At 40.4% G+C, this 144,179-nt stretch overlaps 3 protein-coding genes and 1 non-coding gene across 10 annotated transcripts in view; 2 read left to right on the forward strand and 2 right to left on the reverse strand.

The window, feature by feature from the left end:
- Positions 1 to 435: 435 nt before the first annotated feature.
- CEP41 (centrosomal protein 41) lies at positions 436 to 48,097 on the reverse strand. Of its 5 annotated transcripts, none has more exons than XM_065939430.1 (11): positions 47,975 to 48,097; positions 32,632 to 32,695; positions 18,925 to 18,972; positions 14,654 to 14,715; positions 13,363 to 13,432; positions 7,887 to 8,031; positions 6,057 to 6,208; positions 5,601 to 5,668; positions 4,479 to 4,593; positions 3,811 to 4,029; positions 436 to 2,855 (listed from the first exon to the last, which is right to left on the reverse strand). In XM_065939430.1, exons 1-11 carry the CDS (start codon positions 48,005 to 48,007, stop codon positions 2,707 to 2,709), a joined length of 1,125 nt encoding a protein of 374 aa, XP_065795502.1. In that variant the 5' UTR covers positions 48,008 to 48,097; the 3' UTR covers positions 436 to 2,706. The 5 variants fall into 5 exon arrangements, with proteins under 5 accessions (XP_065795502.1, XP_065795500.1, XP_065795503.1 ...); XM_065939428.1 differs by having other exon boundaries at positions 436 to 2,885; XM_065939431.1 differs by lacking the exons at positions 32,632 to 32,695; positions 47,975 to 48,097 and adding exons at positions 20,440 to 20,506; positions 21,827 to 23,063 and having other exon boundaries at positions 436 to 2,885.
- Positions 48,098 to 76,332: 28,235 nt separating this feature from the next.
- LOC136171238 (U6 spliceosomal RNA) lies at positions 76,333 to 76,439 on the forward strand. The gene has a single exon (XR_010663789.1). It is a non-coding gene; the product is annotated as a U6 spliceosomal RNA (small nuclear RNA).
- Positions 76,440 to 109,723: 33,284 nt separating this feature from the next.
- Positions 109,724 to 123,041, forward strand: MEST (mesoderm specific transcript). Of its 3 annotated transcripts, none has more exons than XM_065939128.1 (12): positions 109,724 to 109,803; positions 114,369 to 114,523; positions 116,330 to 116,409; positions 116,821 to 116,898; positions 117,009 to 117,145; positions 117,280 to 117,338; positions 118,416 to 118,456; positions 118,965 to 119,035; positions 119,285 to 119,386; positions 120,709 to 120,785; positions 121,615 to 121,678; positions 122,599 to 123,041. In XM_065939128.1, exons 2-12 carry the CDS (start codon positions 114,370 to 114,372, stop codon positions 122,714 to 122,716), a joined length of 981 nt encoding a protein of 326 aa, XP_065795200.1. In that variant the 5' UTR covers positions 109,724 to 109,803; position 114,369; the 3' UTR covers positions 122,717 to 123,041. The 3 variants fall into 3 exon arrangements, with proteins under 3 accessions (XP_065795200.1, XP_065795201.1, XP_065795199.1); XM_065939129.1 differs by lacking the exon at positions 109,724 to 109,803 and adding an exon at positions 110,028 to 110,162; XM_065939127.1 differs by lacking the exon at positions 109,724 to 109,803 and adding an exon at positions 110,702 to 110,972.
- Positions 123,042 to 123,785: 744 nt separating this feature from the next.
- Positions 123,786 to 144,179, reverse strand: part of COPG2 (COPI coat complex subunit gamma 2) — a 265,234-nt gene continuing 244,840 nt past the window's right edge. The window contains exons 21-24 of the mRNA XM_065939126.1: positions 126,211 to 126,308; positions 125,263 to 125,401; positions 124,872 to 124,970; positions 123,786 to 124,379 (exon numbers count right to left, since the gene is read on the reverse strand). Coding sequence (XP_065795198.1) covers positions 124,249 to 124,379; positions 124,872 to 124,970; positions 125,263 to 125,401; positions 126,211 to 126,308 — 467 coding nt within the window. The 3' untranslated portion in view covers positions 123,786 to 124,248. The remainder of the gene's footprint in view (positions 124,380 to 124,871; positions 124,971 to 125,262; positions 125,402 to 126,210; positions 126,309 to 144,179) is intronic.

Consider the following 144,179-nt stretch of genomic DNA (forward strand, 5'->3'; position numbering starts at 1 on the left):
AGACTTTGACCATCACTGTTGCTCAGACAGAGGAGTAGCTGTACTTCGAGGAAGCATTTTCCATCTAGGGGGTCCTAAGTTCCCAGGCAAGAGCGGCTCGTCAGCCTCTGCAACACTGACAAGAGTCCCATGGTATTGTGTTTAAGGTGGCCATCAGTCCCTGCTGGGCATGGAGAGAAACCCAGACCTTCTGACTAGACAGCTGAGGTCTCCTGCCCTAACTGGAATGATTTCCTGATTCATTTATACAAAGAAGACATGCGTTCCTGGGAGATACAGCATAAAGAAGTACACTTTCCAATCACCCCAGTCTCATGTGACTCCCCACAGATCATCTCAACAGAGAGGGAGTGAGAAGTTGGCAGACTTCGGCATATTAATAGCAAACAACAAATTAAGAACTATGTACTTTAATTGTCAACATTCATAATTGCACAAAGTATCACAGATCACTTAAATAATACATGTCAGTTAATCTAATGAAGAAACTAGTAATGTAGAACATTCAGAGTAATACCGTGAGCATGTAAAAACTGTCTGCGAGTGACATTTAACACGCAAAGTACAGAATGAGAACAGGTCTTTGAGGAGTAGTTATTTAAAACCCTTACCAACAGGCAAAGCACTATGGAGAAACACACATCAATATAGTCAACCTGCCAGATCGCTCAACTAAATGCACAGCAATTCTAATGGGTTTGGCTACACTGACTGTGCATACATACACAGTCATTTCAAACACTCCAGTGTTGTGTGGTGATGGGAATGCAGAATAGAAACAAAAGGGGCTACCACTTACTTGTAAAACTGAATCCAGTGGGGGAAATCTAGACTCCTGACTGGTCAACTTGAAAATGGAATAAACAGAACTCTGTCACAGAGAAAAAAAAATTTTTTTCTTAAAAATGTATATGTGTCCAAAATGGCTGAAAATCCTGTCTATGCTAGGGGAAAGTTGAATGTGGAAAAATTTGCATTTAAAAAAATCTATGCTGTAAAGAAAATAAAAAGCCAGAGCATTTTGGCATTAGCAAAAGGCTGAACTTAGTTCTCAGGCAATAAATTTATGGGGAAACATGACAGGCTCCTCATTAAAGCTTTGTGTACGTTGGCTGAATTTTATACAAGATTCTTGAATCTTATGGAAAATTGGGCACGGCTTGACATCTGAACAATGTCCCTGGTTTGTTTGATTTCTAAAGCATCGGAAAATGTTGCACTTTGGAAATCAAGTAGAGAAGAATAAACACACTAAAATAGAACTGGGCTGAATCTGAAAGTTATTTTTCCATATGTCTCTATAAGATATTTATTACCTTTATTTCTCCTACAAATACAGCTTCCCATGCTGGAAATACTGTGATACCTTTTTTTTTTTTTGGTGGTGAGAAAAATAGTCCTGTTAAGACAAATCTTACCCAGCAGCAATAACCACCTAAGGATAGGCAATTTTCAGCTGGCTTTTCAGAGGCTGGTTGCCATGACAAAGAGCACAATTTATTCCTCAGTCCCTTATCACAACTACAGATCACAGGCTGTAAAAATTAACAAGTCTCTTTTTCCTTTTCCTGATGATTTCAGAGCTCCTCATCCTTACCTGAGGTCTTTTGTTCCCCCAATTAAATGCAATGAATGTCAGTCATCTAGCAATTCAATTAATGCCGATTCAAAATTCTGGCCAAACAAGAATCTATAATCACAACCTCCTAATCACAGCTCAGTCATGAGAATGAAAAGTAAGCAGGAAATTGCACTAATTACTCAATTAGACTAATACTGTATTTTTAAGCAAGGATTTAAGGGGTTGTCAGCTTTGACAAAGGACTATGGAGTCGTCCTCACCTTGTGGGCTGGTAGTGACCCAACCACAGCCAGTGTTTTCAAGTGGCCATAATTTCTACCCATCTAATATGGATATGCCTGAGCTGGATAATGGAAATTTACAACTAATAAACCAACCACAAATGAGGGGCGACTCCAGGGGGCTTCAATGAATGACTCTCAACCCAGCCCTGTTCAGTGGATAGGGCTTTCCTATGAGGGTGGCTGGGCACACATCATCACCTGTGCTGGCCCCAGGAGAACATCTTGTGAGGGGGAGCTTTGCACACACGTGAGAGCGGCTACTAAATCTTAACTGAGTAATGCTCACAGGTATCGGCTTCCAAACTCAAGGCAGAACCTGCCTCGGGTGGGTGCTCCTCAGCCAGCAGGTCCACAACTGATGGGGACCCTGGTGGCGGCTGAGAGCTATGAATCATCCGCACCCCCAGGGGCAGCTTCTCAGGCTACAAAGCCTACCTAGAGAACCTTCGTGAAACCAAGAACACTGAGTGAAAAAGAACTGGCTGGGAAGGACACACAGATGTGCCTGAAGTAGTTACAAAACAATGCAGGATACAGACCAAAACAAACTCGACCTTATTTTTTAAAAAATGAAAGCCTAAAAAAATTAACTTTTTTCCTACTCAGTTTCAGAGACTTAAATATTCTGTAAACAATAGGGAGGACACTAGAGCCTGTCATGCCTCTGGTTTTTGTAAAAATCCTTCCCAAGTTGGATGTGGGAAAGCAGTTGGAGATAGGAAGAGGGCCTGATACACAAGCTTAGGTCTTTGCAGCAGTTTCTGAAATGACCAACTTGGGAACTGCTCGGGGTTCCAAAAGGAGAGAAAACATTTATTTGACTAAGACAGACAAAGTCTTTTACTTCCAGGGTTTGCCTTGCAGGTGGCCACTGCCCAGTGAGCGGGGATTCTGGTGGCTGGCAGGGCCCCCCGCGGGGAGGTTCTGACTGCTGCGGGTACCTGGAACCTTGGCATCTCTTCCAGAAGCGTTAGCTTGGCTCAGCCGGCCTGGAGGAAGCAAGAAAGCAGGGAGCAGGGCTGCAAAAATGATTGCAGAGACAATCTGCCAAGTATACTTTTAAACTAATGAAGTCTTATGCTACAAACCACTTTTAAGCTAATGAAGTTCTATTCAGCATCTACTTTAGGTTAAAACCTACTCTTGAGCCTTGAGATCAATTAGAAGGTGGGGAAGAGGGTAGGGATGAAAGGAAACCCAGATTGCTCTTCTTTCCTTCCTCTCCATTATCCCAACCAACCTCGCCTATTTGTCATTTCTTCTCAGTAGAGAAGGGAATAGGAACATTTAGAGGAGAAGGAGAAAGCACTGTGCCAAAGGAAAGGCTGGAAGTGTAAGAAGAAGCAGCAGAAGGAAGCAAAGTTTTCCAAGAAGGAATCAAGGGCTTCCCTGGTGGCTCAGTGGTAAAGAATCCGCTGGCCAATGCAGGAGACACGGGTTCAATCCCTGGGTTGGGAAGACCTTCTTGGAGAAGGGAATGGCAACCCACTCCAGTATTCTTGATTGGAAAATCCCATGGACAGAGGAGCCTGACAGGCTACAGTCCCTGGGGTGGCAAGAGAGTCAGACATGACTTAGCGACTAAACAACAAAAACAATGGTAATAATGAGGGGAAAGATGGAATACTTTGTATTCCAAGAAGGATTCTGAATGCTTTAGCTTAGCCTCTCAACTCCGCCCGAGACACCCACTTTATTTGACTGAAAACTTCTCCTCTTTTGGTTGTCTGTGTGCAATGCCTAATTCTTGCCATCATCTGGGAGCACCTCCACTCACTCATTTCCCCTCTCCTCACACAGCACCTGCATACTTCCCTCCCCCCTGCAAATATTTTAAGAATCTGAATATAAGAGATCAAGCTTCTCATATGATGAGGTTGGTGTTCAAAGCTGTAAATCTCAAGTTCTACAGAAACATTATTTCCAAAGGTCAAAATATCTTACTAGGATTGTCTGCAGGACCCTGGTCCTCTTCCAGGTAATATTCTATCTTCTTTAGGTCTTCTGGGGTAAATCTCCATTTATTCTCAGCTGGTAGGGGCAGCACTTTGGGGCTGGATCGTTTCCGAGCAGAACCAGGAGGAAGAAGGGCCTGCTGGCAAGATGCTGGCAGGGAACCTGTAATCAGTCCTTCTGGGAATTTCTGAGCTAAGACTTTTAGACCTAGGTATGGAAGATCATCAGAAAAAGCAGTGTTAGCACAGTGAGGCCAAGGCAAACCTGGAAAGGAGCCCACGTGTCTCCTCAACACAAGGACGGGAAATCTTTCTTAATTGCTTCACCATTAAGTAAATTACCCCAGAAAATGTCCGTTGTTATGTGGGATTTCTGAGAATTCCACCAGAAATTGCTTTGCTCAAGTCTTCAGCACTGAGGCTTGCTTACAGAGCCATAAAGCAACATCATTCTTTCAGGAATTAGAAACATGTGCTGATTGAGCTAAGGGAAGTTTCACATATCCTGCCTCCCTTCCGCCAGCATGGTTTTTTCTCTTTCCAGAACACTGAATTCTGAGCTCTGCAGGGGAGGGGAGGGGGAAACTCTAGGAGTGAAGTTAGAGTGTGAGTCTAAGTATTCGCCTTTTAAGTCCTAAGCAGAACATAGCCCCTCACCTCCGGAAAGCATGAAGAGGTTCTCAAATCCCCGCTCGCACATGGTGGTGGCCGCCTGGCTGGCCAACCTCTCATCGTCATCGTACAGGATGATGATCTTGCCGTGGGCGTTTTTCTAGGAGTCAGATGAGTTAAGGTTTGACCACACTGAGCTAATGCTCCTAAACTATACAGAAATGCCCAGGGAAGGAAAGCAGTCAAGGTTTGCCTATCTTAAGTTCAGGGAGCACGGGATCACCCCTCTTCAGGGCATCCTGAATTTTTTTTCCTGTGCTGAAAACCAACACAAGCTGGTATCCTTTTATTGTGTATATATATATATCTCCAAGATGGCACTAGTTACATACTGTATACTCTTTGGCCCTTTCATCTATACAATCCTGGAGAGCAATTATAACCTCCATTTATAGTTGAGGAAACATAAAAACTTTTGTGCCCAATGTGTCCACGGCAGCCTTACTTAGAACAGTAAGAAAGTGGGAACCACCTAAAAGTCCAGTCCTCCAGAGAGGAATGATTTAGTAAACTACAGTAAATCTAAAATGAGATATTTTACTGCATCAAAAACAGAGTTTATAAAGAGCCTGTATTAGTGTGGGGAAATTCACTGTAATAGGAAGTGGGGGAAGCAACACACTAAATTATATATATGACTTTCACTTTGTTAAAGTCACTACATAGAAGACCGCCTGGAATAAAATACACAAAAGATACCGTAAGAGTTTGTTGTTCAGTTGTGTGGTTATCGGGGATCTCAATTTTCTTTTTCATATTTTTCAGTATTTAAATTTTCTATTTGTACTATTCTTATGAGCAAATTAAAATTTTAAGAAGAAAAAAATTAAAATAGAAGGAAAAAATTCACTCCTTACATTTTACTTGGGGAAAATGGAAAAAAAAAAAATCTTTCTGGGGAAAAAAAATGTCTTAGGACTAACTGTCAATAGATCCTAACTGTTAATCTAACGTTTCTTGTCCAACTGCAGGACAGACTAGAAAGCAGCCTCAGCAACAGCTAAGGATCCAAATTCTAAAATATGCTAAGTTATCTAATTAATATTGGTAAATTTGATTCTTACAATCCTTATACCACCCAACTCCTTAAAGTGCAACAAAGGATACATACTCAAGAATATCATTTGAGTAAGGGTTCATTGTTCTAGACAGAGTTGCAATTGGGTAACTGTAAGCTGCAAAGAGAAGAAAAAGCTTTTAGGAAGTTTGTAGTTCTCAGTACAACCAGGCCCCAATCCCTAGCTGGTTTAAACATCTAAGAGTTAAAAGAAACATATTTTCAAACTCACTAGTGATAAACCTAAATACTTCTGTGAAAGAGGAGAGAACAGGACTCAATGAACCACAGGAAGCACTGCTTCACTGTTTCTGACATTTAGCCCTGGGCCCCTGATCCCTCTAGGAATGTCCCCAGCCTCTCTGAGAACATGCGGTAGAGCCAACTCACAGGTTCCCGGAACCCATCTGGCTAGCACTTGCTGACCACGGCGTGTGGGTCGAGCCTGCCTGGGCTCAGGTCTGGGCTCTGTTCTTGGGAGTGAGACACTGAAAAGCCTTTCTTACCTCCAACAATGTGGCACTGCTGGTAAGAGTCTCTATCTCGCACATCTAGCAGCAGGAAAGGGCAGTCGGGATAAGGTTTGTCTTTGGTATTGGGCTCTGTTTTCTTCACAAGCCCTTTGTCTAGATCCAGTTCCCCAACACCGCTGATGACGCTGCAAGTGAAGAAGTAGGCCGGCAGACACTAGTCAGGGGTGGGTGGCTTAAAGGTCAATTGCGTTTCAGAATGGCAACAAGAGTGCTCAATGTCTTTTCAAAAAACACCTCAAAGAAAAAGGAAAATGGATATGGTGTCTCAGTTCTGTCTCTGAATGCAGGGTCCTATGGATAGATTCTTATTCTGTCACCCTGGACACCAAGGAAGGGATCCACTGTCCATACTCACCTTCAGAGAGTGCATGTTAGGTCATTAGCATGGCAGAGGGGGCAGAAACTGTAGGGCGCATGCTGCCTCCAGCGACAAGGGCAGCATTCAGAGAAAGAAAGAGGCCAACAGTTAATCCAATGGAGTTTTGATGAGTGTAAGAAAGCAGAGCAAAAGGGAAGAATAAGGTTGACAGGACAGGAAAACTGAAGACATTTCTATCTATATTATGTGTAACATAAAGTGACAATGTATTTTAATATATTTCATATACCATGACTTATCCAGTATGTCTTATCCTCAATGTCTTCAATAGTTATCTGTAGTCACTTAAATTTTTATAGGTTATGAAGCTGAGGTTGAAGAGGCTTTTAGATTTTGTGGCATGTGATAAGACGCTGGAAAAACTATGATTAAAATGAGGAAGTCTGTTTCTGACCCGTTTCTGAAGTCATAGAATTACCAAAAATGCTTACCAGGTTAATATAGGCAAAATGTGGCATAAACATGAATTGGAGAAAACATGTGTTATGATCAAAATGGCAAGCAGTGAAATATCTGCATTGGGATAAGAAGATGATCACTTTTCTGGTAATATGAAGACACACATGCCAAACCACAGGTTAGTTAGTATATAGCAATGGTTCCTCTCCCATCACAGCAAGTCAAATTCTGCCTTTAAATCCAATGAAAAACTACAACTATATGCCATATAGTGCATATTTTGTTGAACCAAAGAAGAAAAAACTCTATGTCATGTGAAACTACATCCTCATGGAAGCCTTGTTTGTCTGTCTTGTTGTGAATGCAATTTTAGAGTCCATGCACAGAAGTAGTTATGAAAATAATAGTAGTGCAATTGATAATAGCAATACTGTCTCCAGTAGAACTAGCCTGTCTGGTAGAACTGTTTTACCAGTAGAAGGGATGGATATATGCAGAAAATTAGTACCATCTTATAACCAACAGTGAATATAGGTGAGGAAGTACTGCATCGTGAAACTGCCATGTGCATTTGAGAGTTGACATCAAGGCTGCTTTCACTCTCCTTTGCACCTATTTAATATCAGAGCACTATATGTGGCACTCTATTTTTCTTCTGATTCTAGACAGGGTAATTATAAGCTGCAGCAGACAGAAAAGGAGAGGGGGGGAAATCATACTCTCTGAGTCAAAAGACTCAGGTTGTAAAACTGAGTCCTAATAGCAAACTTGCATATAGGAAAGCTCAGAAGAAAGGGGTTGAGGAATGAAAATTAATGCTCTCCTATCAATATATGCTTGCATTAACTAAGAATGCTGTGAAAAGATTCAGGAGGTGGCATTTATATAGAGAGAAAATCAAATGGCTGGGATGAAAATGCGGGATTTCATGACGTCAACCTGTTTCTAAGGTAATTAAATCATTGACACGGTATGTAGATTAATGAAGGTAAAATGCAGTGAAAACATGAATCTGATAAGAGCACCTCTGAAGAGTCGAGCGGCTAAAGTCCCCAGCTCCCTCACTGTTTATGAACTGGACGGGGCTTGGCGACTGCTCCCCAGGGCTCCCATTCCCGTTGGTCTTGGCAGTGATTTCGGCATCAGGCTCTGAAGTTGCAGAATCATTGTCTAAAATTTGCAAATGAATAAATAAATAAATTTAACCTCAGAATTTTTATTTACTTGTTAGGCAGTTCCACTGAAAGTAGGTGGAAAAAGGAACTCATACGATCATTATTAAATTGTTCTCTAAGTTCTAACATACAGATTCTCAAACTGTAGCCTGTGGACCCCAGGAGTCCCCAAGACCCTTTTTCAGGGGATCTGAAAGGTGAAAACTATTTTCATAATACTATGATGTTATTTGTCTTTTTTACCATGCTGATATTTGCACTGAGGGTAAACATGGCAGTAACATTTTTTTAAAAGTTCCTGATAAAGTAGTAATCATAATTTTTATTAAATGTTCTCCTTAAACAACACATTTAAAACATTCTGTGTGATGAAATGGGGGAATTCACACACAACAAATTTGCTACACACCAACATCCCATTGGTGTTTCAAGGGAAAGTATGTATGGGATTCGTGCTGCTTTTGCCTTGGACTCCACTTTTATGTGGAAGAAAAACTGACATGAAAACTATAGTTATTTAGACTTGTGCATTTGGCAGATATTTTCTAAAAGAGGATCTAAGTGAATTTCTCATTTCAAGGAAAACAACCAATGGTATTTGTTGCAATGATTAAATTTTAAACAAGAATATAATTTTGGAAGCTATTTGCTACCAAGAGCTTGACTTCTTTACCATCTTAATGACTTTTCTGATAAGATGGGTGTTGAGGTTAATAAATGTGACTTTTTGATATTGTGTAATGAAATTTGTCAACATTTGGAAGATAACTCTTAACTCAGTGAAAGTAGTGAAAATTAAAGTCGCTCAGTCGTGTCCAACTCTTTGCGACCCCATGGACTATACAGTCCAGGGAATTCTCCAGGTCAGAATACTGGTGCACTGGGAAGACCCAGAGGGATCGGGTAGAGAGGGAGATGGGAGGGGGGATCGGGATGGGGAATACATGTAAATCCATGGCTGATTCATGTCAATGTATGACAAAAACCATTACAATACTGTAAAGTAATTAGCCTCTAACTAATTAAAAAAAAAAAAAAAAAAAAAAGAAAACTGGTGTGGGTAGCCTTTCCCTTCTCCAGGGTCTTCCCAACCCACGGATTGAACCCAGGTCTCCTGCATTGCAGGTGGATTCTTTACCAGCTGAGCCACAAAGGAAGCCCAAGAATACTGGAGTGGGTAGCCTATCCCTTCTCCAGGGGATCTTCCTGACCCAAGAATCTAACCGGGGTCTCCTGCATTGCAGGCGAATTCTTTACCAACTGAGCTATCAGGGAAGCCCTCATCAGTACTTTCCAAATGACCAATGAATGATGTTATAAAATTATGTATGAGTAAAAAATCCATTCAGAGTTCAAAACAGACCAGTGGGTTCAATGTAACAGGGTATGAAAAGTTCATTGATATGGTTTCAGATTCCACACTACAACCAACCTTTAAGAAGGTACCAGCTATCAAGTTTTGATGTAGTGTCAAAGAAAAATATACATATTATATGAAAGGGCTATTAAAATGTTCTTCCTTTTTTCAGTTACAGATCTGGGTGAGGCCAGATTTTCTTCAGGTTACTTCAGCCCAAAGAGCATATTGCAACAGGCTGAATGCAGAAGGTATGAGAAATTTGCTGTCTTCTGTTAAATCAGACATTAACAAGACTTACAAAAAGTGTGAAACAATGTTATGCTCCATATATATTTTTGTTTTGGTAAGACAGCTATTTTGCATAAAAATACGTTATTTATGTTTGCAATGGGTTGAGTATTATTATTTTTAAGGTAAATAGCAAATAAATATTCTTAAAATTCTATTTAAAATTTTAATACCCCAAGTATTAACAGATATAATTCACAAAAACCAAAACTCTTTGAGGTCCTCAAAAATTAAGTATAGAGGAAGACTAATATGAAAAGGTTTGAGAATTTGCTGTTCTAACCAATATAATGAGAGAATAAATAGAAATAAGAAGTGTAGTTATTAAAGAGAATATCAAATTTTAATTTGCATATGACATAATATACCTAGAGACTTTAAGAGAATCCTATGAGAATAAGGAAAATATTCATAAATGTTAGATTTTAAAATTAATCTAGATTTTAAGGTTAATTAAAAAATAAGCTATTTATAAAATAAATAAATTAAATACTGACAATCAAAATATTTTTTCTATATACCAATTAGAAAATAACATGAAGAACATCTCATTCACGAAAACAGCTGTAATTACAAAATATACTCTCCTAGAAAATTAACCTATTAAAGAATGTGAAGGCCCTATAAAAACTGGTAAGTACTTTATAGGTCTTATAAAAATTTTACTTAGGGACATTAAAGAAGACCTGGATGAAGAGAGAGTGACATATTGTGCATATTCCTGACTTAATGATTAAAGTGAAGTGATGTTAATCCTTTGCTAATTTAATTTTCAGCCTTAAAACAAATCCCAATGGACTTTTTTTTTTAAAAGCTTAAAAGGATTTTAAAGATGAGAAGAAAAAGGATATATGTATATGTAATTTGGAGAACCTGCCTTTTCAAGTAGTCACATATATTGAAAAGGTAAAGGATCAAAACAATGCAGTAGAACAATGGAAAATTACAAAGAACACAGAAACAAATCCTAGGAGATATAGATATATGTAAATAAATATATAAATATATATAAATCCAATGTATGGTAAAGGTACAAAAACCAGTAGGCAAAGGGAGAACTGTTAAATAAATAGTGCTGGGACAATCTGTCAACTATTTAAAAAAAGGAAACTTAGATAACCTCTTCTTATTTTGGATTTTATGACTCTAAAGCACTAAAATGAAAATACAACAGGCTAATAGATTTAATCATGAAAAAATGCAAACCTCAAATATGTCAAAAGTCAACACAAAGAAAATTAAAAATCACAAATTAGAAAAAAATCCATGACATATGTAAGTGAGAAAAGGTTAATATGCTTAGTTCATTAATATTTTAAAACTAATTCTTTAGTAGGATGAAGATTGTATGCACAAAGTAAAAATGCAATCAAGATAAAACTTAACACGGAAAGGAAGCCTTCTTTGCAACACATAAGGGGACTACCTTCAAATATATGTCTCCTTCCAAAAATGAAACTACATATTTTATATATATTTATTTCTCCCCTTCTTACATATCCAGAAAGATGCTATTCATACTGCTCTACACTATGGTTTGTTGTTTACTTTTTTTTTTTAACTGAATAACATCAAGTAAAGATTTTTCTCATTTATTTTCAAGGCTATATTGGTTTCCAATGAATAAAGAGATCATAATCACTTAAAGATTTTACAAATCAGTAAGTAAAAGATGGACATACCATTAGAAATAAGCAAGAAAGGGCATGTCCTCAAAAGAAGAAATATCTATGACCAACAACACAGACATGTATGCAAGACTCAATCTTGTTTCCAGATAAATTAAAAATAAAACTATTATATACCATTTTTCATCCATCAAACTGGGAAACATTTACAAAAGTGAGAACTATTCAGCACTGGCTAGGATGGGGAGAAATGGGTCTTCTTATTTGTTTGGTGGGAATACAAACAAGTAGAACCTTTCTGGAGATAATGTGGAATCGGCACTGAGCATCTTAAAAATGGTTCCACCCTTTGATCATCTGCAGCAGTTTATCTTCAGGAAATAAGTAAGAACCATACAAAAATTTATATATTTACATTACAACATTCTCTCATAAAAATGAAAAATCAGAAAAACATTAATAGCCAACAATAGGAGAATAATTAAATAAAATGGCATATCTAAAGGCTAGACATTATATGACAACACAGCCTTTACAATTGAGCTTTTGAAATCTATTTAATGACATAGCAAAGTTTTCATGATAAAATGTTCAATGAAAACAGCATAATACAAAACTATATACGAAGAGTATGGATTTGGATGGGGAAAATAGACCAAAATGTTAATAGGGTTTATTAGTTATTTTAATTTTCTTCTTTATACATTTTTTTAAACAGGTTTCTGATTTTCTAGAAATATATTTTAAAGCAGGGAAAAAAATATTATAAAAGGAGTTTTTTTATTCCTTCAAAAACAGCCAATGTGTATACAGATATAGTCTGCTCTACAGGCATTCCTGAGTGAGTTGTTATTCTGTATAGAGCACTAAAAAGACTAATATTACTCACACATTATGGTGTCCTACTTTACAAGAGCCTATTTTGCTCTGCAAATTTATCTCAGAAGAGAAAATTGCATGTGCCCATATGTCCTGGTGTTGCAATCTCGACAATGAATTAAAGGACAAAATCCAGGTACTTTATAATAACCAGGTTAAAATTGGGAGTACTCATATGAGGACACTCAATTATCTCTATTACAAAGAGCCCTTATTTCTCTGCAGTGTGAGAGGCATCCGTCAAAAGATAAATTCCTGTCTTTTCCAGATTCTCTTTATCCTCCCTAACAAAAACAAGCCCAGGGAAATGACAGTTGAGTTGTACAAACCCGGTGTTCAGACTTCCTGAGAAACTTGTCTTGAAATCAGAAGTCAAATTCCTGGCCTACATCAACCTTAACAAAACACATCCCCTTCAACAAGCAGCCGCACATTGACAGCTGAGGACTTCAGGATGAATAAAGACCTTTGCTCTGTGGATTCTTTTCATGATAGTACACCTAAGAGACTTTCTTTTCAACCTTGTATTTAAGAAAGGAGATCTGGTGCCTATTTGTCTTTCTAGCCTTATCTCACAGCCTTCACTCAGCCCCCAGCCAGACTGGGTTATGTGATTCCCCAAACACGCTTGGACTTCTCCGTGCCTCTGCTCAGGCTCAGTCTCGCCCTCAGCTCGCACCTGTTGAGACTCCGCACCCTGAAGGCACGGTGTGCAGTGCACACGTGTATGGGGACGGACACACATGTGTTGGGGAGGAAAATAACAGAAAGACAAGGTTACTCATGTGACAGAAATTGATGCGACTCCATGTAAGCAGAGCTGTGTCTTTTTCATCTTGGTAGTCTCACAGCACCTAACTCTGTGGCCTGTACATATACAGAGAGCAGTAAAAATATTTGTTTAAAAAATTAATTAGTACATTAAACACATTTAAAACATTTAAGACTAAAAATGCTACCACCAGTAAACCAGACAGCTTTTCTTTTTATTTTTTTTGTCAGCTTTTCTTTTTAAAGAAATAAGAATCAGCAAAGCGCCAGATAGCATTTCTCAGAGAGTCACAATCTAATTACAGACAGATACATCAAAGTCCCTGTGAACACAACAGCACAGGATCCCACAGTCAAACGGTCAATTTGTTATTTTCCCCAAATCCTCAATTCTCATTACCTTCTAGCCTTTGAATCTCCTCAGCTGTCACTTCCAGTGTTTGATCAGATAGGGATGCAACCTGGATGACCTGATAAAAAACAGAATGGAATGTGTAGATGTATGTTTGTCTTTAAACAGAGGCAATTCTGTTTTTAACAGAAGATGAGGAAATATCAAACATCAAAGATCTCCTGTTTTAAGAAACTGTCAGTGTCCCCAGTTGAAGACTAAATCTCAGGTCTTCTTACTTTGATGGCAGTAATTCCATTTTCTTCATTCCAGAAGAAAAAACTTTTTTAAAACATTACACAATAAACTTAAAAGACCAAAAGGATAATTTTGGACAAGAAACATAAGTAAGAGTTTAAAAATGCCTTCATGTATATTCTAGTTTCAATATAACATGCTATTTCTTAAAAAATGCATAACAGCACTGTATTAGAAATTATTCATGCAATGAAGAAATAAATGTAATTATGGATATATTGATTACAATGTTGTACAGCCAACACACAGTTTTTAAAGTACTTTTCTGTTGTAGGAAATGATAAATTAGGAGATTGTGATTAATATACACATACTACTACATATAAAATAGATAATTAACAAGGACCTACTGTATAGCACAGGGAACTCAATATTCCATAATAACTTATATGAGAAAAGAATCTGAAAAATAATACATATACATATAATAACTGACTCACTGTGCTGTACATCTGAAACTAACACAACATTATAAATCAACTACACTCCAATAAACATTTAAAAACTGGTACATAGAATTCAAATTAAAAAATAAATAAATCACTTTTCACAACTTAGCTCACTAGTCTAACATCCACTTTGAGTTGCACATCACTGGAACCCTTGTTTGGGGGCCAGAGAGACATTTTGTCCATAATTTTCAAATGAAAGAAGAAAGTGACTTTCCTAAAGTAACAAAATATCCCATGGCAGAAAGACTTGGAAAAAGAGTACAGTCATAGATGGGATATTACCTGCTTTCCACAGAGAAATATGTCCAGGCAATAAAGAACCCAGAATTCTAGATTCTCATTATTAAGATAAATTGACAAGGAAAAGTAAAACTTAAACTACATATTTGATGATTAAAAAGTAGAATGTATATTTTACTGTATAAAATTCTTCAAAGAAAAAAGTTTCATACCAATTAGCCCTCTCATAGGTGAAATATAAAGAAGCAGAAGAAAACCCTCTGCAAACATTACTCAGAGTTGAATTTAGAAATACAGAAAGTAGCACAAATTAAATAGTCTTTACTCCAATGGAAGATCATTAAACTTACCAGCTGGGCAAAAGTTGTTACTTTTAGTCTCTTGAAAAGCTCATCTTTTTTGTATCTATAATCTGCAAAGCAGAATGGGACAAATATTTTTTCCAGGTTTATTTTGCTTTCTTAGAGGTAATAATTCTTTCTGGTCATCAAGAAATTTCATCAAGAAATGTACCCCAAAATGGTATATTTTTCCAGTTATTTACATGTATTTCCTTGCATTACTTCATTTGATCCTCAGGATAGCCTCAGAATTAAATGCGGCAGGTGTTGTATCATTTTTGCTCTGGCCAGGAGAAGCATCCTGCTGCAAATCTAAGCTATCTTTTTGGGTCCAGTGATTTTACCTCTTCCCTTTATTTTTATTGGTCTACAATTATCCTTACTATGCTGTCTCTACTTTGACCATACTGTATTGCATACATTTTTGTAAGTCCTTTAAATCCTTTTCAGAACAAGCAGGGGATAAATACCTGAATTTTACAAATGAGGACAGAGACCCAGAGAAGCTGAGGTGCCCTAGGTCAAAAGCTGGTAAGACATTTACATCCCACTATTCTATCTCTGTCCTAGAAAGAGAATAATTATTCCTGAGGTTACAAACTATGCTAGAAACAGAGGATGACCCTTTTTTCCTGGAGCACATTACTGGGCACAAACTTACGATTGGTCCTGATAATCTCTTGTATCAATTTTCCGTCAACTTTACCTCAGTAAAAATCAACTTAATGCAGTTTTGCAATAGGAAAAAGTTCTGGAGATCTATTGTGCAACAAAGTAAATATACTTAACAGTACTGAACTGTACACTGAAAGAGGTTACAATGGTAAATCTTGTACTGTGGGGTTTTTTTAAACCAAAATTAGAAAAAAAAAAAAAGAAAAATCAACTGAAAACATCAATATTTACTCAGTGCTATCTTTACAGTTCTGAGACATAACTCAAACTTTTGCATTTGTTTGTGTTAATAATTCTTCACATATTAAACAGTTTTAAGAAATACAGCCAATCTCACTTTATTATTTGTCCCATAGAGGCATGTTAAAAGCTGGCCTCCCTAAACTTTTCTGAAGAAGACTTGCCAATTCTGAAGAGTTTCCAGGATTGAACTCCTGCCCACCCCTACTCTTCACTCCTCTTCTAGGTTTATATATTGGCATCCTTGACTCCTTAAATACTACCTCATTATTTCAGAATTACTGAAGGTTAGCTGGATAATTACTTTAGTCTCATAAACAAAGAATCCTAGCAAAGGAAAGATTAAAGGTACTTAATATTATTTACTTGGTTATACTAATCATTCCCATCAATTTTTCAAAAAACCAGCACAGACCAGATTACTTTGGAGGATAAAGTGAGCATGGTTTACCAAACACCTTGAGACTCAAGAGTCAGGGAATGATATTATCTTAAAAACATGCCTTCTCTAAGTACCTCAAGACTCTTTCTGATGAGGAACTAAAGCTTCTCTGTTCTAAAATGTCCTAAAGATAGCAATTTGGCTAAAAATTGATCTTTCTTCCAGGAAATTCTTAAAACAGTTTCTTCTAGATACAACAAGGTAGCAAACCTAGAAGCAAAGTAGCTGCTAAAACATATCAGGATGCAGACCCGAATAAGCTGAGCAGAAGCTTTAGAAAGTGCAACTCAACTACAGTAGTTCTTTCAGTTGCCACCAACTTGCCCACCCAAAGTCATTTATGTAAATCAAAATGGCAATAAGTCAGCCAATGAAAATAGTCAATAGCTTTCAAAGTAGTTTGCACTGTGGCACTTATCCATTGCTATTCTTTTGGTATAGTTAACATAGTTGGAAATACTACTCTAGTTCTTCACGTTCTATGTACAAAATACACACATTAAAATCCTCTTTAAATAGAAATCACAGGCTGTTTTCTAATGACCGGCATTTCCAGCACCCTCTCATGAGCACTAGAAATCGCACTGCACATTTGAGCCTGAACACTACATACCTGGTTCTGGTTTAGAAGGACAGCCATCATGAGGACTTTCTGACATGATTACTCAGATAAAAGATTAAGCTAGACGTTTTACAGTAAGCCTTAAATTTTATAAAAAGGATAACTTGGAAAGCTCTGTCAGTCTGTCCTTGCAAGGGCGAACAGAGCTTTAAGAATGGAGCTTCTGCTACTGTAGCTTCTCCCAGACTCTATAATGGAGACAAACAATCCTAGTTTCAGATGTGTTATCAAGTTTTGCTTCTCCGGTAAGTCTGGAGTCTAAGTGTGTCTCTCTCGAGTTACTGGAAGGACAGAGACCTAACTATCTAGGGTGCTTCACTCCGGGCTCAACCAGTGTCATCTAACCACCAGAAGCCAAGAATGGGCTTTGTGAATGGTCAATAGACACAGGGTGTCTATTTTCCCCAGGCAGAGTTGAAAGAATATTCAGATCACAAAGGAATTCTGCGTTTTCAGGGTTCTGTTAAAATGCGTTATTAGCAAAGGGAAGTTGGGCTCACAGTGGAAGACAAATCAAAGGAAGTAACAGGACAAGGTTTGTGATTTCACAGAAAGACATGGCATCTAAGGTAATCTGAGAAAAGGGATGGGTTTAGGGTGTCACAAAACAAGGCAACATTCTCCTCCTTCTGACCCAAAAGAACACCTACAACAGAAGATGGGAAAAGAGAAGGAAATATTTTCCAAGATGTAGATCCCAAACCAGAATCTGAAGTAATTCTAGCTGGAGAATCAGCACAAAGTGTGTGAAACCAGGTGAGAGGAACCTCCTGTCTTACTAAATGGCAGCCCACAGCTTCTAAAGAGGGAAGGTGAACTGTGAATTTTCAAAGACTCTAACCCACAGGTATTTCTTTTGGGAGATAAGCTCCATTTAAAGTTTATATATCACAGAAACCACATTGTGCTTTTATGAGGAATATTTTAAACAGGGTTTCAGCAAGCTGGGTGGAATGGGACAATTTTTATATGGGACAAATTTTGGTGTGGATGGGTGAGTTTACACTCGGCTACCTATGCTTAGGAGGTGAAAAAGGCTACAAACCAGAACAGAAGCAGGCCAGTTGAATTTTCCTCACAGTGGATGAATTAAGGATGACAACAATAAAGTTTAGGTGAGTAAACAAGACTTTTTTCATAGTTTAAAATTTTAATATCCACATATTTATGTATGTAAAGTGGAATATTTTGCAGATACATAGCATTTTAAATATACAGCATAAATGTATAAAGTATAAAATATGTAAGAAAAAAAGGATACTGTGACATTACACATTAAAAAACAAATGTCTATAACATCAGTCCTTATAGCTGAATGTAGCAAATAACAGATTCAGCACGGAGCTGCTCCTGAGTCTATGTCTATTGTCTGGGATTTCTAATACTGCAGCAGTTCAAAAGGAACAGGAACATTATCATTTAAATTAAAAGTCCTGCTATGTAAAAACAAAAGTTCTGGTGAATTCTGGGTTTGTAATATTTTCTTCCCAGAAGGTATATTTGACCAGAGCCAGGTCCTGAACTGCTACCAATCAGAGTACCTCTCCACCGCCATTAGCTCAATAGTGCCATAGCATGGGGTTCTCCTACTGAAGCTATGAGCAAATCCATCTTGGAAAACAGACGTCCCTGCTTCTCTGATGCTGGCCATGATGTGTACATTTTACATCTGTTTTGGACACAGATTGAAAAATTATGATTTTGTGCAAGCGCAGTGCACTCAGTGACTAGAAGCATATCTTTGGCGAAGATTAGTTTTTTAAAAGGATGTGCATGAAATATGATTTTTAATTAAAAGAAAGCTGACTGCAACGAATTTATAATGCATAACACCACTTTAAGAATAAGCTCTTTCTCACACCTCTAAGTCTTTCATGAATACTGTCGAATTTATACTAAAATGAATGCTATGAAATAAGATATTATTACTCCTATCTCAGGTACAGAGAAAATAAGAAAATAGGAAAGATTAAGTATCTTGAATACAGATCATCAAGACTGCAGTACAATGAAACTAGAAGCTGGGGTTCTCACTGCTTAACTAGAGATTATTTCATAGTCCAACATTAATATCTCCCATGGGATTTAAGACAGGCAGAACGCAGACTCAAAGACCACAACCTCAGCAGCTGACCTGATGGTATAGTGTTTCCCACATCCTTCAAGGCATCTGCCAAGCTCACCTGACTCCCATAGCTTTGTATGCAAGTCACCTGTAGAGTATGGTTAGGATCGTTAATAACCAACTTACAGAGCCACTATAGGATTCCATTACCCCACACCATAAATAGTGTTACTCACTTTTTTTGATCTCTTCTAGCTTCTCAATGTATTTAGTCATACTGTTACCTAAAAAGAGAAGGATTTTAAATATGCTTTTAATGGAAGAAAATGAGGTCTGAGCCTTCCCATCCTGTTTTTACAGAACTGCAGTAGACAAATGGATCAGACATAGTAAATAGTTTTTAGGATTATACGGCATTATTAAAAGATAAGGAATCCAGGGAAATGTTTTGGTCAAATGTGTTAAGCTGAGGTGCACACCCAATAAACATTAAGAAGTCCCCCCAGGCACTACAAATGATCACTTTATGCAATTTTTTTTCTTTCCAAGTTAAGCCCTTCATCCTCCATTCATTCACCCTGTAAGCTTTTTTTGTGGGGAAGGTATGCAGAGGAAGAGAAAGAAGCAACAACCTCTGAATGTCTAAAATGAGCTGCTGTGCCTGGCCAAGTAACCCCTTCCTCTTCGCTTAATCTTTGTGGTTTCCTTCTCTTCCCTGAACTTGGACTTCCACGATTCATGCTGATACTGCAGCCTGAACTAGACCACACAGTCTGTACACCAGTATTCACCATGGATTTGATTTGCTGAGAAATAACAGCAGATCCTTAGCACTGTGGGGAGTCCCCCACCCTCATGTTTTATGGCCTGGTTCTATAACACTAGGTTCTAGCCAAGGTGGTTTGGAGAGTTTTCACGCATTAAAACAGGGCCAGGATTCTTATGGTTTCCGAATGAACTAAAGTCTGGTTCTCAAGCCAGGGGCTATTATTTTTTACTGAGCATGCTTCGATTTGATTCAATTCAGCACAGCAAGCTCTATCTGGTACCTAACATGTATAGCAAAAATAAAGGAACACATTAAAAAGAATTTTTCATTTCTAAAACTATGCTCCTAACTTTTAAGCCTTGAGAGCAACTAGTCAGTTTCAGTCACAAACTTTGGGTAAAAGAAATGCTTCTGATTAATGGTATGAACTTATGTTTTCAAGCACTGTTCTGAACTTTTCTTCATGTGTAGGTGAGAAGCAGAGAAAGAAAATTCTTTTTCTGAAACCCAAAGCACATTTTCAAAAAACTTACATCACTTGTTATTATTAAATCTATACCATCATGGAATAAAATTTCACTGAGTTAAAACATTCTTTTTTCATCTGACAACACACAGTCCCCAGATCAGAATCGAAGAGCAGGACTGCTCAGAAGGCCTGAGGCTTCTCAAGACAGACACTGAGAATACCCCAGAAAAGATCCAAAAAGGACCAAAGACCAAGGGTGGAATCAAATATGATCTTTTCTAGGTTCTTCAGGCTGGAATGAACCTGAGACATTGACCAGATCTCCACAGTGGAAACCATGAATCCTTCCCAGACTCACAGCCTCTCCTGTGCAACTGTGCACTTGGGCGGGAACTCAACTGGTCAGTACTCAGCTTAGAAGACAGGGCAAATGGCATGCTCTGCCCTGTCCCACAGTCGTATTCTTGAACGACTTTATAGGAGCTTCTGGTTGCATGTTCCTGGGCCCCTTACAGTGCCAGGCTGTTGACATGCCAGGTAGTTTCTTTTCGTTGGAGAAGCTTCAGGACTCCTTCCAGAACTGTCGAAAAATTGAGGTACAAAAAGGTCCACTGACTTGACTGGAGACATAGCAAGTTAGTAACTAAGTCAAGATTAATATTCCCAACCTCCTGGTTTCTAACATGGCTCACAGAAACACACTGCTTCTCTAGCTGTGCTGTTTTAAAAACATGATTTCACTGTGAGGTAAATATGTAGGAAGTGTTACTTTCTTCATAGTAGCAGGTGGGAACCATTTCATGCTCTCAAATTCCCTGAGGCATGCTATGCATGGGAAATAATAGCCAGCCTTATCATATAGTCTTTATTATTAAAACACTGCATTTCCAGTCTATAGCAGTTTCCACTAACAATGTGTCTAAAATCCATTTCTCAGTCAGTTAACAACATTTTCAGAATATTTACACAGCACTTCATCTTTGTACCAGCAGAGCCTCACAATGACCCTGTGAGGTATGTTTTCATTCCTACTGATTATTTTTTCCACTAAAGGAGAAGGCAGAGAAACAAAGTCTTTTGCAGAGGTGTACAAATACTTGGCAAAATTAAGAATAAATCTAAGAGTAAAATTGATAAGAAGCTTTTTTCATTATGGCTATTCATTGTTTCCTGTAGGGGGGAAATAAAAGAAAATGGAAGATTTCTGCATTGCTTTAATTGGAGAAATGACTAAGCAACACACAAAAAAATCCCTAAAAATGATTTTAGAAAGTATGAAAAGTAGTATTTTTACCCCACTTCATGTACTGCTTGTATCTTAACTAAGCAGCTCATCTTACTGGATCTAATTTCATCTGAAAACAGCTTTTTAACTATCTTTTTAAAAGAATACAAATGAATCAATTTTATAATTGACTTATTTATAAACATATTTTTACTTTATGCAAAAGTAAGGAGGCTAAAAGACTATCAACAGAATAATTTTTTTTAATTGAAATTACACATTACTGCCAGATAAATTTTCCTAGACAAGACTTTGATTAAAAAAGAAAGTCAGTGGCCCCCCACTGCTTACTGACTGAAGTTTAAACTCCTTGTTCTACTGCTGAAGGCGCCAACATCTTACCTACCTCTTCAATCTTGCCTTAATTACTAAACTTGACAAACTCTCTGTGAGTCTTTGGCACTCTAACATGTGACCCTGCCCACGTAATCATAATAGCTGACCCAGCTGGAAGTGACCTCTCCCTCCTCTGAACTTCTACAGAACTCAGCTTACCACTCACAGGGCATTTATCATTGTCCTGCCTTGTTTGTGTGTAAGTCGTATCTATCTTAATATACTGAAAGCCTAAAATAACTACACACACATAGACACACAAACACACACACATAATACCTTTATCCTTTCCATTGTCTAGTGTTGGAGGCACTCAAAAATATTTGCTAAATGAGAAATACTATGAAGATCTACTAGTTGAAGAATCCGTATAATGGATCATATTATAATGTAAATAATCATACCCTAATTTACTTTGAGTTTTTGGACACCTGATTTTCTCTAAGCTATACACAACTTGATTTATATATAGTACATATATGTTACATACTACTTAAATGACCAAATTGTTTCAGGACTCAGGTAACAGAAAGGTGGTATAAGGTGGTATTTAGCCTCTACTTAGTTTATAATTTAAGTTGCAAAAAAAGATATATAAAAAGGCTTTACAAGTGGAATCAAGAGAAAGAGACAACTCAACTATATTGATATTGCTAAGCAAAGATACAGCACAGTCAATGAACTGAGGGGCTCACTCATTAGAGTTTTTCCTTTGTTTTCCTATAATGTAATAACCTTATTTGTACTGAGCCAGTAAGAAAAGCAAGTGATTTTGAGCAGCAGTAATCTAAAGTGGTTAAGATTTATAAGGCAGGAACTCAGTTGCTAAGAGACAATTCCACTGCTTTATTTTTCTTCAATATTTCCCTCCTCTATGGAGAAGTTCTTTTGGCTCGGAAGGAGCAGAAAGCGTGAAAAGAGGCACAGAGGTCCTTTGTTAATCTCAATAAGTTATACGAGCGCATAGTGCTTTCTGGTTTGTAAAAGGCTTTCACATACATTTCTTCCTTTGGCGTAAGAAACAGAATTAAATACCAAGTAAAGATGAAGAGTACCTAGTCTGTAATGAGTTTCAGTGCTTAAGATCAAGGCTATTAGCAGATATTCAGGAAAAGTAAAGACTAAGAAGAAAAAAAGGAAATGACTAGCTTGTATAGAGATAAGAAAAGTAAGGTGAATTTTAAAAAATTAAAAAATGGCTGGAAAAGACTGAGTGGAAACAGTCTATGGAATTTTAGAGAGCTAAAGAAATTTGAAATTAGATTGAATATAGATTGAAATGAGAGAATAATGCCAGAAATGAAAGAGTGTAGGACACTAACAAAGGGAGAGCCCTGTGGTTTGGAAATTGTCCGTTAATCAGCCTGCAGGGCTACAGAGCAGAGACCCCGAGAGGGTGCTTGAGAATACACAAGGACCCTGCGGTGGTGACTGAACAAAATGCCGGCAGGGATTTCATCGGAAGCATAATCCATTCCGGGCACAGTCTGGCAGTGCTGGGGAGCTGGGAAGATACACTCAGGCACCTATGGAACAAAAGAAATATTTGAAGTTCAAAATAATTCAGATATTTCTAGCCATGGCTATACAATGGTGTTTGAATTTATAAGAGAAGTAGTGTCAGAAGGACCGAAATAAAATATTATCTTTACCCAGGAAGAAGATATCTGGCTTTGAAGAACTCAGTGGAAGGCGATTTGGGTGAAGATTGGAGATGCCACAAAATTCTTGATTTCTTGGGATTAACTCTGAATTGCTCACTGTTTGGTAAGAAAAGATTAAAGACCCATCTATTTAGCCTAGAAATGAGAAATGCTCATTTGTTCCTGTGCCTATTTCTACTGCTCTGACTGCAGAGCTTAAAATCATACCTCAGACAGGAATTCCTTACTTTTACTTGACCTTTAAAGTCAGTCTGGTGTTTTCACAGTCAGGATTCCTCACACTTTTCGCCTTATGGCAGACATACATAAGTGATAACATTTGGACACAACACTGAGGTTTGGGCTGTCTCAGGCCCTGACGGCTAGCCAGAGGGCTAAAGAGATCCGTATCCTGGCTCATGACCCACAGGCCACTGTACTGAATATACACACACACAAATGAATAAAAAGAAATGAAAATCTTTCCCTTAAATTGACTTTAACATAATTTTTAAAATCCAAAACAAAAAATCAAACACTAGAATTACATTTCTTCCATACTGATATTAAAATACACTGGGTTTCCGGCAATGAAACACACTTTGACCTTCCAAAGGTATTATAAAACTAGACTTCTGTTTCCAGGAAGATGAGGTAGGATGAACTTTTCTCTATTCCTCCAGCTAAGTACAACAAAATCCCCAGATGACCCACAAAACAGAAGGAAATATCTGCAAATTATCCTTCAGATAAGGGTCTACTATCCAGGGTATATAACAGAACTCCTGTAACTCAACAATAAAAAGAAAAAGAACCCAACTAAAAAAAGAAAACAGGCCAAGGATATGAGTAGCCATCTCTCCGCAGATGTATAATTGCCAATAAGCACATTAAAAGGTGCTCAACATCATTACTCATTAGGAAAATGCAAATCAAAACCACAATGAAAATACCACTTCACACCCACAAAGATGACTATAATCAAAACAATGGACAACAAGTATTGCTGGGGATGTGGAGGAAAAAAGAGCCCTCCTGCACTGCTGGTGGGAATGCAAAGTGCAGCTGCTTTGGAACACAGTTTGGCAGTTCCTCAAAAAATTAAACACAGAGTTAACATCTGACCAAGAATTCAACTTCTAGGTATACAACCAAGAGAACTGAAAACAGGTTCACACAAAAACATGTATACTAATGTTTTAGCAGCATTATGGTCAAAAAGCATAAGTAAACCAAACATCTATCAAATGATGAGCAGATACACCAATTGTGGTGCTGTGCTTAGTCGCTCGGTTGTGTCCGACTCTTTGTGATACCCATGGGCTGTAGCCCACCAGGCTCCTCTGTCCATGGGGATTCCCCAGGCAAAAATACTAGAGTGGGTTGCCATGCCCTCCTCCAGGGGATCAAACCCAGGTCTCCCGCACAGCAGGCAGATTCTTTACCATCTGAGACATCAGGAATAGCTATATAAAAGAATACTGTTTAGCATTAAAATATTGACACATGCTAGAACAATGATGAACCTTGAAAACATTATGCTAAGTGAAAGAAGTCAGACACAAAGGTCACATGTTGTATGATTCCATTTTTATGAAATATTCATAAGAGGCAAAGTCATAGATACAAAACATAGATTGGTGATTACCAGGAACTGGTAAAAGTAAGGCATAGGAAATGACTGCTTTGGGTATGGGGCTTCTTTATGGGATGACAGAAATATTCGGGTGGTGCAAGTGGTAAAGAATCCGCCTGCAAATGCAGGAGATGCAACAGATATGGGCTTGATCCCTGAATTGGGAAGACTCTCCTGGAGAAGGAAATGGAAACCCACTCCAGTATTCTTGCCTGGAAAATCTCATGAACAGAGGAGCCTGGCAGGCTATAGTTGCAGGCTACATGGGGCTGTAAAGAGTCAGACATGACTGAGCGTGCACACACACACACAGAGAAATATTCTACAGTTGACAGTATTGATGGTTTGACAACCTTGTGAATGTTCTAAAAATGTCTGAATTGTACATTTGTAAAGGTTGAGTTTTATGGTATGTAAATTATATCTTAATTTAAGAAAACATACCCAGTTAAAAAAAAAGATTAAATGGAAAAAGAAAATCCTGGATGGGGTAAATTAAGAGTTTGGGATTAGAAGCTACATATTACTATATATAAAATAGATAAACAAGGTCCTACTGTATAGCACAGGCAACTATATTCAATAGCTTATAATAACCTATAATGGAAAGGAATCTGAAAAAGAAAATATATTTTATGTATATATACATATATGTATAAAACTGAGTCATTGCTATACACCAGAAACTAACATGACATTATAAATCAACGATACTTAAAATTTAAAAAAATACTGAACATTATATATAAAACAAACATAAGAAGACTCTGATAGGTGGAGCGAGGAAGGCAGATTGGCTAGGGACTTTGGGACCTGAGCAACGACATAATGGTTGAGCTACCTGGGTGTGTGTGTGTTTGGTTTTTGTCTCATTACCCTCAACTTGGAGCTGAAAAAGCCAGAAATCCAAAAAAAAACCAACAGATGAAAAAATTCCTAACAAAAATCTGCTATCTCCAGCCAAAGGACAGCAAGACAGAAAACTATCAGATACTAACTGCCTTATTCCAGTTGCATTCCACAGAAAAGCTATGTCTTACCCTTACCTGCCCACAAAGGCCAGATGGAGAATCTTGATTTTCATCTTTGTTGGGCTGTGATGAGATGCTATCAGAGTACCAAAAAGGAGGATTAAAGAGGCTGAGGCTGAAAATGTACTCAAAGATACAATTGCTGAAACCTTTTCAAATTTGTTCTCAGTCCCTGGTGGCTTAGACGGTAAAGAATCTGCCTGCAATTTGGGAGACCCAGGTTTGATGCCTGGGTTGGGAAGATCTGGAGAAGGGAATGGCAATCTACTGCAGTATTCTTGCCTGGAGAATTCCGTGGACAGAGGCTACAGTCCATGGGGTTGCAGTCAGACACGCCTGAGAGACTAACACTTTCAATAATAGAAGGAAATACTGTTTGGTGTTTACGCCAAGGAAATCCACAACAAGATGTTATCATAGTCAAACTTCTGAAAACTAAAGAAAGAAATCTTGAAAGCAGCAACAGAAGAATGATACCTGACCTATATGGGAAAAACAGTTTGAATAACAGGAGATTTCTCATCAAAAATCAGGTGTCCAGAAGAAAGTGGCACAATATTTTTCAAGTGCTGGAAGGAAAGAACTGTTAACTGGAATCCTATACGAAGAGAAGATACCCTTTAAGAAAGAAAAGAAATCAAGACATTCTCATTAAGGAAAACTAAGAGAAATTGTTACCAGTAGACCTATCCTAAAGAATAGTTAAACGAAGCTCTCTAATTAGAAAGGAAAAGATAAAAGAAGGTATCTCAGAATATCATGAAAAAAAGAATTCACTAAGCAAAACTATGCCTCTTTTTAAGTACCCATGGAACATATACCAAGATAGACCATATCCTAGACAATAAAATAAACATCAATACATTTTAAAAAATAATATATACAGAGTACATTCTCTAACCACAGTGGTATCAAACTGGCAGTCATTAACAGAAAGATAACAGGAAAATCTCCAAATACTTGTAACTAAATAACATACTTCTAAATAATCCATGGATCAAAGAAGAAGTCTTAAGAGAGATAAAAAGATACACTGATGTGAATGAAAATGAAAATTCAACATATATAAATTTTTGAGACACAGCTATTAATCAGTGCTGAGAGAAATTTGTATTACTAACTATATGCATTAAAAAGAGGAAAAGTCTTAAATCAATAATCTAAATGCCTACCTCAAGAATCTAGAAACAAGAGCAAAATAAACCCAAAGCAAGTAGAAGAAAGGAAATAATAAAGAGAAAAACCAATAAAATTTAAAACAGAAAACACAGATTAAATTGATGAAACCAAAAGCTAGTTCTTTGAAAAGATCAATAAAATGGATAAATCTGTAGTGAAGAAAAAAAAGGAACAAATTACCAATGTCAGTAATGAAACAGAGGCTTCACTTCAGATATTACAGATATCAGAAGGATAACAAGGAAATGCTACAAACAACTCTATGCACATAAATTTGAAAACTTGGATGAAATGTACTAATTCCTCAAAAAACACAAACCCACAACTCATCTAATATGAAACAAACAATTTGAATATCCCCTTAATTATTAAAAAATTAAATTAAAAATTTTAAAACTCTCAAAAAAGAAGTCTCCAGACACAACAGTTTTATTGGAGAATTCTACCAAATGTTTAAGAAAGAACTGACCATAAAAATACACAATCTCTTCCAGAAAAACAGAACAGGAAGGGAATACTTCCCAACTCATTTTATGAGACCAGTATTATAACAATACTAAAACCAGGCAAAGACAATCCAAAACAAACCAAAACTACAACCAATGTCCCTCATGAATATAGACACAAAAATCTTTAATGAAATTATAGATAGAATTCAGTAATATATAATAAGAATTATTATACCATGATTAAGTGAGGTTTATTCAATAAATGCAAAACTAGTACAATATTTAAAAATCAATACAAGTAATCCACTATATAGCAAGATAAAGAAAAAATACATATGATTATATCAATTGAGGTAGTAAAAAAGTATTCAATAAAATTCAATTGTCATTCAGGATTAAAACTCAGAAAAATAGAACAGGAGGAAACCCCCTCAACCTGATACAGCTAACATTATCCTTAATGATGAAAGACAATGATTTTCCTCTAAGTCTGGGGTAAAGATAAGGATGTTTGCTCCAATCACTCTCATTTAACATAGTTCTGCCAGTTCTGACCAGTGCAATAAGGCAATAAAAGGAAATAAACACATGTAGACTGGAAAGAAAAAAATAAAACTTTCTTTTTTTAGATGACATGATTGTCTACATAGAAAAGCCCAAGAAATCTACCAAAAACTCCTCCCTTACCTAATAAGTATTTTTAACAATGTCTCTGGATACAAGTTAAATACACAAAATTAAGCTGTATTTCTATATGCTAGCAATGAAAACATGGGACGCTGAAATTTAAAAATACCATTTAAAATTGCCCAGAAAAAGAGAAATATTTATCTGTAAATCAAAAAAAAAAATGTATAGGATTTATATGCTGAAAACTGTACAATGCTGATGAAAGAAACAAAGAGTAAAGTATATGGAGAGAAATAGCATATTAATGGAATGTAAGACTCAACATAGTAACATGTCAATTTTCCCCAAATTGATAAGACAGGTTGAGTAAAATTCCTATCAAATGTATAGCAATATTTTTAAAGTGTAAATAAGGTTATTCTACAGTTTACATGGAAAGGCAAAGGAATTAGAGTAGCTAAAGTAATTTTGTAAAGAAAAATAAAGTGGGAATAATCCATCTAACCAATATCCAATTTACTATATACAGCTACGGTAATCAAGACTGTGGTACTGGCAGAGGGATGGACACAGAAATCAATGGAACAGAAAACAGAAACCAGAAATAGATCCACATAAATATGCCTACTGGTTTTCAACAAAGGTGAACATACAATTCAATGGAAGAAATGCAACCTTTTAAACAAATGGTGCTAGAGAAATTGGACATCCACAAGCAAAAGTTAATCTCAATCTAAGTTGTACATATTATACAGAAATTACCTCAAAATGTATCATGGACTTACATATAAACCTAAAATACGTAACTTTTAGAAAAAATTATGATAGAAAATCTTTGGGATCTAGGTTAGGCAAAGCATTCTTAGGCCGGACAACAAAAGCAGGATCCATAAAAGGAAATACTGATATCCTGGATTTTACCCAGATTAAAAACTTTTGCTCTTTGAAACACCCTGTTAGGAGGATAAAAAGACAGGCTACAGATTGGCAGAAACTATTTGCAAACCATGTATCCAACAAAGGACTAGTAGCTAGGATATATAAAGAACACTCAAAACTCAACAACTAAAAAGCAAGCAATCCAATTAGAACATGGGCAAAAAACAAACATTTCAGTGAAGATGAAATACAGATATACAGATGGCAAATAAGCACACAAAGAGATATTCAACATCATAAGTCATTAGAGAAATGCAAAACACAAGGGCAATGATATGCTACTACACATCTATCAGAACGGCTAAAATTAAAAATGGCAACACCACCAAATGCTAAGGATATGGAGAAACTGGATCACACTGGTGATGGGAGTGTAAAATGGTCCAGTCACTCTGGAAAACAGTTCGGCAGTTTCTTAAAACACTACAAATGCAACTGCCAGACAACCTAGTAACTGCACTTCTGGGCACTAATCCCGGAGAAATGAAGGCTTCTTTTCACACAAAAATCTGTATACAAATGTTTATAGCACATTTACTTGTAACAATCAAAAAGGGGAAACGATTCAACTGTCCTTCAATAGGAAAATGATTAAACTTGTGACTCTCTGTGATTCCATGGATAGTAGCCCACCAGGCTCCTCTGTCCATGGAACTTCCCAGGCAAGAATACTGGAGAGGGTTGCCATTTCCTATTCCAGGAGATCGAACCTGAGTCTCTTGCATCTCCTGCATTGGCAGGCAGATTCTGTACCACTCTGCCACTTGTGAAGCCCATGGTTCATCCATACTATGGAATATTCCTAAGAAGTGATGTCATTTAGTCGTGTCCAACTCTTTGCGACCCCACAGACTGTAACCTACCAGGCTCCTCCATCCATGGGATTTTCCAGGCAAGAATACTGGAGTGGGTTGCCATTTCCTTCTCCAGGGGATCTTCCCAACCCAGGGATCGAACCTGGGTCTCCTGCGCTGCAGGGAGCTGCTGCTGCTAAGTCACTTCAGTCATGTCCAACTCTGTGCGAGCCTGTAGATGGCAGCCCACCAGGCTCCACCGTTCCTGGGATTCTCCAGGCAAAAACACTGGAGTGGGTTGCCATTTCCTTCTCCAATGCATGAAAGTGAAAAGTGAAAGTGAAGTCGCTCAGTCGTGTCCAACCCTTAGCGACCCCATGGACTGCAGCCTACCAGGCTCCTCTGTTCGTGGGATTTTCCAGGCAAGAGTACTGGAGTGGGGTGCCATTGCCTTCTCCACACTGCAGAGAGACCCTTTACCATCTGAGCCACCACTCAGGAATAAAAAGGGATGAACTACTAATACATGCAACAACCTGGTTAAATCTCCAGAGAACTTCCTAAGGGAAAAATCCAGTCAAAGTTATATACTGTATGATTCCATCTATATAGAAGTTGTGAAATGACAAAATTATAGAAGTGGAGAGCAGATTGGTGGGAGCCAGGGGTTAAGGAGCAGGTGAGGGTGGAAAGTGAATATGAAGCATCCTTGTGGTCATGGAAAAAAAGTTCTATATCCAGAATCTATCTATCAATGTCAGTATCTTGGTTGGGGTAGTGCAGTATAGTTTTGCAAGATGTTACTATAGGAAACTAGGTAAAGTACATGGAATCTCTGTTTTACTTCTTACCATTCCATGTGAATCAACAATGACCTCAAAAGCCCAGATGGTAAAGAATCTACCTGCAATGCAGGAGACCTGGGTTCGACCCCTGGGTTGGGAGGATCCCCTGGAGAAGGGAAGGGCAACCCACTCTAGTATTCTTGCTGGAGAATTCCAGGCAAGAATGGACAGAGGAGCCTGGTGGGCTACTGTCCATGGGGTCACAAAGAGTCGGACACAACTTAGTGACTAACACTATCTACTGACACTAACAAGTTTAATTAACAAAAACACTAGATTAAAAAATCTCAGAATATACAAGGATATAGGCAATTACTTTGTATTATAAAAAGAATATACAAATATCTCAATTTCCAAAAAACTGAATTATTTTCAGGTATCATAATTGAGTCAAACTTTGGTTATGAGTTGAGGAACTGAAGAGAAAGAAATAGGTTTTCATTCACAAAACACAATTCAATTTCCAGGAGGAAAAAAAAAATGATGTTATAAACAAATCTATATAACTGAAAAACATCTCAGCTCTTACAAATTTTAATTTTAAGAAGGCATTAAGCAGTCTTTAAAACATTATCTGTACTTCTCAGAGAAAATATGGTATTTTTAATAAAAGTAATTCCCTCTCAGAATAACTTTTTCCAGAAGGGTGGGTTCACAGTTGCAATTATGGGGAGATAGGTAGAGATGCAGGAGCTGAGGGCATTGGTGGTAGAAGAAATGAAGCTGGAGGAAATAACTGGGACAGCGTGACCAAAGACACAGTACACAGGACCTTAGGCCAGGTCTCCAAAGTTGACCTCTTTATCCTGCACACAACCCTAGTTCTGTCTCCTTCATTGAACTTTAAGTAAATCTCGTAATCTCTGGACTAAGATTTCCTCTTCCTCAAAGACAGAGATAACATTTTTTACCTCCTCCCATAAAACAGGATATTTACAAGGACAGATATCTGAATAGCACAAAAATGTTTGAAAGAAAGGTCCCATAAAATAGTATCTGCAAAGCAGGCTCATTTAAAACATTTAAGTCTATTTTATATGTGGGAAAATGCGTAACAGAAGACGATAATTTTGAAGACTAGGAGAAAGGAAAGAAAATGAATGAGATTTAAATAGTCAACATCTCAGTTTATTTTCTCAATTGTTTTGAGGTTATTGGTAGAAAATTCTGTATTGCTAAAGGCATGTGGTACTCCAATCTACTAGCAAAACCATCTTAATAGGATGGATTTTCCACAGCAGACTTTAAGAGGTTGAAAAAAACTAAACAAACAACCAAAATCTCACAAGACTGCAAATCCACCAGGGGTTTGGGGAGTGGTTTTCATCCTGACACTGAAAAATGTCAACAGCATGGAAATAAGCAGTAATGCACTCTTAAATTTCATTTTACCTGAATTGCAGCACTAATTTAATTTTGTCTGGTATTTTAGTTACTCATTCAAGTCTGTCTGCCTCCACTTGAATCTAAGCTCTTTGATTGCAATAATCAACTGTTCACACTCATCTTTACATGTCCCATAGCCCAGAACTTTGCATGTAGCTGTACTCTGCAAATAGGGAATTGAACAAACATGCACAAAGTATAATCAATTGCTCCCAGTTTTAAGCAATATACTTAAATTGCTTAACATACTTAAAGGTGTTCCAAGATAGAGGTGACATCCTCATAGTTTTATTAGCCTCAGTCCTGTAACTTATTAAACAATGCTTTTTAAAATCAGTTTCACAATTTATAGTAAGCTCAATTATGTGAATGAAGTTTTCAAAGATAATCTGAAAAATAGCTTTCATAAGTCCTGAACTCAGAAAGACATCAGACAAGACAGTGAGAAACTTTTAGCTATGATTTGTATCAGGCATGGCATACTGCTTTTTGTCAATAATCAGCTATTAAGATTTTTTTTTTTTAAGTTTTAATTTGTTAATCTTTACTCACCAGTGTCTAGTCTTGATTTGACATGCTGATACCTTGGGTTTTGTGGTATCCTTCTGGTTAGATACTAAAAAATAAGAAAATTCACAAATAATTGGGTTAATGTTGGGAAAGGGATAATATACTTTAACAATTAGAACAAATTCTAAAATTTAATTGAATTTAAAGATGGAAGGAGCTCTAGAGGTCCAACAAGGCTCTTCACTACAGCTTCTCCACAGGTGAAGATGGTTATCATGTTCTGTCAAAATATTTCCATATTTTGTCAAAATAACCTCATAGCACTGTGCAATTAGGAAAAAAGCTCTTGAAAATGATTTCCGACATTGAGCCAAAATTGATCTAATTTCCACCCATTCCACTGATACAACCTAGAATGAACCATTCCACCCTGCCTCAAGCAAGCCATTAAAATAACTAAAGGCAGCTCTTTTCTCCTTTTTAATTTTCCCCTTTAGATGATGATTTGAAGGCTGTCTTCTCTGGATGCCCTCTAGATTTTATCTATACAACCCCTAAAAAATGGCACGCAGACCTAAGCACGCTGCCCAGATGTTACCAGGTCAGGACCCGGTTTGGCAGGTCTTTCCTGCAACTCCCCTTGAGTTGAAGCTTCACAGAGGTCACTGTGATGGCATCTGCTCTCACGGCAGCTGGGGCCTATCATGGGCTCAGGGAAAGTTTATGGTCAGTAAAAAGCTGTCAGGTCTCCCCTGTCCTATGCTTTGGTAGTAAATCTGAATCCAAGTACAAGGCATTTACCCATATTAAATTTCAGTGGCATTTTCAAAGCCATTGAAAGAGGGAAGGCTAATGAATAAAGACATTACAAAATACAGTTTTCTTGCTCAGGCTTTTTTTCTGGCCTATAAGTATGAAAAGCAGATGTTTCAAAAAGAAAAAAGAAAAGCAGATGTTCAGTGACAGGTAGCAGCGGAATCTGAGATTAGAACTGGGTAATACCTCTCTAGCTTCATTTTCTGTTCTCTCCCACATGTTTCTGGGTTGAAGTTGCCCAAATGTTCTCCAAATGTACCAGGTTCACTCAGGTTTCCAGTCTTAGCAAATTGTCAACTTGTCCATGCGTAAAACTTCACTTCCTCTATAAAGGTGTCCAGGGTGAAATTAGCTACTTTCTCTCTGGCTCCTAGAGGACTGAACCCTGCACTATTGTTTATACCTTGACCTTCTTTTCTAGTCTAGGATTTCCTTGAGGGTAGGAATGATAACTCACTCAAATTTGTTTTTATCCAGGACCTAGCACATGGAGGGCACATTTATTGATATTCAACCAATAAATAAATATCTAGAATGAGGATCTTGTTGTTGTTTGCTGTTCAGTTGCTGAGTTGTGTCCTATTCTTTCTGACCCCATGGACTGCAGCATGCCAGGCTTCCCTATCCTTCACCATCTCCTGGAGCTTGCTCAAACTCGTGACCATCAAGTTGGTGATGCCATCCAACCATCTTGTCCTCTTATCACCCCCTTCTCCTCCGACCTTCAATCTTTCTCAGCATCAGGGTCTTTTCTAACGAGTTGGCTCTTTGAATCAGGTGGCCAAAGTATTGGTGCTTTGGCTCCAGCATCAGTCCTTCCAATGAATATTCAGGACTGATTTCCTTTAGGTTAGTCTCCTTGCAGTCCAAGGGACTCTCAAGAGTCTTCTTCCAATACCACAGTTCAAAAATATCAATTCTTCAGTGCTTGGCCTTCTTTATGGTCCAACTTTCAAATCCATACATGACTACTGGAAAAACCATAGCTTTGACTGGATGAACCTTTGTTGGCAAAGTAATGTCTCTGCTTTTTAATACACTGTCTAGGATGGTCATAGCTTTTCTTCCAAGGAGCAAGTGTCTTTTATTTTCATAGCTGCAATCACCATCTGCACTGATTTTGGAGTCCAAGAAAATAAAGTCTGTCACTGTTTCCATTGTTTCCCCATCTATTTGCCATGAAGTGATGAGACTGGATGCCCTGGTCTTCATTTTTTGAATGCTGACTTTTAAGCTTTTTTACCCTCCTCTTTCACTTTCATCAAGAGGCTCTTTAGTTCCTCTTCACCTTCTGCCATAAGGGTGGTGTCATCTCCATATGTGAGGTTGTTGATATTTCTCCCGGCAATCTTGATTCCAGCTTGTGCTTCATCCACCCTGATGTTTCTCATAATGTACTCTGCATATAAGTTAAATAAGCAAGGTGACAATATATAGCCTTGATGTACTCTTTTCCCAATTTGGAACCAGTCTGTTGTTACATATCCAGTTCTAACTGTTGTTTCTTGACCTGCATACAGGTTTCACAGGAGGTAGGTAAGGTGGTCTGGTATTCCTATCTCTTTAAGAATTTTCCATAGTTTGTTGTGATTCACATAGTCAGTGGCTTTAACATAGTCAATGAAGCAGATGTTTTACTGGTATTCTCTTGCTTTTTCGATGATCCAACGGATGTCGGCAATTTGATCTCTGGTTCCTCTGCCTTTTCTAAATCCAGCTTGAACATCTGGAAGTTCATGGTTCATGTACTATTAAAGCTTAGCTTGGAGAATTTTGATCATTGCTTTGCTAGCATGTGAGATGAGTGCAATTGTGTGGTAGTTTGAACATTCTTTGGCATTGCCCTTCTTTGGGATTGGAATGAAAACTGACCTTTTCCAATCCTGTGGCCACTGGTGAGTTTTCCAAATTTGCTGGCATATTGAATGCAGCACTTTAACAGCATCATCTTTTAGCTCAGTTGGAATTCCATCACCTCCACTAGCTTTGTTTGCAGTGATGCTTCCTAAGGCCCATTTGACTTTGTACTCCAAGATGACTGGCTCTAGGTGAGTGATCATACTGTTGTGGTTATCTGAATCATTAAGATCTTTTTTGTATAGTTCTTCTGTGTATTCATGCCACCTTTTCTTAATATCTTCTGCTTCTATTAGGTCCATACAGTTTCTGTCCTTTATTGTGAGGATTATATTACAGCAACTATTTAATTTCTTAGAAGAGAACATTGGATTTTAAAACTTGTATCATTTGCCCTTGAAAACATAGTTAAATTACAGCATGCCCTGTTGGGAGGACTGAAAAAACAAATCTACATATTAAAATACCTTTTCAAATGACTCAAAAAGCATAAAAAAATAGGGTAAATATGTCTTACAGAATATCTATTAGTCAGAGTTTTTGATTTTGGAAACCAGGAAGAATTTTAAAAAATTGGGATACCTACAGAAAATTACCAACATTTAATTTTGACAAGGACATAAACAAAAACAAAGTAAAAGCTCACAATTTCCATCTACTATTTTAATATTAAAAAGAAAGAAAAAATCCTAGAATAAAAAGATCAGCTCTATAGTGTTATTAAAAAACTCATTGATATTGTCTGTGTTTTTCATTTCCCCCCAGGCAAATAAAACCTTTGTCACGGACACTTGGCATGGGTGCTCAGAGGTGGAAGCCCTGAGCTTCTTTATCCTAAGAGACAAGTTGGAAAGCACCATCTGATCAGTAACCCCGTTGTCGGTAAGAAAAAGTGACTCTATCATCTTCTAAGATGAAGACAGAGAAGATTCTTAAGCGAGAGATGGAAAATATTCAAAGACTGAAAAGTTCCCCAGAGGGAGATGATACTGTGGCAAAACAAAACAATAAAGGAAACGACAACAAAAACCCAGGGAAAATATGTGCATGTTAAAGTAAGTCAAGGAAAGCTAAAACTAGAATTTAGTTATCTCAGGCTAAGGGATTTTCTTTTTTCTGTCTTTCCCTTTCTTTCGTCCCTTCACACTCTGTATTTTTATAGTTTCTATACACTGTTTCCTGTTTTTACTTTTGTTTTTCCCACTAGTTTCCTAGCAAAGCTTCTTTTGAAAGATTCCAGGCCAGTCTCCGCTGAACCAGGGGGATTTGTCCATACCTCAGCCAACATAGCTGAGAAGTGATGGTGTCCCTGGGGACCAGGTGTGGTGGCAGCAGAGTGATGGGGGGAGAGAGTGTGGACAGCTGCAACGGCTGAGCCCTTCCCGCCCCCGGTTTTCCCTTACATAGACTAATGAGAAATCCATATGCTACAGGACAAAAATGTAGTGTTTCTTGCCCATTTTCCCATTTTGGTCCAAATCCTTGTTCCTGACTTTCTGGTACCAACCGTAACGTAAAACTCTTGTGTTCTATCGTATGCAGAATACAGAGTTTATGGAACTGCCAGACTTTTTTTCCCTTAAAATCCTTGCTTTCAGGGTGACTGTTTCTTGACCTACTGACCAACTAGCTTCTTTTTTTCAGTTACATAAACAGGATGGAATGGGGGAAAGTGAAAGAGCGGAGAAAAGCAGCTGTTTCGAGAAGGACTATGCATTCATTCGACAAAGGCTTATTGAGCACCAGCCATTCATTCGGTCGACGTTTACTGGGTGCCTACTAGGAGTAAGCCACCATGCTGAGGACACAGAGGCAACAAAACACAGTCCTTGCCATCCAGCTCTCACCGATGCTGGGAAGTGAGACAAGCGAGCAGATGTCACACTGCATGATGAACAAGCAGAGGGAAGCAGGGGGTGTGTGTTAAGATTGGAACTACTTCCTGAGGGGTGATTTCTGAGCTGAAACCTGAGGGCTGAGGAAGTTAGTCAAGCTGAACAAGTAGTGGGTGGGAGCTGCAGGGTTCCTGGTAACTGTCAGACCTGCAGGACTACGGGCAGTATGGGGTCAAGTGGAGCTAGAGGAGCAGGCGGGAGCAGAGCACAAAGGGCCTCGTACCCATGCTGAGAAACCGAGAGTTTATTCTGTAGATCACTGTGGATCCTGTAGATCAAAAGGGGCCATTTTGCTCCCCCCAACTCACAGGGATATTTGTCAATGTCTGGACTGGGTGGTGGTAAGTCACCAACATCTAGTAAGTAGAGGCCAAGGATGCTGTTAAATATCCTATAATGACAGGAGGAGCCCCCCCCCCCAACCCCCAGAAAGAATTAGCCGGCTCCAAATGTCGATCGTGCTTAAATTGAGGAACTGTGGTGTTGATGATGGGAGTAACTGAAGAAGGTTTAGGGAGAAGGGATGGGATCCTATTTCCATTTTAGGAAGATCACTCTGGCAGCACCCTGGAGAACTAATAGGATCATAGTCAAGAGTGGAGGCACAAGGATCACGTAAGAGCTTGTGCTCAGAGAACCTGTGGCCCTAAGAAAGTGGCAGTAAAGTTGACAGGCAGACAGTTTTAAAAAATCTTTAAGATATAAAATCTTTAAAACTACCAGTATAACAGGGGAAGGGCAGTGATTGTCACTGTCGTTCAGTTGCTCAGTCGTGTCCAGATCCTCGTGACCCATGGACGGTAGCCCACCAGGCTCCTTTGTCCATGGAATTTTCCAGGCAAGAATACTGGAATGGGTTGTCATTTCCTCCTCTAAAGGACCTTCCTGACTCAGGGACTGAAGCTGTGTCTCTTGTGTCTCGTGCAGTGGCAGGCAGATTCTTTTCCACTGCACCATCTGGGAAGCCCAAAGGAGAACGATACCATTCCCCTAAAAAAGGACTTAAGGAGGAAGCATATATTGGAAAACATCATGTATTCTGTTTGGGGCATTTTGAATATGAGGTATCTGTGGGTTATCCAAAACAGAAGTGATAAACTAGATATCTAGGGGCTCTGCAGATCAAGAGAGATTTCTGAACTAGAAAAAAAACAAGATTTGGGGGTTGTCAGCATGCAGGAAGCAGGGGAAGCCATGGGAATGACAGAATCACCACTGGAGAGTGTACAGGCTGAGGGAAAAAATCTGCAACGTTTACGGTCAGGTGGAGAAAACCACTGTGGGTGAAACTTGTAAGAGGCCAGAAGGAAGTGGGTCATGAGAATTAAAGAAGAGTTTCAGGAAGAAGGGAATGGTCAACAGTGATTGATGCTGTCAAGTCAGAGAACAGGAGGTCAAATATGAACAACTGAACAAGAATGCAGGTCAAGGAAGATAAAACAGAAAAGTGAATTTGGACTGAACAAACCAACAGTGGTTGATGACCCTGGTGGATGCCGTTACAGTAAACTGACACCAAGAAAAGAAAAAAGCAAGTTAAGTGTATGAGAAGGGAGGATAGTAGCCAGTTGGGTCTTTCTTTTTTTCCCCTTCAGAGTTGCTAAGGAATAGTTTTTGTTGTTCGAAGAAAGGAGAGGTTCGAGGATGTTTGCAAGCAAATTGGCTGAATAAAAGGCTGAAAATGAGGCGAGCAGTTATGAAAACAAGGGAGTAGGAGATGAGGCCCAGAGCCTAGGCGGAACGTGCAGCTTTGGAAATACATTTAAGATAATGAAATAAGGGGAGTTCCCTGGTGGTCCAGTGGTTAAGACTCCATGCTTTCAATGCAGGGGGGTGGGTTTGATCCCTGGTCGGGGTGGGGTGGGGGGGAGGATCCCACAGGCCGTGTGGTGCAGCCAATAAATAATGAAATAAGATAGGTTGTCATGATGAAGTTCAATGGGAGGGAAGAGGGAGAAAGTTGAGAAAGTTCATGTTTGTGGTATTAGCACAGGCTCTTTGAAAGCAACCAAAAGTGTCAGAGGCCCTTTGAGGGCTTACATCTCTCAGTTCAGTTGCTCAATTGTGTCCGACTCTGGAACCCCATGAATCACAGCACGCCAGGCCTCCCTGCCCATCACCAACTCCCAGAGTTTACTCAAACTCTTGCCCATCAAGTCAGTGATGCCATCCAGCCATCTCATCCTCTGTCGTCCCCTTCTCCTTGTGCCCCCAATCTCTCTCAGCATCAGGGTCTTTTCCAATGAGTCAACTCTTCGCATGAGGTGGCCAAAGTATTGGAGTTTCAGCTTCAATCTCAGTCCTTCCAATGAACACCCAGGGCTGATCTCCTTTAGGATGGACTGGTTGGATCTCCTTGCAGTCCAAGGGACTCTCAAAAGTCTTCTTCAACACCATAGTTCAAAAGCATCAATTTTTTGGTGCTCAGCTTTCCTCACAGTCCAACTCTCACACCCATACATGACCACTGGAAAAACCATAGCCTTGACCAAATGGACCTTTGTTGGCAAAGTAATGTCTCTGCTTTTTAATATGCTATCTAGGTTGGTCATAACTTTCCTTCCAAGGAGTAAGTGTCTTAGTTTCTTTTCCTCTCTAAGGAGGGTCAAAAACAAAAACAAAAAATACCCTCCCCATCTACCTGCCTATCTGTGCTCTTTAACTTCTAGTCAACTTTCAAGATCCAGCACAAGCACATCTTCCAGGAAGATTCCTCCTCTGGGGAGTACAGTCAGACAGAAATCTCTTCCCTGCCTAGACTGTCACAGCACTTTGTACCATTTACACCCCTCTCACTGCCTGCACTTGGGACAGAGGCTCTACCTCTGTACCTGGTACAGGGCCTTGCACCAGCGTGAGAGTAATAAGTACTGCCAGATGCATGGAGATGGTCCTGAGACCTGAGCCACACGCAGTGTGAGCGCTAGTGCCCTGTGGGCAGCACTGACGTCAAGGGCTTGAGGAACCTGGACCAGAGAGAGCTCTCACACGGGATGATAAGGGAGACTGCATGGAAGAAACTGTACTGGAGCTGTATTTCAAGGGTTGAACTTCTGTGGATAACAAGATGGGGGAAAGGGATGGAAAAAGTATTCTAAGTGGAAGAAATTATAATAGCAAGGACACTTTAGAAGCATGTTTGCATGAGTGCTAAGTCACTTCAGTCATGTCCGATTCTTTGGAACCCTATGGACTGTGGCCCACCAGGCACTTCTATGGGATTGTCCAGGCAAGAATACTGGAGTGCATTGCAATGCCCTCCTCCAGGGGATCTTCCTGACATAGGGATCAAACCCTAGTCTTGTATGTCTTCTGCATTGGCAGGTGGGTTCTTTACTACTAGCACCACCTGGGAAGCCCCAAAAGCATGCTGAAAGAACAGCAAACTGTTCTATTAGATGGAGAAGACCCAACAACTATAAAGATAATCGCTGCTAACATTTACTGAGCACTTAACTGTATTGTCAGGCACTCAGCTAAGCATTTCTCTCCATTATCTCTTTTAATCCTCACAACCAATAAAGTAGATACTAGTGTTACCCTCATTCTACATATTAGGAAATGGGAATAGAGAGGTGGAGTGACTTTCTGAGGTTAGCTGCTAACAGTGATAGAACCTGTAATTAAACTGGACAGTCTGGCTCTAGAGCTTGAACTCTTATTCTACTGCACAGCCTCATTCAGGCAGTGGTTCTGAATATGGGGTCCATGGATGGAACTTAGGAGGTCCATGAGTCCCATGAATCTGTATGCAAAAACTTTGAGTGTAGGTACATTTTTCTAGGGGAAGGGTCCTTGATTTTCACCAGGTTTTCAAAGGGGTCTATCACCGAATGGTTAAGAATCACAGGTATATAGAATCCTATGTTGTAAGGTTGGACATGGGTACAGAAGCACCAGGTGGAAACCCGTAAATTTATAATAGCAAGGTCTGAGGGTCTGGACTAGCCCTGAAGATGATGGAAGATACCAGAAACACTGAAATATGAGCCACACAATCAAAGGAGTATTTTCGCAGATCACTATTACCTGCAAGGTAAGACCATGTATTTGTGAATATATGGATGTTGGAGAAGAAGGCAGAAGAATGAGATGTCAACAGTGGGGATTTTTCTGCAGGAAAATCACTAAAAAAAAATGAGGGAGATTGAATCACAGGTCATTCAAAAACGAATAAGCTTTTCTGACTTCCCACTTCTTTTCAAATGAAATTCACAAGGTTGTTCACATTAAAATGACAATGTATGATTTACAATTAAGCACTAAAAAAAATTCCATTACATATTTTATTCAGAATTTATCTACTTATCTCATTTGCATAAACAGAAAGTCAATAAAATGAAGGCACTAGGTGTCAATTTTAAAAGAGATTTTTTTTTTAATGGAAGTTTTAATCTGGTCCAATTCTGCTGATCTAAAACACCAGCCTTGACCCACGTTGCATGTGCAGCAGCCCTTACTCTGCCAGCAGCTACCACCTGTGGTAGACTGTATTTTTCAAGATGGCCACAACAGGATTTCCCAACCCACTTACGCTGTGATGCTGACACTCCTCCCAATGAGGGGTGGGGGCCTATGTTCTTTCCCCTTGAATCTGGATGGGCATGTGACTGATGGAGGTGATGCCACAGGACTTCTGAGGCTGGATCATAAAAGATAATACAACTTCCACCTGGTTCTTTTGAGACACTTGTTCTTGAGATCCAGCTCACACTACAGGGAAGGCCAAGTCACATGGAAAAGGTCATTTGTAGGTGGTGTGGCTGACAGCACCAGCTGAGGTCCTAACAACAGATATATCAGCAATCTGATGTGAAAAAGCCTTCACGATAACTTTAGACCCAGTTTCTGTCTGTCTGCAAAACCACATGAGAGAGCCCAAGTAATTGCCAAGTTGAGCCTAGTCAACCTCTAGAACTTGATCAATAATAATGTCAAGTTATCACATCTCCTACACATTCTCTTTCGGGGGTTTTATGTCCTTAAAATAGTATCCTTTTAATGAGGTTTTTACTGAGGTTTTGGAAGGAAGTGCATTTGCTCAACATGCTGTCTTCACCCAGTAGGTCATGATCCCACCTTCTTCAGTTTGTTGTTGTTCTAAGCCACTAAATACTGAGAAAACTCATGACAAAGCAACATATAATTGGAACGCCATCTCACCCTTTTTACTTTCTAGCTAACCTCGTTTTATGTATTTATTTTTGGCTGTGCCGTGCAGCATGTGGGATCTTCATTCCCTGGCCAGGGATTGAACCTGTGCAGAATGCAGGATTGAACCTTGCAGCTGAAGTGCAGAATCTTAACCCCTGGCCTGCCAGAGAAGTCCCTCAAGCTATGCTCCCTGGTTTTGGTTTTGGTTTTTTTACACTAAGTAACTGCATCTTACTCTTCCATCCGTTGCAATGTGGCCACTGTCCGCATCATTCTACTGTGGTTCCTGGAGGAGCTAGCCAATGTCAGAGATTCCCTAACTGCTAAATGTAACAGCTACTTTTCAGCCTCTAACTTACATGACCTTTCTGCACAGTGTTATACAGTCCCACTGTCTTCAGTTTTCACTTGACTTCAATAATAGCTCTCTCTCCTGATTCTCCAATGACTCATGGATCCTTCTCTTAGCCATTTAAACACTGTCTTCCCTAGGATTCCATCTTCTTAATCTATAAGTTCTCTGTGGACCATTTAGCTTTAATTCCATTTACATGCTTCTAATTTCCAAATAGTGAACTTTAGCCTTGACTTCTTCTCCCAGCTGAGATATACTCATTTACTCATTTAACAAATATTTAAAGAACAATTGTGTGCCAGGCAGTGGCACAGTACAGACAAGATCCCTATCTTATCTTCTTGTAGATGTGCCAGAAATAGACAAGCAAATAATTATATAGATCATTATTATAGATCATGACCTACTGGGTGAAGATAGCATATTGAACAAATGCACTTCCTTCCAAAACCTCAGTAAAAACCTCATTAAAAGGATACTATTTTAAGGACATAAAGCCTCCAAAAGAGAGAGAGTGTAGGAGAAATGATAACATGTGTTTTCGGAAGTCTAGGAAGCCCATCAACAAGTGAAAATTACTTGATAGACTCAAGATAATTGAAGCGAAAACCAAGAAAAATTCTTAATAGGTCCAGGAATTGACAGCTCCAGGCACCTCCAGAAGTAAAAGGGCTGAAATAAGCAAAATTGATTGAAATCTGAATGAGAAGCTACTGGATCTACAAAACCTTCTCCCTCTGTGCCACTGGGTGACTGCCCTTCCCCCACCACAGCATCTATCCATAGAGTTATTTCTTGAAAAGGGTTTCTGGACTTGGGACAGGGTGGTTTCCAGACACAGGGAAAGGCTATCATTACTGCAAATAGGGATATTAAGTGACTGATGCATACTCATGTTGAAATTTAGCCCCTAACTTTACTTTCTCCAACTCAGCTAGGCTTCTAGTTTCAGGCTTCCCTGGTGGCTCAGATGGTACAGAATCTGTCTACAATGGAGGAAAACTGGGTTTAATCCCTGGGTTGGGAAGATCTCCTGGAAAAGAGAATGACTATCCACTCCAGTATTCTTGCCTGTAGAATTCCATGGACAGAGGAGCCTGGAGGGCTACAGTCCATGGGGTTGCAAAGAGTCGGACAGGACTGAACAACAACATTAAGTGTACAAAAGAATTATGTCTTTAAAATGTATATATCTTAATTAAAAAATACGTTTTTGCTAAAATATGCCAACCATCATCTGAGCTTTAAGCAAGGTGTAGTAGTAACCCAAAGATCACAGATTATCATAACAAACAATAATAAACAGTTTGAAATAATTGTGATAATTACCAAAATATGACACAGAGACACGAAGTGAGCAAATGCTGTTGGGAAAATGATGCCAAAAGACTGGCTTGATACAGAATTACACAAACCTTCAATTTCTGAAAATGAACTATCTGCTAAACGCAATAAAACAAAGTATGCCTATATGAATACACATAGTAGCATCATTCATAACAGCCCTAAAATGGAAACAACGAAAATGTCCATCAATAAAAGAATGCATTAAAAAAGTGGCATATCCATGCAAAGGAATATTACTCAGTAATAAAAAGGAATGAAACATCAAAGCATAATACAACATGCATGAACTTTTAGAACATTATGAAAGATGCCAGTCACATAAGACATTTTGCATAATTCAATTTACATGAAATGTAGAGAACAGGCAAAGCCAGAAAGAAAGAAACAGACAGGAAAGGATTAAGGATTGATAGCTAGAGGTTACAAAATTTCTTTTGGGGGGTGACGAAAATGCTCTGAAATTGATTTTTGTGATGACTGCACAACACTGTGAAAATACTGTTGTTGTTTAGTCGCTAAGTTGTGTCCAACTTTTTCCAACCCTATGGACTGTAGTCTGCCAGGCTCCTCTGTCCATGGGATTTCCCAGACAAGAATACTGGAGAGGGTTGCCAATTCTTACTTCAGGGTATCTTCCCCATCCAGGGATCAAACCTGCATCTCCTGCATTGGCAGGTGAATTCTTTATCACTCAGCTATCTGGGAAGCCCCAGGATCAGTTAGGAAAATGCAAATTAAAACCATGAGGAGATATCACTACACACCTATTAAAACAACTAAAATTTAAAAATATGTGTAATACTCAATGTTGCCAAGAATGTAAAAACAATGGATTTCTCATACACTAGGGCTGGGAATGCAAACTGCTATACCCGCTCTGGAAAACTGGTTTGGCAGTTTCTTACAAAACTTAATATATGGGACTTCCCAGTGGTTCAGTGGCTAAGACTCTGTGCTCCCAATGCAGGGTTTGATCCTTGGTCAGAGAACTAGATTCCACATACTGCAACTAGGAGTTTGAATGCAGAAACTAAAAGATCCTGCATCCCACATGCCGCAACAAAGACCTTGCACAGCCACATAAATATTTTAAAAAGAAACACACCTAATATAAGCTTACCATACCACCCAGAAACTGCACTCTTGAGCATCTATGCCAGAGAAATGAAAATTAACATCCACATAAAGAACTGTACCCCAAAGTTCATATCTCTGTTTGTTGCCCAAACAGAAAACAACCAAAATATCCTACAATAGTTTAATGGTTAAACAATCTGCTATACATCCATACCACAGAATACTAATCAGCAATAAAAACGAATGAACTATTGCTACAGGCAACAACATGAATGTGTCTTAACACTACTATTTTGAGTGAAAAAAGCCAGTCTTAAAAGGTCACAAACTGTACGATTTCCATTTATGTAACATTTTCAAAATTACAGAAATAAGAGGCCATTTAATGGTTGCCAGGGGTTAGGATGGTGAGGAGGAAAGTGGGTGTGACTAGCAACGAGTAGCCTGAGGGAGAGATTTGTGGCGATGGAATAGTTCTCTATCTTGATTGTAAATCAACACTCTGCAAATCTTGATTATATTAAATCTACACATGTGATAAAATAGCTCCAAACTACACACATGTTGTACAAATGTCAAATTTCTGCTTTTCATATTGTACTATATTTGCATAAAATATAATCATTGAGGGAAACTGGGTAAAGGGTGCATGGGGTCACTTTGTACTATTTTGGAAACTTCCGGTGAATTTATTTAAAAATAAAGGTTTTTTTTAAAAGGACATTAGAGTCCAAATCAGAGTTCTTAAGAATTAACAACATGATGGCAGAAATTAAAAACTCAATAGAAAGATTGGAGAATAAAGTTACATCTTCCAAAGAGAACAAAAAAACAAAGATGTGGAAAATAAGAGATAAAATTTAAGAAAATTAGGGAACCAGCCATATAGAAGCAACATCAGAATAATGAATTCAAGAAAGAGAGGATGGAGAAAATGGAGGACGAGAGTCAACAACAATTTTTTTAAATGTTTACAGAATAGAAAGATGAGTTTCTGGTGCTTCTCCCCCCAAAAAATGAGAACAAACATCTATCAAGAAATATCTTTGTAAAACATAGGAACGCTGGTGACAAAGAGAAGATTCTATAAGTTTCCAGAAAGGAACACTCAAGTGGCATACAAAGGAACAGAATGGTTTAACATCTCCACAACAAAAAGTGAATGCTATGAGACCACCTTGCAATGCTTCCAAAAGACTGATGATTTCTAACCAAGAATTCCATACTGAAATAAGCTTTCAGGCAAATAAAATATGAAGGTAAAATAAAATTTTTAGATATGCCTAATGTTGTAGACATACATTTAAAATATTTATTTCTTATGCAATCTTTTCTTAAGAAAACAACTGGCAGTTGTGCTCCATGAAAACAAGAGTAAGCTGAACATCTTTATTCGGGGCACAAATATGCAACCATAGAGGACATCCCTGCTCCTCCACCCCTATATTCCTAAGACTATTCCCCCTCTTTCTACCATATTTCTAATCTCATTAATGACATCAGCACCAATGAGTAGCCCAAGCTCAAAGTCATCCATCACACTCTTATTTCTCAGAGTTAATCATTAAGTCATGATTATCTTATCCCCTAAGTATTTCTCTCTGACCCTAGTTCCACAGCCTTACTTGAGGTCTGTATCATAACCACCACCTAACCCCAATCTCCCTAGTCCCAGTCCTGGCCTCCTCAAATCCCTTCTCTTCAATGTGGTTACAACCACCACCTAAAATGCACAACTGTTCATGGCACTGGGCTGCTTAAAACCACAAAGCTTTTCAAATTCTGACCAGCAGTCAGCAGGCGTTGGTCAAAGTGTTACTCTTCACACCTACCTCCCCTACATCCATGGGAGACATTATAATGGATCATGGCACTCCCCTGCAGAGCCTAAACTCAACCCTTACAACTTTCTCAACAAAGCTCATAGGCATCCATCATGACATGAAACAAGCTGCAACTCCTGTTTATTACACGTGCAAGGCACAGAAGGCCCTTCCAGACGTTACTCCTGCCTCTCTTATGAGGCGCTGTCTACCTGCGTGTTTCACATCTCCTTAACTTGGCTCCAGCTGTCCTCTCTAGCTCCGGCTGTCCCCTCTACCTGGGATGTTTCTTCATCTGCCTCGTAATTTGAGACCAGATCATCTCCAGGCCCTTTCTCTCATTCTCTCAGGTGAGCCCTAGCTTTCTTCTCTGCTCTCCTTAACATCTTATTCTCCAACCACATTGAACTCAAATTGTTTATAAGTCTTCCTCACTAGACTTAACTTAATGAAGGACAAACAGGCCTTGTCTGATTCTCTTTGTATTTCTAGCACCCCCCTGCACAGTAGGAATCCAGTTAACATTTGTTGCAGTGAAATGACCCCATATGCAGAGGGCAACTGGGTGTGAAACTGCCAAGTTTGTAAAAGGTCTTAATCGAGGAGGGGGTAAAATTTATGTCATATTTTGCGTCCTTTCCAATTGGTTTAGTCTGCTTATTCCTGCTCTTTCTGTATCCCCATAATCAGAAATGATGGCTCCTTTGATTTGGTTCCTTTAGTGTTTCAGGCTTCATCCTGATGTTACTTATTTTTTTAGCTGCTGTTCTTAGACTGTAAGCCCTCTGAGGGAAGGGACTTGTGTCTTCATGCACCTCGCTCCTTTTGGCGACAAACACAATGAGCCTGTGCGGGATGGTGGCCTGTGGCCGCAGGATAAGGGTCAGGCATTTCATCCCCCCTAGACCCGCCCCGCCTCCCTCCCCCTCCAGACCCCTCCTCACGCAGCCGCTTCCCGCCTTCAGGACGGCGGAAGTCGCTGGCTACTCTTCCCCGCCCACGTGGAGCCTTTTCCGGCGCGCCCGCCCCCTCCGATTCTCCGATCCGGACCTGGCCCTCACCTCAGGATTCCCAATGTGCCTCCGGACAGACATATTTGCTCCAACCGACCACGCTCGGGGTTCTAGCCTCACCGGTAGCTTCTAACCCTAGCTTCCTACCCCTACAACGCCCGCTCAGCCGCCTCCCTACAACCTCTTCTCCGATTGGCCTGCTTTCCCCTGCCAGCCAATGGATGCCCTGTTTACTCTCTCATTGCAGGGTCAAGGGAGAGGGAGACGCAGCTCAATGGTTGCCAAGGGCAACGCGGGACGCCGGCTGGAGAGGCTCTTTGTGCTCTCGGCTGGGCCTGCAGACTCTAGCCTCCGCGCGGGATGAGGGACGCGGGGGGAGGGGAAGCTGCAGACAGCGCGTGGGCGGCTGCGGAGAGTTCGAGGGGGGAGGGGCTCGAAAGCGTGGAAAAAGCAAGTGTTTCTAGCTAAGGTGGAAGCACAAACACCGCGCAGGGCCACCCTCCCTTTAAGGCTCTTTTAGCCAAACATCTGGATACTTCTTCCACAATAGAGGATAGTTATGGGAAATGGTTGTTCAGCAGGGATGAGAATCTAGTTTATTTTCAGGTTAAGTTAATATTGCAAATTGTGCAAAATATCATGTGGAAATACAGGCATTATTGTTGCTTTAAAAGCTTTTAACTAGCAACAGAACTGCAGCCTTAATTGCAAAGCACACACATCATTCTGTGATTCTTCATTCATTTAACAAATATTTAATAAGCACCTTATGAGAAAAGCTGCAGAAGGTTTTGTGGAGGATGGGAGGATGACTAAGACCCAGTCCCGTTGTCATGGAAACCATTGTGACTCCTGCCATCAGCCACCACCTGTTCTTATTTCAGATCTGAAAATTAAGTCCTAGCACCTTTACAAAACAATCACACACACAGTTTGACTTGGCTCCAAAATGTCCCACCAAATCCATCAAAATTATTATTTCCTTTTACACGGGGGGAACAAACACAGTAACCCTTTGTCCTTTGCTTTAAGTTGTTTTTCCAGGAATGAAGAAAGGTTACCCTGAACTGTTCATACTCGCTAGCTCTCTACCTGTTAATAATAGCATACATCTGAGCTGTTGCAGGGTCTGGGCAGATGACCCATTCAACAACATGGCGTGACATGCCCTTGTCCTTTCAGGCTCCTCAGCAACCCACCCTTCCGGTCAAATCTTTAGTCCTTTTGTTTCTCAGAGCTGCTTGATCTCCAGGATCTTAAACTGGCCACAGCTGTCTTCCTGCACGTTCATGCCTCCTGAGTTTTAACTTCCTTATAATCTCCAATCCTTCCACTCTTTGCAAATACCAGTTTTTCTCCCCTCCACTAAAATAAAGAAGAGTTTAGAGACTGCAGAAAATTGGAGGTGGGAGGATATTTAGAAGCTTTTGCATAGCAAACAGAGGCTTCTGGACACATTACAACTTAGAAAGATGCTTACCTGGTGCAGAGTGGGGGTGGTGTGGTGATAGAGATTATGGGTAGAATAAACAGGAGAAAGGAAAGCAGAGAGGGAGATAATAAGGGACTCAACTAAGGGGTGTGAGAAAGAGGAAAAGAGATCTAAAGACATGAGAAGAGGTAGGAGTGCAAGAGATAGGGAGGAATCAAGGATGGTTATCATTTTTATGCCTCGGAGACTAAATAGATAATAGTGATAATGCATTAATCAAGTTAAAGTACAATGGATGTCAAGAAATCAAAAGAACAGAAAGTACAAGACCCAGTAGCTCATCCAAGTTGGAAGCTCAACTTCCGTTTATCAGTGTTTGGACTCACTTCTCTGTATGGTTGGCTCCCCTTTGTTGCAGAGGGAATGGGAATATCAGGCTTCTTTGCCTCAGCAGTCATTGTGGTTGTCAAATTTGGGCTGCATATAAAGCAATCAGAGATATTACAGAAATGTGGCTTTTCAGGTCCAGTTGTCAGAGATGCTGATTCTTTGTGTCTGGGGTAGAAATGTAGGAATCTGTAATTTAAATGAGTCTTCCCCCACTCCCACCCCTGAGTCTGATGCACAGGGTCCAAGGGCCACACCTTGAGAGACTAGAACAGCCTCCTATTAATATTTCCTTCCATTTTGCCTCAGTGGAATTTTTGGAAAGCTTAAAGCTATAAATCAAAAGTTTTTAACATCATGAGTTTCTCTTTAGGATTTCTTTTGGGTCCTGCTATAGCAAAACTGCTTCAAAATTAAAGCAAGATGCTTATCCACAATATGAAAAGTAGGTAAATCACACAACATAATAATTCATACAAGAAAAGCATTTGATAAACTGTGAAGAAATATCCAACTGGTAGGGAAAGATAAAAAATAAAACAATTAGATCCCATTTTTTGACTAACAAATAGAAAAGGTTTTGTTTTCTCTTTTTTTAATGATAAATGCTAAGTGTTGGCTAACGATTTGTGAGACAAGCATGCTTGTACATTGTCAGTGTGAATACAAAGAAGTGAAAAGTAATTCAAGAGTGGGTATCAAAAAAGCCCTCTAATTTTAATATACTGAGAATTCTTCCTGAGGAAATAATCAGGGAGTTGCACAAACATTACACCCACAGATGTTTACTGGAATCTTATTTTAAATGATGAAAAACTGAAACAACCTAATTGATCATTAGGTTTAAAAATGATTAAAATAAATAATGGCATATCCATAATGAGTAATATTATGGAACCATTAAAAAATTTGTTTCAGGGAATAATGAAGGCAATGGAGAACTAACCGTTCCTGATAGAGTAAATGGAAAGAGCTGGAAACAATTTTTTAGTTAATAGACTCCTGATTTGTGTGGAGAAAAACATAGGTATTTACACACACACAAAAATCTGACCAAAAAATATTTAAAATGTAAACCATCTCTAGATTATGGAATACAGTTATTTATTTTATTCTTTAAACTTTGTGGGTTTTGCAAATCTGCTTCAGGGACTGTGAATTAATTTTATATCTTAATAAAAACCATTCTCTCTGTAAGAAACAAAAAAAACTTGATTCTGACTTCAGGCTGAAAATTGTCTCTGGTCTTTGTCTGGGCCAATTTAGAGCTGAACTGAATTCTACGTAATTCTGCTCTCTGAAGAGCTACAACTCTCCCGTTCTTGGCAGTAAAAGACTCTCTAGGCACTTGAGTAAGATCCTTGCAATCAGAGTCATGATTGCTAAGAGGTTCAAGCTTTGTTTGTAAGAGAAGAAGTTCTGATTCTTTTCTTTAAAAGTTCCTACTTTCACTGATTAACTTATTTTTCATGAAGTTAGAAGTGCTCTTGTGAACTTCCATTTGTTGGATGTCTTCTTTTTAACCCTGTATATGTTCCAAAAAGCTTTTGGTCTCTATAGAGTCAATGTGAGCCCCAGGTAGGTAAGTGTTGCTGGTTTAGGGCTACTTAATGTCTTAGGTACTCCTGTGCTTGGTCAGTCCCCTCCACCTAGCCTCCTCTCCCCAACAACTAGATGGGTATTTGGGTATCAAGCAGACTGGCCCTCTCTGAGCTAAAACCTTCTGGACCCCTTTATGCCAAATCCATCCTCTCCTCCAGTCCCATGCCAATTAGCTCTCTATCTCCAGCTCTCAGCCCAGTTTCCTGCTCAGAGCCCAGCATCCTCCCCTCAGACCTGTCTCATGACAATGTTTCTGGGATCTGGGCCTTGGCTCCCTTCCTTGGCTTCATTTACCTTCATTCCCTAAATGATGTGCACTTCCAGATGTTAAGGAACTAATTCCGTCCAATCCAGTTCAGTCCTGGGTTCCTTCCCTGAGCCCCTAGAAATGAAACTGCCCCTGAGGAAGTGAACCCACCGATCCATAGCCATCCCACCTCGCTGCCCCTGGGATGAGGTCTCTACAGTTCTGGTAACAATTTGATGTTGTTCTACCTGGTGGTGGAATGTGCCCAGGAAGGAGCACATTAACTGCTGATTGGAGAGCTGACCCTTGCCCTTCTCCAGCTTAGGACTGATTTGAAGTGCTTTATCTGGGCCCAAAGACCTCCAGCATCCATGCAGCCCCTTCCAGGGGAGTAATACCTACTTACCAGAATTTCTTTGGCTACACTGCTCACTGGTGAAACAAAAAAATTGGCGTGCTGGTTGCTTCCCTGATGGGATTGGCATTCCCACATGTACAGTTTTGTATTCACTTCTGAGAGCCACATGAGTTTCTTACACTATATACTACACTATAGCGTTTCCTCCCAGGGAGATCCAAGACCTTTACCACTAGGCTAGGACATTTAGTTGTCATATGTCATGTTTTGCTTCTGGAATTTGCATGGAACAATGCTTTGCCATGGAATCAGTTCCAAGTGGACTCTGAGCAGCCAACATGGGTCTCAGAATGGTCTGCCCCAAGGTGATAGAGGAGAAGTCAGTGTTGGGAGTTAACTGTGTCACTCTGGGCACAATGGTCATCTGGAGAGTTTGTGCCCCTTAAAATCCAGTAAAAGTGGCTCAAGTGTGTCATATGGTCCCATTTCTCAAAACAATCTAAAAACCTAGATTCTCATGTGAAATCTACAGGCCACTAATTTGCAACCCCTGTACTTGACTCTGTGAATATGATTCCTGTCCTTCCTGGTTTTTAAATAATCAAGATCATACCCAAGGTAAAAACAAACAAACATTGGTGGAAGTCCTGCTTCTATTTAGGATGGAGGAAGCAGCAAAGGACATCACTCACATCTCAACAATAAGAAAAAAAAATGAATAATCTACAAAGTCATGTTTTCTTAAATACTTCAGAGAGCTGAGATCGCAAGGTAGCCAAATAACCAAATTTCAAGAAGTGACAAGTTCTACTGTGGAGAGGAAGGACATACAGACTGCTACATGTTTGGCAGACCACTGGAGAAAAGGTGATGGCCATAGAAGTGGGTAAGAAAAAATCAGCTACAATCTTCCCCAATTCCTAAAGGCTGAGTTTAGCCTAGCAGATCAGTTTAGAATAACTGGGAGCCTGTGTTTGTTAATTTTATGCATCAATTTGACTAGGCATGATACCCAGATATTTGGCCAAACACTATTCTGGATGTTTCTGAAGAGGTTTGGTTTTGTTTTTTAATGAACATAGCATTTAAATCAATAGGCTTTGAATAAAGCAGATTGCCCTTGATGTGTGGGTGGGTCATATCCAATCATTTGAAGATCTTAAAAGACTGAGGTCCCTGAAGGAAATGGGAATTCTGTGAGCAAAGGCCTTTAGATCTGAGTTATAGAATCAGCTCTCCTCTGGGGCTTTTGCCTGCCAGCCTACCCTGCAGATTTTGGACTTAACCATTCTCTGTAATTGTGACAGCCTCCATGTATATCTGAGAGAGAGAAAATAAATCTTATTTATATTTAAATATATAAATATACATTTGTATCTATATGTATTTATACTGGTTTTGTTTCTCTGGAGAACCCTGACTAGCACAGAGCCCCAGACACAAGGAAAGTTTCTGTTCACTTGCAAAATCTTCTCCGTGGGTGGCTAATAGGTGCTCCTGAGGAAGACTGGGGGCAGGACAGGAGATCAGAGGGAGCCCCCTTGGAGGTATAGGTTTGTAGAGGTAACTGGCTGCTGGGGAATAGGCACAAACCACCACCAGGATCCATACCATCCGACTCTTCTTTATTAAAGCAAAAAAGCTTTAAGCCGCAAGAGGAGAGGCAGTAACCCTCTTGCCCACAGGGTCACCAGGAGAGGGGTTGAAGCAAAGACCATCTATCTGCAGATGGGGGACGGCAGGAAATCATTTCTCATTCACAGGAGCTGAGTGGACATCTATTGCTTCAGGAGGAAGCATAGAAGCAGAAACTGTTTGTTCCTGGGGCAGTGCGGGGAGGGCGGGAGAAATCATGGAAACCTCGGGTCCAAGAACCTACACCAACATAAAACAGAGGCAGACAGCCACTGGGAGAGAAACACACGCCTTTCTCCTGCCCAGACCCCACCAAAGACACAAGGCAGAGCTTGGCTCTCATGGGAGATGTGGGGAAGGAGGGTGGGAACATTAACAACGTCCCACTCCCCAGGTGCAGATGCATAGGCCTTATCTGAGACTGGACCAGGAGAATCAGGGACCACCACCTGCTTCCAGCACGGTCTGGTAACAAGCAGCCTATTGCTGAGGTGGAGACAAGACTGTCAGAGAAAATCCCCCAGCAACCCATACTCCACACTAAGCACAAGGTAATGGCACTTGCTGGTACCCCAAGGGTAATGATAGTGACAACTAATTCAAACCATCTCAACTACTGCCTCGGAGAAGGCACTGGAGACCCACTCCAATACTCTTGCCTGGAAAATCCCATGGATAGAGGAGCCTGGTAGACTGCAGTCTACCATGGGGTCGCTAAGAGTCTGACATGACTAACGCAACTTAGCAGCAGCAGCAGCAACTACTGCCTAGATCAACTCAAGCCCCGTAATAATTGACTAACAGAAGAAACATGACTCTTTCCAGGCATAAACACTATTTGCCTCCATCTCTATTGGCTTTTGCACATAATGCGTTTGATAACAAATTATGACAATACAAAAAGGAAAAAATGAGAGCGAGAAAGAGGGGAAGGCTTATCATCAAGAGGTAAAGTTATCAACAGAACCAGATCTCAGCAGTAAGGGCCTATCAGATAGAAACTTCTACATGTCTATGACTAATACATTAAAGATTTAGTGGAAAAGGCAGAAAACATGAATGAACACATGGGAAATTTTATAGCTAGATGGAAACTCTAAAAAGTAAATGTGAGAGATAAAAAATACAATATCGAAGATCAAGAATTCTTGTAATAGAACCATCAGCAGACTAGATAACTAGAAGACAGTACATTAGAAATTATCCAAAATGAAACACAAGGAGAAAAAAGTGGGGGAGGAGGGTCAAAAGTGAGAATTTTAAAACTGTAGGACGGAAATTCCCTGGCAGTCCAGTGATTAGGACTTGGTGCTTTCACTGCAAGTGCTTGGGTTCAGTCCCTTTGTCAGGAAACTAATCCCACAGGTTGCAAAGCATGGCCAAAAAAAACAAAAATGAAAAAACTGTGAAACTGTGGGACAATATCAAGGAGACGGTAGAGAATCGGGCAATAGAAATATTTAAAGATATAATGGCCAAGAATTTTCCAAAATTAATGAAATATAACAAACTACAGATCCAAGAGGCACAGAGAATCTCAAGCAGCATAAACACAACCAAACCAAAACAAAGTCAAACCTACCTATACAATCATATGTCATTTTGTATGTGCTTTACAAATACTGCAATTTTTAAAAATTAAAGTTTTGGGGCAGCCTTACATTGAGCAAGTGTATTTTCAGTTTTTCCAACAGCATTTGTTTACTTCATGTTTCTGTGTCACATTTTGGTAATTCTCACAATATTTCAAACTTGTTTCAAACAAATTATATTTGTTATGGTGATCTGTGATCATTGATCTTTGATATTACTACTACAACTCGGGAAAAGCTCAGATGATGGTTAGCCTTTTTAGCAATACATGATTTTTAAATTAAGGAACATATATACATATATTGTTTTTGGACATAATGCTATTGCACACTTTGTTGTCTACAGTAGAGTGTAAGCATAACTTTTATATGCACTGGGAAACAAAAAAATGCATGTGACTAGTTGTATTGCAATGTTCACTTTATTGTGGTGGTCTGAAATTGAAACCATGATATATCTGGAAAATGCCTATATGCTCACAGTCAATTTGCTAAAAACGAAAGATTTCTCTTTTTTGGAAGAAAATCTCAAAGGCAACCAAGAGGGGGAAAATTATACACAGAAGAAGAAAGATAAGAATACAGCAAACTTCTTGTCAGTAACTACACAGAAGACATTTTTAAGCACAGAAAGGAAAAAGTCAACCTAGAATTCTATACTCAGTGTAAATATGTGCTAAAAATGAAAATGATAAAGACTTTTTTAGACACTAAAAATTGAACGAACCCATTGCTAATAAACCTATATTACACAAAAAGTTAAAGAAAGTTCTTTGACAGAAAGAGTATGATACTAGTGGAAACTTGGACATACATAAATGAAGAGTAATGGAAATGACAAAATGAGGATAAATATAAAAGACATTTTTAAATATTTATTCTATTTAAAAGAAAATTTACCAAGTACAAATAGTAAGAAGGTATTATGGGAATTATAACATACAGAATTAAAATATATAATAACAATGGCACAAAGGTTAGGAGAGGAAATTGAGATGTACTATTGTAACGGTCTTAAACTAAACATGGATGGTATGTTATTTCAAGGTAGACTATACTAAGTTTAGGATGTATATTGTAAATCTTAGAGCAAGCACTTAAAAGTCATAAATAACAAGCCAATAATGGAGATTAAATGGATTAATAAAAATACTGCTACTCCAAAGAAGGCAGAAAAAAAAAGAATAAATAATAAATGGAACAAATAGAATACAAAGAGCAAGCTATTAGGTTTCAATCCAAGCATGTGTGTGTGCATGCATGTTAAGTTGCTTCAGTCGTGTCCAACTCTCTGTGACCCTGTGGACTGTAGCCCACCATGCTCCTCTGTCCATGGGCTTCTCTAGGCAAGAATACTGGAGTGTGTTGCCATTTCCTTATCCAGGGGATCTTTCTGATCCAGGGATCGAACCTGTGTCTCCTGCGACTCCTGCATTGCAGATGCATTATTTTACCACTGAGCCACCCAGGAAGCCCAAGCCAAGCATACCAATAGTTAAAACAAATATAAGTAATTCTACACCAGGAGTCAATAAACTATGGCCCTCAGCTCAAGTCTAGCCTGCTACCTGTTTTTGTAAAATAAGTTTCATTGGAGCACAGTCAGGCCCATGAATTTATGCATTACCTATGGCTTCCTTCTCACTATAATGGCAGAGTCAAGCATTTGCAACAGAGACTGGATGACTTCAAAACAAATACTATCTGGCCCTTTGCAAAAAATATTTGCAAACAAACCCATGCTATAAACACCCCAATTATCAATAAATGATAAAGACTGCCATATTGGCTAAAGAAAATCATCTATTTGTTATCTGCAATAAATATACTTTAAATATAAAACTACTCATTGGTTAAATGTAAATGGATAGGAAAAAACTATACCATGTAAACTCTAACCAAAGGAAAGCTGGACGAGGGAAAGGAAAGTCCGTTCAATAAATGGTGCTATAGTGGGGAGGGATAAATTAGGAGGTTGGGGTTAACTTATACACATTACTATGAATAAAGTAGATACAAAGTAGATATATATGTAATATATATATAAAGTATATATATATAATATATATATAAAGTAGATATATATAATCAACAAGGATCTACTTTGTAGCACAGGAAACTCTACTCAATACTCTGTAATAACTTGTATGGGAAAAGAATCTGAAAAAGAATAGATATGTGCATATTTATAACTGAATCACTTTGCTACACACCTAAAATTAACCCAACATTGTAAATCAACTATATTCCAATGTAATATTTTTAATGGTGTTGGGGAAATGATATTCACATATAAAATAACAAAGTTAAACCTTATACCATATACAAAAATTATCTCAAAATGTATCAAAGACTTAAATACAAGAGCTAAAACTATAAAACTGTTACAAGAAAGCATAGGGAGAAATCTTTATAACATTGGACTTGGCGATGATTTCTGAGCCAAGAGCTCAGGCAACAAAAGAGAAAATACTTAATTGATCTTCATCAAAATTAAGACATTTATACTTTAAAAGACATTGTAGACAGAATGAAAAGATAACCTACAGAAAGGAAGAAAATATTTGCAGAAAAAAATTATTGCATAATCAGAATCATGAATCTGATAAGAGATTAATATCTGGAATATATGAAGAACTCTTAAAAATCAACACCAGCAACAACAAAAGAAAGAAACAACCAAAATTTTAAAAGGGCAAAGACTTAAATAGACATTTCTGCAAAGAGAATACTCAAATGACCAGTGAGAACATGAAAAGATATTCAGCATCATTAGTCATTAGAGAAAAGCAAATTAAAACTAAACTAAGATACTGCTTGATAACCAGTAGAACGGCTGCTGCTGCTAAGTCGCGTCAGTCGTGTCCGACTCTGTGCGACCCCATAGACGGCAGCCTACCAGGCTCCGCCATCCCTGGAATTCTCCAGGCAAGAACACTGGAGTAGGTTGCCATGTCCTTCTCCAATGCATGAAAGTGAAAAATGAAAGTGAAGTTGCTCAGTCATGTCCAACTCAGCGACCCCATGGACTGCAGCCTACCAGGCTTCTCCATCCATGGGATTTTCCAGGCAAGAGTACTGGAGTGGGTTGCCATTGCCTTCTCCGAGTAGGATGGCTAGGACTATTTAAAAAATGGAAAACAGGTGTTGGTGAGGATGTGGATTGGAATGCTTACGCATTGCTAGTGCGAAGGTAAAATGATGCATCTCCTATGTAAAAATAGTTGTGTGTGTGTATTCAGTAGTTCAGTTATGTCCAACTCTTTGCAATCCTATGGATTGTAACACGCCAGGATCCTCTGTCCATGGAATTTTCCCTGGCCAGAATAATGGAATGGGATGCCATTTCCTCCTCCAGGGGAATCTTCCCAACCTCAGAGATCAAACCCATCTCCTGTGTCTCCTGCATTGCAGGTGGATTCTTTACCACCAAGCCACTGGGGAAATCCATGAAAAAATAGTTGATGGTTCTTCAAAAATGTAGACATAGAATTACCATATGACTCAGCAATTCCACTCCTAGGCATATACCTGAAAGAGTTGAAAAAGGAACCCAAACAGATACTTGTATACCAATGTTCATATTGGCATTATTCACATTAGCCAAAAGGTAGAAACAACCCAAGTGTCTATCAACTGATGATTAAACAAAATATTATATATATATATGTACTTTAAAATGTTTAAAATGGTAAGCTTTCTGTTATATATACTTTATCACAATGAAAATAAAACAACAGGTTGGACTGGCTCTATTAATTTTACACCAAGTAGACTTTAGAACCCTTCAGTGATTTTCCAGAGTCTTATGACCAGATCTTATTCTTCAGATGACACATAAGACCTTTGAAATTCTGTTCTCTGCCTACCATTTCAGCCCAATCTCTTACCATATAGAATGGCTTCAAGTGGGCCATGCTGTCTGTTGACCCTGAGTCTTTGTGCTGGCTCTTCTCTCTGTTTGGAAAATCCTATTTTCACTCTTCACTCTCCCTTTAGGATAAAATTCATCTCTTTCTGGCAGCCTTCTCTGACTAACTTCTACCCTCATCTCAGACTTTGGGAAGTGGTTTTTTATTTATTTGTTTGGCTGCACCAGGTCTTAGTTGTGACATGCAGGATCTTTGTCGCAGCATGTGGGATCTTTTTTTTTTTTTTTCAGTTGTAACATGGGAACTCTTCATTGCAGCATGTAGGATCTAGTTCCCTGACCTGGGATTGAACCTGGACACCCTGCTTTGGAAACGTGGAGTCTTAACCACTAGACCACCAGGAAGTCCCTGGGAAGTGGTTTTTCAAAATGCTTCCATGGAACTCTTCCATGGTAGACACAGTGTGTCTACCACACTGTGCTGTGATGAATTATTCCATGCCTGCCTCCTTCAGTACCTTATCAGCTCCTTGAAGGCAGGAATATAGTTCTTTATATTTCTAGTGCCTAGTATGGTGCCTGGCATATAGTAGGCACACAATAAATATTTGTCAAAGGAATGAAATTCTGTGACAGTGCTCATGAAGGCACATGGGAGATCAAACCATAGAAAAACTTCCCCTTTATCACACTGGTCATTTTTTTTCCATTTATTTTTATTAGTTGAAAGCTAATTACCTTACAATATTGTAGTGGGTTCTGTCACACATTGACATGAATCAGCCATGGAGTTACATGTACTCCCCATCACGATCCCCCCTCCCACCTCCCTCTCCACCCGATTCCTCTGGGTCTTCCCCACACTGATCATTTTTAACCTTTTTTTCTGCTGTCTAATATATCTGTACATAGGGCACAATTGTAAAGTATCATCCAAAATGGTAAATAATATTAGCATTTGATTGTTGAACTAGTGAAATCCACACAAAATGAATATGAATAAATGTCTGCAAATGTCATCCTAAGAAACAGGATGCAGCAGCTCCTGGAAATTTAATCAAGGCATGATGGAATGTGGAGCAAAGCTGTAACCTAATCAATGGCCTTAACAGCTGAAAAACGAATATGTGAGCAGAAAGGGGGTCTGTAGGGAGTGCTGAAAAGTGGAGCCAAGGAACAAACATTTGTCATGATGTCTCCAGCCCTGTCAAGGGAAAGAGTTGTTTTTTGACCATTTGACACAAATATGCAGTCCACTCTATATCCCTATGGATGCCACAGAGCTCATCCAATTCCCTCCCTTTGTTCTGATTTCATGCTCACAAACAACCTCTTGATTATAATTTGGCTTTCCATGTAGATTTTCCAACAGGAGAGAATGCGCTGACCAGTCAGCATGAACATCTGGTCTCTTTGGCAAGGAGCGTCCTCTTTGTATATGAACGCATTGCATTGGTGTTCTGGTTTATACATCAGTCAGTTCATACACCCTGGGGGCTGCAGAGGTGCTCATTCTTCCAGCTCTTGTGAGACTGCCTGCGAGGTCCTGTTCCCCTTTGCTTGCACCCTGCCTTGGCATGAGCTGAGGACAAAGTATCACAAGTCAGCCACTGCTTTCCCAGGTTTGAGCCCTTCTTGTTCAGACTTACATCTTCCCTGTAGAAGAAAAGGGCTTTTGGATCCACAGCTTAAGCTGCTGCTCAGAGTCTTTCATCAAGACTTTCTCTCCTCTTCAAAAATTTGACCTCTGCTGATGATACTGTTCTCATCTTCCCATACCGTGATTCCTTGCCAGCGTGTTTATTTATCTTAATAATCATTTCCAAAGGCCTGAGATTAGGCAAAATAATTTCAAGAGAGCATGGTTAGAATTGATATGAGTCTGGCGAGGACTTAACCTGTAGAGCTCAGGCACAATTAGCATTGAAGATACAAATGGAGACCAGCCTCTACCTGGTTGTTATTCTTGTTGAAATGAATGCTTGGACAATTTCTATAGGCCTAAGGCCACAACTACTGGGTGTTCCGTGGGGTGTTTTGAGTTCTAGAAAAATTTAGGGGCTAAATTAATGGAGTTACTGAGAGGAAATGCCAAACGAATCTACACTAGGCTGGAGAGAGACCTTGAATACATATTCAGGCTGAAAGGAAGCTGCATAGAAAGTAGAGGAAAGAAAGACAGGGTTGGTGAACTCTAAGGGAAAATTTGTAACTAAGAGCTTCCCTGGTGGCTCAAATGGTAAAGAATCCGCATGCAATGCAGAAGACTTAGGTTCGATCCCTGGATTAGGAAGATCCCCTAGAGAAGGAAATGACAACCCACTCCAGTATTCTTGCCTGGGGAATTCCATGGACAGAGGAGCCTGGTGGGCTACAGTCCATGCGGTCACAAAGAGTCAGACATGACTGAGCAACTAACACGTTCACTTTCAAGCATTTATCCTTCCTTTTCAGTAGGAACTGTATTTCAGAGTAAGGAAATAAGTCCTAGCCAATGAGGCAAAGTGATACCAGAAGAATGCCAGCAAATAAATGCAGAAGGAATTACACAATAAGGAAAGCAATAGTTAGGAAATTCTAGTGAAAATATTCTTTCAAGCAAGGTGCTTCAGTTGATTTTAAAAGAATGGCGAATCATGTTGAGGAGCTGATACCTGTATAACACCAAAGCAACACACCACAGAGAATTTCCAATGGTCAGGTGAAAAACGGGTAAAGCAAAGGTGTTAGACTGTCATCACTCATCCTGGCCTCAGTCCTAGTGTTCCTAAGAGATGGTCATCCATGTGTTATGTGTCCTATGATATGACTTAATATTGAGTACATAGTATAACCTATAATACATTCTATCCAAATATACCTCACTTGAATAAATACTTTAGATATAAGTTTTATTTTGTATGAAAAGCAGGAGATGGAGGCACAAGTTGAACAATACCACAAGGGAGCAACCAAACAAATCCTGATGGTAGGATATTCTACAAGACAACTGATCTGGCCTCTTCAATAGTCAGTGTCATTGAAAAAGGACCTGTGCTATGATCAAAGAGACTTAAGAGACATCAAAACAAGAGCTGCTCTAGGGTTCTGGATTGGATACTGATTAGGATGAACCAATTGTAAAGACCATAATTTAAACAAATGGGGAAATTAGAATCTGGATTGGGTATTAGATTAAATGAAACTTACAGATAGGTCAAGGTGACTGGAAAAAAGGCTACAAAAAAGTGTATCTAGTAATATGTCATTTTGGTTAAAACATTCAGTTCAGTTCAGTTCAGTCGCTCAGTCGTGTCTGACTCTTTGCAACCCCATGGACTGCACTACCAACTCCAGGAGCTTACTCAAACTCAGCTCCATTGAATCGGTGATGCCATCCAACCATCTCATCCTCTGTCAACCCCTTCTCCTCCTGCCCTCAATGTTTCCCAGCATCAGGGTCTTTTTGAATGAGTCAGTTTTTCACATCAGGAGGTCAAAATATTAAGAGTTTCAACTTCAACATCAGTCTTACCAATGAACATCCAGGACTGATTTACTATAGGATGGACTGATTGGATCTCCTTGCAGTCCAAGGGACTCTCAAGAGTCTTCTCCAACACCACAGTTCAAAAGCATCAATTTTTTGACACTCAGCTTTCTTCACATTTCAACTCTCACATCCATACATGACCACTGGAAAAACCATAGCCTTGACTAGATGGATCTTTATTAGCAAAGTAATGTCTCTGCTTTTTAATATGCTGTCTAGGTTGGTCATAACTTTCCTTACAAGGAGTAAGCTTCTTTAAATTTCATGGCTACAGTCACCATCTGCAGTGATTTTGAAGCCCCCCAAAATAAAGTCAGGCACTGTTTCCCCATCTATTTGCCATGAAGTGATGGGACTGGATGCCATGATCTTAGTTTTCTGAATGTTTAGTTTTAAGCCAACTTTTTCACTCTCCTCTTTCATTTTCATCAAGAGGCTCTTTAGTTCTTCACTTTCAACATAAGCGTGGTGTCATCTGCATATCTGGGGATATTGATATTTTTCCCAGCTATCTTGATTCCAGCTTGTGCTTCATCCGTTCCAGCGTTTCACATGATGTACTCTGCATACAAGTTAAATAAGCAGGGTGACAGTATACAGCCTTGTTGTACTCCTTTTCCTATTTGGATCCACAGTCCAGAGTGCTCACCACTACACCATGGAACCACAACTTCCTTTTCCTATTTGGAACCAGTCTGTTGTTGCATGTCCAGTACTAAATGTTGCTTCCTGACCTGCATACAGATTTCTCAGGAGCCAGGTGAGGTGGTCTGGTATTCCCATCTCCTTCAGAATTTTCCACAGCTTGTTGTGATCCACACAATCAAAGGCTTTGGCATAGTCAATAAAGCAGAAGTAGATGTTTTTTGGAACTCTCTCGCTTTTTTGATGATACAGCAGATATTGGTAATTTGATCTCTGGTTCCTCTGCCTTTTCTAAAACCAGCTTGAACATCTGGAAACTCACAGTTCATGTACTGTTGAAGCCCGGCTTGGAGAATTTTGAGCATTAATTTGCTAGCATGTGAGATGAGTGCAATTGTGTGGTAGTTTGAGCATTCTTTGGCATTGCCTTTCTTTGGGACTGGAATGAAAACTGACCTTTTCCAGTTCTGTGGCCACTGCTGAGTTTTCCAAGTTTGCTGGCATATTGAGTGCAGCACTTTCACATCACCATCTTTTAGGATTTGAAATAGCTCAACTTGAATTCCATCACTTCCACTAGCTTTGTTTGTAGTGATGCTTCCTAAGACCCACTTGACCTCATATTCCAGGATGTCTGGCTCTAGGTGAGTGATCACACCATTGTGGTTGTCTGGGTCATGAAGATCTTTTTTGTATAGTTCTTCTATGTATTCTTGCCACCTCTTCTTAATATCTTCTGCTTCTGTTTGGGCCATACCACTTTTGTTCTTTATTGTGCCCATCTTTGCATGAAATGTTTCCATGGTATCTCTAATTTTCTTGAAGAGATCTCTAGTATTTCCCATTCTATTGTTTTCCCCTATTTCATTGCACTGAGGAAGGCTTTCTTATCTCTCCTTGCTATTCTTTGGAACTCTGCATTCAAATGGATATATCTTTCCTTTTCTCCTTTGCCTTTCACTTCTCTTCTTTTCACAGCTATTTGTAAGTCCTCCTCAGACAGCCATTTAGCCTTTATGCATTTATTTTTCTTGGGGATGATCTTGATCCCTGTCTCCTGTACAATGTCATGAACCTCTGTCCATCGTTCTTCAGGCACTCTGTCTATCAGATCTAATCCCTTGAATCTATTTGTCACTTCCACTGTGTAATCATAAGGGATTTGATTTCGGTCATACCTGAGTGGTCTAGTACTTTCTTCAATTTAAGTCTGAATCTGGCAGTAAGGAGTTCATGATCTGAGGCACAGTCAGCTCCCAGTCTTATTTCTGCTGACTGTATAGAGTTTCTCCATCTTTGGCTGCAAAGAATATATTCAATCTGATTTCGGTATTGACCATCTGGTGATGTTCAGGTGTAGAGTCTTCTCTTTTGTTGTTGGAAGAGGGTGTTTGCTATGACCAGTGTGTTCTCTTGGCAGAACTCTATTAGCCTTTGCTCTGCTTCATTCTGTACTCCAAGGCCAAATTTGCTTGTTACTCCAGGTGTTTCTTGACTTCCTACTTTTGCATGCTAGTCCCCTGTAATGAAAATGATATCTTTTTTGGGTGTTAGTTCTAGAAGGTCTTGTAGGTCTTCATAGAACCATTCAACTTCAGCTTCTTTAGCATCACTGGTCAGTGCATAGACTTGGATTACCGTGATATTGAATGGTTTGCCTTGGAAACGAACAGAGATCATTCTGTGGTTTTTGAGATTTCATCCAAGTACTGCATTTCGGACACTTCTGTTGACTATGATGGCTACTCCACGTCTTCTAAGGGATTCCTGCCCACAGTAGATATAAGATGAGATATAATGCTCATCTGAGTTAAATTCACCCATTCTAGTCCCTCTTAGTTTGCTAATTCCTAGAATGTCAGTGTTCACTCTTGCCATCTCCTATTTGATCACCTCCAATTTGCCTTGATTCATGAACCTAACATTCTAGGTTCCTATGCAACATTGCTCTTTACAGCATTGGACCTTGCTTCTATCACCAGTCACATATACAACTGGGTGTTGTTTTTGCTTTGGCTCCATTCCTTCATTCTTTCTGGAGTTATTTCTCCACTGGTCTCCAGTAGCATATTGGGCACCTACTGACCTGGGGAGTTCATCTTTCAGTGTCCTATCGTTTTGCCTTTTTATACTGTTCATGGGGTTCTCAAGGCAAGAATCCTGAAGTGGTTTGCCATTCCCTTCTTCAGTGGACCACATTCTGTCAGACCTCTCCACCATGACCTGTCCATCTTGAGTGGCTCCACATGGCATGGCTTAGTTTCATTGAGTTAGACAAGGCTATATGTGATCAGACTGGCTAGTTGTCTGTGATTGTGGTTTCAGTCTGTCTGCCCTCTGATGCCCTCTCTTGGCACCTACCGTCATGCTGGGGTTTCCCTTACCTTGGACGAGGGGTGTCTCCTCACGGCTGCTCTGGAGGGGCGCAGCGCCGCACGGCTGCCACTCCTGCAGTGGCCACAGGACCGGAAAAGGTCAGTTTTCATTCCAGTCCCAAAGAAAGGCAATGCCAAAGAATGCCCAAACTACCGCACAATTGCACTCACCTCACACGCTAGTAAAGTAATGCTCAAAATTCTCCAAGCCAGGCTTCAGCAATATGTGAACCATGAACTTCCAGATGTTCAAGCTGGTTTTAGAAAAGGCAGAGGAATCAGAGATCAAATTATAAACATCCGCTGGATCATCAAGAAAGCAAGAGAGTTCCAGAAAAACATCTACTTCTGCTTTATTGACTACGCGAAAGTCTTTGTGTGGATCACAATTAACTGTGATCTGAAATTCTGAAAGAGATGGGAATACCAGATCACCTGACCTGCCTCTTGAGAAACCTGTATGCAGGTCAGGAAGCAACAGATAGAACTGGACATGCAACAATAGACTGGTTCCAAATAGGAAAAGGAGTATGTCAAGGCTGTATATTGTCACCCTGCTTATTTACTTATATGCAGAGTACATTATGAGAAACGCTGGACTGGATGAAGCACAAGCTGGAATCAAGATTTCCAGGAGAAATATCAATAACCTCAGATATGCAGATGACACCACACTTATGTTGAAAGTGAAGAACTAAAGAGCCTCTTGATGAAAGTGAAAGAGGAGAGTGAAAAAGTTGGCTTAAAACTCAACATTCAGAAAACTAAGATCAAGACATCCGGTCCCATCACTTCATGGCAAATAGATGGGGAAACAGTGCCTGACTTTATTTCGGGGGGTTCCAAAATCACTGCAGATGGTGACTGTAGCCATGAAATTAAAAGTTTACTCCTTGTAAGGAAAGTTATGACCAACCTAGACAGCATATTAAAAAGCAGAGACGTTACTTTGTCAACAGAGGTCCGTCTAGTCGAAGCTATGGTTTTTCCAGTGGTCATGTATGGATGTGAGAGTTGGACTATAAAAGCGGAGCGCCAAAGAATTGATGCTTTTAAACTGTGGTGTTTGAGAAGACTCTTGAGAGTCCCTTGGACTGCAAGGAGATCCAACCAGTCCACCCTAAAGGAAATCAGTCCTAGGTGTTCATTGGAAGGATGATGTTGAAGCTGAAACTCCAATACTTTGGCCACCTGATAGGAAGAGTTGACTCATTTGATAAGACCCTGATGCTGGGAAAGATTGAGGGCAGGAGGAGAAGGGGACGACAGAGAATGAGATGGTGAGGATGGCATCACCGACTCAAAGGACATGAGTTTGGGTAAACTGCGGGAGATGGAGATGGACCGGGAGGCCCGGCATGCTGAGGTTCATGGGGTCGCAAAGAGTCAGACAAGACTGAGCGACTGAAGTGAACTGAACTGAATAATTAGTGATGTTGAGCATTTTTTCATTTGTTTGTTAGCTATCTGTATGTCTTCTTTGGATAAATATCTATTTAGGTCCTCTGCCCATTTTTTGATTGGGCTGGTTTTTTTTGTTTTTTTTTTAATTGAGATGCATGCGCTATTTGTATATTTTGGAGATTAGTCCCTTGCCAGGTGATTCATTTGCAAATATTTTCTCCTATTCTTTGGGTTGTCTTCTTGTCTTGTTTATGATTTCCTTTCCTGTGCAAAAGCTTTTAATTTTAATTAGGTCTTATTTTTTTTTATATTCACTACTCTATAAGAGGTGATTAAAAAAATATCTTGCTGCAATTTATGTCAAAGAGTGTTCCTCCTAAGTGTTCCTCCAAGAGTTTTATAGCGTCCTACCTTACATTTAGGTTTGTAGTCCATTTTGAGTTTTGTTGTGTAAGGAAGTCTCACACTTCTTTTGTTAAATTAGTCCTAGGTATTTTCTGATGCTACCGTAAATGGAATTGTTTCCTCCATTTTATTTTTGAGTTGTCCATTACTAGTGTGTAGAAATACAACTGATTTTTAAATCTTGTATCCTGTAATCTTGTTGAAATTTTATTAGTGCTAACATTTTGTGTGTGTTTTAGGATTTACTGTATACAAAATAATGTCATCTAGAAATAGACATAGATTTTTACCTTTTCCTTCCCAATCTGTGTCTTCTTTTTTTTTTTGATTGTACTGGCTAGACCCTCCAATACCATGTGGATTATAAGTGTTGACAGCAGACATCCTTGTCTTGTTCCTGATCTTAGGGAGAAAAGCTTTCAGTCTTTCACCATTAAGTATGTCTTCCAAGGGGTTTTTGTAGATGCCTTTTTTATCAGATTGAGGAAGTTCTCTTCTATTTATAGTTTTTTTGAGTGTTTTTTATTATGAAAGGGTGTTGACATTTGTGAGATGCTTGTTCTGATGTCCATTGAGATGATCATATGGTACTGTGCCTCATTCTATTAATATAATGTGTTACATTGATTTTCATACATTGAACCAAAACATATTTTGTTATAGTGTATAATCCTTACATGTGGCAAGATTCAATTTTCTGGTATTTATTGAGAATTTTCTGGTATTCAATTTTCTGGTGTTTATTTTCTGGTATTATTTGCATCTAAGATCTTAAGGGATACTGATCTTTAGTTTTCTTACTATCTTTGTTTGGTTTTGGTATTAGGTTAATAATGATCTCAAAGAATGAATTGGAAAGTGTGCCTTCATCTTGTATTTTTTGCAACAGTTTGTAAAGGATTTATGTTAATTCTTCTTTACATATTTGGTAGAATTCACTGCTAAAACCATGTGGTTCTGGGGTTTTCTTTGTAGGAAGCTTTTGATTATTAATTCAATCTCTTTACTTGTTATAGGTCTATTCAAAATTTCTATTTCTTCTTCAGTCAATTTGATAGTTTGTGTCTCTCTAGGAATTTGTGCATCTTATTTAGGCTGCCTAATTTGTTGACATACAATTATTCATAGAACAATTTTTAAAAATTATTTATTTATTTTACTTTACAACATTGTATTGGTTTTGCCATACATTGACTTGAGTCCGCCATGGGTGTACATGTGTTCCCCATCCTGAACCCCACTCCCAACTCCCTCCTCATCCCATCGCTCTGCGTCATCCCAGTGCACCAGCCCTGAGTATTCTGTATCATGCATCCAACCTGGACTGGCGATTCGTTTCACGTATGATAATTTACATGTTTCATTGCCATTCTCCCATATCATCCCACCCTCGCCCTCTCTCACAGAGTCCAAAAGACTGTTCAACACATCTGTGTCTCTCTTGCTGTCTCGCATACAGGGCTATCATTACCATCTTTCTAAATTCCATATTTATGCTTTAGTATACTGTATTGGTGTTTTTCTTTCTGGCTTACTTCACTTTGTATAATAGACTTCTGTTTCATCCACCTCATTAGAACTGATTCAAATGTATTCTTTTTAATGGCTGAGTAATATTCCATTGTGTATATGTACCACAGCTTTCTTATCCATTCATCTGCTGATGGGCATCTAGGTTGCTTCCATGTCCTGGCTATTATAAACAGTGCTGTGATGAACATTGGGGTGCACATGTCTCTTTCAGATCTGGTTTTCTTGGTGTGTATGCCCAGGAGTGGGATTGTTGGGTCACATGGCAGTTCTATTGCCAGTGTTTTAAGGAATCTCCACACTGTTCTCCATAGTGATTGTACTAGTTTGCATTCCCACCAACAGTGTAAGAGGGTTCCCTTTTCTCCACACCCTCTCCGGCATTTATTGCTTGTAGATTTTTGGATAGCAGCCATTCTGATTGGCGTGTAATGGTACCTCATTGAGGTTTTGATTTGCATTTCTCTGATAATGAGTGACGTTGAGCATCTTTTCATGTGTTTGTTAGCCATCTGTATGTCTTCTTTGGAGAAATGTCTGTTTAGATCTTTGGCCCATGTTTTGATTGGGTCATTTATTTTTCTGGAATTGAGCTTCAGGAGTTGCTTGTATATTTTTGAGATTAATCCTTTGTCTGTTTCTTCATTTACTATTATTTTCTCCCATTCTGAAGGCTGTCTTTTCACCTTGCTTATAGTTTCCTTAGTTGTGCAAAAGCTTTTAAGTTTAATTAGGTCCCATTTGTTTATTTTTGCTTTTATTTCCAATATTCTGGGAGGTGGGTCATAGAGGATCCTGCTGTGGTTTATGGCAGAGAGTGTTTTGTCTATGTTTTCCTCTAGGAGTTTTATAGTTTCTAGTCTTACATTTAGATCTTTAATCCATTTTGAGTTTATTTTTGCGTATGGTGTTAGAAAGTGTTCTAGTTTTACTCTTTTCCAAGTGGTTGACCAGTTTTCCCAGCACCAGTTGTTAAAGAGATTGTCTTTTCTCCACTGTATATTCTTGCCTCCTTTGTCAAAGATAAAGTGTCCATAGGTGTGTGGATTTATCTCTGGGCTTTCTATTTTAGAACAATTTTTATAATCATTTTTTATTTCTGTGAGGCACTAGTAGTGTCTGTCTTTCATTCTTGATTTTAGTAATTTGAGTGTCCTATATTTTCTTAGTCAGTCTAGCTAATATTTTTTCAATTTTGTTGATCTTTTCCAAGAACCAACTTTTGGTTTCATTGATTATCTCTATTATTTTTCTATTCTCTATTTCATTTATTTCAGGTCTAAGCTTTATTATTTACCAGGGGCTTCCCTGGTAGCTCAGCTGGTAAAGAATCCACCTACAATGCAGGAGACCCCAGTTCAAAAGAGATAAGCTACCTACTCTAGTATTCTTGGGCTTCCCAGGTGGCTCAGATGGTAAAGAATCTACGTGCAATGCAGGAGACCTGGGCTCAATCCCTGGCCTGGGAAGATCCCCTGGAGAAAGGAATGGCTACCCACTCCAGTATTCTGGTCTGGAGAATTCCAATGACAGAGGAGACTGGCAGGCCATGGGGTCACAAAGAGTCGGGACACAGCTGAGTGACTTTCACTTTCAAGCTTTATTATTTCTATCTTTATGTTTGCTGTGGGTTTAGATTGCTCTCTTTTACTAGTTTTTCAATATGGGAGGTTTGATTGTTGTCAAGAAAACTTTATTCTTTTAAATATAACAACTTAAACTCTACACTTGCATATGAGGACTGCTTTCATCACATCCCAAGAGGTTTGGTATGCTGTGTTTTCATTTTCACTTATATCAAAGTGCAGGTAACTCCTTAATAACACAGGCTTAAATTGCACAGGTTCACTTATATACGGATTTTTTCAACAAATATGTACTATAGTACTGTACAATCTGCAGTTTGCTGAAACCATGGATGCAGAACTTAGGATATGGAAGGCTGACTGTAAAGTTATACACAGATTTTTGACTGCATGGAAGATCTGTGCCCCCAATCCTGTGTTGTTTTAGGGTCAGCTGTATTTTTTAATTTCCCTTGTGACATTTCTTTGACCTGGTAACTATTTAGGGGTGTGTTGCTTAATTTCCAAATATTTGTGAATTCCCCAAATTTCCTTCTGTTAGTGATTTCTAATTTCAGTTTGTTTTGGTCAAGGAAAATACTTTATATGATTTCTGTCTGTTTGAATTTATTAAGACTTATTTTATGGGAAAGATTGAAGGCAGGAGGAGAAGGGGATGACAGAGGATGAGATGATTAGATGGCATCACTGACTCAATGGACATGAGTTTGGGTAAACTCTGGGAGTTGGTGATGGACAGGGAGGCCTGGCATGCTGAGGTTCATGGGGTCACAAAGAGTTGGACACGACTGAGTGACTGAACTGAACTGAACTGAACTGAACTGATTTTTATGGTCTAACATATGGTCTATCCTGGAGAATGTTTCATATACATTTGAGAATGATGTGTATTTTAATGTCATTGAGTGGAGTATTCTGTAGATATCTGTTAGATCTAGTTGGTTTATAGTGTTGTTGAAGTCTTCTGTTGCCTTGCTAATCTATCCTGTTGTTTTACCCATTATTGAAACTGGGTTAAATTTCCAACTATTGTTGAATTGCTGATGTGGCCCAGAGGTCTCTAAGAATCTTTTCATCTTTCTTCATCCTTTTTTAATTCTGTTCCTCAGACTGGATAAACTCAACTGAACTATTTTCAAGTTTGAAAACCCTAAATCTGCCTGCTCAAATCTGTTCTAGAGCCCCTCTAGTGAATTTTTCATTTCTGTTATACAATAGTATTTTCCAACTGCAGAATTTTTAATTGGTTCTTTTTTTTCTTAAAAAAAGTCTACCTCTTTATTGATATTTGTTATTTGATGAGATATTGTCCTCATACTTTCTATTAGGTTTTTAGACATGGTTTCAATTCATTCTTTTAAAGTATTTATAACAGCTGATTTAAGTCTTTGTCCTTTCAGTCCAACGTCTGGGCTTCCTCAGGGAGTTTCTATTGATTGCTTTTCCCCCCTGTGTATTGACCCTAAGTTAATATCTATTTTCTTCTCTCAATTTTTTAATGAAAATTGGACATTTAAAATAATATAATATGGCAAACCAGAATTTAGATTGGCAATCTGGTATATAATCTTTAAATCAGATCCTCTCCCCTCCCCAGGGTTTGTCATTGCTGTTTCTCTTTGTTATTGTTTGTTTAATGACTTTTCTGAACAAATTCTGTAAAGTCTATATTCTTTCTGTGTATGACCATTGAAATGTCTGCTTTCTTAGCTTAGTGGTCAGCTAATAATAGGCAGATGTTTCTAGGAATCAATAAGTCTTCCAGTCTTTGCAGAAGAGTTCAGTGTGTATGTTGGGGCACTTCTTCAACACTCAGCTAGGCAGTTGAAAATTCTTCCTTTGCCTTCACTTCCTGCTTGCTCGGGCTTCCCTGATAGCTCAGTTGGTAAAGAATCTGCCTGCAATGCAGGAGACCCCAGTTCAATTCCCTGGTTGGGAAGATGCGCTGGAGAAGGGATAGGCAACCCACTCCAGTATTCGTGGACTTCCCTTGTGGCTCAGCAGGTAAAGAATCCGCCTGCAATGTGGGAGACCTGGGTTCGATCCCTGGATTGGGAAGATCCCCTGGAGAAGGGAAAGGCTGCCCACTCCAGTATTCTGGCCTAGAGAATTCCATGGACTACAGTCCATGGGTTGCAAAGACTCAGACACAACTGAGCCACTTTCACTTCACTTCCTGCTCACAGAGACTCAGGCTCAGTAAAAATAAGTTCTTAAGGTCTTTGCTGAATATATGCACAGCCTTGGGTATGAGTGGCCTTCTAGATATCCAGGAATATTTTTACATACTGTTTCACTGTCAAATTTTCCTGTTAAGTGTTTTGGTTAGTCTGTTATTTGCCCCATCGATTATCCAATGAATGAGGCAGTTGTGAAGTTTAACAAGTACCTCTAATTGTTTTTGATAATTGTCTTGGGGAAAAGTTTTTTGGCATTGGATGAACCCTGAGTTAGTCAAATAAAACCAACCTTGCAAGTGAGATCTCTCAGGATCCACCAGATAGGTCAGATTATGACAATTCTTTATGAGTGAGCTTTGAAGGAGCTCCAGCTCCATTCTGCCCGTCTAGAAGCTGCCAGGCAGTGGGTTTTCACTGTAATTGTGAACTGTTGGTTTCCAAGACAACCGTGGAGCTGGAAAGACATGCATTGGAATAGGGCAAATTAAATTATTATACAGATCTCGGTTCTTACTGAAATTTAGCTTTTTTAAAAATAAATACTTTTTGGATTACTGTAACTCTTTAATTTCCAGAGTTCTGAAAAAAATTGATTCTGATTATTTTTGCTAGTTTTCCATTGTTTTTGCAGAAGAGAGAATTTCGAGGTTCTTAGCCCACTGTTTTTGCTGACATCACTCAGTAGCAGTAATTTCTAAGTAAAGGTGTTTTATTTTGTAGCTTTGGTTTGTCAACATTTTCTTATTTTTCACAATACACATGGGATGTATCTGTAAGAATAAGTTGCATTTACATAAAGAAAAAGAAATAAAATCTAAAACTAAAGCCTATGAAATTTTAGTTGCCGTCTCAGTGTATTTGGCTATTCACAGACCATAAATTAGAAAATTAATATTCTTTTAATTTTCTCTGATTTTTTTTTACTTATCATTGTCAATTTACTTCTAATGATTAGAAATAAAGCCCTTAAAATGAAAAACCTACCTGCATTTTTGTGGGGGCAGCAAAAAAAAAATGGTGTGATGACCATGACTCTTCAGTTAGTTTTAAGAAAGAGAACTCCTTGGCCAGAGAAGTCGACATTAGAGTGACCATATGTCCTGGTTTTCCTGGGATAGTCCCAGATTATACCTGGTGTCATACTGTAATATTTCATAGCACCCATTTTACATTCACAGAAGTGTCCCAGTTTGGATGATAAATTTTATGGCCACTCTAGTTATTGACAGCAGCAGGAGGTGAGGAGGCCAGATTACTCAGGGGCTGCTGCAAGAACAGAATACACAGGAAGCCAGTCTAGTACAAAGAATGGCCCTGGGGATGAACAATTGAAAGTCCTGAGTTCGGACTCTCCAACAAATGCACAGAGGTTTCTCAAGCATCTCTTGGATTGCCATCTTGGATGAGTTCTTGATTAAGGTTGATTTCTTCTGAATTGCTACAAGGCAGTCACTAGATGCTTCTCCCACCTGCCTTGGCTAGCCAGGTAGTTTAGGCCCGTCTCCAGGCTCTTGCAGGCATTTCCCATTTATCACTGGTGAGAGGAGCTGCATAGTAGGCCCTCTCTGGGCTCCTCGAGTTGGAATTTGTGATGCTGAGTTATCTGGTGAAAGAAATCCTTCTATAATGGTCGTCTTGGTGTCAGGAACTTTGCTGAAGCTTCTTCAAAAGTGCAGAGAGAGAGACTCATGTTGGCTTCAGGGACTTAGGTAAGTAATCAGGTTTGGAAGAACAGAAGCTGAGTTGTGTTGCCTGGAGTTTACTGAGAACAGGTTCCTGGTTTCAGGGTGGCTGTTAAATGCAAAGTCTGGCTGTGGTGATTTTTGGATGCCTCTGGTGTGCCTCATGTTTCATTAACATCTAAAATTTGGGGAGGAGAAGAATATCAGACAGTAATTTTCCTTATCTGGGGCAAGTATCTGGATGTTTCTCATCAAAAAAATAAAATGCAACAAATTCCAGAATCTAGTGTGATTGCCACAGCAATGCAAACACTTTCTACAGACAAAATCTTCCAACAAAATAGTCAGAAAGCATAGGTGATTTCTGACTTCATCTTCATCTTCTGAAGACCTTCATCAAAGGTCTTCATCTGAAAATCTGTTCTGACCCTCACATGCAATGCAGGCATGGGCCTGGGGTACTGATAATGCAAAACTCTTTTTAAAAACAGCCAGTGATTAGGTGTGGGGTAAATTGGCAGGTGGGGTCGAGTCAGTATTAACTCATATTAGACAAGATTCAGTGAGAGAGAATCTTTTAAAAGGTATTCTTGAGTGCCTACAAAATTGTCTGCCACATTTATTTTTTTTCTCTTTTCTTTAGTTAACATATTGGACTCTATCCATTGATTTTCAAATATTAAGCCTATCTTCTGTTTGGGGGATAAACTCCCCTGTTGGTCATGATGTATTATCATTTTTACATATTGCATCCAGTTTATTAATATTTTATCTATTCATGAGGAATATTGGCCTGGAGGGGGTTTTTTTGTAATGGGTTTGGTTTCCATATCATGGTACTATTGGTCCCATAAAATGGCTGAGAAGTGTTGCCTCCTCTATTTCCTGAAAGCGCTTGTGTAAGACTGGTATGATTTCTTCCTAAATATTTAATAAAAACTAGTGAAACCATCTGAGCTTGGGGGTTTCCTTGTGGAAGGATTTTTTATACTCAACTCTGAGTTATAATTTACATGCACTAATTTTAGGCACAAGCCAGTGAATTTTAACAAATATATAGATTCAGGTTACCACACCTGCAAGTAATTCCATTATCTCTCTAAAAGTTCCCCCATGCCCTGTGTAGACAGTATACTTTCCCCTCATCCTAGGCTACCACTGAGCTACTTTCTATCACTATAGGTTGCTGTTCAGTCCTGTCTGACTCTTTGCAACCCCATGAACTGCAGCACATCAGGCTTCCCTGTCCTTGATTATCTCCTTGATTTTGTTCAAACTCTTGTCCTTTGAGTCAGTGATGCCATCCAACCATCTCATCCTCTGTTGCCCCTTCTCCTCTTGCCCTCAGTCTTTCCCAGCATCAGGGTCTTTTCCAGTGAGCCAGTTCTTTGCCACAGGTGGCCAAAGTATTGGAGCTTCAGCTAAGCACCAGCCCTCCCAATGAATATTCAGGGTTGATTTCCTTTAGGATTGAGTGGTTTCATCTCCTTGCTGTCCATGGGAAGACTCTCGTCTTCTCCAGCACAGTTCAAAAGCAACATTTTTTTGATGCTCAGCCTTCTTTATGGTCCAACTCTCGCATCTGGAGATGTGACTACTAGAAAAATTATAGCTTTGACTATACGGACCTTTGTTGGCAAAGTGACGTCTCTGCTCTTTAATACGGTGTTAAGGTTTGTTATAGCTGTTCTAAAGAGCAAGCATCTTTTAATTTTGTGGCTGCAGTCACCATCCACATTGATTTTGGAGCTGAAGAAAATGAAATCTGACATTCTCTTTCCACATTTTCCCCATCTATTTGCCATGGAGTGATAGAACAGATGCCATGATCTTAGTTTTTTTGAATGTTGAGTTTTAAACCAGCTTTTTAACTATCATCTTTCACCTTCATCAAGAGGCTCTTTAGTTCCTCTTCACTTTCTGCCATTAAAGTGGTATCATCAGTGCTCACTTCGGCAGCACATATACTAAAATTGGAACGATACAGAGAAGATTAGCATGGCCCCTGCACAAGGATGACATGTAAATTCGTGAAGTGTTCCATATTAAAAAAAAAAAAAAAAAAAAGTGGTATCATCAGCATATCTGAGGTTGTTGATATTTCTCCTGACAATCTTGATTCCAACTTGTGATTCATCCAGCCTCACATTTCACGTGATGTATTCTACATATAAGTTAAATAAGCAGGGTGACAAAATACAGCCTTGATGTACTCCTTTCCTAGTTTTGAACTAGTCCATTGTTCCATGTCCAGGTCTAACTGTTGCTTCTTGTCCTGCATACAGGTTTCTCAGGAGACAGGTAATGTGGTCTGGTATTCCCATCTCATTAAGAATATTCCACAGTTTTTTGTGATCCACACAGTCAAAGGCTTTAGCATAATCAGTGAAGCAGATTATTTTTTCAGCATTCTCTTGCTTTTTCTATGATCCAGTGTATGTTGGCAATTTGCTCTCTGGTTCTTCCGCTTTCTCTAAATCCAACTTGTAAAACTCCAAGTTCTTGGTTCACATACTGCTAAAGCCTAGCTTGAAAATTTTGAGCATAATCTTGCTGGCATGTGAAATGAGTGCAATTGTATGGTAATTTGAGCATTCTTTGGCATTACCTTTCTTTGGGATTGGAATGAAAATTGACCTTTTCCAGCCCTGTGGTTGTTGCTGAGTTTTCCATATTTGCTGGCATATTGCGTGCAGCACTTTCATAGCATCATCTTTTAAGATTTGAAATAACTAAGCTGGAATTACATCACCTCCACTAGCTTTGTTCATAGGAACGCCTCCTAAAGCTCACTTGACTTCACACTCCAGAATGTTTTGTACAGTTCTTCTGTGTATTCTTGCCACCTTTTCTTAATCTTTTCTGCTTCTGTTAGGTCCTTGCCATTTTTGTCCTTTATTATGCCTATCTTTGCATGAAATGTTCCCTTGTTATCTCCAATTTTTTTAAAGAGATCTCTAGTCTTTCCTATTCTATGTTTTCCTCTATTTCTTTGCATTGTTCACTTAAGAGGGCTTATCTCTCCTTGCTATTGTCTGGAACTCTGCATTCAGTTGGGTATATCTTTCTCTTTCTCCTTAGCCTTTCCCTTCTCTTCTTTTCTCAGCTATTTGTAAGGCTTCCTCAGACAACCATTATAGGTTAGATTTGCATTTTCTAGAATTTAATTTAAATGGAATCATATAGCATGGTTCATTTAAATGTAATCATATAGCATGGTTCTTGTTGTTCACTCTCATGTATTTTTGAGATTTATCCATGTTGCTATAGGTATTAACCCTTGGTTTCTTCTTTTTTACTGAGTGGATATACAAAAATTCGTGTGTCCATTGTTAATTGACATTTGAGTTGTTTTAGACTTTATTATGAATGAAACTGATATCAATATTCAAGTACAAGTCTTCTCTTCAGTAAACAGGAGTGGAATTGCTGGCTTATATGGTTAAGTGTATGTTTAATTTTATAAGGAATTGCCAAACTGTTTTCCAAAATAGTTATACCATTCTACCTTCTCACAATGTGAGTTCCAATTTCTCCACAACTTCTCCAACACTTAGAAAGGTAGTTTTTAAAAACTGTAATCATTCTGGTGAGTGTGTAGTTTTAATTATTGTACTTTTAGTTTTCATTTCCCTGATGACTAATATAAATTTATATCTTTCCTTGTATTTATTGCCTATGTGTCTTATTTTGTAAAGATCTCTTCAAATCTCATCTCATTTTAAAATGGGTAGTTTGTCTTCTTACTAAGCTGTGGTAGATCTATAGATATATTCTGGATACAAGTCCTTTATCTGATATATGTGCTGTGAATACTTGCCTTTTGGGGCATCAATTAATACTACAAATTGTATTTTTCAAGAACTTTCCTCATTTCATCTTGGTGGTCAAAATTATTTAAAATATTATTTTATTACCCTTTTAATGTCTTCAGGGTCTGTGGTGTTAGCATCTTTTCATTCCTGATATTGGTGACTTGTGTTCTTTATCCCTGGATCAGTCTAGCTAAGGTTTCTCAGTTTTGTTGGTCCTTTCCAAGAAGCATTCTTTCACTTTGATAATCTTTCCATTATCTATCTCTTTTCTCACTAGTTAATTTCTGCTTTTATCTTTATTATTTCTTTCCTTTTATGGTCATGGGCTTGCTTTGCTCTTCTAATTCAGTTCTTTTTTTTTTTTTTCATAGTTTGATAGAATTCCTATTGGGGGTATTTATTTATTTATTTTCTCCCAATTATTTTTATTAGTTGGAGGCAAATTACGTTACAATATTGTAGTGGTTTTTGCCATACATTGACATGAATCAGCCATGGATTTACATGTGTTCCCCATCCTGAACCCCCCTTCCAGCTCCCTCTCCACCTGATCCCTCTGGGTTATCCCAGTGCACCAGCCCCGAGCACTTGTCTCATGCATCCAACCTGGGCTGGCGATCTGTTTCACCCTTGATAATATACATGTTTTGATGCTGTTCTCTCAGATCATCCCACCCTCGCCTTCTCCCATAGAGTCCAAAAGTCTGTTCTATACATCTGTGTCTCTTTTTCTGTCTTGCAAATAGGGTTACTGTTACCATCTTTCTAAATTCCATATATATGTGTTAGTATACTGTGTTGGTGTTTATCTTTCTGGCTTACTTCACTCTGTATAATGGGCTCCAGTTTCATCCATCTCATTAGAACTGATTCAAATGAATTCTTTTTGATGGCTGAGTAATATTCCATGGTGTATACCACAGATTTCTTATCCATTCGTCTGCTGATGGGCATCTAGGTTGCTTCCATGCCCTTGCTATTATAAACAGTGCTGTGATGAACATTGGGGTGCACATGTCTCTTTCAGATCTGGTTTTCTTGGTGTGTATGCCCAGGAGTGGGATTGTTGGGTCACATGGCAGTTCTATTGCCAGTGTTTTAAGGAATCTCCACACTGTTCTCCATAGTGATTGTACTAGTTTGCATTCCCACCAACAGTGTAAGAGGGTTCCCTTTTCTCCACACCCTCTCCGGCATTTATTGCTTGTAGATTTTTGGATAGCAGCCATTCTGATTGGCGTGTAATGGTACCTCATTGAGGTTTTGATTTGCATTTCTCTGATAATGAGTGACGTTGAGCATCTTTTCATGTGTTTGTTAGCCATCTGTATGTCTTCTTTGGAGAAATGTCTGTTTAGATCTTTGGCCCATGTTTTGATTGGGTCATTTATTTTTCTGGAATTGAGCTTCAGGAGTTGCTTGTATATTTTTGAGATTAATCCTTTGTCTGTTTCTTCATTTACTATTATTTTCTCCCATTCTGAAGGCTGTCTTTTCACCTTGCTTATAGTTTCCTTAGTTGTGCAAAAGCTTTTAAGTTTAATTAGGTCCCATTTGTTTATTTTTGCTTTTATTTCCAATATTCTGGGAGGTGGGTCATAGAGGATCCTGCTGTGATTTATGTCGGGGAGTGTTTTGCCTATGTTCTTCTCTAGGAGTTTTATAGTTTCTGGTCTTGCATTTAGATCTTTAATCCACTTTGAGTTTATTTTTGTGTATGGTGTTAAAAAGTGTTCTAGTTTCATTCTTTTCCAAGTGGTTGACCAGTTTTCCCAGCACCACTTGTTAAAGAGATTGTCTCTTTTCCATTGTATATTCTTGCCTCCTTTGTCAAAGATAAGGTCCATAGGTACGTGGATTTATCTCTGAGCTTTCTATTTTGTTCCATTGATCTATATCTCTGTCTTTGTGCCAGTACCATACTGTCTTGATGACTGTGGCTTTGTAGTAGAGCCTGAAGTCAGGCAGGTTGATTCCTCCAGTTCCATTCTTCTTTCTCAAGATTGCTTTGGCTATTTGAGGTTTTTTGTATTTTGTGAAATTATTTGTTCTAGTTCTGTGAAGAATATCATTGGTAGCTTGATAGGGATTGGATTGAATCTATAGATTGCTTTGGGTAGTATACCCATTTTGACAATATTGATTCTTCCAATCCATGAACACGGTATATTTCTCCATCTATTTGTGTCCTCTTTGATTTCTTTCATCAGTGTTGTATAGTTTTCTATGTATAGCTCTTTTGTTTCTTTAGGTAGATATACTCCTAAGTATTTTATTCTTTTTGTTGCAATGGTGAATGGTATTGTTTCCTTAATTTCTCTTTCTGTTTTCTCATTGTTAGTGTATAGGAATGCAAGGGATTTCTGTGTGTTAATTTTATATCCTGAAACTTTACTATATTCACTGATTAGCTCTAGTAATTTTCTGGTGGAGTCTTTAGGGTTTTCTTTGTAGAGGATCATGTCATCTGCAAACAGTGAGAGTTTCACTTCTCCTTTCCCATCTGGATTCCTTTTATTTCTTTTCCCACTCTGATTGCTGTGGCCAAAACTTCCAAAACTATGTTGAATAGTAGTGGTGAGAGTGGGCACCCTTGTCTTGTTCCTGATTTTAGGGGAAATGCTTTCAATTTTTCACCATTGAGGATAATGTTTGCTGTGGGTTTGTCATATATAGTTTTTATTATGTTGAGGTATGTTCCTTCTATTCCTGCTTTCTGGAGAGCTTTTGTCATAAATGGGTATTGAATTTTGTCAAAGGCTTTTTCTGCATCTATTGAGATAACCATATGGTTTTTATCTTTCAATTTGTTAATGTGGTGTATTACATTGATTGATTTGCGGATATTAAAGAATCCTTGTATTCCTGAGATAAAGCCCACTTGGTCATAATGTATGATCTTTTTAATATGTTGTTTGATTTTGTTTGCTAGAATTTTGTTAAGGATTTTTGCATCTATGTTCATCAATGATATTGGCCTGTAGTTTTCTTTTTTTGTGGCATCTTTGTCTGGTTTTGGAATTAGGGTGATGGTGGCCTCATAGAATGAGTTTGGAAGTTTAGCTTCTTCTGCAATTTTCTGGAAGAGTTTGAGTAAGATAGGTGTTAGCTCATCTCTAAATTTTTGGTAGAATTCAGCTGTGAAGCCATCTGGTCCTGGGTTTTTGTTTGCTGGAAGATTTCTGATTACAGTTTCGATTTCCGTGCTTGTGATGGGTCTGTTAAGATTTTCTATTTCTTCCTGGTTCAGTTTTGGAAAGTTATACTTTTCTAAGAATTTGTCCAATTCTTCCAAGTTGTCCTTTTTATTGGCATAGAGCTGCTGGTAGTAGTCTCTTATGATCCTTTATATTTCAGTGTTGTCTGTTGTGATCTCTCCATTTTCATTTCTAATTTTGTTGATTTGGTTCTTCTCCCTTTGTTTCTTAATGAGTCTTGCTAACAGTTTGTCAATTTTGTTTATCTTTTTAAAAAAACCAGCTTTTAGCTTTGTTGATTTTTGCTATGGTCTCTTTTGTTTCTTTTGCATTTATTTATGCCCTAATTTTTAAGATTTCTTTCCCTCTACTAACCCTGGGGTTCTTCATTTCTTCCTTCTCTAGTTGCTTTAGGTGTAGAGTTAGGTTATTTATTTGACTTTTTTCTTGTTTCTTGAGGTAAGCCTGTAATGCTATGAACCTTCCCCTTAGCACTGCTTTTACAGTGTCCCATAGGTTTTGGGTTGTTGTGTTTTCATTTTCATTCATTTCTATGCATATTTTGATTTCTTTTTTGATTTCTTCTATGATTTGTTGGTTATTCAGAAGCGTGTTATTTAGCCTCCATATGTTTGAATTTTTAATAGTTTTTTTCCCTGTAATTGAGATCTAATCTTACTGCATTGTGGTCAGAAAAGACTAATTCATTTCTTAAATGAAGCTTAGGTCATTGATTTCAGAACCTTCTTTTTTAATAAGATAAAAGTTTTCCTATAAGCACTGCCTTAGCTGCATCCTAGAAATTTTAATATGTTGTATTTTCATTGTCATTCAGTCTAAAATATTTCCTCATTTTCCTTATGATTGCATCTTTAACCCATGAATCATTTATGTTTCTTCATTTTCCTTCTATTTAGGGTTATGAGGAACATATGAAAGAAACTTAAACTCCCATTGACATTTGATTTATTGTTAGACATCTTTAAACCTTATTGCGTGCCTGTGTTTGTTGCCTCCTGTAGTATCCTAATAAGCTCACCTGCATCCAAGCCCCGCAAGAACACGTGACTTCTTACTGCCTCTTTGCCTCTCTTCATGCTGGGTGGAACCTCTTTCAAATTTTATATGGTCAGGTATTTCTATTTATAAAATGTTGCACACTCACTATCCACTCTCTTTCTGTGTTCTGGACTTCTCCTCCAAGAAACTGCTGTCTCATCACTCACTTTGGAACTTCCACACTATGTGAGTAATTAATATTTCTTTGATCATACCAAAGGATCACTGTCATATTGACATCCAAGCATAAAGTTGGAGTGTCTCCATGTTATGGTGGAATTGCTATAATAGGGTTGTTTTTTGTTCTTTTGAATTCTAACTTAGTGCCTTTGCAGGCAGAGAATACACTCTGTATAATTTCCATCCTTTTGCATTTGATGAAATTTATTTTATGGCCCAACATGTAGTTTATCGTGGTGACTGTATCATATAAACTTGAAAAGAATAGCCTTTCTTAAATCATTAGAAGCAGTGATCTACAAACGTCAATTAGGTCAACTTGATTAATAGGGTTGTTCAAGTCTTCTATATCTTAACTAATTTTCTGTCCTTTTGTTCTATTAATCACTGAGAAAGGAAGGCTGAAATCCACAACCACAGCTGTGAATTCATATAATATTTTTAGTTACACTAGTTTTTCTCTCATGTATCTTAAAGCTCTGTTATTAGATGGAAACATATTTTAGTTTTACTATGTCTAAATGACTTGATTATTTTAGTTTTTTTTTTCTTGTAGGTAAGTTTTTATTCATCTATTGGGAAACCTTTTCATGCTTTTCTACATATACTCTGTTGATATTTAGCAAAATATAAAGCAAAGGAGGACATAATGTCATATACAGCATTATCCTTAATACTATAAAAATCAAACAAAGAAATAAAGCAAAGCAAATAAATTCTGTACTACCTGGTCAAATTAACTTGGGAAATAGCAGCCTCACAAAGTTCATGGGCTGTATAGGCTTATGATTATTTCATTATGTTATATTTTAGGTTTTTAAAATTATATTGTAAATCCATAAGATACAATACTTAGATGATTTGATTATTTTATCATTATTGAAATGTTCTAAGACAGGAGAAAGTTTAAAATGACTCACAAAATTTCCTTCCCTCTCTGGTATATGTAACCTGACTAAGCTCCACATTTTACTACCTGGATTAGGCTATATTGTATTGGCACTGTTGGCCTGAGACTGGGGAGATTATCTGAGTAGGCCTGACCTAATGACATAAAAGCAGGAAGTTTTCTCCAGCTGGTCACAGAAGAGGAGTCAGAAATTTGCAGCTTGAGAAGGATTCAGTGCTTTTTGCTGGCTTGAAGATGGAGGGAACCACACGACAAGGAATGAGGGTAACCCCTAGGAGCTGAGTGAGATCCCTAGCTGACAACAAAGAAATGGGGAACTCAGTTATACAACCACAAGGAATCGAATCCTTCCAACTACAGTAGCAAACGTGAAAACAGGTTTGATTTTTACCCCAAGAGTTCCCAGATGAAAACTCAACCTGACTAATTTGAGCCTTGTCACGTCTTAACTAGAGAGACCTGTCAGGCTATGCCAGTCTTCTAATGCACAGAATGTGAACGAATACATGGGTATTGTTTTAGGCTGCCAGGCTTGTGGTAACTTATTATGCAGCAACAGGAAACCAGTGTGGTTCTTCCTTAACTCTTACCAACATTCTAAGTCTAATAAAGTAGACTTTGTTCTAATGTCTACTGTTTCTGATATTTATATAGATGATCCAGATTTCTTATAACTAGTATTAGCATGTTATCTCTCTCCATCTTTTTATTTTAGTCTATTTCTTTGTATATCAAGTCTGATTCTTGTAGTCCATCATATAGTTGGGCGTTGCTTTGTTATTTACTCTGACAAACTCTGCTTTATAATTATTCTCGTTTATTTACATTTAATTACATATATTGTCTGGCTTATGTCTACCATCTTGCTATACTTTTCTATTTCTCTCATCTGATTTTTGTTTTCTTTTTCTTCTTTTCTGCCTTCTTTTGCCCTAACCACCTATTTTTTAGTGTTTTTTTATTTCCTCTAATGCATTATTGGTTATGACTCTTTGTTTTTTCATTTTTGTGACTGCCCTGTATCTTATAATATTCACCTTTAATATGTTACACTGCACCTTCATATAGTATCATATTTAATACGAAGCATGCAACTATATACTTCTACGTGTGCTCAGCTGCTCAGTTATGTCCAACTCTTTGTGACCCTATGAACTGTAGCCTACCAGGCTCCTCTACCCATGAGATTTTCCAGGCAAGAATACTAGAGCGAGCTGCCATTTCTTCCTTCAGGGGATCTTCCTGACCCAGGAATTGAACTCGTGTCTCTTATGTCTCCTGCACTGGGAGGCAGATTCTTTACCGCTGGCGCCACCTGGAAAGCCCATACTTCTACATACACCCCCCCCCCCCATATTTGGTTCTCATTGTCATATTTTATTTCTACATATATAAATCCCATAATACATCAATAATATTCTAGTTTAAACAGTCAAATACACTTTAAAGAAATTACAAAAATAAGAAAATTTGTTTATTTTAACCCACATACTTGTCATTTCTGATGCCTCGTGTGTGTGTGTGTATAGATCTGAGGTTTCTTCCTTCAAGAAGTAATCATTTTCCTTCAGATTGAAAAACTTTTTCTTGTATGTAGTGCTGAAGACACATTATTTCAGTTTTGTGTTTGTCTGGGAATGGTTTTATGTCACCTTCATTAAAAATAACCTTTATATCTTGGAATAAATTTAGATTTATAGAATAGTTGCAAAGATAACAAGAATTCTGATAAGTCCCTCATGATTTCTTCTATTTTTAATATTATACATTTGTCAAAGATAAGAAACCAACATGGTACATCTTTGTTAATTAAATTCTAGAACTTTTCCCATGAATATCCTCTTTCCATTCCAACGTTTTATCTAGGGAGCCATGTTGCACTTAGTACTCATGTATCCTTAGATTCTTTGGGTCTGTGATAGTTTCTCAGTCTTTCCTTGTGTTTTATGACCTTGAGAGGTTTGAAGAGTACTAGTCGGGTCTTTTTTTAGTATTCTATGACTTGGAGATTTTTTTCTCTCTCTCTCATAGTTATGGGTTGTGGGTTTTGGAAGGAAGATAACAGAGGTGAAGTGCCTTTTTCATCACATCTCACCAGGAGGTACACAATGTCCACATGATATGGTCATATTATTTTATCATTTAGTCTATTAATATGAATTATATTCATTTATTTTCTTCTCAGCTTTATTGAGATGTTATTTACAAATAACATATGTAAATTTAAGGCATACACTGATGATTAGCTACATATTACAAAATTAATACCACAATAAGGTGGGTTAATATCTCTATCCTCTCACATAATTATAATTGTATGTGCAGTGATAACATTTAAGACCAAATTTAAGTATATAATGCAGTATTAATAATTATAGATACCTTTATATTGATAATTTCTAAGTGTTGATTCAGTCTTGCATTCCTAATATGAACTTCACTTAGTCATATGTATTTTCCTCTTGATACATTGGTGGGTTCAATTTACTAGCATTTTGTGTCTAACTCATGAGAGATATTATTCTATAGTTTTCTTGAAATCAGTCTTTGTTTGATTTTTGTATTTAGGATAATTCTAGTCTCGTAAAATAAGTTTGGAAGTGTTTCTTTCTTTTGTATTTTCTGTAAGAGAACATGCATAGTCGGTGTTATTTCTCCCTTAAATATTTAGTAGAATTCACATTGAAACTGTCTTTTACAGGGTTTATTTGTGGAGGCTGTTTAAACTACAAATTTATTTTTTCTCTAATAGATAAGAGGGTTATCAGAGCTATCCTTATCTATTCCTCTGTGGCAAGTTTTGGCAATGTGTGTCTTTCAAGGAATTGGTTCATTTTATCAAAGATTTTGAATTTTGAGACATAGAGTTGTTTTTATTTTTTAAATTAATTAATTAATTTTAATTGGAGGCTAATTACAATATTGTAGTGGTTTTTTGCCATACATCAACATGAATCAGCCACGGACACACATGTGTTCCCCATCCAGGACCCCCCTCCCACCTCCCTCCCCATTCCATCCCCCAGGGTCATCCCAGTGCACCAGCCCTGAGCACTCTGTCTGATGCATCGAACCTGGATTGGCGATCTGCTTCACATATGATAATACACACGTTTCAACACTACACTCTCAAATCATCCCATCCTCACCTTCTCCCACAGAGTCCAAAAGACTGTTCTTTACATCTGTCTCTCTTTTGCTGTCTCGCATATAGGGTCATCGTTACCATCTTTCTAAATTCTGTATATATGTGTTAGTATACTGTATTGGTGTTTTTCTTTCGGACTTACTTCACTCTGTATAATAGGCTCCAGTTTCATCCACCACATTAGAACTGATTCAAATGCATTCTTTTTAATGGCTGACTAATATTCCATTGTGTATATGTACCACAGCTTTCTTACATCCATTTGTCTGCCGATGGGCATCTAGGTTGCTTCCATGTCCTGGCTATTGTAAACAGTGCTGTGATGAACATTGAGATACAAGTGTCTCTTACAATTCTGGTTTCCTTGGTGTGTATCCCCTAGAGTTGTTTTTAACATTGTCTTATCTTTTGAATATTGGTGGGGTTTCTCTTCTTTTATTCCTAATATTGGTAATTTTTATCTTCTCTCTCTCTTTTTCTTTTGGTTATTTGTGCTAATATTTGGTTCTTACTGAGAAGTAGGGGACATTCAGGGAGTAACAACATGCCCAAAAAATCAGTATGCAGTGAAAATCACTGGTCTAAGAACACCTGTAGATTTTTGATTCTCAGTGAAAAATGTAATTTCTTGGTATTAGGGAAGCTAGTGCTATTGATCATGCTAGGGATCTCTGTATTGAGATGAATGGTGAATTTATGTTCTAGTATAATTCCTTGACAATCTGAATTAAATGGATGCCTTTAGATATGGGTCTAGAATGCTCTTGTGATAAGGGATAAGTTAATGGTTCAAGGTTCTAGAAATTTGCTTTAAAGCTCATTCTTTGAGATTGTTAAAAGCTGGTTCTTTGGAAGCATGTTTACAGTAAGTAAATATGTAGGCATACTGATCAAAAAGAAAAGAACAAAATTACCATTATCAAGAATAAAGGAAGGGATATCACTGCAACTCCAACAGACATTAAAAAGATAAGAACAGGGGCTTCTCTGATGATCCAGTGGTAAGAATCTGCCTCCCAATGCAGGGATTTGATTTTTGGTCAGGGAATTAAGATCGCACATACCCGGGGCAACTAAGCCCACACACCACAACTAGTAAGCCCATGCACCACCAGAGAAGAGCCCGTGCCCTGCAACAAAGACCCAGAGCAACCAAAATATCAATCAATATAAGAAAATGCCAATAAATATATGAAAAAATTGTATACTAATAAATCTGACAATGATTCAAACTACCAAAGCTTTCTCAAGGAGAAATTGGTAGCCTGAATAATCTCATATCTATTAAAGAAATAGAATTTGTAGATTCAAAAATCTCCATTCCCCCCAAAACAACCAGAGCAACAAAAATTCCTCTAGGTCTAGATAGCTTCATTGATGAATTCTACCAATAATTAATGGAGAAAAATACCAATTCTATACAAAATTTATCAGAAAAGAGAAGAAGAAACATTTTCCAATTTGTCTTATTAGGTCAGTGTTACCTTGATACCAAGTTGGCAAAGACATTATAAGAAAAGAAAACTGTATATCACTATCTTTCACGAGTGTTAATCACACAGTCGTGTCTGACTCTTTTGCAACTCCATGGACCGAAACCTGCCAGGCTCCTCCGTCCATGAAATTCTCCAGGCAAGAATACTAGAGTGGATTGTCATTTCCTTCTCCAGGGATCTTTCATGAACATAGTCAAAAATTTTCATAGAAGTTTAGTAAATCAAATCCAAATCAAATAATACATCATTCACATTTACTTAAGAGGAAAATGTCCACACAAAGCTTTGTATATGAATGTTCATAGCAGCTAAACTTGTAATATCTCAAAATGGAAACAACCAAAATGTTTATCTACAGATGACTAGATAAATGGATAGTTGATTCCAGGTAGCTGTGGAATACTATTTGACAATGAAAAGGAACAAAGTTATGATACACACAACATGGATCGATCTCAAAATCATTATGTTGAGGGAAAGAAGTCATCCAAAAAGGAGTACATACAAAGAATTTTATTTATGTAAAATTCTAGAGAAGCCTAACTAACCCTTTGTGACAGATGCTGGATCACTGATTGCCTGGGGATGCGGTTGGTGGATAGGAATTGAGGAAAGGAAAATAAGTGCCCCACGGAGGAGCAGGAGGAAATTTTGGGGGTGACAGATATATTCATAATCACTAACTGGATTATGGTGATGATTTCGGGGGTATAAAGACATATCAAAATTCATGAATTTTGTTTTAAATATATGTGATTTGTTGTACATCAATTATATCTCAATAAAACTGTTTAAAACTCACCCCTGAAAAAAGAGAGGGCTGAGGAAACCTTTTAAGTGGATTTGGTCTCTGGTGGTTATCCGTCTCTGGCTCTGCCTAGTGCTCAGTCTTGGACTTCCTAACACCTTGGTTCTCCCTTATTTTGACCCTGTATCTTAGCTTTTACTTCCTTTTGCTGCATCGGAAGTTTATAGGGTTAGAACTTGAAGAGCACTGGGTCTTTTCACTCTTTCTCTTAAGCCCCTCTTATATCCCTAGCTTGCTCTCTTTGTCATTTTCAAAGCTAAGACCATTTCCAGAGCAACAATTTTTGTCCCCTCTATACATCCTCTGTATGGTCCCTGGCCCTACAGGCTGAGGCCCTTCTCTTGCCTCTCTATAAAACCAAAAGTTTAAATGTAGCAAGTCTTGCCATCTGTTACTTTTCAGTGTTCTTGAGCATTTAGCCTTAACCTAACTCCATCCTCTGAATGCAGTAACTGAAGACAGTCTCACCTCTGAAGATGGTCCAGGCCACTTCATCCAGGGCTTTGGGCCCTATCTCTTTTGAGAGGGCGGCAGAAGACCTCTTTTCCTTCATATTCCATTTACTTTCTGTTTCCGGGAATCATTTTAACCAATTTCATAGCCTCCAGCTGCTTCATCTTGAGAGCAGAGAGTGCTACACTAATAACAGGCAGTTCTCCCAGTGCAATTTATGGCTTCACAGCTCTGAAAATTACAGTCATTTACAGTCTTCTCCATTAGTGCCCTGACCCCATCCAGTTATGTCTGCATGTTTTTGGTTCCTGATGTCTAAAGCTTGTTGTTGCTTTACTACCTGAGCTCCCCAAGCTGAAAATGTACTTTTTCCATTTCCTGTGGGGGCCTTCTAATCTGGCAGTCATGAGTATTCAGATTATAGGGTCACCTTTGTTTGTTTGTTTTCTGTTATTGGGTTCACTAATTCTATTACAGGCCTGTAGTTTTCCAAAGCTAGTTCTCTGATAGGAGAAATTATCAGTGAATTCTGATTCTTCCCAAAGTTCTGTTACTTCGGTTAGTCCTGTCTACCGTTTTTTATAAGCTGGGTAGTTTTGCTTTGAACTTCTCCCAAAATCAGTCCTATCCCAGTGTCAAACCCACACCTGGCTTCTTGTGGCTCCCCTCCAGTGAGTCTTATCAGCTATTCATACATTAGGCCAACTCAGAGGTCTAAGTGAGTCCCACTTCCTGGATTCTTTGCCTCAGAGGCCATTGAATGCAAGCCAGGGATGCTTCACTAGTGTTGTTCTCCAACTGTAGTGTCCATCACTTTCACTTCAAGGGTTTGTTAAAGCACGAATTGCTGAGCCCATCACCAGGGCTGCTGATTCATGGGGACTAAGTATTTGCATTTTACCAAATTCTAGATCATGCTGATGTTGCTGGTCAGGGAACTACATGTTGAGAACCTCTGCTGTAGTCCGTTCTCAGCAATTGCCCGAGGCAATATATTACCCTCCTGTCCCCATTCCTCTTTCCTTTGTTATTGGCTACTGGTTTATCTTCCCATCTGTCTTTCCTGTATATCCTTGGTTCTTTCAGTTGTTCCTTACTCCAAGCCCTTTGACCCACCTTACTGGTTCTTTGCGCTCCAGGAAGCCCCTTCTCCAGCTCCAGCCTCTTGGCAAGGGAGTTCCTGTTAATATTTCAGTACCAAAACCCTTAGCCACCTTGAAGAGGAGTGTCCAGAACCACTTTGACCAAATCTTAACCTGTAATTCTCCTAGCCATGGCTGCCTAAGCCATCTCCCCGCAATCACTGCCTTGCCTTGAAACTTGCTAATTAATACCTGTGGATTTTATGCTAAATATCTCTGGTCTTCCTTCTTTTAAATTTGATATCTCAAGTTATTATCATGGGCACTAAGAGGCAAGCTCCCTGGATTTATTTTTAATATTATTTCTCTGTCGATAGCTTTCTGAAAGAGCATTTCAATAGTACATTCTGGAACAGAGGCTAGGAGATAGGTAAGTGTATCTCAGTTTCTGTTCCTAACACATTCTTTTTTTTTTCTTTTTATTAAATGTCTTGAGTGTCTGACTGCCCATCCTAACCCAGAAACAACTAAAACAGCTTCCTTCTTCCTATCTTCATTTCGCAAAGCAGTTAGATCTGTATTTATCCTTTTAAGAACATTTATTTCATGCAGTATAGTCTGGTTTCTAAGACATCAACCATCCTAAGCAGTGCCTTTTTTTCTTTTTTCTCCCTTAAGCCCCTGTTATTTTTCTGTTTGCCATTTCTAAGCTAAGACTGTCTCCAGGGCAACGGTCCTCTGCTCACCAGCGAGGCCTCAGCTCCTGCCCCCCTGCCGGCCCTCAGCAAAGGCCCCTCCACTCTCTATGTGCAAATTGAATTTCCTGAACCTAATGCTCTGGGTGCAGGCTGATTGTTTTTTTCTTTTATTTGGCCTTTGGGTTTATAATTATATAATTTCTTCATCCACCTCAGTCTAAGAATCTATATTTCCAGTTTAATTCTCTCATTCGTCTCCACCTCCTCTTGTTCCTTGTTCTCTAAAATTCGCTCTCCTGGCCAAGATTTATTGATTAAGGCTTCCAGAGGGTCCTCATCCAGGAGAGGCTGAAGCAGCAGTGCCCTTTGCTATCCTGTGGTCAGGTTGTAGATCTCCTAATTGCCATGAGCTTGTCTTTTCCCCTGTTTTTTTCTAACTGAGATATAATTGACATATAATATTACGCAGCGTTTAAGATGTATAAAGTGTAGGATTGATACATTTAAATATTGCAAAATGATGACTATAGTAGTGTCAGCTCATCCCTCTGTCTTTTAATAAGGTGCTCCTGGGGGGCAATTTTCATGCCACCCCAGGATGAATAAAAGAAAGGACCCATCCTGTCCTTCACGGCAGTGTTCTCAATCCCTAGAATGATGTGATCTATGATAAAGTTTTTCTTTTCCTTTTGTTGAAAGGGGGAAAAAAAAGACCAGGTGTCAACTAATGGTCCTTTTCTGGGAAAGGACAGTCATTCCCATTTAGTCCTCATTTCTGTGGTGTTAGAATGTCCTTTTATTTTTATGACCCTTTGTAGATCTATCATATCATATTATATCTGTGAACTCTAAACCTTCTGGGCTCCATTTCTCCTCACCACCAATTCTGAGGCAAAACTGCTGCCTAGAGCTTGTTGTTTAGAGATGAACTCTGCCTGACCCTAGAAATCAATCTGCCTTTCCAAGAACACTAGTTTCCTATTCCTCAAAGAGATGCTAATCCAGACCCCAAGCCAGGGCAGGATCCCATACTTTCCACATGAGATGTTACCTAGGAATGCAGCTGCTCTTAGGATTTACGTGAGCGACCCTGAACCTCAGTCCCTCATGCATGTACTAACATCGGTTCTGCCAACCTCTCCAGATGTTAGCTCTGTCCTCAAAATCCCAAATCTTTCTGAACCCTTGCCTGGTTTCTTCTTCTAGCAAAGTGTCTGGACACTTTGAAAACCCCAAGCACATCCTTTATGCCTTAAAGAAACAGCTCTCAAAATTTTCCACCAAAGCATGGCAGAGGAGACTGAATTCAAATGAAGGAGAGAATGAGAGGCAGCCTAAAGGGGTTATTGCAAGCAAGAAATTTGTATTTTATCTTAAAATCACATGTGTTTCTTGCATTCTACTTCATAATACATTCTTATTTGTATTAATATCAGTTCAGTTCAGTTCAATCACTCAGTCGTGTCTGACTCTTTGTGACTCCAAGTATTGCAGCACGCCAGGCCTTCCTGTCCATCACCAACTCCCGGAGTTTATACAAACTCATGTCCATTGAGCCAGTGATGCCATCCAACCATCTCATCCTCTGTTGTCCCCTTCTCCTTCCACCTTCAATCTTTCCCAGCATCAGGGTCTTTTCAAATGAGTCAGTTCTTTGTATCAGGTGGCCAAAGTATTGGAGTTTCAGCTTCAACATCAGTCCTTCCAATGAACACTCAGGACTGATCTTTAGGATGGACTGGTTGGATCTCCTTGCAGTCCAAGGGACTCTCAAGAGTCTTCTCCAACACCACAGTTCTAAAACATCAATTGTTTGGTGCTCGGCTTTCGTTATAGTCCAACTCTCACATCCATACATGACTACTGGGAAAACCATAGCCTTGACTAGACGGACCTTTGTTGGCAAAGTAATGTCTCTGTTTTTTAATATGCTATCTATGTTGGTCATAACTTTTCTTCCAAGGAGCAAGCATCTTTTAATTTCTTGACTGCAGTCACCATCTGCAGTGATTTTGGAGCCCCTAAAAGTAAAGTCTGTCACTCTTTCCACTGTTTCCCCATCTATTTGCCATGAAGTGATGGGACCAGATGCCATGATCTTAGTTTTCTGAATGTTGAGTTTTAAGCCAAATATAAAAGTACTTAAAATTATTTACCATAAAGCTAAATTGGCCTGACACTTCAGAAGTTCAATATCCTTATCCTGGAGCTTGAGTCCAGGTAGCACATGGAAGTCACCCCACAACTGTTTCAGTCACCCACATCCCAGAATGGCTACATTGTGTATCACGTGGCCACCTTCAGCTCGACTGAGAAGTCCCTCTTTCATCTTTAGTCGGCCACCTTTGCCATTCCCCTCCAAGCCCAATCTTGTCTCTACTCCTTTCTACCATTTACCCTCTATTTGGGCAAGAACAGGGTTCCCCTTGAATGGCATCCTCCTTAACTTCTAATTCATCACAGAATGTTGCTATATGGGGCATGTAGTCAGCTTGGGTCACTGTAACAATCACCACAGACCGAATGACTTATACAACAGGGATTTATTTCTTACAGTTCTGGAGGCTGTAAGAAAGTTCAAGATGAAGGTGCCAGAAGATTCAGTGTTCTGTGAGCATCTGCTTCTTGGCGTGAGGATGGCTACCTCCTCACTGTATCCTCACATGGTGGACAGAAAGACTTCTAGTCTCTTTCTCTTTTTAGAAGGATATTAAGCCCATTGCAGAGGCTCCATCCTCATGACTTCATCTAAACCCAACTACCTGTCAAAGGCCCAACCTCCTAGTATCATCCCATGGGGGATTAGGGTTTCAACATAAGAATTTTGGGGGGACACACACATTCACTTAGTAACAGTGGGCTTTATGCTATGTTCTCTTAGAAAAGCATCAGAGGATATTGCCTTGGGCTGTGTTATTCTAATGATAAAAACAAAATAACTTTATCCTAATTCCAAAAGCAGTACGTTACAGTATGTGCTTAGTTGCTCAGTCATGTCCAACTTTTTGCGACCCCATGGACTACCAGGCTCCTCTGTCCATGGGGATTCTCCAGACAAGAACACTGTACTGGGTTGCCATTGCTTCTTCCAGGGGATCTTCCCAACCTAGGGATCAAACCTAGGTCTCCTGAATTGCAAATGGACTCTTTACCATCTGGGCCACCAGGGAAGCCCAAGAATACTGGAGTGAGTAGTCGATCCCTTCTCGAGGGGATCTTCCCAACCCAGAAGTCAAACTGGGGTCTCCTGCATTGCAGGCGGATTCTTTACCAGTTGAACCACCAGGGAAATCCATACATTATAGTAGTCATATGCTATTTTTTGTCTGATAAACAGCCTTTATTCTGATATCAGACCCTCTTTTCTTTTTTCTCCTTTTGAGAACAACTCTTCAGTGTGGGGCTGACACCACCTTTCCCTTGCTCAGCCCCATTCATGGTCCTGTGACCCATGTCTGGCCATCACGGTGCCAGTGATCAGGAAAGGTCCTGTGTCCCAGGCAGGTCACTAAGAGTTGGCTCAGGACTTCTCCTGGTGTGTCTTTTGCTCCAGGGTTGCTAAGGTACTAGGCTGCTTTATCATCATCACAGGAAGAAAGACAGTCTGAGAATGAAACCAATGCAGGGGAAGGAAGAAGCAATAGATGAGGAAAGCCTCATTTTCAAAAACTTCAGTGGAGCACCTAGATCTAGCTATGTCTGAATCTACCCCTGAACCGATACAGGCATGTGAGTCAATAAATTCTGCCTTTTCTTAAGTTAGTTTGAGTTGGGTTTCTGTCACTAGCAATCATAAGAATCCTGACTAATATAGAAGTCTCTTTGGAAAAAGATGAAACATTATAGAGTACATAACAAAGTGAAATAGCAAAGTGAAATTCTTTTATAATCTCATCTCCATTGTTAATAATTTAATATGTATTCTTCCAGACTTTTGTTAAACTTACACTAAATATTTTACATCATCTTAAAAGTTAACTTTATTGAAGTATAATTTATATACATAAAATTTAATAAGTTTAAGTGTATAGTTGACTCTTGAGCAACATAGGTTTGAATTGCATGGATCCACTTAAATGCAGATTTTTTTTCACCAAATCTGTACTGTGGTACTATATTATACGTGGTTGGATAAATCTGAGGATGTGGAAGGCAGGCTGGACTTTTGACTGCATGGTGGGTTGATGACTTTAACTCCCATTTTGTTTAAGAGTCAACTGTATACTGTATATAGACATTTCACCACATTCATAATCATGTTATATGGAACATCTCTGCTATCCACAAAAATTTAGAAGTTTTATATAAATGGAATCACATAGTTTTATAGCCTTTTGCATCTGGCTTCTTTCACTTAGAATGCTTTTAAGAAACACCCACATTGTTAACATGTATAAATAATTTATTCCCTTTTATTCAGTTGAGTTAATAGTGTATAATGTCTCCATTTGTAAGTTGAAGGACATCTGGGTTCTTTCTAGATTTGACTTATAAATAAAATTACTCTAAACATTCAACAAGTCTTCATGTGAATATACATTTTCATTTCTCTCAGTATATACTCAGGATCAGAGTAATTGAGTCAATATAGTAAGTATATTGTTAGCTTCATAAGAAATAGCCCATTTCCCAAAGAGGTTATATAATTTTGCATTCTCATCAACAATATATGACAATTTCAATTGTTTCACATCCTTGTCAACACTTGGATTGTTAGTATTTTTCACTTTAGTCACTTTACTGGGTCTGAAGTAGTGTTTTACAGTGATTTTAGTTTGCATTTCTCTAATGATGAATGTGGAAACTGTGGCTGACTTTATTATTTTGGGCTCCAAAATCACTGCAGATGGTGATTGCAGCCATGAAATTAAAAGACACTCACTCCTTGGAAGAAAAGTTATGACCAACCTACACAGCATTTAAAAAGCAGAGACATTACTTTGCCAACAAAGGTCCGTCTAGTCAAGGCTATGGTTTTTCCAATGGTCATGTATGGATGTGAGAGTTGGACTGTGAAGAAAGCTGAGCACTGAAGAATTGATGCTTTTGAACTGTGGTGTTGAAGAAGACTCTTGAGAGTCCCTTGGACTGCAAGGAGATCCAACCAGTCCATCCTAAAGGAAATCAGTGCTGGGTGTTCATTGGAAGGACTGAAATACTTTGGCCACCTCATGCTAAGAGTTGATTCATTGGAAAAGACCCTGATGCTGGTAGGGATTGGGGGCAGGAGGAGAAGGGAACAACAGAGGATGAGATGGCTGGATGGCATCACCGACTCGATGGACATGAGTTTGAGTAATCTCCGGGAGTTGGTGATGGACAGGGAGGCCTGGCGTGCTGCGATTTATGGGGTCACAAAGAGTCGGACACGACTGAGAGACTGAACTGAACTGAATGATGAAGGATGTTAAGCATCTTTTCTTGTGTTTATTTGCCATTAATATGTCTTCTTTGGTGAAGTGTCTGTTGGAATCTTTTCCTCATTTAAGAATTGGTTTTTTCTTTTTATTGAGTTGCAGGATTCTCATATATGTTGGATACAAGCCCTTTTGAAGTTCTATGCATTGTGAATACTTTGTGTGTCACTTTCCTTTTCATTTTTATCACAATGTCTGTTGAGAATAAAAAGGTTTTAATTTTGATGAAGTCCAATTTATCATTTTTCCTGTTATGTCTTATATTTTTATATCCTAGTTAAGAACTAGTTGTCTAACCAAAGCCCACTAAGACTTTTCTCTCATGTTTTCCTCTAGAACTATTATGGTTATAGTCCTGATAATGTTTAGATATGTAATCCACTTTGAATACATTTTTAATGTAGGCTATAATTCATTTTGAATTTAATTTTGTAAATGGGGTGAGGTAAAATTTTGTAACAGGTTCATACCTCCTCACTTGTGTGTATGTGTGTTTTGCATATGGATATCCACTTGTTCCAGTATTATTTTCTGAAAATATCTTTTCACTACTGAATTGCTTTGGCAACTTTGTTGAAAATCAAATTAACATACATATGTAGGTCTATTTCTGGACTCTATTCTGTCACACTGCACTACATGTCCACATTTACACCCATGTGTTTATTTGCTTGCTTATTATAATTTTATAGTAAGTCTTTAAATAAGGTAATATAAATCTCCTAGCTTTGTTCTCTATTTTGAAAATGGTTTTGACCATTCTAGGCTTTTTGCATTTCCATATAAACTTTACAATCAGCTTGTTATTTTCTAAATAAAAAAGCCTGCTTGGCTTTTTATTGTGGTTGTGTCAAATCTGTAGCTCAATTTGGGAAGCATTGCTATTTTAATAACACTGAGCCTTTTAATCCATGAACATGATACAACTCTTCACTTATTTAGATATTCCCTAATTTTTCTTAGTAATGCTTTCAGTGTACAGATCTTGTCATGTTTTATTTAATCTATCCCCAAGTAGTTCATATTTTTATAAGTTACTATGAATGGTATTATTTTAAAATTCAGCTTTTAAATTTTCATTGCTAGTAAATAGACAAACAATTGTTATTGTATATTAACTTTGTATTCTAAAATCTTACTAAACTCACTTCTGTATTCTAAAATCTTACTAAACTCACTTCTTGGTTCCAATAGCTTTTTGTAGATTCTTTAGGATTTTCAACACATACAATCATGTTGTATATAAATAGATGTAGCTTCACTTATTCTTTTTCAATGTGTATCATTTTATTTCTTTTTCTTGCATTATTCCACCATCTGGGGCCTCCAGGCCAATGCTGAACAGAAATATGGTGAGTAGAAAACCTTGCATTGTTCCCTATATGAGGAGGGAAAGCAGTAAGGATAATGCTAGCCATAGGCTTTTCATAGATGCCCTTAATTAGGTTGAGGAAGTATCCTTCTATTCCTAATTTTCTGAGTTTTCATTAGAAATTAGATTTGAATTTTGTCAAATGCTTTCTGCATCTGTTGAGATGGTTTTTCTTTTTTAGTCTGTTAATGTGGTGAGTTACACTGATTGATTTTTGAATATTAAAACAATTTTACATTCCTTGTATAAACCCCATTTAGTCATGATGTGTCATTCATTTTATATGTTGTTAGATTTAATTTGCCAAACACTTGTTAAGGATTTCTGCATCTATATTCATGAGGATATTGGTTTTGTAGTGTTCTCTTCTTGTAATGCCTTTGTCTGGTTTGGAACAGAATAATGCTGTTATAAAATGAGTTGGGAAGTGTCCTCTCCTCTTCCATTTCTAGAATATTGTGTAAAATTGGGATTATTCCTTCCTAAAATGTTTTGTGGTATTCACCAGTGAAGTCACCTATGCTTGGAGTTTTCTTTTTAGGGAGGTTGTTAACCATGAGTCCAATGTAATTGGTAAATATAGAGATACCGTGTTTGTTTCTATCTTCATAAATGTTCTTCATAGTTTGCATTTTTCAAGGAATTTGTCTTTCATTGAAATTGTTAAATTTATTGGCCTAAAGTTGTCCATAATATTCTGCTTTCATCCTTTTAATATCTGAGGATCTTTAGTCTCTTCTCACATACTTCCGACACCATTAAGTCTTATTTTTTTCTTTTCCCTGATTCATCTGGTTTTTATTAATTTGATCTTTTCAAAGAATTAGCTTTTATTTATTTTTTTTATTTTCTCAACTGTTTTTCTATTTTCAGTTTCACTGATTCTGCTCTTTATCATTTCTTCCTTCTATTTACTTGGGTTTATTTTGCTCTTCTTTTTACAGTTTCTTAAGGTAGAAGATTAAGTTTTTGATCTGAAACAGTTCTTATTAAAAACAATCGACCCTCCTTATCTGCAGGATGGGCAGTTGGTTGAATGAGAGGATGAGGAACCCAGGGATAAGGAGGGCCAACTGTACTACAGTCATGTTATAGAAGGTACTTGAGCGTTCTTTTATTTTCGTATGGTGGTGGTCCTGGAACTAATCCTTCCCCCCCAGATACCAAGGGGCTATTGTATTCCTTGCTATAAATTTTCTTCTTAGCACAGCTTTAACTGTATCCCACAAATTTTGATATATTGTGTTTTTATTTCCATTCAGTTAAAATGTTTAATAGTTTTGCTTGTGATTTGTATTGGATCCACAGATTATTTAGAAGTCTACTGTTTAATTTCCAAACACTTGAGGAGTTCCATATATTTTTCTGTTGCTGATTTATCATTTAATTCTACTGTGGTTAGAGAACATGTTCATTTGAATTCCGTCCTTTTTAATTTATTGAGATCTATCCAATATGGTCCAGAAAATGATCTATTTTGAGTATGATCTATCTTGGTGAATAGTTCATGTTCAGTTGAAAATACTGTGTTTTACTTTTGTTGTATGTTTTCTTTAAACAGCAATTAGTTCTAGTTGATTGATAGTGTTGTTCAAGTGTTTTATATTTTGATTTTCTATTTCCTCTATAAATTTTTGAGAGGAGTATAAAAATCCCTAGTTATAATTGTGGATTTGTTTATTTCTTCTCTAATTCAGAGAATTATAATTGTAGAATTATAATCAGGTTTTGCTTATTTTGAAGCTCTATTACCATATGTATACACATATAGAATTTTTGGGGAGGGTAAATTAATTCCCATTTCACTGTGAAATCCTTCTTTATCCATGGGAATGTTCCTTGTTACAAAATCTTTTTTATCTTTTTTTAATATTATAAGCCACTTCAGCTTTTTAAACTAATGTTTTATTTTCTACTCATCTTTTCTTCCTTTTATTTTTCAATAATGACTTTATTGAGATATACTTTATATAACATATTCATTTATTTAAAATATAAGTGGTTTTATTATATAACTGTATAACTATTACTACTATTAATTTTATACTTACCACTTCCACCCCCAAAGTCCCTGTAACTATTAGCAATGACTCTCTTTCCCACTTCCTACCCCAGCCCTAAGCAGCCACTAATCTACTTTAGGTCTCTATATAGATTTGTCTAGTCTTGACATTTTGTAGAAATAGAACCATATAATATGTGGTCTTCGTGTCTGACTTCTTTTAGTTAGCATGTTTTCAAGGTTCATTGATGGTATATTATGTATCAGTACTTCTATCCCTTTTGTTGCCAAATAATATTCTATTATATGCATATGCCACATTTTATGTATCCATGCTTCAGCTGATGATCATTTGGGATACTTGTGTGAACTCAGTGGATTTGCATTGAAGTACCTGAATGTCTATGACAGGCATAATGCTGTGGGACAGAGACAGTGGGAATGGGGGTAACATGAATCATAGATGGAGTGTAACCCCTCTTATGGTTGTAAAACCTCTGATTCCTCTCTCTCTCTTTCAGTGAGCCAGGCAAAAAAAAAAAACAAACAAAAAAAAACCCACAGTAATTCACGGATCAGACTTTATTCGTGACCCAATCTCCCCAATTTAACACCATGCTGCATTCCCCACTGTTCAGACTACAGAAGAGAAAGTCCATGAAATATCAGCCTAAATTCAACGAAACCTTTTCAAATAAGTAATTTCATTCAACTGAGGAATTTCCAGCAGATCAAAGAGCAAAGTATGGGGTCCAGGACTCTCATACCAGCTGCTATTAGCAACTGCCAAAAACAAGGGAACGTTTCATTTGGAAGTTTTCCTTGTTCTTATTTTAATGTAAAGCTTTACTCTTATTTTCAGACTATTAGGGTTTCTAATATGTTAACTGTGGAAGCCACGAGCCTACAAGGTAGATAGAGGCCAGGACAGTACATTCTGGTAGACTCTGTACAGGCACATTCAAGTTTCATTTCTGCTGTATCTTTGGTGCTAAAGATTCCCGCTTCCTGTCCCATTGGTGCCAACATGGCGGAGGGAAAGAAATTAACTCACAGGTACAGGAAGGAGCATGAGGCTCTCCACGAGCGCTAAGAACAGAGCTGGATTCCTGCAGAGCACAACAGGGCTGTGCCCAGCGGCCTATGTGATAAACCACAGGCTGCAATTGTTAATGACAGGAAAGAAGGAGAAAGCAAGGAAGCCTGTACATTCCTTTAACTGCACTGACTGATAAGGGATTTTAAAAGGAGTTTCAAATCTGGGTTTCACAATTCATCCTTGCTGTTACCGCCTGGTTCAGACTCTGCCTGTTTCTTATCTTGACTGTAACAATAGCTTCCATATCAGTGTCTCATCTTTCAGGATCCTTATTTTCCTCTAGTCCTTCTTTTCTCTGGCATGGAAAGATGTCAGTCTCCACTCCACCCTCCCTTAAGTCATAAATGTCATGTTTGCTTATAGAACAGAACCGGAAAGTAAATACTAAAAGCATGCCTCCAGCTACCCCAACAAGGGCCTGCATCTATCCCCACTTGCATTTAGGGGGCAGGTCAAGTAACAACTGGGGGAACTGAAGGGTGTAAGACTAGAGAGTAAAGAGGACTTTATGGGAGCCCTTTCCCACAGGCATTCACATTCAAATTTAAAACAAAACAAAACAAAAAACAATATATAAATCTCCCTGTAGACCAAATTTGTCCCTAAGCTGACACTTTGCCACATCTGGATCTTTCCAGGGATTTCTAATATGTATATAAATATATTGATATTGTAAATTTTAAAATATTTAGTTATATTGTACACATGTTTTATGCAAGTAGGATTATAATACATATACTGTTTTGAACCTTGAACTTTGCTTTTTCATGCAAACTGAAAACCTTTACGTTAGACAGCCTCATAGTCAGCACCTTACAGGTGGCCACTTAGATTGTTTTTCAGTTAAAAAGATTATTTTTCCAAATAATGCAGCATTGTTAATCCTTGGACATATATCAGGGAGTATACACATAGAATAAATTTGGCAAAGTGGAATTGCCGGATTGATTTTAATAGCTATTGCCAAAATGCCCTCCAAAAAAGTTGTATCTATTCAATTCTACCAACAGTGTTCTTCTGTTTCATGTTTAACTTCTTTTTTCCTGTATGTATCTCATTAGTTATTCCCATCAGAATAGCTGCTCTCATTTCACTAGTCCACAGTGAACTACCCACAGAAAGTTTCTTTACTCTGTTTATTGAAGAACGGGAGGAACATAAATATGTTTTGCCTACATATAAAGTTAATGGTCTGTGGTAAAGAATGTAGACTTTTAAGCAGCCTTCCATGTCATTTGGCTTGGGAAACACTGAGTTAGTGTACTAGACACTTGGCATGGGTTTGGCGGAAAAAGGTGGGCCTTCTTGGGCAGTGCCTGCCAAGCTGGATGATGGCTTCAGTCCTTCCCTCCTGCTCATTGCACACAGCACTAAGTCTGTGCCCATCTGTTTCTCTTCTGGTAGGGAAGGGCTGGAGCCTAGGGATGGGAATGTGCTTGCCTTTCCTGGGAAGCGTGTTTTCCCCTTCCCAGGACCTCCTGGAGTCCTGATTATCCCAACTGGATTTGTGGGTGGGGCTGGGACTTCCCTGGAGTACTGGGTCACCCCATCGCATGCTTCAGTCTCATCTTCTCCCCTCCCCCATACTCTCATGTCATCTGGGTGAAAGTCTTGCTCTTTTGCCGGGTGGCAAAGGCCCCAGAGTAAGGAAACGTTAAACTTTAGAGGTTCTAAGAAACAGAGCTTTCAGTAGTAAAAGATCTACCAACAGATAAAATGATTCTGCAGAAGTTAGGTGGTGTTGCTCTGGTTCTAGCAACTAGCTCCCTGCTGGGTGCCATCTTGTTCCCTGCCCCCACTTCCTAGCTCCTGGCAGGTCCTCAGGCCCCTCCTCCTCTGGGAACTCCCACGGAGCTTTGTTCACAGCTATATTATTCACTCATCAGCTTATGTACTTGTCTTTACCACTGAATTGGGAACTATTGAAGTTCTTAACAATAGCATGGACAGTAACAGTGATAGCAATAATATGGTGCTTCCTCTGTGCTAGAAACTCTTCTCTTCAAACGTATGAACTTACTGAGACATCATACATCCCTCATGGTATGTTAGTATCCCCATTGCCGGTAAGTTTTTGAACACTGTATGATGACTCTTTCAATTTAGCTTTCTCTCTCTGCTCTTATCCAGAAAGAGTTTTGGAAAAAAAAAGTCTACTTATTAATGGTTTACAATCAGCAGTCCCTTAGCCAACAACAACAACAACAACATTCATATAATAAGAATAAATTATACATAACAATTGCAGAATTGTTTCCTTATTTAGCCTGACATCAAGGCTATTTATTTGGCCTTCTATAGCATTAGTTTAAATTAGAACACTCTTATTTCCATCTACTAGACTAGGACAGCTGTGTGTTTTTCCTTTAAAAAATAAATTCTGTAAGCATTAATACTTTTAAAAGGTGATCTGTGATTTTTCAAATATCATTTTAATTGTACAAACCTTTTTGATGAATAGATAAACAGGAGCAGACATATCTGTGTTCAAATCCTGGCTCCACAACTTACTGGCTCGGCAAGCTTGGGCAAGCACCTTCATCTTTCAAAGTGTCAATTTTCTCATTCATAAAATTAGGATAGTAATAGTCCCTTGACAGCATTATCATCAGAATTAAATAATATAATGTACATAAAGTGTTTAGCACAAGAGTTTGGCACATAGCGATCAACAGATATTTGTACAAGGGACAGAGATAGCACCAAGGGAGTAATATTGTCTATAGGAAGCTTGTGGGGAAGGCTTGCAAGAGGTTGTGACACCTAAGTTGAATATTCAGGAATGAACTTTTTAGATAGCCAAAGTGGGGAATAATGTATTTGGTAGGGGACAGAACATGTGTAAAGGCGTGGAGAATAGAAACCACACTGTTTTGTGTGATTCCCACACAGGGAAGAACTACAATTAGCAACATTTGGTCAGATTATGTTTTGAGAGGTAAGTGAGGTAGGGGTGTAAGAGAGAAGATACTAGAGTAATGGAAAGACCAGATTTTTGAAGCGTTTTGCATGACCAGTGACAGAGCTTGAATTTAGCATTGGAAATAGGAGTTAGCAAAGAGTTTCAATATGAAAGGAGATGTGATCTGATTTGAGTTTAAGAAAGGTCACTTTTGACAGGTGTGTGAATATTGGATTAGAAAGGTGTGATTGTGGAGACCTGGGAAAACCAATTAGGAGGCAGTAGTCCAGGTGAGAGATAATGAAGCCTGAAGAAGGGGAACTGTTTGTTGCAAATAGAGGGAAGTAAGATGAATTCAAGATACTTTGGAGGTAAGTTGAAGAGAAGGGGGAAGGAGGAAGGAGGGAACTAGCTCGGGTTTGTACCCAAGGCTGCTTGCCTTTTAGCCCCATTTCATTAGGCTACAGGTATTGGAGGAGATTGGAGTGGCTAATGATGCCCCAACAGTGATAGAGAATACAGAAGGTAACACAGGTTCTGGGGAAGGGGGAAGAATCAGTTTGTAGTGTGGGAAGAAGGAGATACAGAAAGGGTAAGGAATTTCACTTAGCCCTTGTGGTTTATAAGACATGAGTGGGCCTCTTCATTTACCTGAAGAGGAAGAGAAGGCAGTCAGATATATGGATCTAGAGTTTGGGGTAGAGGCAAGGGCTGGAGACGTAGATTTAGGAGTCTTTAGGATAACTATGAAGTTAGGGAAATAGTTGAGATGTGGAAGGCTCACCAAAGATCTTGGCATAATTAGTAACTAGTATCACTTCTTGGCCTTCAGTTTTATCACATAAAAGTACGCAAATTGGGCCCTGTAAAAGTTTATTCGTTTATTCAGCCTCTTCTTGTTCGAGGCACAGCCTGCCATTTCATACCCTTGGGCGCTGACGCCCGACAGGTAGCAGCACAGGTTGGGTCGGGGCGATGGGCACGAGCTCGGAGGTGGCGACGCTCTAGCCCAGAGCCGGGTACTTGGTGGCTTGGCTGGGTTTTCCTTGAGACCGGGGTCAGACTGAGGAGCGCTGACCACGGGAGGCGCATATGCAACCCGGTCCCCCAAACATGGAGTCTTGTAGCCCAGGTCTTGACTAAATCAGCTAGGAGACGGGCAGGGAAGAAATGTCCCTCCACCTTTACCCTCCCAGCCCACCCGATGAGTGGGAATGGGCACACTCGGGGTAAGTGACTAGTGTGCGTGGACCACACCAACCCTGGGGCCAGGCTGTGAGGGATAGTGGCCCGGGAGGCCGTGAGGACCGGCCGCGGCGCGCTGGACTACGCTGGGGTCGTGGATGGCCGCGTGGACCACACCAACCCTGGGGCCACGCTGTGAGGGATGGTGGCCCGGGAGGCCGTGAGGACCGGCCGCGGCGCGCCGGACTACGCTGGGGTCGTGGATGGCCGCGTGGACCACACCAACCCTGGGGCCACGCTGTGAGGGACAGTGGCCCGGGAGGCCGTGAGGACCGGCCGCGGCACGCCAGACTACGCTGGGGTCGTGGATGGCCGCGTGGACCACACCAACCCTGGGGCCACGCTGTGAGGGATGGTGGCCCGGGAGGCCGTGAGGACCGGCCGCGGCGCGCCGGACTACGCTGGGGCTGTGGGTGGCCGCACGAGGTGTGAGCGCCACTCGAGGGCCACGCGGGCAAGGTCCTCTTCAGTCACCGTATCCTAGAACCTCAGGGTCGGTCGAGAACACAAAAGTCCCCTTACCCTCGTCCGAGGCTCAGCCTGCTTGACCACCCCTGCAGGAAATCGGGTCTCGAGTTCCCGGGAAGCTGCGTCTTCCCGCCGTGGGACATCCTGGGTGGTTGGGAAGGTCCAGCCACACGGGCCTGGGCGAATGTTGGGGGTGGGGGGATACCGGGGGCGCGGCGCCGGGTGGGTGGTTTTGGCTGGGAGTTGGAGCAGCCAACTCCGGGGGTGGGGTGGGGTGCAGTTTCGTGGCAAAGCACCGCGGTAGTAGAGGGGGTGGGGGCACTGGAGGGCCTGGTGGAGGAGGACAGCTGAAGGTGTGAGGTGTTGATCGCAATCGAGGAAAAGCAAAACACCGGCTTCTGGTTTGACTCATCCAGGCTTGAGGAATAACCTACTGTGGAATGTTTAAAAAAAAAAAGGGCGGGGGAGTGGGGAGTTCTGTGCTGTAGCCCTTTCTTCCCCAGGCAGCTAGAAAATTGCTTGTCTGACTGAAAAAAGAAAAAAAAAAAGCTGTTTAGAGGACTGTGATGAGCATCAGATGAGATAATATACATGAAAGTGTAAAGAACTATAAAAATGCAAGATAGGATTCACATCAACTTCTCAAACTCATTTATCTGTGTGTGCAAGATGTATTCCAGGTGTGAAACAGCAAAACAGGACTGAAAGTGGTATTATGGGATGTGCCCAGTAATGCACAGGGCGTGTAAAGATACTTTAGGGGTGCTCAATAGTACTGTAACCTGTCTCTCAGGTTTATCTTATCTGGTTAATGGGTTATTCAGCTCCCTTTCTTTTCTCCAAAAATGAGCCTGAAGAAGAAGGGAAGACCCCAGTGGCTTTTTGGATATATGGGTTAAATTGAATTCAGAGGAAGGTTGATATGACTGTATGGATAATTTCTTCAATTTGTCTTGCCCTCAGCTTGAAGCATCATGTTGTACAAAGCACTCTGGGCTGAGGGACACCCAGGAAAGATCTTGTTGTGGATCTGACCCTTCAGGGAGGGGGGTGGTCACCCTGGCCAAGTTCCAGCACCTCTCTCAGCCTTAGTTTCTATCAGATGGGACAAGACCTTAAAGGTCATTCATGCATTCATCCAGAACTTGCATACCTGCCACGGGACTGCCCAGTTCCTAGAGATGGTGAACTTGTCATGTCTCCATATGGCTGAGATACCCAGTCTCTCTAGACAACCCTGACGATTGGAAAATTCTTTATGTTGAATCGACATCTGTTTCTCTAACATTTGCACTCATTGGAGCCATACAGAATAAAACGTCTAAACATCTAATGCTGCTTCCACAAATATTTGAGCACTGCTAACACATTTCCTTCTTCCACTCACTCCACAAGGCTTCTTTTCTTCCAACTAAATATGCCCGGTTATTTTAAACAGGGAGGCAGTGTGGAGTAGTGGAAAGGACGCCAGCCTTGGAGCCAGAACACATCTGTGTTCAGTTCACAGTCCTTCACAAACGAACAGTGCTCCGAGCTGCTCTATCTTTCTCTGAAAAATGTGGATGAAAATACTCATCTAGCGATTTATTATAAGAATTAGGGATAAACTGAGTAAGGATTCATGCTATAGTAGGAGTTTAAAATATGACAGCTGTTACACCTTCAGTGACATAATTTGCAATGCATTTTAGTCAGTCTTCTCTGAAAAAATTCCTGTTTATGTGTCTCTTAATAATATCTGGTCTGTAGAACAAAATAAAACACTTTCTGTGAGGATTAGCTTATTCTGGGTGCTTCTCTAATTACAGTCTATAGTCTACTATGGGTTTTTTGGAGACATATCACAGACTCACTGTCAACTAAAATCACGAGTCTCTTTATGTGCTGCTGTTCAACCAGGTTTTCCCCATCTTGAACTTCTTTAGTTTATTTGAATCGATAATTATGGTTCTTGAAAGTAGCAGTCCCAGTTCTGTCCTGTTGTCTCCATAAATATCCTTGTGTTTGTCATTGTAATGATAAACTGGGGTCTCAAACTGGGGTTCAAAAAATATGATTATTGAACCCTCAGTGTCAGCCCTGCTGATCTCGCACCGCTGTTGCATATCAGCAGGCTAATAAATGTCAAACTTTCTACCCTCATCTTTGCACAAATCTGAGGTCTTACTATGTGAGACTGTCTGAGAATTGGAATGTGACAAGAATGTATGATAAGCTATGGGTTGAGGGAATGCTGCTATCTGTGATCTCGGTCAAGTGTGGTATTTGTGTCTAAGAACTGAAAGAGTGCACTGAGCCAGCCAGAGGCAGGCTTTGGATTTATGTATGGTTACATGTTTTCTCAGGCGCTTAAAATGTTTTATACTTTGGGCCAGATTCTCCCCTGGTGGAGGAAGCTTCTCTCTGTAAGTCAAGCACAGTTAGAAAACTCATTAACTGTTTGGCTCCTGGGGCATTCTCTAGCATTTTCTCCTGGCTTTGACCAAGCTGATCTCTCTTGGTATCCTCTGTATTTTTCAGACTCCTTGCTTGCGCGCTGGGAGGTTCTTCCAAACAGGAATGCTTCCTTCACCTAAATGAGTTAGGAATTTGAAGTCCTTCTCAACCTACTTCTCCAAAGAAGGTTTTCCTAGCCCTTTGTCTGGGAGGGTTTGTGGAGAGCATCAGAATTTCACTTGTCTTTAAGCACTTCCCTTGGTCTCTGCCCTTCCTCCACCCCAGCGGGCTCCCCTCCTGTCTGCCCACTTGTTTCATGTGGGTGGACATGTTCCTTGGCTTTCAGAGTAAGATCCTTTGTGAACTCGCAGTCCATTAAATACAAAATTACCTTCATCTTGGATGCTGGTGCTTCTGGTGTGGTGGGAATAAAAGTAGGGAATTCTCGTAAATTCCATTGACAATAACTATGCGAAACTATAATGCCAAGTTTGTTTTACATTGTTCTCTTAGTTAAAACAGGAAAGTCTTTATTTTGTTGAAAGGACTGATTTAAATTTTGCTCAGTAATTCATTCCGTGCTTAAAAGGTGGCGGTTCGTTAAAATAGGTAATCCTCCGCTTGTTAAGGGGAGTAATTGAAATTTCATTAAGTAACCAATTAAGGCCGTAAAGGGTTTAAATCCAGCGGTGGCTCCTCATATTATTTAGGACAAATTGTAAACTCCTTAAGATGAAATACTCCTTCTAGCCTAATTTTTTTTGCCTCTTAGCTCCGTAGCCCAAAGGGATTGCAATTTTCCCCAAAGGTCATGCGGTCCTGCACCTCCGGTGCTTCTCGAATGCCGTCCCCTCTGGTTAGAATGTCCTTTGTCTCTGGTAAATGTCTATTCATCATTCGAAACAACCCTTTCCCCCCTCCCCTTAATTACTTCCTCCCCTGTGCGCCCTCAAATTCTTGCAGTTATTCATGCAGTATTTATTAGGGGCCTGCTTTGTGGCCAGTGCCTTGGCGGGCTCTTGGGGATACAAAAGGTGAATAGTACTTGGGCTCGGCCTTTGAGGGGCATGTGTGTTGAGGGGAGGGGGACCAACCTGTCACAAAACGTTGCCAGGAAATTAAAGGGAAATTTTAAGCCGTTGTCAGTTCTTGGGTGTCATCCCTACCAGATGGTCAGCATCTCGCTTTGGGGGGGTGCCCGGGGTCATTTCTCCTTGGCCTTTGCACCGCTAACTCTCAGCATTCTGGAGGTACTCCATTAGCACTGTTTCAGGAACCTCTGAGGCAACATCAGTAGAGGTGTACCCTGGACCGGGCCGCACGTTTTTGGTGACAACGTTCACAGACAGCGGTTTCTCCTGTGTCCGACTGGCGCCCCTCAGCTCCCTGGCACCCCGTGAGGCGCCCGGTGGTCTCGGCTGGCCGGGCCTTTCAAGCCCGGGATGTCGGAACTCTAGCTCGCCCGCTCTCTGGGCAGCGGCGTGGCCGCGGTGGGCGCGAGTGGAAGGGAGGCCTGCAGCGCCCCCGCTGGAGGGAGCCGGCACTGCAGCCCGCACGTTTGTCAGGATTTCCATTTACAGCCAGAAAACGGAACACACTCTGATTCTCTACATTTTTCTCTTCAAAGGTAAATGCCTTTTAAAGGATTATGGATGAAGGGGGGGAAAAATCCTTCCCTCTTTTCGGTACCACTGGGACCCTCGCATTGTGGTTCAGTCTTACACAAATAAAGGGCGCTTTAGTCTCATCTCCTGTGCCGATCACCCCTCCTGGCTCGGGTCGGGCCAGTGCTGGGAGTGGGTGCCGCGGGAGGGCTGCGGCAGGGCTCGGGCGTGCGGACCACGTCGCGCTGCCGCAGAGGACAAGCCCGCTGCCGTGGCCGCGCGCGGAAGAGAGCCTGGGTTTTCCGCAAGTTTTGCCGCCCGCCCCCCCTTTTTTCTTTTGCTTCTAATCGGCCGTCCCACGAACCCGCCGTTTACCTCAGAGGTAGGCCCAGCTTGGCTTAGATCCCCGCATTTAGGGACCTAGGAGGTGGTGGGAGCTCACGGACCGCTGCTTTGCCGCGGGCGCTTGTGCCGTTAGGTTCACTGTCCCCCACCCCCCCACGCCTCTGCGAGGATCGCCAGGCAAAAGCAGCAGCCCGTAGCCCTGGGTCTCACTGCATCTGAGGGCGAGCAGCCACGTTTGGGGCTGGGGGCTTATGGGTGGTCTGGGGAAGGAGTAGGGGGTTTCAGGAATTTGTGGTCTCTACCTGCATTGTTAATTCGCCAGAGGAGGGTTTCTTTTTTGTTTTTAGAACCTGTGGTTCAGGGTAGGGGGCCGTGAGGGAGCAGTGGGGTGCTGGTGGGGTCAACACCCCTGAAAGGGCCCCCCCCTCCTCCAGGAGCTTCTCTAGGAGGGGCGCCCCCTCCCCGTGCCAGCAGCAGGGCTGCGGGGAGGGGAGGTGGCTTCGGCGGGAGGGGCACTGCGGCGCGGTGGGCGGGCCAGGGGCGGGGCGCGGGTGGGCTCTAAAAGTCGGTGCCCACTCGCTCGGCGCTGCCGCGGCCACGAGCACCTCCTGGTGCATCCCGGCGGGTGGCGCCTCCTCTGCGGCAACCGCGCCTTCGCGCATTGCCGCAGCGCCCACCCCGGTGGCTGCCTGCCGCGGCCGCGCCGCCCTTCTGGGCCGTGGGCTGCGCCCCGCCGCTGGCCAGCCCTGCACGGCTGCGGGCGCTGCGGCGCGTCGTTTGCTCTGGGCCGGCGTGCAGGCGGCATGGGCTAAGACACCACCATGGTGCGCCGAGATCGTCTCCGCAGGTGGGTGCGTGGCGGGCGCCGGGGGTGGGGTGGCGGTGGCAGTGTGTGCTTGGCTTGGAGCCTCTGTCCCCAAATGGGGTGCGGGCTAGCGGGTAAGACGTTGCCGGTCAGAGCTGGGGCTACAGGACTGCGACTCCTGCAGTGGAGGGGAAAATCTTGGGAGGTCGGGGGGCATGCGTTCTTGTCCTCTGAGCCCGCTCTACCTGCTTGGGGAGGAGATGTCTCGCCGGAATGCCGTAGATCGTTCAGAAGAACGCTGTAGCTTCCTGAATTAGGATTTCTAGACCCTGGTATCGCTCTGATGCAATTTAGAATTTCTGGACCCTGGGCGTCGCCCTGTGCGATTTAGGGTTTCTAGACCCTGGTATGCCCCAGGGTTAAGATTTTTAGACCCTGCTACCACTCTGATGTAATTTAGGATTTTTAGACCTCAGTATCACCCTGACATGATTGAGAATTTTTAGACCCCGGCATTGCCATGGTGCGATTGAAGATTTTTAGATCCTGGCGTCACCCCTGCAAAATTGACGAATTTTTAGACCCCGGCATTGCCATGGTGCGATTGAAGATTTTTAGATCCTGGCGTCACCCCTGCACAATTGACGAATTTTTAGACCCCAGTACCCACTTGGTGTGATTGAGTGATTCTAGACCTGGGTTTCACTTTGACGCGACTTAAGATTTTTAGACCCTGGTATCACCTTGGCGCGATTTAGGGTTTCTAGACCTGGGTTTCGCCTTGGCGTGAATTAGGATTTTAACACCTGATATCACCCTGACACGATTTAGGGTTTCTAGACCCCTGCATCGTCTTAGCGCGATTTAGAATTTCAAGACCCCGGTGTTGCCTTGCCGTGATTTAGCGTTTGAAGACCCTGCGGTCGCTGTGGCATGAGTTACCGCATAGGTGTGACTAGAACTGGCAGTGTGTTATCACCAAGGCGTAAGTATTGTTTAGATTTAAGTAACAGGAAGCCAAGTGAGAATGATGTGACCAAACTGTCATAATATACAAATGAATTATTTGCACTGGTTTACAAAGTAGTGGGCTTCCTAAATGGCGCAGTGGTAAAGAATCCTCCATTTGATGCAGGAGACGCAAGAGACGCAGGTTCCATCCTTGGGTTGGAAAGATCCCCTGGAGGAGGAAAGATCCCCACTCCAGTATTCTTGCTTGAAAAATTCCATGAACAGAGGAGACTGGTGGGTTACAGGCTATGGGGTCGCAGAGAGTCGGACATGACTGAGCGACTTAGCACACTCACACATGCACAAAGTAGTTAATAGTCTCACCGCGATGCTGTAAAGTGGGTAGGTTTCATAGTATTAAATGTGTGTATTTTTCCTATTTACAAGATAAATAAAGGTTCATAAATGCTCCTTAATTTCTGGAAGGTTTGTTACTGGCATTTGCTGAATTTATATTCTTAATTTTTGGCTCATCAAATAATGGAGATTTTAGTCAAAAATGTTTAATCCATTTTACCTACTGACTGCCTGATTGCTTTCATACTAACAATCCTAAAATATTATTAGGGGCATTTTTACTGAAGTAATTAAATTTATGGCTTCGTGAGGGGTTGCCTCTTTGCTTTCTTAGAGAAAATGATAAGGAAGAGGTGGTGGATGGTGGTGTCCAGAAACAGTGTCTGTTCATTCCTGTGGCTACCACCGCCCCCCCCCTCACTCCAACCCCAAGAATGGAGGGGGGAGCCGCCTCCTGCTCCTCTCCTCTAGTATCCCTTCCCTGACTCTGCTGAGTCACTGCAGATACACGGCTGCTGGAACCTGTATGAATGAAAAGTATGGGGAGATCAGGAAGGATGAAATGCGCAGGTGAAAATGTGTGAGCTGAAGTCCAGGACAGGTAGCACGGAGAAATGATAACCTAAACCTAATAATACCTTTTGTCACCTCACCTTTTAAGGAGATAATGGGATGCAGTCTACTACTGTTATGGGGTGAATATTGTGATATAATGATTATGTTCAGGGCACTTTTTCTAATCATTTCTTTATCTTTCTACCTTAAAAGATAGAACCAAGTTACTGACTATTTTATGGACATATACTTCAGAGGGGCAAAAAAAAAAAAAAAAGACTGCCTTGGTATGCCTTAAAACAGGCAAAGGAGCTGAGATTCTCTGTGGACATAAAACCACAGAGTTTATTAAAAAAAACAACAACAACTCTAAAATAAATAAACATTAGTTTGTTAGGGATTGTGAGCAGATTACAGGTAATATGGTAGAAGGGTGTGTGTCCAGACAAAGCCATTTCCCCCAGGGCTTTTACAATTAATTCCCCTTATTTATAGTTCTGTGTTCTTGGTGATTCTTAGTTTTAGGAAGTATTTCCATTCTGGCTATTTTTAAGAGAACATCCATTCTACTGATAATTCTTTCCTTGGTGACCCTCAGTAGTCATAAGCTAGAAACCGAGGGAAATGTTTCTATTTCCTGTTTAGCACTTGCCATTGTGGATAAACTGACCTGGACCTTCAAAGTCCTGGGCATGGGAAAGTTGGGTCTGTAAATCACTGCCTTTCTCCCCAAAACAAAATCAGTTCTCAGATTCTCTGCCTCCTTTTGGGTGTGGGGGTAGATAGGGAGTAAGGGGCATGCTAAGAAATTAAATAAATAGGGGTGCTTCCTTAAGAGTCTGCTAAGAAAAGCAGAAATAAAATCTGCTGCTCCACTGCCTCAAGAGATTAGATATTCAGGGTCATGACAAAGCTGCTTATGTTGGAATGTACAAAGCATCTATCTTCTTACTTTCACACTCTTTACCCCTAGCAGTTTCTCAGCACAAATCTATATAGTAGTATCAAACTGGGCTTCACTGGAGTCAGAGGGTTGATAAATATTAGAAAATCAAGAGCAGCTCTCTGCTTAAGGACATGTGATGTCACTATGTTTTTTTTTTAATGAATTAAAAAATCTATATATGTAAAACATTTTACTGGTGGGGGGCCAGTGGGTAGGTGATAGAGCTTTTAGAGTCAATATGAGGGAAAGACCCCTATCCCTCCAGGAATGCCTTGATAAAAGCCAATGTAGTTACTTAAGTAACTTGTCTTCCTTTTGCTTTATATAAAAAAAACCCTACAGCACAAGGGAAGGGGCTGCAGAGTTAAAGTGGGGAGAAGTTGAGGGGGAAGGTTAGGTATGAAAATAATCTATTTTCCCCTGAAATTTAGAACGACGACCAAATATGGCAATGGCTGTAGGAGGCAGAGTGCACTTTTCTTGGTAAATTTTCTGCCATGGTTGACATGGAGGACAAGGTAGTCACCGCATGGCGCAGAAATTCCCAGCCCTACTTTACCAGTTCGGGGCTTGCAGGCCGTGCGCAGTGCCACCTGACTGCTCACACCAGGTTTCTGATTTTCCTACAGGATGCGGGAGTGGTGGGTCCAGGTGGGGCTGTTGGTGGTGCCCCTGCTTGCAGCCTACCTGCACATCCCGCCCCCGCAGCTTTCCCCCGCTCTCCACTCTTGGAAGTCGTCAGGCAAATTTTTCACCTACAAGGGACTGCGCATCTTCTACCAAGGTAAGAACAGGGCTCTTTGGAACACTGCATGTAAAAGGTCCCACGGGTCCCACCGAGGGAGTTATTTTGCGTCTATTGGTCTCTGTCGCCCCTCCGCGATGGAGGCAAAAACCCTACTTTTTTCTGTGCAGTGTTCATTTGGAGGAATGGACTAATTTCTTTCGTTACCTTGACAGTAGGGAAGCTCACAGAAAACTGCTGGGAGGGAGAAAGGGTGGTGGAATTGAGATTCCAGTCTGCAGACTGACTTGTGCATTTACTTTGTGGTCTGATTTGCATTGATGGACAGTACTGGCTTTCTCTTGTGAGCGCCCCTAGTGTCAGGTAATATAAACAGCATTCATAGACACAGCTACCAGTGGTTCTGTTCCTCCCCCATCCGGGAATTTATTTTTCTATAAAGATTATTTCTTATATGCATAACTGAATGTGATTTAAATATTATACCTTTGTATAAATTAACTTGCTAATAATTATTGTCATGACTGCTACTTATTGACTGCTAATAACCTTATGCTAGACTTTGAATTATGTTTTCAACCTTCATTATTTCATTTAATTTTTACAACAGTACTTGGAGGTAGGTGCTGTTCTTCTCATTTTATAGGTAGAGAAAATGAGAAACGAGATCGGAAAAGATTACTTTTGGGCGGGGGTCAAGAGCAATAACGAAAAATGTTTGTCATAAACCGTTTTTCATTATTGCTCCTGACCTCCTCTCATTTGTTGTATTCAATAAAAAGTAAGTATATAATTTTCTTTATGTTGGTTACTTACATTGTTTCCAGTTTTTCAGGGCTTTAAATAGTTAATGTTGAGGGGAAATCTTCATGTATGTGTTAATTTTTTCCTTTTTTTTCCCCAAACAGTGCTACTTGTAAATGAAATGACTTATTTGCATGAATTCTCAAGAATAAGACTTCTAGGCTAAAGTATATAAAATTTTTAATTGCTTCTAACACATTATTTTTATAAACCTTATTATCAAATTCTCATGCCAGTGGTGGTATATGAATCTATCACTTTTAATCTAATACTATTAGCAAGGCTACTTACTCTTTAAATGTTTGGCTAATATAAAAGATGTTTATACATTAAAACATGTTCATGATTATGTTGATTAACCTTTTTTATAGTTGTTAGAATTTTGCAGTAGTCGAGCATTACGCTTTTAATATTCGACTGAGTCTCCAATGAGGGAAATATCAGTGTTGGGCAAAGAGCATAAATTGAGCTCACTGAGTTGAGGAAGAGTTACTACATTTCAGGGAATGTTTGTGAGGCTGTTCGTGACTATAGGTACACAGAACTTGTAGTTTGTAAATTGTGAGTGTGCTTTTAATAACTGTGAAACTTTACTGTGTGGAAAAGCAGTTTACATAACAATAATACAGAATAAAGGGAGAAATAGGGAAATACTTTAAAAACTTAGGTGAAAGTAAGCAGTTTGTCATCAAGTATTTTCATATAAAGTGAGCTATTTACATTTTGAAATATAGTTGATTTACAATTAGCTTCAGTGAACATTAGTGATTCAGTATTTTTATAAACTATGCTCCACTTAAAGTTTTTATAAAATATTGGCTGTATTTACAATTTTTAAATATACTGGATAAAAGAAAATAGATATCAAATGCCTGTTCTTACCTACTAAAGCAATAAGCTTGCATTTTAAAAAGAAATCTATTATTTTAATGTCATTAATTTGGTCAGGGTTTCTTGACCTTTATACCAGATTAGATTTTTTTTACATCTTCAAAGTTATTTTTTTACAGAGTTGGCCTAACTGCTCTCTCTCCTTCCCAGACTCTGTGGGTGTGGTCGGAAGTCCAGAGATAGTCGTGCTTTTACATGGCTTTCCAACATCCAGCTATGATTGGTACAAGGTAATAAAATCAGACTTCTAGGTCCTACTATGCCTTTAAAATCCAAAATCAAGGATTTTCCTGCAACAGCAGAAGGCTTTTACATATCTGAGTTGCTTAATAAAATAGGATTAAATGTAGAACAGTTTCTCATTTACTGTAAGGGAGTAAAAAATAAAAGTCTTTGGCAATCTGGGAGGGATCATTGCCAAGTTAAAAAGTGCTCGAGTTCCTCCCTCAATGGAGATTAATTATTAGGAATAAAGCACTTTCCGAGAGGATCATTTGTGGGCCTGTGGTGGTTTCATGAGACTTTCCTTTTATCAAAGGCTGTTTGTTAAGCTGAGATAGGGATGAAACTTTTGTTCCTGTAGGTTGGAGACGAGGAGGAGTAGGATTAGAAGGACCAAACCATCCTTTTCTCTCTTGTAGATTTGGGAAGGTCTGACCCTCAGGTTTCATCGAGTGATTGCCCTTGATTTCCTAGGCTTTGGCTTCAGTGACAAACCGGTAAGCAGCATCTAGATGGTACAGCGTTGAGGGGTGGGGGTAGGTGAGGATGGAGGGATTGGCCTGGCAGGCTGACCTCATCCTGTGTGTCTGGGCTCTCCTTTCCCTAGAGGCCGCATCATTATTCCATATTCGAGCAGGCCAGCATTGTGGAGGCGCTTCTGCGACATCTGGGGCTCCAGAGCCGCAGGATCAACCTGTTGTCTCACGACTACGGGGACACGGTGGCTCAGGAGCTGCTCTACAGGTCAGTGAGGCCGTGACTTTCCCACAGGTCTCACTCATCTAAGATGGTAGAAGTACATTCTTTCTGGCCCCTTTCCCTCTTGGGAGTTCGTCTTCACTGGCTCAGTTAGCTGTGTGTTTCCCTCCCCTCTCTAGATTCAAGCAGAATCGATCTGGTCGGCTTACAATCAAGAGTCTGTGTCTGTCAAATGGAGGTAATTGCATGGAGGAGGGTGGGAAGCAGGTGTAGCCTAGAAGGGCCATGTTTAGAAAGGGCAGTGACGTCTAAATGGTCATCTGATGGTACTGCAAACAGACCCACAGAAAGGAGTGGATCTTTACCTCTCCTGTGCCATGATCACTTTCGTAGTCTGAAGAGATTTCCTGACCCTTTCTCAGAATAATGTTTTTGAATATAGAAAATAAGATTACAAAGGAAACTGATTATCTTAATATAAGTTAATAAAAAGGTGTGTTACCATAAGATAGGGTATAGTAAGATTTTTAAATGTGTTTAATGCATAGTCCAGCAAGATCTCATAGTGGGTCTGGTAACAGTTCTGATTAGAAGCAGTGGGGAGTACAGATGATGCCTCACCATCTCTGCGACAACTGCAGTGGATTCTGCAGACAGTGGCGATGTAGCCACTCGTGCCACTGTCGTGGTTTGTGTCAGAAACTCTCAATTCACAGCAGTGCCAAGTTTCAGTTGGAAGTTTGAGAACCCATAATTAGACCTTTTGGAGTTGTTTCCTATTCTTTGCCTGCCATTGAGCCTGGCTTGTAAATCCATGAATATATCCAGGGGTCCCCCAAAGACCTTAGACTACCTTAAGGGCAGATGGGGAGAGGAATCTGTCTTTTTATCAGTCATGCTCATAGCTTTCTCCCATGGACTCTGGGACAAAAAAATGGAAATGGAAAAACTAGGTTTAAGGCCCTACACTTCCTGAAAAATCTCTGGTTTCCTTGCAAGTCCGAAACAGTAACAACGCTATGCATCCCAAGGAATGGGTGGAATCGCTGAGGGGAGCAGTTCTAGTCATCGCCAGTGTGGATGACTGAGGCATACTCTTCCCTTTTCTCTGCAGTGGGGAAAGTAATCCCAGTGGGATAGAATCTGACCTGGTAAACACAGTTCCCTGGAAAATTAATAAACAACAGTACTAAGTTTTTTGTAATTCTGTTTTTGGCAGTAAAAGCCACTAAGGTGACTAATAGGGTGACTAACCTCTGAGTCTGTGTTTGGCCTAAAATTGTTGGTAAACGACTAACTTAAGTCTCTTCTACAGGTATATTTCCTGAGACTCACCGTCCTCTCCTTCTACAAAAGGTTGGTTATTCCATCGACCAGCTCTTTAATAGTTTTTCAAATTTATACTGACCTAAGTAATGCTGGGACCTTTATAAGGGCCCCTACCTGCTGCCACAGGCTGTGGTTAAAAAATCTATTTCTTGCTGAGCTTATATGTTAATGAAGTTAATTTTTTTCTTAATAAAGGAGAAAAGCAAAGCAGTAGAAGTAACCCTAGATAAACAAAGCCTTATTTCTGAAAATGAGATCAATAACTATTTTTGGAGAAATACAGCTATCTAAAGACATTAGCATGATGTTTGAACAAATTGGGATCCTAAAGTAAAATATATCAGTGTAGAATGTAATCTTAAAGGAAATTAGAAGTAGGTTTGTCATCTATGAGAAAAGAATGTGGGTAAGCAAATCAAGAAACTGAAAGCTGGTGGATTTAGTTAAAGTCCTTTTGTGTTCCTAGTATAAAATGTTTTATCCTGGCTAGCTGTCTTCTTTCTTTGCAATCCTGAGTTTCACTTTATACCTATAGCTTCTCAAAGATGGAGGCATGCTGTCACCCATCCTCACACGGTTGATGAACTTCTTCGTATTCTCTCGAGGGTAAGTTATTGTTAAAGATGGACTTACTTCAGCCTGGGAACAGTGTAGTGAAAAGTTTCTGCATTAAAGCTCTGGGCCAGATCTTAGGGCTTGATACTTTAAAGGTGTTGACCGCTTGCCAGGCAAGTAGTAGGAGAAACTCATAAAAACAAGTCAAGGGTTGGACATATGTGACCTGAAGTGCCAATCATACTTGATGTACTGAGCTCTTCTCACACTTAACCTTTCTTCTTTTTTGGACTTACTCAGTCTCACCCCTGTCTTTGGGCCATATACCCGACCTTCTGAGAGTGAGCTGTGGGACATGTGGGCAGGGATACGCAACAATGACGGGAACTTAGTTATCGACAGGTAAGAAATAACCCTTGTTTTGGTTTCCAGAGACACTTTTTTGGGGAAGTAGGGAAAAGATGTGGGATTGTGTTCTGTTCTTTGCTTTCATAACTTCAAGAAGAGTGCTTATGACGTACGAGGCAAACCAAGAAGTCCTGCTCTGTACCTTCTAAGAAGAAAGAAATTGACAATAGTTACCACTGAGCCTAAGCCATTTGGGACAAAAGGTTTGGATAAACAGCTGCAAATTCTAGTGTTAATTCAGTTTGTAACCGGCCAATTGACTGGTAAATTGTCTTTGAACCTTTTGTCAATAGTAAGTGCTTCAAAATGTATAATCATAATTCTGAAAGGTGCCTAATTCCTCTCTCAAAGTACAGATTTCTTACTTTTTTGTATCCTTTCTATAGCAACAGGGACTGAGAAGGGAGGATTCTCTGTCTTATACAAAGAATTCCCATCCTTTGGTTCAAATGAGAATGGAGCTGCTTTCACAGAGGGACCTTGAGATAGGATATCCACAACTGCTAGGGATATGGCCTCTTTGCCAACTGGGTCAGTGTAGCTTCCAGTGTAGCTCTGTTCGGAATTGTAAGGTTGAAGGAGTCATTCCTCCTTCTCACCTCAAACCCACCTGGGATCCTTGAACATTCATTTTAATATTAAAAAAACTGGAAAACAAAGACCTCTTGTATTTTCAAGAAAGTAAATATTTCAAGAAAGTAAATATTTCTACAAGGTGAAGTTTTAAGTTCACAAAAACAATGCCAGGCACAGTTTTTAGAGCACATGAGTTTGAGTTCTGACATCTTAGACCATAGGAAAAGGGCTCCTCCTCCATTTTATCTGTGGATAATGCAGAGATGAAGCTTTGTGCTCATGAACTTATACAGTGAGAATTTTAGAAGTAGATGTCAATTTACAGATTACATAGTTGAGTCCTCCTAAAGATGAGAAAACTGAGGTGAAAGGTTACTAACAACTTCTGAGTCACAGAGCTAGTTAGTGATGGAGCCAAAGTCAGAACTTTAGACTCAGACTTTAGTCACTTTTAATCCAAAGTAATTTCCAGCCTTCCTAGATCTGTTCCTGCTTTGTAAACACAGAGAACCATTAATTCTAACATTGATAGTAGGTATGATCACTGCCATAGCTACATAGTAGTGAACTCTAGAGGTTAAGAGAAATGAGTAAGTTAAGTGGGCCATTCCCAGGAATGGCAAGGTGGTTCTGGATTAAGAAAACATAGATTGTGCTCCTTGTGGTTCCTGTCAGGACTTTGCATCCATATAACAATAGAAGTTTCTTGTTTTACTCTTGCCAACTTGTCTGTCCTACAGTCTCTTGCAGTACATCAATCAGAGGAAGAAGTTTAGAAGACGCTGGGTGGGAGCCCTTGCCTCTGTATCTATTCCCAGTGAGTATTTCTGTGTTACTTCCTGGCAGGAAAACTGAGGGACCATGGGCTTAAGTAATTGCCAGACCTAGCAAATCAAGATACCCAGCTAAATTTGAAAATAAATTTCAGATAAACAACAGATATGTATTTAGGATAAGTATATGCTGTGCAGTCTTTGAGACATAGTAAAAAAAAATTATTATTTGAAGTTCAGATATAACTGGCCACCCTTATTTAACCTGGCAATCAGTGATGTGTGTTGTAGAGAAGTATATAAAACATTGAGTTCCTATCGCAGAAGGCGTTGGTGTCCGTGAGGAGTGCGATTAGACCACTTTCTGTGCTGGGCATTGTCGGTAGTTTCCACATTCAGTGCTGAGTTGCTGGGACGACAGACTGTTTAGATTACTAATCTAGAGGCTTATAGGTGGTTTCTGCTCATTTGTCTTCTCATTCCTATGGATTTAAAAACAGTGCATGGTCTCACATAGAATAATTAGTGCTCAAAATATCATTGGTTGATTTCAAATGTCAAGGGTCAATTATAAGTGAAGAGAGACTTAAAAGAATGACAGTCTCCTGGATTTATAAAGTGGAAATGTTGGAAGTGGGGCTTATTCCTTATTGGTCCAGGGCAAAGAAGAGATGAAGAGAATGAATGGGTGTTTTAGGTGAAAAGGTCTCAAATGGACTAATTTTTAGGCTTATTCTCATATGTTCCTTGTAAACTACTTATTGAAAGAAGCTAGGTTTTCTATTATTAAAAAATTATTTAAAGAAAAAATTTTTGAGGGGTAATTTTATGGTGTGAGAGTTATTAATAATTCATTCCTCTCCCCTCTCCTAGTTCATTTTATCTATGGGCCACTGGATCCGGTGAACCCCTATCCTGAGTTTTTGGAGCTGTACAGGTGAGTCTCCCTCAGGGGTCTTTGTTTTCCTGATAGTGGTGAACAGGATTGCCTGTTGAGGGCTATTGCTCTGGCCTGTCTCTGACCTCACTGGCTATATTATTCATCTAGGAAACACTTAATAGAGGATGAACTGGGGAAATCTTAACTCTCACATAATGTAAAGATCAAGAAATTCAGTTATACATTCTCTTGGTTTATACAGTCTGTTTTCACTATCATGGTTATCAGTCGACATTATCACTCTACATGTTCCAAGGTGTACAGGTAAGAAAAAGCTATTGTGTGAACCAAGGAATGGAAGTGGATATATTTTAAATGTTTGCTTTAAGTCTGATTGTAAAGCTAACTCACTGGCCTCAGCTGAGGAGACTCTGCGGGAAGAATGAGCTATGGAAAAGTGCCTTCTCAGGTTGTTCTTCTGTCTAGGTACTTAGTCGGAAGGTGTCGGAATATGAGTGCTTGACTGACAATGTCACATAAAAATGTTCCATACCTTCACATGGCCTAGTAGAAACAACCCAGTAGTAAATAGCTTGCATTTAATTTTAAACAGACTACCCTCTCATCTCCTCAGGATAAGCAAGGTCTTTTGTCTTTACTCGGACAGTGAGTTGCTGAGTGGCCACTTCCCTAAGGAGTTGGAAGTCATCCTGCTCTGACCTGTGTTGCATATGTGTTGTATTTTCACATTGTGGTCTGTTGGAATATTTAAAAACTAGTTTGTATACATTTTAAATGGAATTGGCATGTTTATCTGCCTAAAGATACAATTCTAAAGTAGAAGGTGAATAAGCTCTTTGTTGGTTCTTTCCAGTGTGGTATGTCCGCAGGGGCATTTACTAGGGCTGCCCACTGGCTTACACCCCTCTCCTTCCCTCCAGCCTCAAGTTCACCTCCATGCTGTTCTCTTCCACTAGGAAAACGCTGCCGCGGTCCACAGTGTCGATTCTGGATGACCACATTAGCCACTATCCACAGCTAGAGGATCCCATGGGCTTCTTGAATGCATATATGGGCTTCATCAACTCCTTCTGAGCTGGAAAGAGTAGCTCCCCTGTATTACCTCCCCTATTCCTTATCTGTTGTGTAATCCACTTAGGAAGAAATGCCCAAAAGAGGTCCTGGCCACCAGACACTATTCTCTCACTAAAGTCCACCTGACTCGCACTGGTGAACAGCACATAGTAAAAAGCCAGCAGAAGCTGTAAGGTGACCTGATGGTCCACCTCCCATTCCTTTGACATCTGATCAAGTGTATGGACTTGCCTTTGTCTTTGTGTTACATAGGAACTGATGATGGGCGCTACCACTCACTGATGCAGGAAGATAGATATTCTTTTGCATAAAAGTCTTTGAAATACTTCTGTGGACTTTTCTGAAGTATTTGGAAATGCTGATTTCTGGCCCTGTTTGGAATTATCTAAAGGTGCTGCCTTCCCCTTGCCTTGAATGGCTTTGAGTTCTCTAAGTGACACAGCTTCAAGTGAGAATGAGTTTCCCTTGTCATAACTTTGGATTTAGTTTCATTAGCTGCTTCTAGTTGTAGACATTGTGTTAGACTTTGGTTTAAATAATGCAGTATTCTAAGTATACTTCAAGACTATGATTTCCCTACACTTATTATATATATAAGATACTAAACCAGCAGACACTCTAGCAGACTCTAAACATTTCATTTGAGTAAACTGAACTAAATCCAAGCTATTTACAGAATTTCCTAAAATCACAGGACATTAAAGACAGTAGCCTCTGTGCCAGAGATTTACTGTTATTTTGCTGTTAGAACTGATCCTTCCAGCTAATAACAGTCAGACTCTTCATACCTCAGTGTGTAGAAGCATGTCCCTCCTGAGCTAGTGGAGAGGAGGGGAGCGTTGTACAGTCCAAGTCACCGGGCTGAATGTATACTGACTGCTTAACTTCTCATTGGTTGTCCCAGAGAGGGTTCCTCGTGTAGCTCAGCAGTTCCTGTACTTTACAGACAGGAATGTTTCAGAAACTTAAACAACAAAGTCTGAAAGGCCTATGAGCAAACGGTGCTGAATACTTTTTTTTTAAGCCGCAGTTTCATTGTCTTAGTAGTTAAAGCAGGATTATTAAGTGGTGATTTATATATTTTTTTTTATTAGCAACTTCAAGTATAACAACTGGAATAAGTGTTTATTTTCTATTAATAAAAATGAATTTTGACAAAAGTGGACTCTGGCTCCCCCTCCCCCACCACCCCTCTGGGATAAAAGCTTTCCAACATTGCCAGGAGCTTTCAGATACACATTAAAGAATTCAATGAAGTTAAGCAGCTGGGGTATAGGATAGTATTTGATTTTCAAGCTCACCAAAAGCTGTACTACCATACCAAAGCTGACCAAGTGTATTAAAAAGGAACAACAACAGAAAGACATGCACAAGGACAGACTTGCTTGATCTGCTGGCTCAGGGCCAAATATTTAATTTGGTTTTTGGAAGTCATTAATTTTTAAAAGTATGATTCTGGGAAATTCATGCCAATAGCCTGAAAGCCCACCGACAGTGAAGGGTACATCAATTTCAACTCGCCCAGTAAAACCTTATCCAACAGAAGCCAAGATAACATCTACAGGTGTTCCCTCTTTGCTTCTGACAGTCACCTGCATGGTCACCCCATCTGCTAAGGCCAGCCTGGACCTCACCAATAAATCATAGCCACCTCTGTATACACCTGAGAGGAAAACAAGTGAGGAAACCATGTTAAGAACTCAAAACAAGCTCTGAATAATGAAACTTCTCATGCTCTGCCTGCATTTCCTTTCTATTATTTTAGTTTTTCTAGAGATTTGTGCCTATGGTGGGAACTGAATCCTACATACAAATTCTAAATACTCTTTTATATTCCCATAATACCAGGTACATGGAAGGTATTCAATAATACTGATATGAAGTACTTAAGGTGGGGTCATTGGTAGCTATAGGAGAGATTTAAGTGCTTTGGGCCAAATATGCATCTTAAGAGAACCACCTAAGAATAGCTTAGGAAGCTAAGAATAGCAAGCACGCAAATTAAACAGCTAAAACAGATTATTCAGTTTGATGGGGCTTCAAGCTGTAATTCTGATAATAGTGGGACAGTAGCAGGGCATGAGATGCCCATGCACATCCCTTCCTATCAAAGTCTGCAACAAAATAAAGGAGAAATCTGATGAAGGTTTCTTACCTGCCAGATAGAGGGAATGGGAATTCTTGTTCTCAGGTACTTTGTCTGACCTCTCACATGGCTGCATGCCCAGAAATGTGATGATGTTGTTGACAGCTTCTGTGTTGAGAAGATGGATGCCACAGTATCAGAAAAGGTCAGCGTAGGGGTTTACCTCTGCACTAGTTTGGGTGGCGGGGCGGTAGAGGTGGGGACTAGTGGTGGTGTGTGCCAGGAAGTGACTGGACTGGAAGTGGGCTGACTCAGTTAGATGATGAAGACAGGGCTCTGGCCTTTTAAGTGAAACAGTTGGTGAAGTATTTGAAGAAAAGGGAGTCCTTCTGGAATAACAAATGTGCCTACTAGGTGTTAGATTGTTAGGCAATACACTATTAAGGAAAATTGTTCTCACCTTCAAGAGTTTTGGTAGAACTGAGGGCAAAGGTCTCCTCTTTCTCAAAGGTGTCGCCTACCTCCTCCCAGGCAGCAGCAAAGTTAGGCTTCATTACCTTCTGAATGTGGTCAGACACAGTCACTTCAAGATCTTCTAGCTAGTAGGTTAACAAGCAGGGGTCAGAAAATGAACATCTTCTCAGTTCAGAACAAACATAGAAGAGACTAGTTCATTTGGTTTTATCATCCTGTGATATATCCTTTGTAGGAGCCTAGGAAGAACTACCAAACTAAACTAAAACTTCAGACTAGTTTGAAGTTCTGTAGTCTGGATAAGTCAAACACCATAGGGCATAAGTCAAATAGCATAGGCCCTGACAAAGGAAAGCAAAAAACCAGGTTGTTTGGCAAGACCTGTATTCAGATCAGCATCTGTAGCCCTGGGGTAGGTACAGAGCAGTCACATTCCCACATATCACCACAGAGTTCAGGCTGTATGTGGCCTTCTGAACTCTGCATTCTCTAACAGGTAGAATTTTTCCATAATAAAACTTTCCCTGAATTCTTTGAAGCCTTTACCGTCCATGATGTGCCTATATTACAAGCAAATTAAAAGTTGCTGAACAAAACAAAACAAAAAATCCCAATTCTCAATACTTTAAATAAAACTGATCTCAATGAAGATCATGTAATTATTTTCATCTCTGAATTAGCCCTATTACAAAGACATTAGAAAGGGTGAGTTTTGCATTAACCAGTTATGGAGTGGTAAATCCCAATTCTCTTCGGCATGAGGCACTCCCATGACAGGAGATTAACCCAGGTCCTCCTCAGCTGTAATGTGTTTGAGAAGAATACAGTCCCATAAGTTCATGTCAGATGTTCCTAGAAAAATGTTCTCTCTGGACAGAAGTCACTCGGTGGAGCAAGGGGTCAGAGTGAGTACCTCTGTGCAGGGGAGACTCACCACATACTCGTCATCATACCCCTCCTCAGCGGGAACCCCCGTGTCGGGGTCGCAGTCCCGGACCGTGAACTTCATGGTGCAGCTAAAGGTGCCTGCAGCTGGAGGAGACAGCAGGTGAGCCTGGGTCAGTGGGCCGCACAAGCTCTAGTGTCCATCAGTAACTTAGGAAGCACTATCTGTCCTTGGCTCTGTGTTCTGAATTACCAAGTGAAACATATGTAGGCTGTTCTCTAGGGTCATAGTTCTCACAAGAAGCCTGCAGGCTGGACTTTGAAATCTGTTTCCTGCTGCGAGTCAGAATAGTACAGAAAAGAAGACATGAGCAAAACTCCGTTTTTATATTCAGATAAGGAAAGCAGGGGGTAGAGCTCAGTGGTAAAGCATCTGACTATGGATCAGGAAAGCAGCAGGGGAGACACTTTCCAAGGAACTTTTCACCACACTGGTCAAAACATTAAGAACCACTGCTTTATGAGCTGACAAAGCATAAACTATGGATAGTTAAAAGCACACAGATCTGCTCTACTTGTATAGCAGAGTCTCAGTATCTTTTACAAATAATTATATCCATAGATTGTGGACCAACAGTGGATTTACAGATCACCAGAATGAACTTGCAGTATGTAAACTTTCAACCTGTAGTGAGTAGGTCAGTAATGAAGTTCTAATATTGGTAAAGTCAGTGTTGTACAATGGAAAAGCAAGTGGACAATGATATGTTTTGAGATTATCAGTGGAAATAATAAGAAAAGAAGGAAAATGAAGTCTTCATGAAGAAGATAGGATTTTCTAAATTGTTTGAAGGTGGGTTATTTATTAATCATGGATGAAGAAAAGGCACATAGGGTCTAGTCCATTGTCTGGAAAAGGGCTATCAGTTTAAACAGTTTCATGTGTGTGTATGAAACTGTGGAGTTAGAAAGCTGGGGGATAGGCAAGGACAGGAAAGAACAGACTCAGATGTAAAGACCATGTGTGACAGGTTGGAGAGTGGGACTTTCATTTGCTCAATCTTAACTTTAGTAAACTCCCTCCATTCAAAACTACAGAAAATGTCAATACATTTATAAGGCAAAGATGTAAATAAATGTGCCAGGCCCTTAACTGTGAGACATCTACCTCTATACACCTGTGGCATTACAATTCACTGCCATTGATTCTTTAATGTGAGTTTTAACAGAGTGCTATGTGGGAGTTCATGATTAACAGCCTGAGAAAATTACAACAAATTTGAAAGGATATATAGTTTAATCGGATCTCAAAAGATGCAGAAGAGCTTCGGCAGGCAGAGGAAGGCACACAAGCCACAGGAAAGAGGCCAGAAAGGCATAGTGCAAAGGGAAGCAGTGAGAGAGATGCTAGTTCAAGGTCTGAGAAGAGAAGCTTCACAGGAACAAGTCTGAAATACTTCATATTTCCAAGGAAGGAGAATAGATATTTTCCAGCAGGCTCTAGTGAGCTTAAGTAGTCAAGAGATTAAAATGGTAGAGGATAATTGAAGCCACTGCTGCGAGTCCTATGAAGAATAGGCCTGAATTCAGAAAGCAAGTGAATTTACTCAAGTATACTGAGAACACATGGTGGGAGTGGATTGCCCCACATAGGAAAGGGTGTACCTATCAATTACAGAATCTGTTTCAGTGCCATAGGGGGTTGATTGATAGATGATCTTGGTTAAACTGAGGTAGGATTTTCTGCAGGAGGAAGGTGGAAGAAGAAAGAAGTAGAAATTAACACAAATTTAGAATAGATCAGGTGAGTTATTTTTTTAAAAAAGAGGAGAAGATGGGACTATGATATGGACAAAGGTCAAATAAAAATGGAGAGGCAGGGCAGATGCCGAGTCATAGAAGATTATGGGGTATGGTGAACCCCATGCTGGTTCACTGAGGCCACTGGAAAATGAGGAAGAGCAGTAAAGAGAGATGGGAACAATGGTAGATCAGAGACTGGGCTACCTGGTTAAATTTTATTATAAGTAAAGACACAAGACACTATAAGCAAGTGATAAGGAAAAATGGATTAAGAAAGTAAATGGGAGTGGTATTAATATAGATAATATTCCTGAAACTTTTGTGGCAAATTTTCAATTAAATGGCTTGGTTGATACAGTGAAAACTTACATGGAATCTAGGGTGAACTCCAGTAAAACCCACTGGTAGCAATCGCTTATTTTTGTGAGAGAGGATGACTACTAACATCAGTGATGAGAAGAGTGGGTGAGAGAGCCTTTCCATGGCAGGAGGACAAGACTGAGCCCATTGCCATAACAAAGATAAGCACTTCATGAACCACACAAGGCAGATGACAAGGGAACAGGGGAGGAATGCCCTGAAGATCTGCAATAAAACTGTTCCCAGAAAGGAGGCTTATCTTGTGAGGACTGACTGAAAATGGAAGATAACTGTTGAGCAAACCTGTATGGAGAAAACTACAAAACACAGAATTAAAGAAAAGCTGGATGCTGGAAGACAAGAAAGGCAAGAGCTGTGTGACTTAGGCTGGGGTGCAGGACATGCACTGTGGCAAATGGCAGATTGGGAGATTTGGTAGGGAGCTGCCAGGTCTCAGCCACTGGAGGGAAGACTGGGACTAAGTGAGTGGGATTATGAGGTGATTCCAGAAAGCTTTGTTGGAATGATAGTTACAGAGAAGGATGTGGTCAGTGGGGCAGAAGATAAGAGGATAGGAGGGATGGGCCAGAAACACAGGCTACCCGCAGCATTGCCCACAGGTCTGGACTGAACTGAGAAGAAAGGGTTGTATAGAGAGTGAAGGGAGTCAAGGCAAATGAAAGAAAGCGAGTGGGGCAGTGAGTGCCAGAAGTGAGCATGTGCCCTCCAGGAAGACGATGCACACACGGCAGGAGGGGTGCTGAAGATAAGGCTCTTCTCTAGGACAAACGTGGGGGGCAGGGAAGAAAGGTACAGAACCGGAAAGGAGCCACCTCGGAATGACAGAGGTCAACATGAAGGACAAGTCAGCATTCCTGGGCCAAGAGTCAGGACGGAATGAAGAACGGAGAGACTGGAGGCAAAGAAATGGAAATAAGTACTGTACAGTGGACAGCAGAGAAGGCAGAGAGGTGTGGGACGAAGATTTTGAATCGAGAACCCCGCCAGAGCTCAGCAGGGTCTAACGGGACACGTTTTGGATGTAAAGACTGTATAGGGATGAGAAGTACACAAAGTGTGAGGCCAAAGACTGCAGTGGGAGGGAGGAGCACCGAATTGGAGGGAAATTGTCAAAGGATTTGGGTGACAGGAAAGTATATAAGGAAGCTGGTTACAATGAATGCAGATAAAAACCCATTGCTGGCATCTTTAGAGATTAGGTTTGACTTATTAGAGGATGTGAATAGGTAGTTTGGCCAGAGGACAGATTATTGTAGTAGATGGGGAGATGAGTGAAGATTCTGAAGGAAATATACCTGAAGAGAAGTATTTTGCATCCATTTCATCTGTAGACAGATGGAAAATGAGAGGGTGATGGAGAGCTAAGATATGGTAGATTACTGCAGTACACCATTAAAATTGGTTACTCTTAGAAGTTACCCTATTATGGCTAAAAGTGACAGACATTTCCTTGGGAGATTTGTGTGGAAAAAATTCTGGAGGAAGAGAGAGGTGAAAAGATGGAGGCTAGAAGCATAAAACAGAAGTCAGAGGGTTTAAGTTGGGGTGCTGAATATAAGGTGTGTGAGAGTGGGGAAGGGCAGTAAAGAGGGCCAGAGGAGGAACATTGGAAAAGGGCAGAAGTGCGTATTAAGGAGAGAGGTGGGAGCCGAGCTAGATTACAGCCAAAGAGGAGAGAGGATGTGAAGAGGAAGTGGAAAATGAGAGCTGGTGTTAATGAGAGCGTGCCTAACAGAATCTGGGAATCTTTGCTCCAGTGATATTTGAAGCAACAAATATGACCAATAGAGTGATAAAACAAGAGTCTAAAGGTGATGGATCTGAGCCATGGCCAGGGGCAGAATCCTGTGAAGGTCTGTACTGAACTGAAGAGTGCAAATGTACTCATAATAGTGTACAGGAAACAAGGAAGATGAAAGAAAAACACTCACTACTCAATCCACAGGGAATGCTACAAACGTGGTTGCTGTGATGTAGGTAACATAGTGTTTCTCTAGGATCAGTCAAAGAAAAGAGCAGAAGGACCTGCAGAAGAGATGGGGTCATGTGAAGACTGGCAGGTACTGCAGGAGGGAGTTGCACTGTACTTGCACCAGAGATCATGATTAACTAAGAAAGAAGAGAGACGGGAAACTAAACAAGGGAAGAACTTAAGAGTAGTTGAGAACAGGTGGAGTGGCATGGGCAGGTAAGATGAGGAACAGTTTCCCAGAATGGGAACTCCTATAAGATCTTATAACAGGTCTAATTGGTCAAATGATGGTTCTTAACGCCAGACTCTGAAAAGCAGTATATACAATAGGAGAATTGGGATGTTTTGGTGGGAAGTTTAGGAGGATTAAAAGCAGGCTAGCAACCTTAAAGACACCAAGATAAATCTCTGAGCACTTGGTTCTGTAGCATGGATCATGAGTAAGTGGCTAGGGATATGCTGTAAACCCAACTGAAAAGTAAAACTTCATTTGTTATTTTCATGTACAGATGGTAGAGGAAATTATGCTATATGTAATTAAGATGTGGGAGGGCAAAAACCAAAGGGAGATACAAACGAATATCATGCAGATACCACGTGAAAGTTGTCCTTAGAATTTACTCTGCCATGTGAAAGTTTTCTGAAAGTGAAGACACAGTTACAGGGGAGAGAACCTGGCTAGGAAGTGCTTTTTCCAAGGAGACTGAATCCACTTGAATGAAACAGAATGGTAGCTAAAACAAGAAGAGAAGCTAAAGATAAGGTAGCATATTTCTTTAGGGTAAGACAGGTAATGAGAAAACGATCGGAGAGTGACAGATGCCCCCAGATTAAAACAATGCCATTTGAAGAATGACAGGTATTGACTGGAGAGAAAAGATCCCATATGTTGGCCAAAAGACACAGAAAAGAGCATGGGACGGGGGGAGTTAAAGCCAAGAGGAGCGCTGTACAGACAAGAGGACGACTCTGAGTGGATGGTAACAAGCAAAACCACAGAACCCTCAGGATTCCCAGAATGGGGAAGCCTACAGGTGTGAGGATGGACCTAAGCAGTCAGTGTGTTGGATGTCAGCCAGACTGCAATGACTAGTCTGTACAATGGGAGAGAAACAGGGGCTTGAAAAGGAGTGATAGTCAGGAGTAGACTCCTGATACCTTCACTGGAAATTTTAAAGGGCTTGGTTTTTGTTACAAAATTCCTTAGCCCCACTAGACCCGCTGAATCAGCAATTTGGGGTGGGACTCAGCCGTTTGTATTTTAACAATCTGCAGTTTGAGAGTCACTGCTTTAGATAAAGGTGGATAAGGAGTAATTCTGATTAAAAAATCTTTGCTAGCAAGCAGTCATACTAGGGTTAGTTGAAAATAAGAGAAACAACTGAGGAGACTTGTAAGAAAAGACAGTAGATAAGGGGAGAATGGTGGCTATAAAAAGGGAAAGGGCTGTATGACTTAAAACTTGGGTGGGAAGCTTGCAGGAAGTAACATGGCCAACGAGTAGGGGCATGAAAGAGTGCTAGAGTGAGAAATCCTGGGACATGGGAGGGGAGGAACCTGAGTAGAGTGATTTTTGTTAATCTAGATCACAACCACTCAAAGAGAGGAGGGAGGGAATGTGGCTACATAAGAACTGAGGTGATGAGGGGGGACCTGTTCAGGAGGCTTTGTAGAAGACAGGTTACAGGGGCTGGAACTATATAATCCAGTCCAGGGTCTGAACAGTGACTGCTGAATATGACACGTTCTCCTTTATCTAGATATGGGAATGTGTACATACCCAGTCTCTGAATGAAAGAGGGATGCTGAATATAAGGTACCACTTTTAATAAGGCAAAAAGGAGTACAATAGTAAAGTTAAAATTGCTGCCAGATGAGACAGTATCACTTAATATTGACGAAGAAACTGTCACTGATACCACATGGAGGCATATGACACCACACCTGAGCCAGAGACCATGATGAAAAGGAAGAGGACAGCTTAGCAGCTATCTAGGGGAAAGGCTTGTCTGAAGAGTAGAACATTGGTTTTGTGTGAGGGAGAGAGTGGGTGTGAGGAGAAGAGGAAACCTCAAAAAGAATATGCATTCATTGTTATGAAAGTTGAAGATATATGGGGGAATTCTCCAAAGGGAAATTGACTATATGAGGGATGTTAAAGATATACTCAGAAGTTAAAGAAATATATTAGGATTTACAGAAGCTAAGAGAAACACCTGGGGAGACCTGTATGAAAAAATAGCAAAGAAGGAAAGAGCAAAAGAGGTCAGAAGCTAAATAAGGAGAAAGTGTGTGTGAATTAGGGTGAAGAACATGCAGTGTTGAAGAATAAACATGGAAGGGCACTGAAGAGCGCTAAGTGGGAACATTAGGGAATAGGAACTGGAGATGTGTCAGAGTTGTGTATGAATAAGGAGAGAAAGTGAGGTTAAAATCAAACAAGAGCTGGAGTATGAAGTTTTGCAGTCCAGGATGCTTTTTGGAAAAATACTAGAAGTAATGGGTGTGGTCAGTAAGAGTGAAAGGTCAGAAACAAGCCAAGTGGGATAAGGCAGGCCAGTGACAGGAACCCTATGGAAGTTTCTGTTGAACCAACACTACAAACAAAAGCTGTGGGAAAGAGTGTGGGACACTTAGGGAAGACGGCAGGGCCTGAGCAGCGAGCGCCCACACGAGAGGGTATCGTCCCGAAGCAACAGCTGGATCCATAAGCATGCTGTGAATGTAGGCGGAAGCTGAAAGGAGGGACACAGAAGCCCAGGAAGCATGCTTCTCTGGGCAACGTAGGAACAGAGGGAAAGCAATGAAAGAGCAGTGAAGCTTGCTGCAGATGTGGAGGGTTGATTTAAGAATGGTGTTTATTGACTGGTGGGTCATGGTACAGTATTTGGATTAAGTTTACGATGGACTAAGAAGGAAAACAGAGTTGGTGAAGTGAATAAAGGACTATTGTATGAACTAGAGAAGACTTAAGAATAATGGAGTGGCAGCAATACAGATCAGGTATGTAATAATGAGATGCAGAATGGAGATCTTGATGTAAGTTTAAATGTTCACATTGGATGGGAAGGCCCAATGGTAACGAGTGGTGTATCTGTTAACAGAGTTTCAAGGACCTAGATAAAAATGGGAATTAGAGAGTAGACTAGAATGCTGTGAGTAAATTACTCACAGTAAATTAGAATGCTGTGAGTAAAATTTTTTAATTAAAAGCTTGTTTAATAGGAAAGTTTAAAGGAGTTTTATTAAGAGGAATTCTCATAAAAAGACATTGTTAGTAACCTTAAAACACATCAGGATTGACCAATTAGGGAGCATGGGCCAGTGGTTCTTCTGTAGAGAAGACTATTTGTATTTCTTGAGGAATGGTTGGGAATCATTAGGGAGGTAAACCTCAGCAGAAACATACTGTGTCCTTTGCTGTGATATAGGACAGTAGCTGAAATGGTTAGTTAAGGTTAAAACCCCCTCTTCTTTCTTATTCTTTTATGCTCTACCATATCTTAAATAATGGGAGCATTGCATGAATTAGAATGGGGTTCTCAGTAGAGTAGCAAAAAGGCAAATGAGATATGAACTGAAGAGACCTGGAATGGAAAAGTCTGTCAGATCTCAGAAGGGGTCTGATTGGTTAAAAATGTTTGCTGTTAAAGAGGACAGGGAGTGGTGTATATAATGAGAGAGGAGCAAAGGCCTGCACATGAGTGAGTAGGAGTTAGAAAGCAGACTAGCACTTACAGTCTTGATGAAAAAAAAAGGGACAATTTATACATATATAAAAAACCCTCAAAGATAGCATTACATATTATTTGTGGGTACATAAATATTTATGAAAAGTATAACAATATGTTTATCAAATTATTTAGTGATTTTTCTCTTAGGAAAGAGGTAAATGATTCTTAAGTGGTACATAAGTCTCAATTACATGTGCATTATTCTGTTCCTTTTAAAACTATCAATCAAATATAGTATAAAGTCACGATATAAAGAAGTGAGGTAGTAGGTGTATGAATTTGGGGGGAATAAAACATTTTAAAGGGCTGGGTTGATAAGAATGGTTAGAAGGGAAAGTTAGGATGATAAGTCATTTATAGCAACCTGAAAGACACTGGTTTGACTAGAAAGTGCAGGTTGAGTGGTTTATCTGGTGAAGGATGAACTGTATTTGGTAAGCAGTAAATGTAAGTATGCCTCAAGAGTACACCTCAAGAGAAGACTAATGTATCCCTCACCATGATTAGAGATGGAAGCCGAAAATATTATAGATGTTCATAGTGAATAATCAATGGAACTCAGTAAGAATTTGTTGAAGTAGGTTAAAGTACTAAGAAATTAGTCTGTTAGGACTCATTGAGAGAAACTGCTGAGATACGTATTTTTAAAGAGAGAGAAAGAAAAAGTAGGGAAAAACTGAGGTTGAGGTCTAAGTAAGGAGAAGGGAGTAGATAGAGGCTGTGGCGGAGATCATGCAGTTTTGCAAAATATTGAACAAACAAGGGCACTAAAGAGGGCCAGAATGAGGAGCACAGCCATCAGAATTGGACGTTCAGTGAAGAACTGTATGGTAAGCCAGACATCAACCAACTGAGGAAAGAAGTGAGAGTACTGCTAAATAAGAGCAAGAGTATTATGTGTTGCTGCCCAGAAAGTTTTGTTGGAAAAAGATTTTTAGTAATCAGTGTAGTCAATAGAATGAGAAGTTAGAGAGTGATTAAATGCAGTTGGACTTAAAATGGGCCAGAGCAGGAATCCTGAATAGATTTCAGTATAGAATGTAGGAAATAAGGAAGATAGACGAAGGTAGAATTGTGGGTGCTGAATTTCAGAAGTATACATATCCAGAAAAGATGACTAGATTCACTGGAATGATATAACTGGGAGAAGAAGGAATGTTGGAGGAAACATAGGGAGTTTTCAGCAAAAGGAGGCAGAAAAGGAATAGAAGAGCAATGTTCAAGTTACTTGCAGATGGAAAGACATTATTTGAATAGTCATAGTGATGAAAGAAATAGTTATTACTCCATACTAAGGCCGGAGGTTATGACAGAATAAGAAAAAAATAAGAGAGGATGGCAAGTAAGTAAAGGGGCACTGTATGAATTATATAGGAGTTCTGGGTAGATAGAATGGCAACAAAACAGATCAGGTGTGAATGAAAGAAACAGAACCATTAGGTCCTTCAACTGTGTTTAGAATGAAAGACGATCTGGGGCCTAAAAAAGAACAGGACTTGGGTAGGCTGGCTCTTCAAGTGTTTGTGGGAAATTTATGACTGAAGTGACTGTTTATGAGGGAAGGTTAGAAAGACATGGATTAAGATAAAACTTGACAAGGCGGCATTGGTGGAAACTTAAAGATATCACCACTGATTGACCATTTAGGAGGTGTGGACTGGATACTTTTTTCTGGTAGAACAAATGAGTGCTATTGACTGAAGAGTGGTCGGAGATCATGAGGAAGCCAACCTCATAGTACTAAACTCATTGATATATTACAGAATCTGCAGGGGAAAGATAAGGAGAATGTTTAAGATGTGGCAGGGCAGATATTCAAAAGGAGTTATGGAAGACTTGCCTGTAAGTATGAGGTTAGTTTGCCGAGAAGTTAAGGTGTCACATGAGAGCTGGTTAACAGTGAAAGAAGCAAATGCAAACACTTGTATTAAAGAGAGAGGAAAGGGGAAGGGGGGAGAAGATGCTGGTTAGAGAGGGATGCATGAAGTAGGCTGGGTCTGTAGTATGCCAGGTGCAAAATGGCAAATATTCCTGGGACCAGAATGAAGAATGTGGGTATCTCCAGCTGTTTACTACATTATCAGAATACTTGTTAACATGAAAAGTTTTTAACCTGCATATCATTATGTGCTTCAGCGACCTGGTACAGTAAGTTAGCACTCTTAAGCTAGCAAAAACTGAGTTTGTACTGTCTGTTTGGGATAGTATATGTTTGCTGCAGATATAGTTCCTCCATGTATAAGCTCACCTCCTATGCTCAACGGTTTTAAATGTGTTGTGCATTATCCCGGTCATCTTCCCTACAATATGCGTGGATCAACCCCAGCAATTCACCAGTTGGTAAGTAAATGTTTCCCAAAAGTTTCTTACTTACACATTGCATTTAAAAAATGTATCTGCATTTGGTATTTCTCTTGAGAACCTCTCATTATCCATGCAGTGTAAAATGGAGAATGCAATTACAGTCTTATAGAATGGGGTCATTTTGCACTACATACAAACATGTACACTAGTGAATGAGTTTTATGCTAAATAATTATGTAGTTGTCCTTTAAAGTGGTTTATAAGAAATACTTAGAATTTTTTTATAATAGCATTTGTGTGATGGTTGATAAGATATGTTGGATTTTTTTTTTAATGAAGATGGTTACAAGTATTTGAATTTAAGATATTGCAATATAAGCACTTACTAAGAAAAACTTTTATTCAGCATATTTTAAAGAAAAGATAATGAAAATCGCTTGTACTTATAAAGCAGTTGAGTCAAGAAGAGAACTGGGTGGTGAGGCATTTCTTAAAAAAGAAAGGGGGGAGATAAAGTGATAATTGAAAATGAGACATAAGGACAGAATCTGGGAAAGCATGCCTTCATAAGAAAGTGTAGTTGGCAGAAAGGTCAGAGACAAGCTCAGTGAAGTGGACCTAAAACAAGACAAATTACAGGGCTCCAACCAAGGAATAAATAGAAAACCAAAGCAATTCAACAATATATGTAAGAAAGGAGAAACATGGAACTGGATTGAACAAAGAATGTAGAACAAAAAGAACCAAAGAGGGAGATATTAGTGAGTGTGTGAGAATGGTACATACTCAGTATATAAATGGTTAATAAAAGGTAGAATAGGGAAAGAAAAACCAGAAGAAAATGGGTGGAAAAGTAAAAATTAACTTTAGATGGGAAAGATCATGTGAGCAATGATATGCTGAAAAACAAGGTTTGGCACTATAATTGTATTTAATGGAACAAGGAAGAATGTAGGTGACAGAAATCAAGGAAAAAGAGCATTGTATGGATAAAAACATTTCTGAACAACAAGATTAAACAGAGGGTAAAACAGTTTCACAATTAGGAGATCCTTGTTGAGGGCAGAAATGGACAGAGGATTAAAGACAGGTCACAAGTATTAAATAAGTGAAGGCAGATAAAAACAAGTCAGAAGGCAACTGCATGCATTAGAGTGGACTATTACAAAAAGGCAAAGTGGAAAAAGAAGTTAAGACATAAATAAAGAGGGATTCAGATGACATGGGGGAAAGGATGCGATGGAATAAATTAAAAACTGCACATCTGCATCAAGAAAGGATTTATAACTTCGTAAGATGGTACTGGGCAAATTATGAAATGGGGGTGGGTTGAGGTATACAGGGTTTAAATATGGCAGAGAAGAGAAAGGGGAACAAAATAGATGTGTAAAACTAGAGTTACACCTAGAAATAAAGGAGTCCATGAGAAGAAACAAGAATAAGACGAAAATGTCCTTATTCATTAATAATGGAAATATAAGAATAAAGGAAAGGAAGACTGCATGGATTACATACAGACAATGACAAAACTAGAGTCCAGTAAAACCCAACGCATGATGAGGATAATAGCAAAGACTGGGTAAAATAAGGTAGTAGAACAGAGAATCCTGCCAAGCTTTTTACAGTATATAAACTTAAAACATACAAAGTATTAATGAAAGGAGAATATTAAATGAGAATGTGAGTGAAATCAGGTTAAGAAGAGGGATTAAACCCACAAATACTTTTTAATAACTGAGTTCAGGAAGGTTCAAGTTTTCAACGAGATCTAGAAAGGAGAGAAATTAAGAGTCTGGCAAAGAGAGTGTAGTAGAGGGACAAAGGATGAGGGGGAAGGTTAGAGCGTCTCCTGCAAAATATTAAATACAGAAAAGAATGAGAGCTGCAATAAGTAGAGTTCCTGGGTCTATAACACAGGGAACACTAAACAAGTGTTTTCAAACAAGTTGTTTGAACAACTTGTTTGAAAACAAGTAATAATGGAATGAATGAGGGATGTTTGAGGAAGTTTACGAAGAAAGAATTAAAATCACATTCAACAATTATTCCTGACCAAGAGGGAGGACAGACCTAAGGAAAGTAAAAGTTTAACTAGGAAAAATAGGATGGAGTTTGGGGCATGTAAGATGGAACGGAATGGGGTGGTTCCAAGAGGACAGTGCTAGCACAGTGTTGGGGTCGTGATGGGAGCAGTGCTGGGATCTTGAGGACCTGGGCCAGTGGCAGCTGATGGGAGGCCCGAGGTGGGCAAGGGAAGAGTGCGGCCCAGGGAGGCAGGCTGGCCTTCCACAGCAGTGATTCTTCCCCGGGGTGGGGGGGGTGGTTTTCACCCGCGGGGGGGCTGGGGCATGGCCCCCAAGGGAGGCCTATCAGAACATCTGAGGGTGAGCAGTGCTCTGCTCCAAACAAAAACAAACCCAAAAACACCCAAAAAGAAAACACAAAAACAATCCTCAGAGATGCTGCTGATAGGCTGGCCTTGGGGGTCATGCATCCTCGGGTGAGAATCACTGGGGGGAAGGCAGGTGGAGAGCGGGGCAGAGAGGTGAAGGGTGGGTGGGGCAGAGGGAGGCATCAGAGTCCAGACTGTCAGACAAGGAGGAAGAGGACCCAGGACCAGGCAGACAGCGAGCAAGTGGATGTAGCCGACAAGGCACCTGGAACACTGCAGGCTGGGGGTGGGACTGGGGAGGTGGTTACAATCCGTTGGTTGGGAGTGGATTGTAAGCATGGTGTCCCTGAGCGTAAGCCTTCTGAGTAGGCCTAAGGGAGATGGAAGTGGCGACTGAAGGGAAGGAGCGCTGTGTGCATTTGCACATAGAGCACAGGAAGGGACGTCCGCATGATGGAAGGGGCAGAGGGGGTGGGAGAGGTCAGAGAGTCTGGGGAGAGGTGACTGCGAGGAGGGAGGAGGAGGGTGGACAGCAGGACCAGGGCTCTGTGCGGGTCTGGACAGAGTGTGGAGGTGTCAGGGGCGGGGGTGGCTGGCAGGTGTGGGGGCAAGAGGGTGAGAAGAAGGTGAGAGCGCTGTGGTGAAAGGAAGGGGCAGGAGAATCAGAGGCCGAAAATCCCTGAGCGCTGTGTCAGAGTGTGAGACGAGGGTCTGGATGGAAACCTGAAGGGTTACAGGGGCTGTGGGGCCTGGGAGGGAGCTCAGCCTGGCTCTCTAGCATGTGTTGGAGGTGGAGCCTGTGTTCAGCAGAGCGACTGAGGCAGAGACAACTGAACGGGGTTGAGCAGCGGACGGGCAACCGAGAAGGGAGCACACAGCAGAAGAGACACCCGAGTCCAGCTGGAAGGGTCACGGAGAGCAGCTGAAAGTGTTGCTGTGTGTGCCCTAGAGAAGCAAGCCAGGAGAGACCCAGAAACCAGACCCAGGGTGTGGCAGGTCAGGTGAGCTGCCTCAGACAGCTGAGAGAGCGGCATGGTGGAGGAGAGGGGGTCCGAGAGGCCAGAGAGTGAGGAACCGCCGGAGGTGGCGTGAGGCAGCCAGGGCAGGAGAGGCTTGTTGAGAGGGTCAGGGGGCACACTGTGCCCAGAGGGATGGCAGAGAGCTAGGGGAGAGTGGGTGTGGAGAAGCTGGCCCCCAAAGTGGGCCAAGGGCATGAGGAAGCCCCTGCAGGAGGAAGAGCACAGCGCAGGTCAGGTGAGTGAGGAACTGGGAGAGCTGGGATGAGGCCAGTGGAGGATGAGCTGCTAGAGGCAGTGGCCCAGTGGAGATGCTTGAGATGGGGAAAGATGAGAAGAAAGGGCTCAGAGAAGCAATGGCCTTCCCCAGTGCAGTGGGCACAAAAGGCATTTGTCTTACGGGCGAATCCACACAGTAGATGGATTTAGTACAGTGTGCTGGGGACAAAGGAACTCGTCATCCTGGGAGCATGAGGGTTGGTCAAGGAGAAGAGCACTGCATGCTTCTCATGACTGAGTGGTAGGGAGTTGCTCAGTGGGTGGAAGGGAAGAGAAATGGGGACGGACATCACAAGAGAAGGGAGAGGGAGAAAGCTTTAGGGATGCGTGAGAGGCTCAGCAAGGAGAGGGGAAGGCAGCCTGTAGAACGCTCAATCTGGAGACTTCAGCGGATCTCAGGGTTCAAGGGGCAGAACGTAGGTGCAGCAGAGAGATGAGACCTAACCTTCCAGGCATTTGAAAACCTCAGGTCCTCACGAGCAAATGGGTCCTGGAGCTGCAGTGACTGGCCATCACTGCACATTAAGAAGGATCCTACAGAGAAACCACCAGTGCGTAACCTCAAGAGATTTCCGATGGACTTACATGGTTGGAGTTCAGACTGCAGGTAGCAAAACTGGCAGGGGAGTGAGGGAGAACCAAGGCTGGGTCGATATTTCCCAACCATCACCAATTCTGAGCTTTTGCTCTTCGGCGGGGGGTGGAGGTGGGCACTGGAAAACGGGGTGCAGGTGCAGCCTGTAGTGGAGACTACACACATGGACGGAGGGGGACCTTCAAAAGCAGTGGGGTGTCAGAGGTCTGGTCTGAGAAGATCGTGTGGGCAGCAAAGGGGCACAGAGGGAGTGGGCAATGGGTGGGATACGGAGGGGCTTGGGGGTGAAGGGCTCTTGCTTGAGAGACTTAATCCAGGAAACAACACAGGGGGCAGTGCAGAATGGGAGGGAAGAAGGAGGGGTCTGCACAGGAGGGATCACGGCCCAGAGGGAAAGAGGGCAAGGAGTAGATCCAGACCATGTCACTGGGGAGTCAGGGGGCAAGGCGCAGATTCCGGGGCCAATGGGAGAGGGAGAAGCAGTGGAGAGGGAGGGAGGAAAGTGGGGAGTAGGGGCCTGGTGCAAAGAACTGTGGTCAGTGGCTGATTAAAAGGGAACAGAGAAGAGTAAGGAAGGTGAGATGAGGCGGGTATAAGGATCAGGAAGCCTAAAAAGACAGGCACACTAGACCCAGTGGAAGGACCTGACAAGAGACAGCAGATGGTTTCAGAGTGAATGTAGCAGGGTAGGGGAAGAAGAGAGTATGACAGAAAAGCAGGTCACAGGAGGAGTACCCCTACAGGGAAGGGATGCCCCAAAGCTACTCAGCGACAGACATGACTGCACTTGGAGACCGTAGGCCCCTAGAGAAGAGGCAGACTCTTCCTAGAGAAGGAAGGGCCAGAGCGGATGGGAGAGGACAGTGCAGGAAAGCATCTGGGGTGACGAGTGCTCTGGAGGAGGAAAAGGGCAGGAGGGTGGACAGCAGGACCAGGGCTCTGTGCTGGGCGAGACTGGGGTCGGTAGGTGTGGAAGCAAGAGGGAGTCAAAAGGCAACAGTGCTGTGGCGAAGGGATGAAGGTAGAGTACGGAGGGGTTCCCTATCAGCTGAGTCCCTAGAGGAGGGTCAGGAAGGGAGAGGGAAGAAATGGATCACATGAGGAAAGGACTCAGGAAGCAGTGTTCACATGGGGCCTCAGTGCAGCACCAAGGGAGAGTCATCTACCAGAAACAGACCAGAAGAGAGGAGGCACCCGGGGAGGATGGAAAGCAGAGGGCAGGGGAAGGGACACAGGCTGAACAGCAGCAGGGGGAAGGAGGAGAGTGAGGTGGCAGAGAGGCATTCTGGAAGGCGGAAGGACCTAAGAGTCACAGGGCCAGCCAGTGGGGACAGAGGTTTGTGGAGGGAGGCATGAAAAGAAAGGGGTGGCTAGTGGTGGATGGAAGCAGTGGCTGCTGCTACAGCCTGGAATGTTGTGGCTAGGGTAGAACTTTTCGGCCAGGCTCTTTATTATTATGGATCCGATCTGCTGGGGATGGGGTGTGAGGTGGGACAGGGTGGGAGGAACTGGGTAGGGGTGGTTGCCATTGACTGGGTTGGGGGGAGGGGAGGGTTGGAATCACTGGGATAGGGGACTGAGGGGGGGGACTTGACCAATCTTAAGGCACTGGAAACATCATTTACTTGTAACTGAGTTTCTGGACTGATGGCACATCCAGTGTTGGGGTGATGACTACAGGTTGAGGACCGCGAAGAGCAGTGAGTCCAACCAGACAGGACAAAGAAAAGCCGCTGCAAGAAGGGAGGAAGGGAAAGGTCTGCTCAGTGGAAACACAGAGGGACAGGAAGATTGAGGGGGGGTGAAAGGTTCCCCAGAGGGACACTGTCACAAGTCGGATAAGAAGAGGGGAAACCTAGGGTAAGCTGAGTGGCAATTGCGAAGAAGGACAGGTTTCGAACAAAGATATTGTTCCAAAGCCTGAGAGTCATACAGGGTGGAGGGTAGGAGTAATTCATAGGGGTGTGTGAATAATAGTTTTTTAATGCAGACTGGGGTTTGGGGCACCTCTGGTGTCCGTGAGCTAACAGGGAAGGGAATGAGGTGGTTCTAGGAAGACAAGGTCGGGCCAGTGTCAGGGGAGCAGTGCTGGGATCTTTGAGGACCTGGGCCAGTGGCAGCTGATGGGAGGCCCGAGGTGGGCAAGGGAAGAGTGCGGCCCAGGGAGGCAGGCTGGCCTTCCACAGCAGTGATTCTTCCCCGGGGTGGGGGGGGTGGTTTTCACCCGCGGGGGGGCTGGGGCATGGCCCCCAAGGGAGGCCTATCAGAACATCTGAGGGTGAGCAGTGCTCTGCTCCAAACAAAAACAAACCCAAAAACACCCAAAAAGAAAACACAAAAACAATCCTCAGAGATGCTGCTGATAGGCTGGCCTTGGGGGTCATGCATCCTCGGGTGAGAATCACTGGGGGGAAGGCAGGTGGAGAGCGGGGCAGAGAGGTGAAGGGTGGGTGGGGCAGAGGGAGGCATCAGAGTCCAGACTGTCAGATAAGGAGGCAGGGGACCCAGGACCAGGCAGACAGCGAGCAAGTGGATGTAGCCGACAAGGCACCTGGAACATTGCAGGCTGGGGGTGGGACTGGGGAGGTGGTTACAATCCGTTGGTTGGGAGTGGATTGTAAGCATGGTGACCCTGAGCGTAAGCCTTCTGAGTAGGGCTAAGGGAGATGGAAGTGGCGACTGAAGGGAAGGAGCGCTGTGTGCATTTGCACATAGAGCACAGGAAGGGACGTCCGCATGATGGAAGGGGCAGAGGGGGTGGGAGAGGTCAGAGAGTCTGGGGAGAGGTGACTGCGAGGAGGGAGGAGGAGGGTGGACAGCAGGACCAGGGCTCTGTGCGGGTCTGGACAGAGTGTGGAGGTGTCAGGGGCGGGGGTGGCTGGCAGGTGTGGGGGCAAGAGGGTGAGAAGAAGGTGAGAGCGCTGTGGTGAAAGGAAGGGGCAGGAGAATCAGAGGCCGAAAATCCCTGAGAGCTGTGTCAGAGTGTGAGACGAGGGTCTGGATGGAAACCTGAAGGGTTACAGGGGCTGTGGGGCCTGGGAGGGAGCTCAGCCTGGCTCTCTAGCATGTGTTGGAGGTGGAGCCTGTGTTCAGCAGAGCGACTGAGGCAGAGACAACTGAACGGGGTTGAGCAGCGGACGGGCAACCGAGAAGGGAGCACACAGCAGAAGAGACACCCGAGTCCAGCTGGAAGGGTCACGGAGAGCAGCTGAAAGTGTTGCTGTGTGTGCCCTAGAGAAGCAAGCCAGGAGAGACCCAGAAACCAGACCCAGGGTGTGGCAGGTCAGGTGAGCTGCCTCAGACAGCTGAGAGAGCGGCATGGTGGAGGAGAGGGGGTCCGAGAGGCCAGAGAGTGAGGAACCGCCGGAGGTGGCGTGAGGCAGCCAGGGCAGGAGAGGCTTGTTGAGAGGGTCAGGGGGCACACTGTGCCCAGAGGGATGGCAGAGAGCTAGGGGAGAGTGGGTGTGGAGAAGCTGGCCCCCAAAGTGGGCCAAGGGCATGAGGAAGCCCCTGCAGGAGGAAGAGCACAGCGCAGGTCAGGC

The sequence above is a fragment of the Muntiacus reevesi genome, chromosome 6 (assembly GCF_963930625.1).
Source record: "Muntiacus reevesi chromosome 6, mMunRee1.1, whole genome shotgun sequence".
Lineage (NCBI taxonomy): Eukaryota > Metazoa > Chordata > Mammalia > Artiodactyla > Cervidae > Muntiacus > Muntiacus reevesi.

What these genes read in the sequence shown, in the direction of transcription:
- CEP41 (XM_065939428.1), bottom strand. Translation starts at nt 48,007, where the DNA reads ATGTCTGTCCGGAGGCACATTGGGAATCCTGAG. An exon ending in CAAATCAAGACTAGACACTG is followed by an intron (nt 18,973 to 32,631) that starts GTGAGTAAAGAT and finishes TTCTCTTTTTAG; the next exon opens with GTAACAGTATGACTAAATAC. An exon ending in GCTAGAAGAGATCAAAAAAA is followed by an intron (nt 14,716 to 18,924) that starts GTGAGTAACACT and finishes TCTGCTTTGCAG; the next exon opens with ATTATAGATACAAAAAAGAT.
- MEST (XM_065939127.1), top strand. Translation starts at nt 110,947, where the DNA reads ATGGTGCGCCGAGATCGTCTCCGCAG. An exon ending in TTGGCTTCAGTGACAAACCG is followed by an intron (nt 116,899 to 117,008) that starts GTAAGCAGCATC and finishes TCCTTTCCCTAG; the next exon opens with AGGCCGCATCATTATTCCAT. An exon ending in GGGAACTTAGTTATCGACAG is followed by an intron (nt 119,387 to 120,708) that starts GTAAGAAATAAC and finishes TCTGTCCTACAG; the next exon opens with TCTCTTGCAGTACATCAATC.